At 54.6% G+C, this 138,305-nt stretch overlaps 5 protein-coding genes, 1 long non-coding RNA gene and 1 pseudogene across 16 annotated transcripts; 4 read left to right on the plus strand and 3 right to left on the minus strand.

Moving 5' to 3' along the window:
- Positions 1-1,198: 1,198 nt before the first annotated feature.
- Positions 1,199-56,596, minus strand: LOC139355410 (3-phosphoinositide-dependent protein kinase 1-like; annotated as a pseudogene).
- LOC139359803 (uncharacterized) lies at positions 4,363-18,406 on the plus strand. The gene is made up of 2 exons (XR_011616244.1): positions 4,363-4,478; positions 8,312-18,406. It is a non-coding gene; the product is annotated as an uncharacterized lncRNA (long non-coding RNA).
- A 10,402-nt stretch (positions 56,597-66,998) lies between the features above and the next one.
- On the plus strand, positions 66,999-89,304 carry LOC105485791 (potassium channel tetramerization domain containing 5). 2 transcript variants are annotated; one of them, XM_071083957.1, is made up of 7 exons: positions 67,001-67,277; positions 76,455-76,563; positions 78,352-78,443; positions 80,266-80,361; positions 82,827-82,952; positions 85,539-85,597; positions 87,670-89,304. In XM_071083957.1, exons 1-6 carry the CDS (start codon positions 67,026-67,028, stop codon positions 85,581-85,583), a joined length of 720 nt encoding a protein of 239 aa, XP_070940058.1. In that variant the 5' UTR covers positions 67,001-67,025; the 3' UTR covers positions 85,584-85,597; positions 87,670-89,304. The 2 variants fall into 2 exon arrangements, with proteins under 2 accessions (XP_070940059.1, XP_070940058.1); XM_071083958.1 differs by lacking the exon at positions 85,539-85,597 and having other exon boundaries at positions 66,999-67,277.
- Positions 89,305-92,780: 3,476 nt separating this feature from the next.
- On the minus strand, positions 92,781-96,487 carry LOC139359733 (serine protease 27-like). Its single transcript, XM_071083667.1, has 4 exons — positions 96,336-96,487; positions 94,707-94,978; positions 94,171-94,340; positions 92,781-93,173 (listed from the first exon to the last, which is right to left on the minus strand). The coding sequence occupies exons 1-4, from the start codon at positions 96,479-96,481 to the stop codon at positions 92,880-92,882; spliced, it is 882 nt and encodes a 293-aa protein (XP_070939768.1). The 5' UTR covers positions 96,482-96,487; the 3' UTR covers positions 92,781-92,879.
- Positions 96,488-108,346: 11,859 nt separating this feature from the next.
- On the plus strand, positions 108,347-114,010 carry LOC105467909 (serine protease 22). Its single transcript, XM_071083964.1, has 6 exons — positions 108,347-108,917; positions 109,753-109,779; positions 110,380-110,542; positions 110,772-111,049; positions 112,735-112,892; positions 113,439-114,010. The coding sequence occupies exons 1-6, from the start codon at positions 108,836-108,838 to the stop codon at positions 113,673-113,675; spliced, it is 945 nt and encodes a 314-aa protein (XP_070940065.1). The 5' UTR covers positions 108,347-108,835; the 3' UTR covers positions 113,676-114,010.
- A 2,522-nt stretch (positions 114,011-116,532) lies between these two features.
- On the plus strand, positions 116,533-121,491 carry LOC105467910 (serine protease 30-like). Of its 10 annotated transcripts, XM_011717750.3 has the most exons (8): positions 116,533-117,371; positions 118,201-118,475; positions 119,173-119,380; positions 119,461-119,487; positions 119,711-119,876; positions 119,962-120,230; positions 120,732-120,892; positions 121,109-121,491. In XM_011717750.3, the coding sequence occupies exons 3-8, from the start codon at positions 119,329-119,331 to the stop codon at positions 121,403-121,405; spliced, it is 972 nt and encodes a 323-aa protein (XP_011716052.1). In that variant the 5' UTR covers positions 116,533-117,371; positions 118,201-118,475; positions 119,173-119,328; the 3' UTR covers positions 121,406-121,491. The 10 variants fall into 10 exon arrangements, with proteins under 10 accessions (XP_011716052.1, XP_070940063.1, XP_011716053.1 ...); XM_011717751.3 differs by lacking the exon at positions 116,533-117,371 and having other exon boundaries at positions 118,065-118,475; positions 119,289-119,380; XM_011717755.3 differs by lacking the exon at positions 116,533-117,371 and having other exon boundaries at positions 118,065-118,458; positions 119,289-119,380.
- Positions 121,492-132,987: 11,496 nt separating this feature from the next.
- On the minus strand, positions 132,988-136,570 carry LOC105467908 (zymogen granule protein 16B). Its single transcript, XM_071083965.1, has 3 exons — positions 134,695-136,570; positions 134,395-134,497; positions 132,988-133,438 (listed from the first exon to the last, which is right to left on the minus strand). The coding sequence occupies exons 1-3, from the start codon at positions 135,050-135,052 to the stop codon at positions 133,102-133,104; spliced, it is 798 nt and encodes a 265-aa protein (XP_070940066.1). The 5' UTR covers positions 135,053-136,570; the 3' UTR covers positions 132,988-133,101.
- Between the last annotated feature and the right edge of the window lie 1,735 nt (positions 136,571-138,305).

A 138,305-nucleotide genomic window follows, 5' to 3' on the forward strand; every position in this document is an offset into this window, starting at 1 on the left:
ATTTCGTCCCCTCTGGTGGCACGTGTCTCCGAGCGCTGGGAGTGACTGAGAGCCGCAGGGCTGACCGAGCCTCTGTGCGGAGCTCCGGAGCTCCGGGAGCTGCGGGAGCAGTGGGCGGCAGCAGGGTTATGTTCCGTTCAGCATCTGGCGTGAGAGTTTGCCAGTCTCCACCCTCATTCCTCACTGCGGTTTTTTGTTTTTTTTTGTTTTGTTTTGTTTTTTTTTGAGACGGAGCCTCGCTGTATCGCCCAGGCTGGAGTGCAATGCACAATGTTGGCTCACTGCAGCGGGGCTCTCGGGTTCAAGCGATTCTCCTGCCTCAGCCTCCTTAGTAGCTGGGATTACACAGGCACCCTCCACCATGCCCGGCTAATTTTTGTATTTGTAGTAGTTGGTCAGGCTGGTCTTGAACTCCTGACCTTAAATGATCTGCCTTCCTTGGCCTCCCAAAGTGCTGAGATTAGAGGCATGAGCCACCGTACCCAGCCCTTCACTGCCATTTTCAAGGCTGGTGGTTGTATTAGGGACCTGTCCCTTGGGGGCTGGTGTACCCCCATGTTGCCCCTGGTGCTTTGCTTGCTGGGCGATAGCATGGATGGTGGAGAGCTGCAGCCAGAGTCTGGTGAGATGAGCAGAGTGGCCAGGCTCGTTACCAGCCTTCTCTGAGCACTTCTCTCCTGAACAGACATCCGTCTGTGGTCGTCCTGTGGACTTCGGGAGTGGGCAAGCACTCAGCTTTGTCTGCAGGATCTTCCTCCATCTCCTGAGACTGTGTGCCCCCGGCTCAGCACTGCCTCCAGTGTGCTCCTCTCCAGGAGCCAACCTTGGCTCCTGCTCTCGCTATGGCCAGGATCCCCCTTCTCCTCTGTAGTTTGGAAACCGCCCTGCCCTGCCTATGGCCCGTGGCTCTGGCTGAAGGCTGCGACCCCTGGAGATGGGTGGGTTAACCCAGCCAGCTTGGGCCCAGCCACAAGTGGGTCAGATGCCAGTTCAGCAAGGGGCGGGGAAGATGACTTGCTAAGAAAACAGTCTTAATTATTGTTTTTGTTTTGAGATAGAGTTTTGTTCTTGTTGCCCAAGCTGGAGTACAATGGCACAATCTTGGCTCACAGCAACCTCTGCTACCCAGGTTGAAGCGAGTCTCCTCCCTCAGCCTCCTGAGTAGCTGGGATTATAGGAACGAGCCACCACACACAGCTCATTTTTGTGTTTTTAGTAGAGACGGTTTCACCATGTTGGCCAGGCTCGTCTCAAACTTCTGACCTCATGATCCACCCACCTTGGCCTCCCAAAGTACTGGGATTACAGATGTGAGCCACCAAGCCCAGCCAATTAGGGCTCTTTTACCAAAAAAACCCACCACGAATCTTCCTGAGAATCGCGCGCAACCACGGGTTGCGTAAGCCATGGGACGCACGGGAAAGCCAGGAAGAGCACCCCCACGCCCAGCCTGTAGCATCTCGCTGGCTTCCTGGCTGCCTCTCCTCACCCATCTTAGAAGCCAGGGCATCGTTCCTTCTTTGGGCAGGTGCCGCTGATGGCCCAGGTGCTGTTCTAAATATCCTTGAGGTGACCTTGCTGCCTTTGTCTCTGTGAGCCTAGGAGTATATCCTGAATATTTTGTTTTTATATTTCCCATGTTCCATATTTTTGTTTCTGCATCAGGGTGGAAGCTACTGAGCCGCATCCCCGACACCGGCAGTGAGCTGCCCACGTCCTTGTGCCGGAGCTGGGCACTGTCTGGGCCTGGGCTGGTGCCATGAGTAGACTCCGCATGCACTAGGCCCATCTGGAGCACATGGCTCACCCGAGCTCAGAGCACCAAGACCCTGCATGTGCATGGATGCGAGTCAGGCCTCAGGGAGACCTGAACCCTGGTGGGATTTGGGAGTCTTGGTTTAAGACCCCAGCACTTCCTATAGATGTGGAAATCTCCCCCTGAAAGCCTCAAAAGAGTGCACCAAGGCCATTGCCAGTTTGCCCAGAGTGCCCTGCTGAGTCTTCAGGCCTGTTCCTCCGTCCTGCTGTGCAGTTTTAACTGATGGCCGTCCCCGCCCCACCCTCCTTCCAGCCTTCGTCCTTCCAGTTGCAGGGCTGGGGCGGCCTTCTGTGTCTGGGGGTGCCCAGCAGGCTTCCTTCTCCTCTTGCACTGGCCCAGGGGCCGAGAAGTGCATGGTGGGTTGTCCTGGCCTAGAGGTCACGGCTCAGTGCCCAGGTCCTGCCACAGGCTGGGTGCCCTGGCACTCATGGCGGCCCTGAGCTACATGAGCTGGTCTCCTCCACATTTTGCTCATCAACTTAGGCCTGGGGTGGCCGGGCCTTAAGCCTGCACTGAGGCCAGGCCTGGAGGCCTCCATGGCTGAGAGGGGGGCTTTCTGGGGTTGTCCTGGGCAGAGGCGAGCCTCCGCACACTATCTGATCTTTCCTGACCTCCCACCAGTGGTCTGTCGAGGGAGCACTGAGCCATGAATGATTCCTGAGCTGAGTGGTGTGCGGATGTCATGCGGCCACCATTCTCTCTGTATGGGGGTGGGGCGGGGAGGAACCCTAGACTCAGGTGGCAGCACTGGCCACCTTGCCAGACTTGGACCCCTCTGTGGGAAATGGGGGCCATTTTTTACCAGTTGGGCAGGACCACCCAGCGTCCTCTTCCCGGGAGCTGGCCCTTGCTTAAGAGCTGTGGAGTCTGGAGGGTTGGGGAAAGTCAGGGGCAAGCCCAGGAGGCAGGGCCTGTGGGGTGGGCAGCTCTGGCTGGAGTGTTCTTGGGGAGGGTGGAGGAGGATGGGGTCAGGTCTGTGTGGAGTTGAGGTCAACTTGAGGAGTAGGGGCCCACGGAGGCTCCGGGTCCAGCACCCCCATGCCCGGAGCCCTAGTTGATTTTATCTCAGCCGCGAAACTCAGTTTTGTTCCTCTGATCTAAGAGCAGGTTTTTACAGGTTTGCAGTAGTGGACTTTGGGGAAAATCTCTTGAAACCACTAGGTCTTAGCACCCAAATGGCAGAATTTGTCCATGGATGAAAACAGGGTCCTAGCGCAGCCCTGTGCTTTGTGGTGGAGACACCTTCGGCCTCCCCGTATCGCCGAACGTGGCATTCCCGTGGCCAGCACCTGCCCAAGGCCCCACAGGAGCCCCTATGGGGCAGGGGGCTGCTTCTGCCCTGACTGGGGTGTGGGGTTGCTTCTCGCCGGTGCTTGGCCCTGGGCCTTGCCCGGGAGGCTGCCCGGTGTTTCTGAATGGAGGTCTCAGCTCCCCGCTCTCCAGGGCGCCCGCAGGCACCAGCCCCTGTGGGAGTGACTCGCAGGTGGGAGCAGGACTGGGGGAGGCAGGAGCTGCCCCAGCAGAGCCACACCTAAGGTCTGAGTCCGTGTGGAAGATGGGCCATGCTGGCTTCGCAGTCCCCCCGTCAGATGTATAGCCGACAAGCAGGCCTGGGTCTGGATAAGGTGACAGAAACTGCCTCTTCTGTCTCCCCCACAGGGGCTGCCTGGGGCGCTTGGGCGCCCGTCTTGTACTCACACAGCTGGGCCACTGGGCCTCTTGTGCTTGGTGGAAGGGGCTGCCAGGTGTGATGTGTGGGGCACCCCGGGCCTCAGAGGGCATCTGCCCACATTGAGGTGACCGTGATAGCAGCAGGGGCAGTGCCTTTCAGGGGCCCCCCACCCAGGTGCGTGAGGACACCTTCCGAGGGGTCTGTTTGTAAACATCTCGGCCTCCGTGAGCACTGAGCCGGGGCGAGGGCTCTGTGTGGTGAGTGAGGATCTCAGAGAAAGCCCCGGATGCTGTTGAGTGCAGGTCACTGTGAGCTTCCCTCGCTGCTGGCTCGGGGCCTGTTGGCAGCTGCCCCTGCTGCAAGGTGCCCTCTCCACCCCTGGCAGAGAGCCCCTGACCCCCAGTCCTGGATGTCAGCCAGGGAGGACTTGGGCACAAGGAGGGCAGGCCCAGGCTGGTGGCCATCAGGGGTGTCCTTCAGAGGCTGAGCCCTAGGCCCCTGCCCTGCCCACGAGGGCATCCCAGGGAGAGGATCTGGGTGACGTTTTCATGTGTGTTTTCCTAGAGGTCTTGCAGTTGTGAGGACAGAGGTCCAGGGCACAGTGGCCTCACCTTGGAGTACACAGAGCCAGGCTGTCTCCATACGAAGAGACTTAAACTCACCTAGACCTGGGATGGTGGCTGGTCAGGGTTAGGCTGTAGGCGGCAAGACGTGGCCACACCGTCAGGGGTTTCCCGAGATGCCGCAGGCTCAGGTCTGTTGGGGAGAGGCCTGGGTCACCTGGTGCCTCTGAAGCCTCCTGATGTGACCGGGCCTTGGTGGACCTGCAGGAACTGTCGGCTTCTCACGGAGGACTCACCGTGCTCTGCTCTCTTTAGGACGAAACAGGTGCCTATTTAATCGACAGAGACCCCACCTATTTTGGGCCCGTGCTGAACTACCTGAGACATGGCAAACTGGTGATTAACAAAGACCTCGCGGAGGAAGGTAAGCCGACTTTTGAGCATAGGTGCCTTAGCTTTGGGGGCAAGGGCCTGACAAAGGTGCCACGGGCTCCACTTAAGACGCAGATGCGGCCGGGCGCGGTGGCTCAAGCCTGTAATCCCAGCACTTTGGGAGGCCGAGACGGGTGGATCACGAGGTCAGGAGATCAAGACCATCCTGGATAACATGGTGAAACCCCGTCTCTACTAAGAAATATAAAAAACTAGCCGGGCGAGGTGGTGGGCGCCTGTAGTCCCAGCTACTCGGGAGGCTGAGGCCGGAGAATGGCGTGAACCCGGGAGGCGGAGCTTGCAGTGAGCTGAGATCCGGCCACTGCACTCCAGCCTGGGCTACAGAGCAAGACTCCGTCTCAAAAAAAAAAAAAAAAAAAAGACGCAGATGCCTGCAGCCTGGGCCCCCAGGGAGGAGCAGGCCCTGTACTCTGAAGCTGGGGCCTACGTTCTGGTGCTGAGGCCACGGGCAGCGGCGCAGCTGCCGGACAGGGAGGTCTGGGGACCCTGTGGCTGTGGGGTCCTCCCCGGCTGCAGCTCCTTGGAGGGCTCCCTCTGTGCAGGCTCCAGCTGGCGACACAAGGGGGCGAGGGGCTCCTCCCTGCTGTGACTGAGGTGGTCTGAGCAGGTGTGTGAGGCACATGCCCGGTGATGCCCACGGTGTGGCTCAGGGCCCTGGTTCCCTGGCCTGCTCTCCCTCAGGGACAGCCCAAGGGTGGCATCTCTGTGCCATCACCTGGACTGTGCCTGCTGCTGCCAGCTGCTGTGTTCCATTCTGAGTGGTGGTGGTGGAGGGACGGCACCCACACGCGTGGGCCCAGGCTGGCCTGCCTGTGTGCTGTAGTGCTGGCTTGGCTCAGAACAGCCCGAGGCCTTGCCATGAAGACTGAGGGTTTCTGGGCACCTGCGTGCAGGCGTGGCCCTGCTCCCCGGCGTCCGTGTCTGTGCATCAGTCTGTACTGGGCAGCGTCTCACTCCGTTTTTGCTCTGGGTCTCTGGGCCTCGGCATCTGCCTGCCTCCTCCGAGTTCACGCGGGGCGCGGGGTGACGGGAGCTGTGGCCCAGCCCTGCTCCCGCTCTGAGACTGTGACCCACACTGCCCACTCCTGTCTCTTTGGCAGGCAATATCTTTCATATGCGCTCTCTCTGGTCGCCTGGGCAGCCCCTTGTGTTCTGCCATGGAGCCGTTTGAGTCCAGGCTTCACTTTATCTCAGTCTACCCCTGGCTCAGAAACAGGCGCTAGACACAAACCACCTGGGCTCGCTGGCCCGCCTCTAACCCGCCTCCGACGCGGCCACTCGCCCTCGGTGCTGGACAAGGGGGCTGTGCGGGACCCGTGCAGGGCTGGGAAGCCTGTGACTCTGAGGCTCTCGTCTCTATCCTGCGTGGCCCTGTGCTATGTAGGTGGCGGGATGTTGTCCTGAGCTGCCATGTCCCATGTGTGGGTTCCTCTGGAGACCACCCATGAGGAAGCCCTGAGGCTGGACCTGTGGAATCTGCTCTTAAGGCTCTTAAGGGAGGTGTGCAGTCCCTAAATGCGGCACATTACGGATGGCAGTCTTTCGGAAGAGCTGGAAGTGACCCTCTCAGCCAGCCACAGTCTTCCCTTTGAATGGGGTAAACTGAGGTGCCAGGTGACTGAGACATATGCACAAGGCTGCAGGCCTGAGCCCCACACAGCACCCCACCCAGTGGCGTGGCCGTGAGCAGGTTCCCAGCAGGAAGAGTTTGCCTCCAGGCTTGGAGGGAAAATACCAGCTCCAAACCCTAACATGCCAGAGCCTCGGCACAGACGTGCACTGAGCTGTATGTAACCAGCACTCCGTACCTGGCGAGTCACTGGAAGTCACTCGAGGTTGCCTGGGGTGCCTGGGGTGACGTGTGCAGGTGTTTAGTCCACACATCAGCCCCCTCGCCACGGCCCCTCTGCCCGTAATTCCAGGTGCCCAGCTGGGCTGATGTGTCCTCAGGAAGCCTGTTAGGATGGGGCTTGAGCAGCTCCTGCTGGGCCATGCCATGGGTCCTCATGTAAAATCTACAAACAAAGAAACGCTAGCTCTTAAGTGGTGACCACACGCACTTTGAAAGCCGGGTACGTCGCGCCCCCACCTGTGGGAGGGACTGCATCGCAGGATGCTGAGCAGCTCATCCTCCCCTCCCCCGCTGGGTGCCAGCCCTACCCCTGCCCCAGCTGTGACAACTAAAACTGTCCAGACAGGGCCAAGTGTTCCCAGGGGAGCAGAATCACTCCAGTTGGGAAGCTCTGACCTAAAGCAGTCTCTGGCCATGCTAAGAACTCAGTATCCGGCCGGCCGCCATGTCTCACGCCTGTAATCCCAGCACTTTGGGAAGCCGAGATGGGAGGATCACCTGAGCCCAGGAGTTCAAGACGAGACTGGGCAACACAGCAAGAACCCATCTCTATTTTAAAGAATAACTGAATAATAATAAAAAGAGAACTCAGTATCTGCTAGTTGAAAAAGTTAAAAGAACAAAACCGAAAAAGCCTGGAGGCGGCCGGGATGCTGAGTGAGTGCTCAGAACCCTTCCACCCACCCACCACGTTTGTGCCATGGCCCCACCTCCCACAGTTTTTCCTGAAGCTGTCAAGCTCAGACATCCAGAACTGCCGTAACCAGAATCATTCATTCTCTCAGAGTGGCTCACTTCACTCCAGGAAGGTGGCCCCTTGTAACCTGGCGGAGCAGGAGAGCGGCAGCGTGGGACTCCTGTGGTCCTGTCAACTCACGAGGGCACCAGCAGCCGAAGCTGACTCCAGCCCTCAGCAGCACTTGACTGGCCCGAGGCAGGAGGAACCCCAGCCCCACCCTGATTCCACACAACTGCTCCCTAGACTTGAAACTCCAGACTCTGATGCTGCCTCTCAGCCTGCCATCTACCTCCCAGCCACCCTAGACAGCACCTCAGACTTCTCACCAACCCTTGTCGTCAGCTCCCTGGACATCCTCCCCCCGCACTGCCAGTGGCTCCCTGGCTGGCGCTTCTCCACTCTCCCCTCCCGTGACCCGCACCGGCCCTGCAGTCTCTCTCAAAGACCCTCATGCCTGCTGGACGCCGCCACCCTCCCACACCGGCACCCTCCAGGGCCTCCCTGCGCTCTGCGGGACCCTGTCCCACTGCAGCTGGTGTGTGGCCGAGCAACCCTAAGGCCAGGGTCCCTGCCCTCCACCCCGACAGGGGGTAGCACCAAGGAAGCCTGGGCTCCGTGCACATGAGAGCCACGCTTTCCTCACTGAATAGTTTTTCCTAAAGAAAGAATTAGGCTGGGCATGGTGGCTCACGCCTGTAATTCCAGTACTTTGGAAGGCCGAGGCGGGCAGATCATAAGGTCAAGAGACTGAGACCATCCTGGCCCACATGGTGAAACCCCATCTCTACCAAAACTACAAAAATTAGCTGGACGTGATGGCGGGCGCCTGTAGCTCCTTGGGAGGCCGAGGCAGGAGAATCGCTTGAACCCGGGAGGCGGAGGTTGCAGCGAGCCGAGATGATGCCACTGCACTCCAGCCTGGAGACAGAGCGAGACTCCGTCTCAAAAAACAAAAAACAAAAACAAACAAACACAAAAACGATTACATCTGCAACCAGAAAGCATCAGCAAACCCAGGAAGCTTAGAATACAACATTAACGTATCACGTGTGTGTACGCCACGAAAAATACGCTTTGAAATGCGAAATGCTGATTTCTTTCAAAGTATGCTTAGCTACTTAAAGGCCACCAAATTCACCCTCTCGAATATTAATTTCTATGTTAAAGAAAAGGGAAGTAAGGCTTAGATGAAAGTGGTTTTTACCTCTTACAGGCGGACTTCTCCGTGAGCAGCTCTGGAGAAACGTACTGCGCCGTTCCCACGAATGAGTTGGCCCTGGCTGCAGAGGAGAGAGAAGGTCACGCTCGGACTCACGATCTGTGACAATCCAGGGCTGCGAGGTGGGTGTCGCACATGGCGGACCATGCACCCCCAGGAGCCAGACTTGTCCAGGCCACACCGGGGCTGGCTCACGGCTCACCTGCTCAAAGACGCCTGCCTGACATCTGGACACCGGCACCCTCCACCCTGGCGCTCCCACCCGACACGCGCCTGGAGAGCGAGCTGCACACAAACGTCCAGTGCATTCTGCCGGTGGCACCCGCTCAACGGAGGGCATGAGGACACGGTCCTGGCTGGCTCACTGCAGGACCTGGGGTATCCAAACGTGCCCAGGTACACAAACAGTTGCAGGCCAGAAACAACCTCCTTTCCATCACAAACAGCTTGGGAGCTGAGGCGCTACAAAGGGAACAAGACTCAGGCCTCCAGCCCAAGGGCCTTCCTCTACAGAGGAGCTGTGACAGAGCAGAGCCACAGCACGAGCTGGCCCGGGGCCACCACGCAGCTGCTGTCCACACCGGCCCTGCCTGGGCCGGTTCTGAGTTGTCCCTTCCACCTGCCCTCCTCCGGCCAGGCTGAGAGAACCTCACAGCCTCTGCTGCGGGGACCCGTTCCCTTCAGTGAATGACTTTTTTGCGGACTTCGTGACTGCCCAGGTGCGGGGGCTCACGCCTGCAGTCCCACTGCTTTGGGAGGCCAAGGCAGGAGGACCGCTCTAGGCCAGGAGCTTGAGACCAGCCTGAACAACATAGTGAGACTCCGTGTCTAGAAAGAATTTCAGGAATTAGCCAGGCATGGTGGTGCACCTCTAGTCTCAGCTACTTGGGAGGCTGAGAAAGGAGGATCGCTTGAGCCCAGGAAGCTGAGGGTGCGGTCAGCCACAATTGCGCCACTGTACTCTAGCCTAGGCAATAGAGCCAGACCCTGTCTCAAAAAATAAACAAAAAACAAAGACTTCATGGCTGCATGTGCATCCTGCCAGGACCCTCAGTGATCCTGCCAAGAACACCAAGGACATCCGCAAACACGCACTCGCCCCCGCTGGCCTAGAGGAAAGCAAACCAAACCAAGAGCCAAAAACAAACGAAGCCATTCAGCCCTGCAATGAATCAAAGAAATGCAAATTAGAACACGACAGCCTATCACATTGGCAAAGGGGAAAAAGAATAAAAATACATAGCGCTGGCAGGGATCTGAGGGGACAGCCGCGCTACGGGTGGGGCTGTAAAATGGCATCGCTTCTGGGGGCAATTTTCCAATGAGCGTCAGAAGTCACAAAGATGTTTGCCTCCCTGACCCTGCAGTTCCCTCTCCATGCCGGATCTGTCCTTCAGGGTCCGGTGTGGCACGGTGACGAGGGCTGCGTCTGCCGGCAGGACGGGACGCCACTCGCTCCATCTACCTATTCAGTGTTTCCGTTCTTTACTATCATCGAGCGTTGCTTTTGTGACTTGTATTTTTTTAAATGCCATCATTAAAAAGTCTAAAAATGTGTCTTTCTCCTATGGAGAGATGTATATAATGCATAATTAAATGACTGAGGTTGTCGTGCAGCACACAGAGCCATATGTGTTTGTTTTTTGTTTTTTTTGTTTTTCTGTTTTTTTTTTTTTTTTTTTTTTTTTTTTTTTTTTTTGAGACGGAGTCTCGCTGTGTCACCCAGGCTGGAGTACAGTGGCCGGATCTCAGCTCACTGCAAGCCCCACCTCCCGGGTTTACGCCATTCTCCTGCCTCAGCCTCCCGAGTAGCTGGGACTACAGGCGCCCGCCACCTCGCCCGGCTAGTTTTTTGTATTTTTTTAGTAGAGACGGGGTTTCACCGTGTTCGCCAGGATGGTCTCGATCTCCTGACCTCGTGATCCGCCCGTCTCGGCCTCCCAAAGTGCTGGGATTACAGGCTTGAGCCACCGCGCCCGGCCTGCCATATGTGTTTTTAAACAGCAAGGCTGTGCACAGAGCAAGGCTGTGCACCAACACCCACCCCATCTCTCAGACGAGTGCTACATAGCGAGCTGCCACGCTGGTAGGGCCCTCGATGCTGCTACCGCTGCTGCTGTTCTCACCTTCCCGCAGCCGGACTCTGGGCTCGGATCTCCCGGAATCCTCCCTGCCCTCTCCACCCTCAGGAGCTCCACCCTCAGCTCCTCCTCGCTCCCCAAGGGTCTTCCCACCCTCTCTTCTTTCCTTAGGGCTTGCCCACCCTCACCCTGCCACACCTTCCTAAAGGTGGGACTCCGAGCCTCTGGGCATACGCAAAGTCACCGCCTTGGAAAAGGACATCTGTTCTTAGTTAATCTAGAGACAAACAGCGCCGCTAGAGTGTGGAGAAGATGGCTACCCTTGGAATAATGTTCCAAATCCATAAAATACACAGGACTATAGGAGAAAGCAATTATAATTCAATACACGTATCAAATTATTGCAGTGATGGATCTGTGATGTAGTAATATGTGACCGGCATGACACAGCAGCCGGTCACGCCGCAGTAACCCGGCAGCGGTGCTCGGCACAAGTGGCATGGCGTCACTACCGTGATGTGACCCCTGCAGCATGACATGAGAATACCTGTGACTTCTGATGACAGACATTTGTTGCTGATGTTCATAATGGAAGGAAATGGTACGCTTTGCTGAAAGGTTCGTGAAAATTAGGAATTTCCTCCTATCCAGCCTCACGGATCCCCTGACTTCTATCTGTGACATCCGAGCTGAGAGCCCCAGATAGAGCGTAAGGAAACCTCAGAGACCACCTAGTTACTTCTCCCGGGAGGCTCAGAGACTGGCCAAAGCTCACGCCTCTCCAGCTGCTGGAAACTCAGGCCCAGAGACCTGCACTGGCCGCTGCTGCCCCCGCATGCCACGGGACTACCGACAGTGAGGTCTCGGCTGGGTTGTTGTCTCCACCCTCATCAAAGAAACTCCATGGACCACCCATAGTCCCCCAGATCTGCCAGTCATACTTGGAGGGGGCGCTGGGGAGGGAAGACCTGAAGAAGGGATCCTGAGCTCACGAGACACCCACACTCTCTTCAAAGCCAAGGGTGCCGGCTACCATCTTGTCCACAAACCCACAAAGAAGCACAGAAGAACGCTCCACAAAATGGGACTACCCTTTGGACGAAACACCAGCAAACCAAATGCGGCAACATCTGAAAAGGACTAGGCACCATGACCAAGAGGATGTATGACACAGTGCAAGACTGGTTCAAAATACAAAAAGCAATGCGTTGCATCTCATTAGAATAAAGCACTAAGGAAAACACAGGACCACCTCGATAGATACAGAAAATGCAGTTAACAAAAATTCCCCACCTCTATAGGACAAAAATACGGAATAGCCGAGGCACAGAAGGGAGGGCCCAGAGTCTGACAGAGGGCACGCACGGCCTAAGGCCAACATCGTGCTCGACGGTCAAACACTCCACGCCCTCCCTACGACCAGGGCGCCCTGTTCACCACGTCCAGTCAACACCGTACTAGAGGTCTCAGCCAGGGCAGTTAGGGAAGAAGATAAAAGGCAGCCAGGTTGAAAGGGAAGAAGTAAAACTAGCTCGAACCACAGATGACAGGATCCTGTGTGCACAAAGTCCTGGGGACTCCACTGAGAAGCTATGACAACTAACGAGAGCTCAGCAGGGTGCAGGGCAGGAAAAAGCAACTGCATTTCCACACAATTTCCAGGAGCAATCCAAAAATAAAATTCACAATCCCAGCTCTCTGGGAGGCCGAGGCAGGCGGATCACCTGCAGTCAGGAGTTCAAGACCATCTTATCCATAAGCGTGGTGAAACCCCGTTTCTACTAAAAATACAAAAACGAAGCTGGTCATGGTGGTGTGCGCCTGTAATCCCAGCTATTCAGGAGGCTGAGGCAGGAGAATCACTTGAATCCGGGAGGCAGACGTTGTGGTGAGCTGAGATCGTGCCACTGCACTCCAGCCTGGGCGACAAGAGCGAAACTCTGTCTCAAAAAAAAGAGAGAAAAGAAAAGAAAAGAAAGAAAGAAGGCCAGGCGCGGTGGCTCACGCCTGTAATCCCAGCACTTTGGGAGGCCGAGGAGGGCGGATCACAAGGTCAGGAGATTGAGATCATCCTGGCTAACGTGGTGAAACCCCATCTCTACTAAAAATACAAAAAAATTAGCCGGGTGTCGTAGCGGGCACCTGTAGTCCCAGCTACTCAGGAGGCTGAGGCAGGAGAATGGCATGAACCTGGGAGGCGGAGCTCGCAGTGAGGCGAGATTGCATCACTGCATTCCAGCCTGGGCGAGAGAGCGAGACTCCATCTCAAAAAAAAAAAAAAAAGGAAAAAAAGGAAAGAAAATTCACAACTCTATTTTTTTTTTTCCTGAGACAAAATCTCACTCTGTTGCCCAGGCTGGAGTGCAGTGGTGTGATGTCAGCTTACTGCAACCTCCGCATCCCAGGTTCAAGTGATCCTCCAGCCTCAACTGGTCTCCAACTCCTGACCTCAGGTGATCCACCCACCCGGGCCTCCCAAAGTGCTGGGATTACAGGTGTGAGCCACCATGCCCAGCCAATAACTCTGTTTAGAGTAACATTAAAAATAAATAAGAATAAATGTAACAAAAGAAGCATAAAGCTTATACTCTGAAAACTACAAAGTGTTTTTGAAAGAAAGATCTAAATAAACAGAAAGACATCCCACGTTGATGGCTCAGAAGACTTAACATGGGTTAACAATGGTAACGCCTTGTAAGCTCATCTCCAGACTCAACGCCATCCCTTCTCAGATCCCAGCAGGCTTTCACCTCAGGCAGTGTTTTCAACGCCCATCTGCATGGCAGCATGCATAAGTACCTCATCCCTCCTTAGGGATGGAGAAGATTCCCTCGTTGTGTGGAGACGCCACTCACTCATCCACTCATTTGATGACGTGCATCGTTTCCACCTTCTGGCTACTGTAAATAATGCTATGGGCATTCTAGCACCTGTTTTTGTCTGAATGTGTGTTTTCATTTCTTTTGGGTTCACACCTAGGAGTGGAATTGCAGGGTCATATGGTAATTCTGTTTCCTTTTGAGGAGCTGCCAGCCTGTTTTCCAAAGTAGCTGTACTATCTGACATTCCCACCCATGGCATATGTGGGTTCCAATCCCCCCAATCCTTGATAACATTTGTTATATCTGTCTTCTGATCACAGCCATCCTAGTGGGTGTGAAGTAGTATCACCCTGTGGTTTTGATTTACATTTTCCTAATGACTAATGATATTGAGTAACTTTGCATGTGCTTATGGGGCCATTCGTATATCTCTTCTTTGGAAAAATGTCTAGTCATACCCTTTGTTCCGTGCTTTATTTTTTTTTTTCCTCCCTCTGAGTTCTTTACATTCTGGATACAAGTCCCTTATCAGACAGATGATTAGCAGAGTGTGTCTCCTATTTGGTGGGTCTTTTCACTTTCGTGATATCCCTTGAAGCACAAAAGTGCTTCAACTTGATATAGCTGGGCGCGGTGGCTCACGCCTGTAATCCCAGCACTTTAGGAGGATGAGGCGGGTGGATCATGAGGTCAGGAGATCGAGACCATCCTGGCTAACACGGTGAAACCCTGTCTCTACTAAAACTAAAAAAAATTCGACTGGCGTGGTCGGGGCCGCCCGTAGTCCCAACTACTCCGAAGCCTGAGGCAGGAGAAGGGTGAACCCGGGAGGCAGAGCTTGCAGTGAGCCGAGATTGAGTCACTGCACTCCAGCATGGGGGACAGAGCAAGACTCCATCTCAAAAAAAAAAACTTGACATAAATCTAACTCATCCTTTTCTTTGGTTGCTTATGCCTTTGGCAGTGTATCTAAGAAAACATTGCCTAACCCAATTATCACATTTAATCCTATACTTTCCTCTAAGAGTGTCACAGTTATTGCCCTTACATTCAGACCTCTAATGCATTCAGAGTGAACGTTTTTTTTGAGATGGAGTCTCACTCCACCGCCCAGGCTGGAACGCAGTAGTGCTATCTCGCCTCACTGCAACCTCCGTCTCCCAGGTGCAAGTGAGTCTCCTGCCTCAGCCCCTACTCCAAGTAGCTGGGATTGATTACAGGCGCACATCACCATGCCCGGCTAACTTTTGTATTTTTAGTAGAGATGGGCAGCTGGTCGCGAACTCCTGACCTCAAGTCATCTGCCTGCTTCTGCTTCCCAAAGTGCTGAGATTACAGGTGTGAGCCATCGTGCCCAGCCTGGAGTTAACTTTTTTTTTTTTTTGGTGACTGGGGTAGATGGGAGGCTGGGGGACGGAGTTTTGCTCTGTTGCCCAGGCTGCAGCACAGTGTCGTGATCTCGGCTCACTGCAACCTCTGCCTCCCAAGTTCAAGCAATTCTCCTTCCTCACCCTCCCAAGTAGCTGGGATTATAGGAGTCCGCTACCACACCTGGGTTTTTTTTTTTTTTTTTTTTTTTTTTTTTTTTTTGAGATAGAGTTTCTCTCTTGTTGCCCAGGCTGGAGTGCAACAGTGTGGATCTCAGCTCACTGCAACCTCCGCCTCCCAGGTTCAAGTGATTCTCCTGACTCAGCTTCCTGAGTAGCTGGGATTATGCATGCACACCACACCTAGCTAATTTTGTATTTTTAGTAGAGACAGGGTTTCACCACGTTGGTCAGGTGGGCCTCGAACTCCTGATCTCAGGTGATCCGCCTGCCTCGGCCTTCCAAAGTGCTGGGATTACAGGCGTGAGCCACCGCGCCCAGCGTAAATTTTGTATTTTTAGTAGAGACAGGGTTTCATCATGTTGGCCAGGCTGGTCTCAAATTCCTGACCTCAGGTGATCCACTCGCCTCAGCTTCCCAAAGTGCTGAGATTACAGGTGTGAGCCATCGCGCCCAGCCCTGGAGTGAGCTTTTGTGTATGGTGTGAGGAAGGGTAGTAACTTTTTTATGAACTAATCGTCATTGGAAGATAACAGTGAATCAATTTGTGGTTTTCAAAACTGGCATGAAAGGGGGAAAGCAGCATTTATCCTACTTTTCCTTTACAAATGATACCACGAGTTAACCCAAAAGTTGCTGGGGAGAAGTTTCTCTTTAATGAATTCCATCTCATGAATATATTAGGCTATAACCTTTCTGCACTCTCTGCACTGAGTTAATGAATTTAGGCCAACGATGGCCACAAATGCTGCTGCTGTCACAGAGAGATGCCTAATAAACAACACCCAACACCAGTCTCTGAACAGGGAGGGGAGAATCAACTCTGAATGTGATATAGTGGCCAGGAGAGAGGACCATGTTCAACAACGCCACACAGATGCAAATGAACTGGAAATATAACTGCACGCTTTGAGATATTAAGCAATGACTGTTAATTTTTATGTATAAAACAGTATGGTACTGCGGTTATGCTTTTAAAAAGACTTGTATTTCAGCGATACATACTGGAATTTTTTATATTTTATTTCTTTGAGATGGAGTCTCACTCTGTCACCCAGGCTGGAGTGCAGTGGCCGGATCTCAGCTCACTGCAAGCTCCGCCTCCCGGGTTCACGCCATTCTCCTGCCTCAGCCTCCCGAGTAGCTGGGACTACAGGCGCCCGCCACGTCGCCCGGCTAGTTTTTTGTATTTTTTAGTAGAGACGGGGTTTCACCGTGTTAGCCAGGATGGTCTCGATCTCCTGATCTCGTGATCCACCCGTCTCGGCCTCCCAAAGTGCTGGGATTACAGGCTTGAGCCACCGCGCCCGGCCTACATACTGGAATTTTTACAGGGAAAACCAATTGAGCATGCTGGGCATCAGGTCACTAGTACTGAGTGAATTTTTCACAACAAGCAGTAATTCTGTTTTAAAAAAATAAACACATTCCCCAGCCCCATGCATCACAGCTAATCCTAAATGAATGCCAATCTGGAAAAGACCAAAATAAACCATCTGAAGATGGGAAGAGCTGCTCTTGGTGATGGGAGAATGGGGACACTCTCTTTCATTGTGCAAATTCCACTTTCCGTCATACAGGGAAATCCATTTTGAAGGCAGCTCCTCTCTGTGCCGGGGACGGGTGATCCAGACTAAGCTAGAAAGGTGGCAAGCTCAAGGCCGCTGTGGCCCTCAGGAGAGCGTCTAGAGTCCACAGCATAGTGGGAAGCACAATGGCAGCTAGTCTGAGGGTCTGGACGATGGCCGTGCACAGATGGGGACAGAGGAGTGACTAAAGCCTACAGCATCCACCATCTCTAGCCAGCCCCACCCACACCTGCTGGCCTTCCTCTCCTTCCTGTTTGGTGAGTGGCGCCTCTACACCTGGCTGCATACCAGAAAGGCCTGCACAGGTCAGAACACAGGTGTCCAAACCCCACTCCAAGTCTGAAGCTCCGAGGACACCCCGAGCTCCTCAAGGTCCTTGCAAAGAGAGCACAGGCCAGAGACACCCCAGGTGGGAAGCTTCCTCTGAGTGAGCCGCCCTCACCAGGATGCATTCACAGGCTCCTGTACAAGGAGAGGAGGCAGAAGTCCTCTCTGCCAGGAGGTCCTCCTCAATCTCCCAAGCCCACACTACTGCCCTGCTCCATCTCCCACCACCTCCCCCTGCAGATATGGGGCCACCCCACCCCACAGGGACGATGAGAAAACCTGCCTCCCTCTAGGAGGAGGGCGTGGCACAGCTGCTGCACAGGTAAGGAACCTGGGTATGCCTTGCTCCCATCAACACTTTTATTCTGGATTGGAAGATGTTTTGGGGAAGCCATCTCTGCACAAAAGAAGCCAACGCAGGAAGCAATTCCAAGATACTGAACTACCTCAAACAGAAAATAAGTTACCAAAATTAATCCTCCACATAAATTACAGTTTTTTCCTTTTCCTCAAACAACAGGAAAAGAACTACCACATCTTCTATACACACAAACAACTGGCCCTGGTTTACAATGATGTAAAGATTTTTAGCCTCCTGCTACCAAAAAGCAAAGGTTTACTTCACGATTTCTTCTCTTTTTCCAGAGACAGGCTCTTGTTCTGTTGCCCAGGCTGCAGTGCAGTGGCAGGATCATGGCTCACTACAGCCTCAATATCCCAGGCTCAGGTGATCCTCCCACGTCAGCCTCCTGAGTAGCTGGGACTACAGGCACGCACTACCACGCCCAGTTAATTTTTGTTTTTTATCTTATGTAGAGACACATAAGATCGCTTCATAATTTTGCTGTGTTCCCCAAGCTGGTCTCAAACTCCTGGGCGCAAATGATCGACCTGCCTCGGCCTCCCCAAGTGTTGGGATTACAGGCGTGAGCCACTGGGCCCAGGCTATTTCACTATTTCATCAGCGCACTTAAATGCCTATTTTTTTAAGTGGCGACAGGGCATCAAGACTATCCCTGTGCCAAATACCAGATTCGAAAGAATATCTACCCACATAACAAACCTGCACATGGATCCTCTGAATCTAAAATAAACGTTGAAATTACGAATAAATAAAGCCTTGGAATAAGGGAGGAGGGAAAAAAGAAAGAAAATCCACATGAAGGGAAAACTGCCCAGAGCAGAGCCCAGGGAGATGGTTCCTGAGGCTGACTGCGGGCACAGCCCAGAGAGTGGTTCCCGGGGCCGACTGTGGGCAGAGCCAGCCTGCAGCTCTCCTGCCCCCACGGAATGTTGTGGGCTCATCTCTGGGCAGGAAGTCAGCACAAGGACAGCAAGACACTGACAGATCCTAAGAAAGCTTGCGAGACAGAAGTTCCCGTTTGGTCCAACTTTGTCACAGACAACACTGAGGGATATGAGGTTACACTGTGTACACAGAAATAGGATTACCAGTCAGTAAAACGGTTACTATTTAACAGGAATGAGTCAAACAGATCAAGGTTTCAGAGCTTGTCTGAAACGCCAGGAAGACTTCCCTGGCTTTGCGCAGCTTTGGGCGGGAGGTGCGCATTCCTGCATGCCACTGGACGGGGAGGGGAACAGGTGGGCTACAAAAGGCAGCGGAGGGCAGCAGAACTAAGCCACCTTAGAAAACAAGAGGCTCTGGCTCGATGGCTGGTTTCCATCTTAACCCCAAAAGGGCGATGTGTTTTATTTACGTATTTATTTATTTATGAGACGGAGTCTCGCTCTGTTGCCCAGGCTGGAGTGCAGTGGTGCGATCGTGGCTCACCGCGACCTCTGCCTCCCGGGTTCAAGCGAGTATCCTGCCTCAGCCTCCTGAGTAGCTAAGACTACAGGCACGCAACACCACGTCCGGCTAATTTTTTATATTTTTAGTAGAGACGGGGTTTCACCGTGTTAGCCAGGATGGTCACGATCTCCTGACCTCGTGATCCACCCGCTGTGGACTCCCAAAGTGCTGGGATTACAGGCTTTTTTTATTTTTTATTTATTACTACTATTTTTTAACACAGTTGATCACTCTGTTACCCAGGCTGGAGTGTAGTGGGATCATCCTAGTTCACTACACCATCAATCTCCCATTTCAGCCTCTCGAGTAGCTGGGACTACAGGTGTGTGCCATCACACCAGGATGATTTTTGTGTTTTTTGTAGATATGGAGTCTCACCATGTTGCCCAGTGGCTGGTCTCAAATTCCTGGCCTCAAACGATCCCCCTGCCTCAGCCTCCCAAAGACCTAGGATTACAGGTGTGAGTCCCCATGCACAGCCAGGGTGATGTTTGAGGATTCTCAGAGAAGTTCCCAAATCCAAGACAGCGTCTTAGGGCCTCCATGACTGTGCAGAGATGAAAGCACCAACTGACAGAATCTTAACCAGAGCCCTGAGTGTGAAAACACAGGGCTGGAAACACCCAGAAGGGAAAGATACGGCCCAGTGGAGGAAACGAGCCACTACCTCAAGGTGCCAAGAGAGGCCCCACAGGCACCAGCTGGGTACCTCCCAGCACACAGAGTACAGGGCCAATTCCTAAGAAACAGAAACGCCGAGCTGAGTCCGGAGTGCCTGCCTTGCTAAAGGGCCTGCTCTCCCCCCAGCTGTGCTCTCCTCCAGCTACTGGGGGCCAGCTCGCCGTCTGTGGAGATGAGGCCAGAACCACCACCGCTCCGTGATCACGGTTCCCCTTTTCCACACGAGAGCAGCTACAACACGGTCACTTCTATCTGAATCTTTCTTCCACCAACAAACCTGCACTCACGTCCCTCCAAACCGGTCTCCAGCACCTCTGACCCCCCCAGAGCTCTCTAGGGAGGCCTTTCTCTGACGGGCACCCCAAGCCCAGGCAGGGGCTCATGCACCACTTGGAGGCCCTTGGACCCAGCCTCTTGACCCAGACAGACCCCAGCAATCACCCGAGGTTCATCTTCAAGATCACTTATAATGCACACAACAGCCTTCAGCTTCCCCAAACCTCACCCCAAGGCTTTATCTTCTCTCTACCCAGCACTCCGGAGCAGCCTTCAGAATTTCAACTGTCAGGCCGGGCGTGGTGGCTCAAGCCTGTAATCCCAGCACTTTGGGAGGCCGAGACGGGCGGATCACGAGGTCAGGAGATCGAGACCATCCTGGCTAACACGGTGAAACCCCGTCTCTACTAAAAAATACAAAAAACTAGCCGGGCGACGTGGCGGGCGCCTGTAGTCCCAGCTACTCGGGAGGCTGAGGCAGGAGAATGGCGTAAACCCGGGAGGCGGAGCTTGTGGTGAGCTGAGATCCGGCCAGTACACTGCAGCCTGGGCGACAGAGCGAGACTCCGTCTCAAAAAAAAAAAAAAAAAAAAAAAAAAGAATTTCAACTGTCTTTCTTTACACCTCCAGAGTTTATGACTTTTACCCAATAAGCACCTGAAGGGCATCGAGACGCCCCAGCTGGCTCAGACAACCTAGGCCACTTCTCTGGCCCAAGTGGACTTTCAGCAACATCTCCGATGGAGCTGCCACAACAGGGTCCAAGGCTAGAAACTACCCTTGGGAACAGGACCGGGGCTTCGTGAGGACAAACATGCACGTGGCCAGCAGGGAGACAGACGGACAGGTAACGGAGCGAGGGCACTGAGGTACAGGGATGTGCGCCCCCAGATCCTACCTGCGATACAGCCAGGAGGAGCCAGGAGCTGACCACACGGCTCCCAGTCCCGCACACGGGTGACTGGGTACGAATGTGGCTCCCCGCATTGTCCAGAAGACGAGTAGGGAGGATGAACCAGAGCAGACGCTGAGGAGAACCAGTACCCTCCCCCTCTACACCAGCACACACTGCCTGGGGCCCCCGCAGGAAGACCTGCTGGCAAGGCAGGGTCTTGCCCAGAGAAAGTTCAAGATCGGTTTGAGGACAGCCAAGGTGTCCCCACCTCTGTCGTTAATGAAGATGACACAATGCAACACACTCCTCAGAAGTCGCTCTCCATCTTAAGCACGCAGCCAGGCTCTGCTAGAAATAAAACTCACACACCTTGTTTGCTCTCTGGGGATAAGACCTTTGCTGTTCCAAAATCTGTGATCTGGATGTGCATATCTTCATTTAACAAAATGTTTTCCGGTTTAAGGTCCCTGTAAAAGTAGATTTTCACATTTGAGAAGAAATACGTGAAACAGCAACATTATTACGTACTCTAAATTTTGCTGAAAACAAAATGAACGAATGAATGCTTATGATCCTTACAGGCTGACAACCAGGGGATACGGGCCGAAAGCTCACAAGCAACAAGTTTTGACTGTACACAGTAGGGATTTACCGCCTCACATCTCCATGCCATTCTAATTAGCTTTTTAATGAAGTATAATCTATCGTTTTTAACACACAAGATGACAGCTGTGCACACTTCTGAGATGACTTTATCAGAAAGTCATGGAAAATCAGACCAGAAAGAAGTACACACAGAAGGTACCACAGAAAAAGATAAAACGCATCAGTCAAGATGGTGAAAAGAATCATTAGCTTGCCGGGAAAGACACGAAATCATTTGATGTGGCATTTGCAGGACGGCTTCTCCATGTCAGGGCTCCATGGACGTGTGGCCTTGCCTTGGCGCTCCCGCTGTGGCACCGGCAGGCATCTCAGTCACACCCATCCAGGGAGCACTCCAACCAGGCTGACCTCAAGGGCGGGGACCATCTGGGCATCAGCTGTGGCCTGTGAGCCAAATGGTCACTGGCCCTAATCATTAAACTGACATCCTGTAAACCCCACCCAGCCACCCCCGAGGGTTACCTGTGAATGATGCCCTTGCCGTGCAAGTACTCTAAAGCAGACACAATCTCAGCCGTGTAAAATCGAGTACAGGTCTCATCAAATGAACCGATTTTGCGAATATATTTAAGTAGTTCTCCATTTTTGGCATAACTAAGGCCGAAATCTGAATATTGTGCAGTTAAGGAAGTGTAAAAATCTTTTGTTTTGTTTTGGAACAGGTTTACTCTGCTGCCCAGGCTGGAGTGCAGGGGCACAGTCATAGCTCACCGCAGCCTCAACCTCCCTGGCTCAAGCGATCCTCCCTCCTTAACCAACCCAAGTGGCTGGGAATATCGGTAGGCGCTACCACGCCTGGCTAATGTATTTATTTTGTAAAAGTCATTTCTTGAAAACTAGCCTTAAAAGACTGATCAGAATTGGTTTTAATTAAATGCAAACTGAAAGTACCTGTGGCCCAAGAAAGTCATGTCCCTGGATCTGACGGGCACCCCAGGCCCCAGCTCCAAGATGAGGCACCAGCATTGATGAGGGGTTTCTCATCAAGAACACCATTACACTGTCTCAAGGAAACGGGAACAGAGCCTCTCAGCCCCGACTGCCCCTCTGGCCCCTGGCGGTGTCTGTGGCTTCAGTGAAAGCGGACCGCTGGAGACAGGGCCTACAGACCCTGACTAAAAAGCACACATAACTCACGTGCAGGCTTCAATGCACAAAGATCCTGGGGGCCGGGGGAGCGGGGGGCGGAGAGTGCGGCAGCCCCTGCCCTGAGACAGGGCATCCATGCGTGGCACCGCCCCTTCCTTGCAGGCTCCTTCCATGGATAAAGTGACACATTATGTTTTGGTTTTTTTTAAGATGCAGTCTCACTCTATCACCAGGCTGGAGTGCACTGGTGCTACCTCGGCTCACTGCAACCTCCGCCTCCCAGATTCAAGCGATTCTTCTGCCTCAGCCTCCCGAGTAGCAGGGACTACAAGCACGTGCCACTATGCCCAGTTAATTTTTCTATTTTTACTAGAGACGGGGTTTCACCATGTTAGCCAGGATAGTCTCCATCTCTTAACCTTGTGATCTGCCCGCCTCGGCCTCCCAAAGTGCTGGGATTACAGGCGTGAGCCACCGCGCCTGGCCAAGTGACACACTTTGTAAGACAAAAGCCATTTCGTGAACTTCTACACTCATTAAGTGTGTCTGGGAGGGCCCCCTCCTCGGGGCACCACTGCTCTGTGATGGCCCCATCTGTAGCCTCCTTTTCCAAGAGGACTTAAGGCCGACAACAAATGCACCCCATATACAGATTCCCCTGGAGCGGCAAACGTCTATCCCCATTACCGGAAACCTCCAGATACTTCACACTTACTTGCAGCCCAGGACACGGGGACCCAAGTCCTTGCTTGCCCTGAGCAGTGGCTCTCGAGGCCAGGAAGTGGGGCTTGTGCTCAGAGCCAGGCTGGCCTGCCGGCTCAGTTCTGGCTTCTGTTTGCCAGGGTACCATCATCTCCCACCAAGGATGAACCTGAAGCTTCAGGGCAACGAGGAGAACCCCAGAAGGGAAGGGACTTGCAACCAAGGCTGCCCAAAGTGGCCCCTGTACAGGCCCATCTCTAAATACAACCCACACCGAGGATGCCTGGTGGGGCCTAAGTCCCTGGGTCTCGTTCCTTTCAGCGGTGAGTGAACCTTAACAACCTCCCGGGGCTTTGGAATTTGACTTAATGACGAAGGGCAACATGGACCACTGGACAAAGATCTGGAGTTCCCACTACCTGCACTGCTATGGCCAATCCCAAGTGGAAATCAGTCAGCAAAATTCGCTCTCCTCTGGACTCTGAGCCCCTGGGCGGACAGGATGGGAGAGGTCAAGCGTGTGCAATTCTGTTGCAGCCTCACAACCAACAAGCAGCCGTGTTCCGAGGGCTCTGCGGGAAGCCCAGAGGGACCCCCGTGGCTCAAACGGGGGCAGAGACATGCAGGGCCCGGGGGCACCCAAGAGGGGCTGGGGCAGCTGTGAAGGTGAGAGAACATACCGTGAAGAAGTCACAGAGGGCAGGGGACAGAGGCAGGAACAGGGATGACACTGGAGGACAGCAGGCCTGTCTGGAGGCCAGCATTCTCTAAAACCTTCCACAAACCAACAGCAAAGCCCGCCCCGGGCCACGTGCCTGGCAGCTGTTCAGCCACTGCCCTGCTCCTCTCTAGGCAAAATCCCAGGGAAGCACCTTGCATCGTCTCCATTTCCTCACCTCTTACTCTTCCTTGAACGGTCCCCCCAAGAAACTGCCTACCCACCATCAACAACTGGCACAGGGCAGATGCACGGGTCAGGCTGTGTGCACCTGACCGCTTCAAAGCCCCTGCGTGGGCAGCCAGCACCCTCCATCAGAAACCGTTTGATCCCGTGGCCTCTGGGTCTCAGGATCAAAGGAGCAACACCCCGTCACAATCTCCTCTCCTCGGTGGGCCCCTCCTCATGTTCACCCCCTGCACTGGGGGAACCCAGGCTCCACCCACAGAGGAGCCATCCTCTGGGCAGCCTGCCAGCTCGCTGTGAAAGTCCTCATGGCCCTGACTCCTCCTGGAGTTCTGCTGGCAGCACCTAAGTGTCCACCCAGACCTGAACAGTGGCACCCGTGGATGCATGACATGCCAGCCCAGTACCCGTCCCGGTCTCTCCCAGCTCAGCAGCAGACACCGCTGTGCACTAGGCTTGAGGGCCAACTCCCCGGAGCTGCCCCTGACTCCATTCTCTTGACCAGTCTGTTCAAAACACCTCGACCACTGCCCCTGCCCCTGCTCTCCTGCCTGTTCTCCCGCCTGGCCTGGGAGCAGCCAGAGCAAACCCCACCACATTCCCCGCCACAAAGAGAAGGAAGTCCAGAGTCAGTGCCAGGCTGCCAGGGCTCAGGGGCCCAGCCCATCACAGCCTTTCATGCCCCCACCCCCACCCACTCCTGCGCAGGAGTTTAAAGAGCCCCACACTGCCGCCAGCCCTAAGACTCTTGGCAGCACATCTTGCTGCCGGGAAGCCTCTGACACGGACAGTCTGTGCAAATCCAGCTCCTCCACCAACATCGAAGCTTCTCGAGGGCAGAGACGTCCCCCAGCATACCAGCACATCCCCATCACCCATCAACCTGCACTTGGCAAGCGCCTCCCAACAAAGAGAGCACACACACTCTGCCGGCAGTCGAAGGAGCTGCAGGATGGTGCGAAGAGTGGGAGCAGGCCAGAGCAAAGCTCTAACACAGAAGAGCCGGGTGCTCGGGAGAGACGGGGAGGACAGGTGGAAGGACTCAGGCCCCTCTCCAGGCAGGATGGGAAGGCCACGACACTTGGGCCAGCTTGGAGGGTGGCAGGGGAGGAAAAGAGCAGATGCAGACTGCACCTGCTGGAGGCGAGGACAGTGTGGCCAGCCCAGCCACTGGCAGGCCCACGGGTGAGCTGGATGGGGAAGAGGTGGGGCCCACCCCAACTTCCACCGGGCCTTGCCTCCCAGATTCCCGAGCCAAGGTTTAAAAACACAAAAGATGGCGCTCTAGGGGAGCAAGGGACACCGACCAAGCAAGCCGCAGCAGAGGGGACTGTGCTGGAGCCGCATCAACGGCTTCTCTGGGAGGTAACGTCCTGTGGAGACTCACAGCCACACCCTGGCGCTGCCTCGGCTGCCTCCCTGAATGTCAGTGGCCTGAGGGACCCCACTCGGCAGGGAGCGGGGGCTGCTTGTGGGAACACACAGGGTCTGATTCCGAGAGAGGGGTGACAGACGGGCTTCAGACGGCACCAACCACGCAAAGGATACACAGCTTCTCGTCGTCCTGAAACGTGAAGTAAAGCTTAACAAAGAAGGGGTGATCCAGGCGCGACATGACATCCCGCTCTCTGGTTACATACGGGACTTTGTTCTCTTTTATGATATGTCGCTTCTCCAGAATTTTAACTTCAGGTGAGAGAGAAGTGAGTTACTATCAGAAACAACAAAAAACACTAAAGACGTGACTCACAAAGGTAACTGGTCAAATTAAAGTCTTTCAAACATTGTACATACAAGCCCGGAGGTCTCTAAAGCCAACAGTGTCCTGTACCCTTGAAATCAGCACAGAAACCCGGGCCCTGCCACCCCGGCTGCCCTGCACGGAGTCGCTGGCCCTGCTCCCAGACGCACAGCTCCCTGCAGCCCATACTCACTCGCATATTCTCTGGAGGTTGCCAGTTCTCGAGCCAGGACAACCTGGTTTGGAAAGAAAAGGAGAAAAAGAGAAAAAGAAACACAATGTAATAACCAGGACACTGGGTCTGACAAGTCCCTCCCTCTGCGCCACACACACGCTTCCTGTCCCCACTGAAGGTTTGAACCTACAGTGAAATATTTTGGGTCTTGTACTGACAAATAGAGCTAAAAGCCAATGCTCGTGTTAATGTGTTCTAATGGCTAACGGAAAACGTATCCATCTCTCCATTGTTTTCGGCGCAACCCAAGTATAAATTCAGGAGCCTCTTCGACTGCCACGCCCTTCGCGAAGAGTAGGAAGACAGTGGTACCACCACAAGTGGTAGGGCACCGGGGCTTCTTTGAAAAAAATACGTCCTTCTAGTATACATTCATTGAAAAGCTGCCCTGAATTGTCATTTTTTGAAATAAGTGTTATCACACATTTCGTGTGTTGGCGATTGCGGATACTATGAAGACAGCCTGGCTGTAAAGGACACAGGGAACTAAACCAACAATGCATGGCCCTGCGTGCCCACAAGAGGGAGCCACCTTCCCGGGATGCCAGCAGGCCTCCTGCCCTGTCCTCTGCGTAGCACACCTGAGCCCTGCACTCAAACCCCACCTCCGAGACAGAACACTCCAGCAAAGAAGGCACCCTGAACAGGGGAGAGACCCCCCACTCGGACTAGCCTGGGGCACACCCTGAGGCACTAGACTGGAAATTCCTGGTGGGCCCGCAGCTTAGCCAGAGCGCATGAGACAGCTGTGCCAGGGAGGCCCCACCACCAGCAAGTGGTACACAAGTGTCTCCTAAGACACCCACAGGGGGACGGCCTGAGGAGCAGGGAGCAGAGGAAACCTGTCCCGTTACATTCCTGGGGGCTGGCAGGAAGACCTTCAGGAGGCCACAGGGCCAGGTCCACCTGGCCCCAGGCTCTGAGCTGCAACCCGGGGCAGGAGTCAGAAGAGATCCCGGAAAGCACCACGTGAGACGCCCTGCGGCGCTCAAGAAGAACGAAGCTGGATTCTGGGGACTCTGTGTACTCAAGATCTTCCCAGAGGAACACGCCACACATGGATGGCTCTCAGCTGCCAGGGAGGGAGGGGACGTGGGCCGGGCAGGGATCCCCTCTCTAGCTTATGCGTTTCTGCGAGGTCACGTTTCTCCACGAGAGCACGTGCTAGCTTCATAAGTAGAAAAAAGGAAGAAAGAATGGTGAATGAGCACGGATATTCAGTGGAACCCTTTCTAAGGGGATACTGACGTGATCTTTCTGTTGTCTAAACTCAACACTTTGTAAGCAGGTTTCCTACAGGAAGGAAGGATCCTCTTCCAGAGAATGGCGCGTGACGTGTTCCTCCCTGGAGGTTGTGGCCGTTCTCAGGGGGCCTCCCGGCTCTCCGGAGCTGCACCTGGCTGTTGCCCAGCCTCGTAACTATCACTGTCCTTTCCTCCTCCCCTGGAAGTCAACTTTTATGTGATCTCTATTTCAGGAAAGCTGAGAAAGAACTGAGGGTCACATATGTAATCTGAGAACCAGTACTGTGGATTCCAAACAGCCCCAGGAAGGAGCCTCCGGCTCACAGCGCTCTCCCGGGCACCTTCCTGGTGCATGTTCAGAAAGCCTGGGACCGCAGCCCCAGGAGGGACAGTGCCTGCTCTCCACCCACCTACGGAACCCAGGGAAACAGGCAATTTCACAAATAAGTCTTCCTTTTTCAGTCAAGATAAATGTAAGGGCCGCGTATGGTGGCACATGCCTGTGGTCCTAGCTACTCAGGAGGCTAAGGCAGGAGGATCACATAAGCCCAGATGGTGAAGGCTGCAGTGAGCTATGATCACACCACTGCACTCCAGCCTCAGTGACAGAACAAGACCCTGTTTCTAAAAGGATAAATACATCCATAATAAACTAAATTTAAATTGGAAAGAGAAATATAAGGAAGTAAAACTGAGGCCAAGCACAGTGGCTCACGCCTGTAATCCCAACACTTTGCAAGGCTGAGAAGAGAGAATCACTTGAGCCCAGGAGTTCAAGACCAGCCTGGGCAACAGAGTGAGACTCCGTCTCTACAAAACATTTTAAAATTAGCTGGGCATGATAGTGCATTCCTGTAATTCCAGCTACTTGGGAGGCTGAGGTTAAGAGGATCACTTGAGCCCAGGAAGTCGAGGCTGCAGTGAGCTATGATCATGCCATTGCACTCAAGCCTGGGCGACACAGCACGACTCTGTCTCAAGGAAACCAGTAAAGCTGAGAAAAGAGGAGGCCTCGTCTTTCACTGGACGGTTGTAAGCAGCCATGCACAATGCCCAAGGTTTTCCAAAGAGTTTCTTCTTTCTGAAACGATCTGAGTCCCAAAACTTTGGGGACTAGTCTCCTGGTTGAAGGTATTTTTCATGAGGGCATAATCCTTTTATAAACAAAATTATTTCATAAAAGCTGCAATTTAAAAAATCTAAAGTGCAAGGGCAGCAAAAGTTAACATTAATTAAAGCAATATGTCGGGAATATGGGTAAGCTATGTTTCATATTTTTCTTTGCATTGTGAAATATTTCATATATGTAAAAAAGGAAAATAAGCCTCACGTATGGTTTCTTCGCAAAGGTCAGGCAGGAAAGCATTATGCAGGAGATCACCCAGGTTGTCCAGAGTGAGGATCCCCCAGGGCTCCCTGGAATGGCCCTAGCACACACACGGCGGCCACCCTGGCGACCACGGTGGCGGCGTGGGACTCCGTCTCTTTTATAGAGGCCCAGATGGAGACGGTGACCCCGAGTTGCTCAGGCCTCCCCTGAACCTGTTACAACTTTCACTAAATCCACAGCCACACACGGCTTCATGGGTCCCACGTCGGCAAAGCGTCCCATGTCAGCTGCTTTGAACCTTCATTTCTTTGCTTTCAGAGGAAAAAACACCCCGAGACAGGTAACAAGTGTGACTTGACAGTACTGCGACAATACTTCTGTTTGTGAAACTCGGAACACAAGAATCTGGAGGCTGTGTCTCCAGCAAATGTCCAGAGTGTACTGTTTTATGTATTTAAAAAAAACAAAAATAAAAAAAGGTCAATAAATGTCCCCAAAAGCCTCTGGAGAGATACTTTCAACCTAAGAAAAAAAAAGCTTCCCAGGGCCCTGCCAGTGGGACACAAGGACACAGAATGTAACTTGCCGATGCCAGGTTAAAATGAAATTAACGGCGTTAGAAAAAACCTCCGCAGACCATCAAGAGATGTATCTAACGTTCTCATCTACAAAACCAGGTTAAATATTTAGCCACACCCATCACGTGATCTGCTTGGGGTTACCCAGCCCCCAAAGACTCAAGAGGCCTTCACAACAGATGACACCCCTCAAGGGGCCTGAAACCTCCTGCCCTGAAGGACACCAGCCTTGGTGGGAGTCTCCGGTAAGCCCCGAGGAAGGTGAACCTCCCAAGGAAATCATGCCCGTTTGACACACAGCAGCAGCAAATACTCACTGTGGAAAAAGAGCCTTCCCCAAGAATTTTCCCAAACTTGAAGTCCTCAGGCCGCCTCAGATGCGGTGCTGTCCACGGCGGGGCCCTGCCTGCTGCCATCAGGAATGTCAGGGGCTGTGCTGGACTCAGTCTGGGTCCTCACCATTGATGGGGACGGGCAGGAACATAACACCATGCTGGACTGGATGGGCACGGCGTCATACTGGGGGACTGTGAAAAGTAAAGTAGAGGTTCTTCAAAGCCTTTCGTCCCCATTTAATTAGGAATAAATAGTAACTTCTCTTAGAAGCTAAACGTATTCAAAGACCTGTGCTAACGTTCTTAAATATCTGCTAGCCGTGATGATCAATGTACTTTGTATTCTCAGCTCCCACAATTTAGCCTAAATATTTGCCCCAACATGCTTATACTGGTCCAATCAAACATTAGGTCATAGCCTGTTCCTCTTCCTTATTTGAAAGTGTTTTTACCTTTCTCAGCATTCCACAAGTTACTTCCTCCTTCGTTTTCCTCTACCTTTGCCTCTTTTAAAAGTTCTAAGCTGCTAGCCAATCAGGACAGATACAGAATGTGAGGTCCCATTCCAGCCAATGAAAACCAGACACAGAAGCAGCGTGGACACGTCAGATTATAATTGACCCTGTCTCCTTTGTTTGGTGCACTCTCGTGGCAAAACTGCTGGTGAGTGTACCCTTTCTACAGGAAGTAAAAATGGCCTTACTAAATAATGTTCAATACTATTTCTTTACAGCACCAGGGAACAAGCATTTCAAACAGGACAAAGAGGAAAAGGAGGTAAGGCTCAAGGCTGCAGCCTTGTCCTCAATGCATGGACTAAGGTGTAAGGACCTCTTCTCAACGCTCAAAAACAACCCCTAAGCACAGGGCAGGCCAGCTGAGCCCCGTGCTCTGCTGTGAGCTGCCGGCCTCCTCTCCCGAGTCCTGCCCATGCCATGGATGCCCGCTACTCCACTGGGCAGCACCTCGCCCTCCTCCTCTCTCTCGAGCTGCATGAGCCTGGTCCAGCCAACTCCCACCAAGGCCAAGGTAACATGAGCAGAGATACACGGCACATCTTTAATTACCAGGGGATGGAGAGATAAGAGTGGTGATCACATGTGTTTATGATACACAGAGACGCCCAGTGCTGGCAAGACTATAATAAAGCGAGAGTACTCACACCACTGCGGCTGGCACCAAAACCCGGGATTGCAGTGGAAATGTTTTTGGAAAGCAGTTTGGCAACTGTCAACAAAGCGACTACAGAACAGTTGTCAATGAGACACAGAAATACGAAGGAGAGGAGGGAGGGCAGAAACCCAATTAACAATGTAAGCGGGCATGGAGGGAAGATCAGTGTGCAAAGCTAGGTCGGCAAGACGTGCAAGGCGCACCCACAGTCATAACAATCCCTCCCCAGACCCCATCGTGTCCTCACGGTGGTGACAATGGCCCCCCCACACTGCAGTAGAACAAGGCGAGGCGAGCCCAGGCGTGCTGATGGTGGTTTCCGATTCAACTCCCACTCAAAGAACCCTAGAGAGCTCTTGACTCCATCTCAGTAGGGTCCTCAAGTCTGTGCTATGTCTGAAGACACAGGGTCTCCTGCGTCTGTGCCAGCACAGGAGCAGCGAAGCCTTTCTGAAGGGACTGTCGCCAGCCAAGCTGCAATCCTTGGAAACACTGAAAATACCCACGTGTGGTGGCTCAGGCCTGTAATCCGAGCACTTTGGGAGGAAGAGGCAGGTGGATCCCCTGAGGTCGGGAGTTCAAGATCAGCCTGACAAACGTGGAGAAACCCCTTTCCCTACTAAAAATACAAAATTAGGCCGGGCGGGGTGGCTCACACCTGTAATCCCAGCACTTTGGGAGGCCCAGGCAGGAAAATCCCTTGGGGCCAGGAGTTCAAGACCAGCCTGGGCAACACAGAAAGACCCTGTCTACAAAAAAAATATAAAATAAAATAAGCCAAGCATGGTGATGTGTGCCTGTAGTCCCAGCTACATGGGAGGCTGAGGCAGGAGAACTGCCTGAGCCCAGGAGGTCAATGCTGCAATGAGCTATGACTGTGGCACTGCACTCCAGCCTAGGAGAGAGTCAGATACTACGTCAAAAAAATATGTTTTTGGTTTTTTCTTTCAAAAAAGATTGCAAGACACATAAGAAAGACAAAAACAAATGTAGACAGAGCATTCTGTGACCCCAAACCAAGGAACACAGAGGTGGAGAAGGGAGGCTGCAGGCAGCAAGTATAGGAGGAGCTGGGCAGCGCCTGCAGCACAGCACCAGTTCCGGGGGCAGAGAGAGGCAGGGCCACCCAGAAGACACACCCCACTCTGGCTCTGGACCAGCACCGTGGCTAGGAGGAGAAAGGCTTCTCTTTCTTACAGATCTGCTAAATTCATTATAACTCCAGACAAGGTATAAAAACAAGTTCGGGCCAGGCACAGTGGCTCACGCCTGCAATCCCAGCACTTTGGGAGGCCGAGGCGGGTGGATCACGAGGTCAGGAGATCGAGACGATCCTGGCTAACACGGGACGCTGAGGCAGGAGAATGGCGTGAACCCGGGAGGCGGAGCTTGCAGTGAGCTGAGATCGCACCACTGCACTCCAGCCTGGGCGACAGAGCAAGACTCATCTCGAAAGAAAAAAAAGTATAAAAACAAGAAAGAGTTAACCAAACACACAGTACTGATGAAATATGACCAAGGGGCTTCCTAATAAATATCTAAAAGAATTTGATCAATAAAATGTACACATTTTCATTTTCCAGTACGTTTTATTTATTTATTTATTTATTTATTTTTGAGACGGAGTCTTGCTGTGTCACCCAGGCTGGAGTGCAATGGCCAGATCTCGGCTCACTGCAAGCTCTGCCTCCCGGGTTCACGCCATTCTCCTGCCTCAGCCTCCCGAGTAGCTGGGACTACAGGCACCCGCCACCTCGCCCGGCTAGTTTTTTTTTGTATTTTTTATTAGAGACGGGATTTCACCGTGTTAGCCAGGATGGTCTCGATCTCCTGACCTCGTGATCCGCCCGTCTCGGCCTCCCAAAGTGCTGGGATTACAGGCTTGAGCCACCACGCCCGGCCTCCAGTACGTTTTAAATGCTCGGTAACATTTTTAGCAGATAGAGTTTAATAAACTGAACATTAAGAAAACTTCAGGTGGTGCCTCACGTCTGTAACCCCAGCACTCTGGGAGGCCGAGGTGGGCAGATCACCTGAGGTCAAAAGCTGGAGACCAGCCTGCCCAACATGGCAAAACCCTGTCTCTACTAAAAATACAAAAAAAAAACAGCCAGGCATAATGGAGGGCACCTGTAATCCCAGCTATTTGGGAGGCTGAGGCAGGAGAGTCGCTTGAACCCGGGAGGCGGACGTTGCTGTAAGCCAAGATCGCGCCACTGCACCCGAGCCTGGGAGACAAGAGCAAAACTCCTCAAAAAAAAAAAAAACTTCAAATACTATCAAGTATTACCGACATACAAAATCTCTCAGACATATAGAAATCACCCTTTGAATCCCTCCTAGAAGCTCAGCCTAAGAGAATGACTTTTAAAGTCACATTTATGAAATATTCCACTCACTGCAGCTTTGAGTATCATAGCAAAAGCTTAGAACAGCTACATGCTCACAACAAAGAAGAGATTAAGTCAGCTGGCACATAGACACTCAATGAAATATTACACAGTCCTTAAAAATAGATATAAAAACTATGGAAACATGGTTACAAAATTAAAGCAAGTGGTGTATCTGGGTTAAGGGGATGTGGAAATTTTCTGTACTCTTCCAGCAACTTTTCTATAAGGTTGAAATTACATCTAATTGAAAAGTGAAATATATATATATATGAAAGAATACAAAATTGTTACAGATGCTAACATTGCAAAAGTGTTACAGGCACAGCTACAGAAGAGACTAACAAGAAAACCACAACATGAGAAGCACGGTCATTAAAATATTGGGATTATGGATTTTTCTTTTATGATAATTTTTTTGTTGGAGGCAAGGAAGCAAGGTCTTGCTCTGTTGCCCAGGCTGGAGTGCAGTGGCGCAATCGATCATAGTTCAATACAGCCTCAAACTTCTGGGCTCAAGCAATCCTCTGGTCTCAGCTTCCCAATGTGCTGAGATTACAAATTTGAGCCATCGAGCCCACTTATGACACAAATCCAAGCTAAACATAACGTGAAGCCTAAGGTTCCTAGCTCTGTAGAAGGTGGGCTGCAGCCCTGAGGGTGGAGAAACATTCTCATGTGTCTGAGAACCTGGCTGAGCAGCCGAAGCAAGCACCAGGCTTTGGCTTCCCTGAAGCATGGACCCCTCTGGACTCGCAGGCTCACAAGGAACAAAGTAAAGTCTTGAATTAAGACTCAGTGGGAAGAAAGTTATAATTACCAGGCTTGGGGCCAGCAAGAACCGTAATGGGCCTGGGCTGTCCTCGCAAGGCCGGCCAGCCATGGGCATACCTGGACACAGCACAGGGCCTCCAAGGCTGCCCTGGACTGCAGAACAGCAGGCCTGCACTGAGCTGTAGGGACTCACACAAGGGAAGGGAGGCAGGAGGAGCTGGCACTTCACACTGTACCGTCCCAGGCACCACAGCGTGGCTGCAAATTAACCTGGCCGCTCCCATAAGCCGCCATCAGTGTTCCACGGGTGGGGGAGGGGAGAGCACCACCTGTCTCTGCCACGCCATCCCCCCTCCACACCTGTCCCACCACCACGTGCATCAGATCAACACGGGCTTTAAGTTCATCTGTGTGCCGAGCCCCCAAGCACAGCTCAAGGACGCAGCAGGAGGGGAGTACAGGACAGTGGCAAACTCTGGCCTCCAGCAAGGTGGGCTTCAGCTGCGTCTCCACCAGAGGCAGGGGCCAGCCCAGACCCAGTTTCCCAGCTCAGATGGAGAGCAGCACCTATGGAGGTGCAGAGCTAGAGGCCAGCCAGGGAAAAGCACACATGACACGCTTCCATTTCAGCAGAGATTCAAGGGAACACATTGCTTTATGAAAAACTGACAAGTGAGCCACTGAGTAAACTCTCATACATGAACAATTTTATGTTTTTAGTTGTATTCATATATTTATGACTGACTGAATAAGAGTCTCACTCTGTTGTCCAGGCTGAGTGCAGTGAAGTAATCAGAGCTCACTGCAGCCTCGACCTCCCAGGCTCACATGATCCTCCTGTCTCAGCCTCCCAAGTAGCTGGGATTACAGGTACACACCACCATACCCAGCTACTTTTTAAATCTTTTTTTTTTTTTTTTTTTGAGATGGAGTCTCGCTCTGTCGCCCAGGCTAGAGTGCAGTGGTGCAATCTCGGCTCACTGCAAGCTCCGCCTTCCTGGTTCACGCCATTCTCCTGCCTCAGCCTCCCGAGTAGCTGGGACTACAGGCAACCGCCACCACGCCTGGCTAATTTTTTGTATTTTTAGTAGAGACATGGTTTCACCGTGTTAGCCAGGATGGTCTCGACCACTTGACCTCGTGATCTGCCGCCTCAGCCTCCCAAAGTGCTAGGATTACAGGTGTGAGACACCACACCTGGTCAAGCAAGGATTTTACAGAAGAAATTAGCTTGGGAAGCTGGAAGCTTCCAAAGACTCGGGGTTAGTGCAATGAGAAACAGTCTTTCAGCCTCAGGAGGATGCCACTGTTCTCTATACATCCGATATTTGAATAATTGCAACTAGATTACTTAAACATGTCTTGGCTCCTAAGGTGGTTCCTTTTTCCCCCCTACAAACCTGCTGCAGAAGACTAAAATCCAAAATATCACCTGAGTAAATAGATCCAAAAGATTAGTCAGTCATTAGTTACTAAACTCTCTCTGTCTAAGCCTTTTGCGCTTGAACTAGTCCTGGGCCTCAAAGAGACAGAGCTGTTCTAAGTGCAACATCAGAACGCCCGCTCTGCCACTCGCTCGCAGTCCGTCCCTGGGCGCATTACCTCAGCTCTCTGTGACTCAGATTCCTCATCTGAAAGTCAGGGAGCCAGAGGGCTGACCTCCCAAGCTTGCTATGAGGATTTATTGAGTTCACCTACCTACAAGATTCACCTGCGCAGGCCTTGGAGCCGGCTGGAAGCACTTTCACAACGAAGTAACACCGAAGACACATACATCAAGTTTTCTCAACCAATGGTCATTGGATCATAAAATAAGCCTTTCAAAGCCAAATGAAGTGTGTCCCCTTTTCCAAATGCCTTAAATATCTACTGGATTAGAAGGCCCAACTATAACTTTGAGGACAAAACTATATAGAAAGGCTGAGATCCCTCACACACAGGAGATAAATCAGGCCGGGCACAATGGCTAACACCTGTAATCCCAGCACTTTGGCAGGACAAGGTGGGAGGATCACTTGAGGCCAGCCTGGCCAACATGGTGAAACCCCATCTCTAATAAAAATACAAAAAAATTAGCTAGGTGTGGTGGCGGCCACTTGTAATCTCAGCTACTCGGGAGGCTGAGACAGAAGAATCGTTTGAACCCAGGAGGTGGAAGTTGCAGTGGGCAGAGATCGCGCCAGCCTGGGCGACAAAAGCGAAACTCCAACTCAAAAAAAAAAAGGGAGGCCGGGCGCGGTGGCTCAAGCCTGTAATCCCAGCACTTTGGGAGGCCGAGACGGGCGGATCACGAGGTCAGGAGATCGAGACCATCCTGGCTGACACGGTGAAACCCCGTCTCTACTAAAAAATACAAAACACTAGCCGGGCGAGGTGGCGGGCGCCTGTAATCCCAGCTACTCGGGAGGCTGAGGCAGGAGAATGGCGTGAACCCGGGAGGCGGAGCTTGCAGTGAGCTGAGATCCGGCCACTGCACTCCAGCCTGGGCGGCAGAGCGAGACTCCGTCTCAAAAAAAAAAAAAAAAAAAAAAAAAAGGGAAATGAGGGTGCCTCCTATGGTCAAGAGGCTGTCCCGCAGATGAACAGTGCAGCCAGCAAGAGAAAGGATCCCGAACAAAAAGCTAAGCTACCTTTGAATGGCAGTGTGTGCTCTGGAGCCTGGGAATGCAGTGGACAGGCACAGCCAGCACACGCACACTCTCACACACGGCAAGCAGGAACTGCTCTCTCCAGGCCCCCGGACCAAAGTTGTGGGAGGCTGCTACAATCCAACCAGGGCTGCTACAATCCCTTCAAAGGGATACTGCCCTCAGGTCAGCTGTGCTCACTGGCAAAGAACATTCTGGTAAAAACTTCCTCTCACCCCAGGAAACTCCACAAAGCTAGGCCCAGTACAGAAAACCAGGCGGAGGCACGGGGTGTTAGGGAGGGAACGCCACTACCTTCCTCCACCCCCCAGGCTGCCACTACCAAGGACAACTGTGGTGAAGCAGCAAAACCAATGGCCCCGTCGGGTTCCAGGCTTACAGCTTACCTGTGAATAAGCCACCCCTCTCCAACCCATCAAGACTCTTTTATAAAATGAGGCTAATGACATGGGATGAGGGAATGACACTGGATTCTTGGTGTGCTCGTACCAGCAACCCATGTCCGAAGGCTCTGCCCACACTGGTCCGTGACCACAGGCAGACAGGGAGCTGGCCCACAGCAGGCAAGTGGTCGCCAATGCTCTCTCACGGTGCAACTCAGCAAAACGCAGCTCACCCCAACCAGCACGGAAGCCCCGGCAACAGGTGAGGGCCGGAGGAAAGCTGTTTCTATTTCTCCACGAGGGGAAGGAGGAGCCGTGGGTGGATGAGCTCCAAGGGCAGCTGCTCAATCTCTCCTCCCACAGCCATCTCCACTGGCCTCCCAAGGAGCCTCTCACCTACCCAGGGCACACAGAGGGCAACGAGGCGGGAACTGCTAACTGTCCGAAGTCTAGTCCTCAGGCTCAACTGGGCTGCCAGCCTTAGGAAGCGCCAGGTCTCAAGTTCACTAACCCACATCTTCAACACTGTCTTTGTATATTTGTCACACAAACATATGATGAAACAGGAAAGTACAAGATTTCTCTGCAAGGAAGTTTTGTTCACTTCCCGCACTTTGGAACTTCCTACAGGTATACTTTAAACACCACTGATCAACATGAACCCCAGGATGCGAGTTACCTCTGAACGGGTGGGGCCAGAAACTACAATCTGAAGGGCCACTCGAGCCTTCTGGTAAATCCTGTTTTTCAAGTAAGTTAGTGGGCACATGTGAGTTTAATTTTCATTCTTTAAACTCTGCATGTATCTTCTGCGTGCCACTTATAAGTATAACTTTAAATGCTATTGTTTAAAATCAATAAAATGCCATTTTTCTCTGCTAAAAAAAAATTTTTTTATTAAGTGCTTGCTGTTTGCCACACAGTCTTCTGAGCATTTTACATGTATTATCGTGATTAGTCCTGAAAACAACTCTGGGGGTGGGTACCATCAGCATCCTTTCTACAGATGGGGACACTGAGTACACAGCAAGTTTTTGTCCAGTCAAATGCTCCACAGTGAGGTCACGCCCAATTCTCAAGCAGAATCCAACTACAGAGCCCACACTCCCAGCCCCACCATGAGTAGGGGGTCTGCCCATCTGAGGCTGATGTATGTTCACCAGGGAACCAGGAGGGGCTGGGGGAAAAATGCAGCACTTATTAGCGCCTCGCCACACCGCAGGCCACGCCCTTCTGACCTGCCCATTCCCCTACATGGAATCTAGGCAACACAGAAATTCAGACTAAGATTTATATTACTAAAATATTCGGCAAGAAGTTACTCCAGCCAGGCGCAGTAGCTCACGCCTGTAATCCCAGCACTTTGGGAGGCTGAGACCATTCACAGTGGAGTTCCACAGCGGAATGACTGCGCTTAAAAAAATCAGTTTTTGTCTACCTGGCAGTTAGTCTCACGAGTGAAGCTGTTGTGTGCAGCTCTGGAAGGCTTGAGGTGACTCTTGAAGAGAGACTTCATGGGAGGAGAAACCCACAGGCCATCTGTTTTCCTTTGCTATAAGATTCATTTGCATTTTAATCTATTTGCTAATTAAATGATTGCTACATTTAGCACTTTTGAGTGTGGGATGCTGGATATTTTGATGTTGACATTTTTCTAAACACTCGTTAGTGACTGAACAATGTGCTGTATCCTTCAGTTGAGCCTGGATTTGTTTTTGGTGGATATGAAAATGTAACTAGATCTCAAATTAATCTTCCCTTGAGAGTTGCTATTTTTTTTTTTTTTTTGAGATGGAGTCTTGCTCCATCCACTGTGGAACTCCACATTCCACGTTCTCGGGGTTTCAGTGTTAGCCAGGATGGTCTCGATATCCTGACCTCGTGATCCGCCCACCTCGGCCTCCCAAAGTGCTAGGATTACAGACATGAGCCACCGTGCCCGGCTTTTTAAATTTTTTATAGAGATAGGGTCTCACTACGTTGCCTAGGCTGATCTCGAAGTCCTAAGCTGAAGTGATCCTCCCACCTCAGTCTCCTGAGTTGCTAAGATTACAGGTATGAGCCACCATGCCTGGCCCATGAATGATTTTTTAAAAGACAAAATGTGAGAGGCTAATTCATGGGCCTGGAAAAACGTAACTGTACACTGACTTTCCTCCAGACCCAACAAGTCTGGCAAAGGCATCGACACAGCTGTCACACAGAAGCTCCTGGCCAGGCGGTGGGGCAGCACTGTTCCTCCACGGTGAACAGGACCTCACCTGAAAGGCACCATTAAGCCACACTCAAGAACAGCTTGGTTTCCCATTAGTCAGCGGGATGGCTGAGGAGGGCCACGGAAGCAGTAGGAGTCCACAACTACAGAACACAAGGGAAGCTGACACCCCCATCAAACGGGCTGCTCTAGGGAAAGGGGACCCTGATATCAATCACCCTCTGAGAGACATAAAACACATAAAACAGCAAAGCATGCTGCCAGGGCCATCAGGAGCACTTTCCAAGAAAAGCTACCTTCAGCTCAAACCTCCCAATCATTAACTGGAGAAGAGTTTCAGCCCCTTGAAGAGCTGACCTCCAAACAATAGACGACTGAAATCAAGTCTGACGACACTCATTCAAACGTGGGTTTTGGAGACCTTTCTTTTCCATCGACATGGTCTCCAGGCAGATGCTCAAAGGGAAGCACTGCCCGTTGGAAAGTAAGAGTTTGCTCTTGACCCAGCCCCTGGTCCAGACACCAGCCAGGCTGTATGGCCTGCAGCTCCTGGGCACCATGGCAGTTGCCAGCCAGACCATGAGGCACACTGGAAGCCGACAGGCTATCACAACAAGACTTGACCTGACCGCTGGACCCAGTGACACTGAGCCACCCTGCCCCAGCTCAGGGGGACGTGGAGCATCGTGTGGACAAGTCTCCTCGCTCCCTCAACACCGTCCACACATGGGGACCGCAAGGGCTACTCAGGCCGCCCAGGCCATCTGAGCAGGTATGCAAGGAGACAGGAGGCGCCATGAGGACCGAGTTTTGAAGGACAGTGTGTGCTTTGCTGGTACTGGTGGTGTTGGCTATGGGGTGTCAGAGGGAGACATAAATGAGTCAGAAGATCCGCCACAGATGTGCATTTCAGCATCCCTTGTGGCACTGGTGTGGACAAGTTTCCACAAAGAGGACTCCCAGCCCAGTCCCCAAAACACCTGGTCAGCTCACATGTGGTATCAGAGCTCCTCCCCAATGCGTCGCATCCACAGCAGTTTGAGAACAGACCACTGGCTGAGCCAGTCACAGGAACCGTCGTGTGGCTGCCTCTACATGGGTTCCTTCTGGGAGCTGGCCACGAGTCCGCGCTAACACCCGGCCCACAGCGTGGGTGCCCAGTCTCAGGAACACAGGGCCCTGGCACACAGTCTATCCCAGTGGCTCTCACCAGGACGACTGTGACCCCAGGGAGACTTAGCAATGTCTAAGTTTTGGTTGTTTTTGATTGTCATAACCGGGTCAGGGGAGAAGGTGTTACTGGCACCTGCCGGGTAGAGGCTGGGGTGCTGCTGAACATGCTACCAGGAACAGGTCTCCACAATAGAGAGACCCGGACCACAGGTCAACCACTCCCAGCTGAGAAACCCTGCTGTCTTCATAGACTCCACCCCCACATCAGAAAGAAACCTACCAAGTCTTAGTGGCCTCCCTCCAAGCGCTCAGCACAGAGTGGGCCATGTGTGCAACATGGCCCTGCAGCCTCACCTGGGACGGAGGAAGACAGAAACACAGGTACGGGCACAGGGAGCCTGGGAGACAGCGGGGAGGGCCCAGGCTGAAGAAGGTAGTTTAAAATCCTCATGCTATGTTTGGGCAACAGGAAGAATCTTATTTCCACAATACACACAGTGTGAAACGGCAGTGAGATTCCCCACAAGGGGACGTGACTTTAAATGGAGACAACTGTACTGGAGCGGGACCAAGAGCCCCATGGAACAATGAGTCCACGGCAGACAGGAGCTAAGGGGAACGGAGGGCGTTTGGGGAGGAAAGCAGCGCAGACTGGTCAGCGCACAGAAACTGAGAGGAGCCGGGGACACACCCCTATGGGGTGACAGTGCCACTTCCTCAGCAGCAGAGGGTGAGACCCCTACTGCGAGACGATGCCACTAATCCCGACATCTGGGCAGAAGCGCATCTTCCTGGTGAGAGACGCCCGCAATCCATCCTTCTCGCAGACAGCGGCGGGCACTCCGGCGGCAAGCGCCACCTCCTCTGGTAGTTTCTTCTGGACTCTGGGATCAGCTGTCACAGCACAGGTTTTGGCTAAAACTCCGCTTGACAATGCTGTTTCCAAATGTCAGCCTTTGACATTTCACTTGCTGTGGCATTATACCCAATTTCTCTGATTTGTTGTTGTTGAGACGGAGTTTTGCTCTTGTTACCCAGGCTGGAGTACAGTGGCGTGATCTCGGATCACTGCAACCTCAGCCTCCCGGGTTCAAGAGATTATCCCACCTCCCGAATAGCTGGGATTACAGGCATGAACTACGAAATACAGAAATAATTTTCTGTATTTAGTAGACAGACGGTTTCACCATGTTGGCCAGGCTGGTCTCGAACTCCTGACCTCAGGTGATCCACCTGCCTCAGCCTCCCAAAGTGCTGGGATCACAAGTGTTAGTCACAGTGCCCAGCCACTTCTCTGATTTAAGAATTTTTTTTTGGTTGAGCATGGTGGCTCACACCTGTAATCCCAGTACTTTGGGAGGCTAAGGCAGGCGGATCACCTGCGGTCAGGAGTTTGAGACCAGCCTGGTCAACATGGTGAAACCCCATCTCTACTAAAAATACAAAAATTAGCCAGGCATAGTGGCATGTGTCTGTAATCCCAGCTACTAGGGAGGCTGAGGCAGGAGAATTGCTATAACCAGGGAGTCGGAAGTTACAGTGAGCCGAGATACTGTGCCACTGTACTCCTGCCTCACGAACAGAGTGAAACTCTGTCTCAAACAAACAAACAAAAAAGCCTGGCAATGTCACCCAGGCCAAAAGACTCAAAGGTGTGAATAAGCTTCTCTCCCAAGGAGTACCCGCCACCTGAGGACACATAAACATAAACACTTCCTCATCTTACTTTGCTGTGCACACCTGTCTGAAACCATCAGTATACAGTATGCTGGTGCACAATGACCTGGAGCTGGAGCTGAGCCCTGTCCTGCTTTTGATTTGGTGGATATGAGGTAGGAGGCTCAGCCAGAGTCAGAGGATGGAGGGTGTGTACTCCTGAGATGCAGGGCTGGGGAAAATGCGGGGTACCGGGCCAAGCTGAAGGGGCAGGGAGAAGATGACAAGTTTACAACCACCAGATGGGCAGCACCTCCACCTGAATTCCCAGGACGCCACTGCCTTCACTTCAGGACTCTCTCCAGCCCCTGCATCTGCCCCCACCAGGCAGGCACATCTGTGTTGTTCACACAGCTCACAGCCTATCTGGCAACCCCAAGTCCACAGTCCCGGAAGCACTATGGGGAGACATTGAGGCCTCCATCCTGCTCAGCTGCACACAGCACAGGACGTGGAGTGACATCTGCAGCACACCACTCTCTCCAAAGCCATAAGGACATACTCAGTCTAGCCAGGCGCAGTAGATCACTTTGGGAGGCCAAGGCGGGGAGATCACTTGAGCTCAGGAGTTCAGGACCAAACTGGACAACACAGTGAGACCCGTCTCTACAAAAATTAGCCAGGTGTGGTGTGTGCACCTGTAGTCCCAGCGACTTGGGAGGCTGAGATATGGAGACTGCTTGAATCCAGGAGATCAAGGTTGCAGTGAGCTGAGATTGCACCACTGCACCCCAGCCTGGGTGACAGAGTGAGACATAATCTCAAAAAATGAAAGTTAAAAAAAGGGTGGGTGTGGTGGCTCACACCTGTAGTCCCAGCTACTGGGGAGGCTGAGGCAGGAGAATCGCTTGAACCTGGGAAGTAGAGGTTGCAGTGAGCCAAGATCATGCCCTCCAGCCTAGACCTCAGAGCAAAACTGTCTTCAAAAAAAAAAAAAAAGGCCCGGTGCGGTGGCTCACGCCTGTAATCCCACCACTTTGGGAGGCAGAGGCGGGCGGATCACCTGAGGTCAGACGTTTGAGACCAGCCTGACCACATGGAGAAACCCCATCACTACTAAAAATACAGAAAAAAAATTAGCCAGGCGTGCTGGCACATGCCTGTAATACCAGCTAGTCAGGAGGCTGAGGCAGGAGAATTGCTTGAACCTGCAAGGCAGAGGTTGCAGTGAGCCGAGATCGCGCCATTGCTCTCCAGCCTGGGCAACAAGAACGAAACTTCATGTCAAAAAAAAAAAAAAAAGAAAAAAAAGGCAAGCCAGGTTGGGTGGATCACTTGAGCCCAGGAGTTTGAGACCAGTCTGGGCAAACACAGCAAAACCCCGTCTCCACTAAAAATACAAAAATTAGCCAGGCACGGTGGCATGTGCCTGTGGTCCCAGGTAATCGGGAGGCTGAGATGGGAGGATTACCTGAGCCTGGGGAGGTCAAGGCTGCAGTGAGCCAAGATCACTTCACTGCACTCCAACCTGGACGACAGAGGGAGACCCTGCCTCAAAAATAAAAAAGAGTAAGTAAATAAATAAAAAGAAAAATTCACTATTTTGCTTATCAAAGTCTCTCAAAGGAGGTGACTTAACTACATTTTTCACCCAATTACACAGCCCATAAGAGGACATGGCCCCTGCCCACAGAAAGCTAATGTCCAGACTGACCTCACTACAGAACCATCCAGATAAAGTGGTGGGGGTGGCTATGCAGAGATGGGCGGGTACTGGGAGAGTCTAGGGCAGCCCCTTGGCTGGGCAGGGGCTTGGGTCGACCAGCTGGGGAGCTGCATCACTGGCCCAGGAAAAGCAATGATGGCTTACATGGCACTGCAAGAGCAGGGAGGGTCACACTCACATCCAGACAGTGAAACGTTGTAACAGCTAAACACGTACCACACAGTTTTCATTCAAAAATTTTATATATATATAATGTTTACAAAATAGAGATGGGGTTTTGCTATGTTGTCCCGGCTGGTTTCAAACTCCTGAGCTCAAGCGATCTGCCTGCCTCAGCCTCCCAAAGTGATACAATTACAGGCTTGAGCCACCATGCCTGGCCACTTTTTTTCTTTTTTGAGACGGGGTCGCCGGGCGCGGTGGCTCAAGCCTGTAATCCCAGCACTTTGGGAGGCCGAGACGGGCGGATCACGAGGTCAGGAGATCGAGACCATGCTGGCTAACATGGTGAAACCCCATCTCTACAAAAAAAATACAAAAAATTAGCCAGGCGAGGTGGCGGGCGCCTGTAGTCCCAGCTACTTGGGAGGCTGAGGCAGGAGAATGGCGTGAACCCAGGAGGCATAGCTTGCAGTGAGCTGAGATCCGGCCCCTGCACTTCAGCCTGGGCGACAGAGCGAGACTCCGTCTCAAAAAAAAAAAAAGAGACGGGGTCTCACTGTGTCTCCCAGGCTGGAGTTCAGTGGCACAATCACAGCTCATTGCAGTCTCAACCTCCTGGGCTCAAGTGATCCTCCCACCTCAGCCTCCCAAGTAGCGGGACCACAGGTGTGCACCACTGTGCCCAGCTAATTTTTGTAGAGTTGGGGCCTTAGCATGTTGCCCAGGCTGGTCTCAAACTCCAGGGCTCAAGTGATCCACCCTCCTTGGCCTCCCAAAGTGCTGGGATTACAGACCTGAGCCACCACACCAGGCTGCCCCACACATTTTAAAGTTTCGCCTCCCCCTAATGTCAGATTCCAAAAACAGCAGCCTTCATGAGTCAGAAAGAAGCATCGGTCATTTTGAAATCAACATCCAAGTAAGTGTAGAAAGGCCTCTGGATTTTTGAAACAGCAATAACAGATGATGTAATACAGACAAAGACACCCCCACCCCACTGCTTTCCCACTGCATGCTTTACATGCCACGGCACCGCTTCCATGCCAGCAGCTTCAATGACGTAAAGTGAATGCAGTCCCATCAAGACCACAGCATTGGCTGAGCAGCTGCTCCATGCTGGGCACTGTCCTGGACACTGGAAGTACAGCAAAGAACGAAACCAAGACCATGCCCTCGAGAAGCCTGCATTCCAACAGGACAGACAGACTTCAAAATACAGAGCAGGGAAATGCACAGCGTGTCAGATGGTGATGATTACTGTGAGAAAAATAAAGCAGGCAAAGAGAACAGGACTATTTGGATGGAGGCGGTGCAAATTCAAATCAGACAGCCTTCGCTGGCAAGGTGATATCTTGATATCTGAGCAAAGATTCGAGAAGGTGGGGAGAGCACCGGAGCCTTCCCGGCAGAGCAAAGGAGGCACGTGCAACTCTGGAATCACAGCTGTTCAGCATGGCCACGACACGGCCACTTGCAGACAGAGCCCCTGGCTGCTGGGTAGGGACCCCAGCACCTCAGAGTACCCTTTCTGGGGTCACTTCTGGCACCCTCTGCAAACCTCAAGGGGGAAGTGTGAGGCCTGGGGCCGTCCATCGGGGTCCAGGCACCTCCCGAAGGAGCCTCGAAGCCAGCCAATCACTGGCTCCAGACCCATGCTGTCAGGTATCTCTGTGGCCACCAGACCACTGCCACTCTCACGGGTGTGATGACATGGGACCTGTCTACTGGTAGTCTTCTGCCTTCGTGGAATTCTGTAACTTCCTTCCTGCCTCGGCCACAGCACGGCAGCCAAGCACCTGTCAGGGTCCCTCCCTGGCAGGATGATGTTTAGAAGCTCAACACAGTGCCTCTGCCTCCTCTTCAGGGCCATCAGAACTTGCTACCATGGGTGTGTTTTAATAAATAACTTAATTTCTGCAGCCAAAAAAAGATGGTTGAATATTACCTTTTAAAGCACTTTTTAGCACCAATTGTGAAATAAAAAGCCTGAGAAAAAGCCCTCTTTGAGTATGAAGTGTCTAAATGTTTATTTGTACTACTATTGTTGTAAAGGGAAGGTTTTGCAGCATTTTCAGGTAGTGATTAAACTGCATAAACAGCATCCCGAGACCGCCTGCCACGATCTGGAGGAAACGCACTGCCAGGGCCCACGTGTAAGGTAGGGTCCTGCCAGGCTCCCGAAATGCCCCCTTTCCCAGCACTCAGTCCCACAGAGGCAGCACAGCCTCAGGGATGCCAGCAACTCTGGGCCTGGGGTTGAGTCCTTCAGTCCCTGCACAGCCCAATCAATCTGCCACCCATTTGGTGACCTAAAATTGTAGTAAGCAAACAATTTTGGTTACTCAGTAGGTTCTGAAATTTAAATCTCTGGAACAATTTAAAGCAATAAAACCCTAGATGCACCTGTCTACTATCCTTGTCCTCCCTAATAAAATGGGCTAGGCGTGGTGGCTCATATCTGTAGTCCCCCATTTTGGGAGGCCAAGGCAGGAGTACTGCTTGAGCCCAGGTGTTGGGAGACCAGCCTGGGTACCATGGTGAGACCCCACCTCTAATTAAAAAAACAAAAAAATCTGCTGGCTGTGGTGGTGCACACCTGTAATCCTAGCTACTAGGGAGGCTGAAGTGGGAGAATTACTCGAGCCCAGGAGGCTGAGGCTGCAGTGAGCCGTGGTCATACCACTGCGCTCCAGCAAGGGTAACAGAACAAAACCTTGTCTTTTTAGAAAAGAAATTTAAAAATAATTAGCCAGGCACAGTGGTGTGCACCTGTGGCCCCACCTACTACTGAGGTGGGAGGATCATTTGGGCCAGGAGTGCAAGATTGCAGTGAGCTATCATCAAGACCCTGTACTCCAGTCTGGGCAACAGAGCAGGGTTTGCTCGCTCTCTCAATCTCTTTTTTTTTTTTTTTTTAAAGGAGCTCCTCACAAGAGAAGTCCACCAAAAACACCAGTGCCCACCTCACAGGTGTGGTGTCACCATGCAAGCCCCCCACTCCCAGGTTATGATCTGATCACTAGGTTTTCCTACACACACACAGGTGCACGCACCCACACCCAAGGGAAGGCAGGCAGCTGTGGTCTGCCTCGCCAGCAGCCTTGCACACTGGCGCCCTGGGGCTCCTCATGGCCAAGGCCTGCCCAGGTCACTGCAGCTTCTTTCCAACCAGGAGCCTCCCGCCAACCATGTCTTTCCACACCCCGTTCTCAGTTCTGGCAACCAATCAATCTCCCCATTCAGGACAGGACCCCCTCTGTCCTCTTCTACCTTCTACTCCACTGAGGAGACAAGCTTTTGTTACTTCATCAGTGCTGAGAAATGTGAGAGACGTGTCATGGCACAGGTCTACTGAGAACAGGGAAAGGCCAATGTTCTAAACAGAATGTGGCTGGGAGAATAAGCACCATCAAGAGATTAGGTCCTTAAACCTACCAGGTGCCATCCCCCAAGTCTCTGGAAGAGGGTCTGTCACATCCCCCCACGGCACTCAATGACGAGTCACTTCCCCCTACTTATTTCCACAGGCAGATGGGACCACCAGGTGCTGGTCCTGTTGCTCTTTTTCAGAGCAGGCACTCAGGTTTTAGCAAGCCAGAGCCCAGAGCCCCGAGCCCCAAGCCCCGAGCCCCGAGCCCTGCACCCCAAGCCCCGAGCCCCCAGCCACACCTCTGATAGGAAAACAAACCCTGAGTTTTAAACAAATTGAAACTTTTAAAAATATAGCCCATGGGTAAACTGGGCATTTTCTGAGGATTTTAATTTGTTTCATAAAATGTGTATGTAAGAACTTACGAGTTTCAATTTCTTTAACTTTTCTGCGTATGAAGTTCAGCAGTCTCCATCTCTTAGAAGTAGAAATCGGCCAGGCACGGTGGCTCAAGCCTGTAATCCCAGCACTATGGGAGGCCGAGGCGGGCAGATCATGAAGTCAGGAGATCGAGAGCATCCTGGCTAACACGGTGAAACTCGGTCTCTACTAAAAATACAAAAAACTAGCCGAGCATGGTGGCGGGCGCCTGTAGGTCCAGCTACTTGGGAAGCTGAGGTAGGAGAATCGCTTGAACCCGGGAGGCAGAGATCACAGTGAGCCGAGATCTCGCCACTGCACTCCAGCCTGGGCGACAGAGCAAGACTCCGTCTCAAAAAAAAAAAAAAAAAAAAGAAGTAGAAACCAGACAGGGCACCGTGACTCATGCCTGTGATCCCAGCATTTCCGGAGGCCAAAGTAGGAGAATGGCTTGAGTCCAGGAGTTCAAGACCAGTCTGGGCAATATAGTGAGAAACCTCTCTCTTTAAAGAAAAAAAAACAAAAAGTAGAAACTCTCTTGGCTGGGCACAGTGGCTCATACCTGTAATCCCAACGCTTTTGGAGGCCAAGGCAGGCAGATTACCTGAGGTGAGGAGTTCGAGACCAGCCTCGCCAACATGGTGAAACCCTATTTCTACTAAAAATACCAACATTAGCTGGGTGTAGTGGCACGCACCTGTAATTCCAGCTACTAGGGAGGCTGAGGTAGGAGAATCACTTGAACCCAAGATGCAGAGGTTGCAGTGAGCAGGTATCACGCCACTGCACTCCAGCCCGGGAGACAGAGCAAGACTCCATCTCAAAAAAAAAAAAAAAAAAGTAGAAACTCTCAAGGGAAAATTAATTTGAGATATAATTATATTTTCATATCCACCAAAAACAAATCCAGGCTCAACTGAAGGATGCAGCACATTGTTCAGTCACTTAACGAGTGTTTAGAAAAATGTCAACATCAAAATATCCAGCATCCCACACTCAAAAGTGCTAAATGTAGCAATCATTTAATTAGCAAAGAGATTAAAATGCAAATGAATCTTGTAGCAAAGGAAAATAGATGGCCTGTGGGTTTCTCCTCCCATGAAGTCTCTCTTCAGGAGTCACCTCAAGTCTTCCAGAGCTGCACACAACAGCTTCACTCGCGAGACTAACTGCCAGGTAGACAAAAATTGATTTTTTTAAATGCAGAGTCAATTTTTTTTTTTTTTCCTGAGACATATTCTCGCTCTGTCACCCAGGTTGTTGTGCTGCAGTGGTGCGATCTCAGCTCACTGCAAGCTTTGCCTTCCGGGTTCACGCCATTCTCCTGCCTCAGCCTCCCCAGTAGCTGGGACTACAGGCACCTGCCACCACGCCCGGCTAATTTTTTGTATTTTTAGTAGAGACAGGGTTTCACCGTGTTAGCCAGGATGGTCTCGACCACTTGACCTCGTGATCTGCCGCCTCAGCCTCCCAAAGTGCTAGAATTACAGGTGTGAGACACCACACCTGGTCAAGCAAGGATTTTACAGAAGAAATTAGCTTGGGAAGCTAGAAGCTTCCAAAGACTCGGGGTTAGTGCAATGAGAAACAGTCTTTCAGCCTCAGGGGGATGCCACTGTTCTCTATACATCCGATATTTGAATAATTACAACTAGATTACTTAAACATGTCTTGGCTCCTAAGGTGGTTCCTTTTTCCCCCTACAAACCTGCTGCAGAAGACTAAAATCCAAAATATCACCTGAGTAAATAGATCCAAAAGATTAGTCAGTCATTAGTTACTAAACTCTCTCTGTCTAAGCCTTTTGCGCTTGAACTAGTCCTGGGCCTCAAAGAGACAGAGCTGTTCTAAGTGCAACATCAGAACGCCCGCTCTGCCACTCGCTCGCAGTCCGTCCCTGGGCGCATTACCTCAGCTCTCTGTGACTCAGATTCCTCATCTGAAAGTCAGGGAGCCAGAGGGCTGACCTCCCAAGCTTGCTATGAGGATTTATTGAGTTCACCTACCTACAAGATTCACCTGCGCAGGCCTTGGAGCCGGCTGGAAGCACTTTCACAACGAAGTAACACCGAAGACACATACATCAAGTTTTCTCAACCAATGGTCATTGGATCATAAAATAAGCCTTTCAAAGCCAAATGAAGTGTGTCCCCTTTTCCAAATGCCTTAAATATCTACTGGATTAGAAGGCCCAACTATAACTTTGAGGACAAAACTATATAGAAAGGCTGAGATCCCTCACACACAGGAGATAAATCAGGCCGGGCACAATGGCTAACACCTGTAATCCCAGCACTTTGGCAGGACAAGGTGGGAGGATCACTTGAGGCCAGCCTGGCCAACATGGTGAAACCCCATCTCTAATAAAAATACAAAAAAATTAGCTGGGTGTGGTGGCGGCCACTTGTAATCTCAGCTACTCGGGAGGCTGAGACAGAAGAATCGTTTGAACCCAGGAGGTGGAAGTTGCAGTGGGCAGAGATCGCGCCAGCCTGGGCGACAAAAGCGAAACTCCAACTCAAAAAGAAAAGGGAAATGAGGGTGCCTCCTATGGTCAAGAGGCTGTCTCGCAGATGAACAGTGCAGCCAGCAAGAGAAAGGATCCCGAACAAAAAGCTAAGCTACCTTTGAATGGCAGTGTGTGCTCTGGAGCCTGGGAATGCAGTGGACAGGCACAGCCAGCACACGCACACTCTCACACACGGCAAGCAGGAACTGCTCTCTCCAGGCCCCCGGACCAAAGCTGTGGGAGGCTGCTACAATCCAACCAGCTCATCTTCAAAGGGATACTACCCTCAGGTCAGCTGTGCTCACTGGCAAAGAACATTCTGGTAAAAACTTCCTCTCACCCCAGGAAACTCCACAAAGCTAGGCCCAGTACAGAAAACCAGGCGGAGGCACGGGGTGTTAGGGAGGGAACGCCACTACCTTCCTCCACCCCCCAGGCTGCCACTACCAAGGACAACTGTGGTGAAGCAGCAAAACCAATGGCCCCGTCGGGTTCCAGGCTTATAGCTTACCTGTGGATAAGCCACCCCTCTCCGACCCATCAAGACTCTTTTATAAAATGAGGCTAATGACATGGGATGAGGGAATGACACCGGATTCTTGGTGTGCTCGTACCAGCAACCCATTTCCGAAGGCTCTGCCCACACTGGTCCGTGACCACAGGCAGACGGGGAGCTGGCCCACAGCAGGCAAGTGGTCGCCAATGCTCTCTCGCGGTGCAACTCAGCAAAACGCAGCTCACCCCAACCAGCACGGAAGCCCGGGCAACAGGTGAGGGCCGGAGGAAAGCTGTTTCTACTTCTCCACGAGGGGAGGGAGGAGCAGTGGGTGGTTGAGCTCCAAGGGCAGCTACTCAATCTCTCCTCCCACAGCCATCTCCACTGGCCTCCCAAGGAGCCTCTCACCTACCCAGAGCAGACAGAAGGCAACGAGGTGGGGACTGCCAACTGTCTGAAGTCTAGTCCTCAGGCTCAACTGGGCTGCCAGCCTCAGGAAGCGCCAGGTCTCAATTTCACTAACCCACATCTTCAACATTGTCTTTGTATATTTGTCACACAAACATATGATGAAAACACCAAAGTACAAGAGTTCTCGGCTGGGCACGGTGGCTCAAGCCTGTAATCCCAGCACTTTGGGAGGCCGAGACGGGCGGATCACAAGGTCAGGAGATCGATACCATCCTGGCTAACACGGTGAAACCCCGTCTCTACTAAAAAATACAAAAAACTAGCCGGGCGCGGTGGCAGGCGCCTGTAGTCCCAGCTACTTGGGAGGCTGAGGCAGGAGAATGGCGTGAACCCGGGAGGCGGAGCTTGCAGTGAGCTGAGATCCAGCCACTGCACTCCAGCCTGGGCGACAGAGCCAGACTCCGTCTCAAAAAAAAAAAAAAAAAAAGATTTCTCTGCAAGGAAGTTTTGTTCACTTCCCGCACTTTGGAACTTCCTACAGGTATACTTTAAACACCACTGATCAACATGAACCCCAGGATGCGAGTTACCTCTGAACGGGTGGGGCCAGAAACTACAATCTGAAGGGCCACTCGAGCCTTCTGGTAAATCCTGTTTTTCAAGTAGGGTAGTGGGCACATGTGAGTTTAATTTTCATTCTTTAAACTCTGCATGTATCTTCTGCGTGCCACTTATAGGTATAACTTTAAATGCTATTGTTTAAAATCAATAAAATGCCATTTTTCTCTGCTAAAAAAAAATTTTTTATTAAGTGCTTGCTGTTTGCCACACAGTCTTCTGAGCGTTTTACATGTATTATCGTGATTAGTCCTGAAAACAACTCTGGGGGTGGGTACCATCAGCATCCTTTCTACAGATGGGGACACTGAGTACACAGCAAGTTTTTGTCCAGTCAAACACTCCACAGTGAGGTCACGCACAATTCGCAAGCAGAATCCAACTACAGAGCCCACACTCCCAGCCCCACCATGAGTAGGGGGTCTGCCCATCTGAGGCTGATGTATGTTCACCAGGGAAACAGGAGGGGCTGGGGGAAAAATGCAGCACTTATTAGCGCCTCGCCACACCGCAGGCCACACCCTTCTGACCTGCCCATTCCCCTACATGGAATCTAGGCAACACAGAAATTCAGACTAAGATTTATATTACTAAAATATTCGGCAAGAAGTTACCCCAGCCAGGCGCAGTGGCTCACCTCTGTAATCCCAGCACTTTGGGAGGCCGAGACCATTCTGGCTAACACTGTGAAACCCCGTCTCTACTAAAAATACAAAAAAATTAGCCAGGCATGGTGGCGGGCACCTGTAGTCCCAGCTACTAGGGAGGCTGAGGCAGAAGAATCACGTGAACCCGGGAGGCAGAGCTTGCAGTAACCCTAGATCAAGACATGGCACTCCAGCCTGGGCGACAGAGCGAGACTCTATCTCAAAAAATAAAAATAAAAAAGAAGTTACTCGTAGGCCGGGCACAGTGGCTCAGGCCTGTAATCCCAGCACTTTGGGAGGCTGAGGCGGGTGGATGACCTGAGGACGGGAGTTGGAGGCCAGCCTGACCAACATGGAGAAACCCTGTCTCTACTAAAAATACAAAATTAGCCTGGGTGGTGGCACATACCTGTAATCCCAGTTACTCCGGAGGCTGATGCAGGTGAACCGCTTGAACCCAGGAGGCAGAGGTTGCAGTGAGCCGAGATCGCGCCACTGCACTCCAGCCTGGGCTACAGAGCGAGACTCCGTCTCAAAAAAATAAAAATAAAAAAAGAAAGAAAAAGAAAGAAGCAGCAGACAGAAGGGGAGCAGACTCATCTCAAACCTGCCTCACATCCCCAGGAGGGATGCGGCCCCACCGAACTGGAAACCAGCCCTGTCGATCTGCATTGCTGGGGACGGCTCTGTCCCTGCAGTGTCCCAGGAGCATCCATGCCTGCAGAAAGTGGTCAGAGGAGCAGGTGCCTGGACTCTATGCCAGCTCTGACCCAAAAGTCAGAAGGCCTCCAGGTCCCAAGTGTCTTCATCTAGAAATTGGAAGGATCCAACTAGGTGAGCAAGAAGGTCTCTTCCGAAATTAAATCACCACGAGTGTCCTACAATCTATAACACAAAAACTGCAAGTACCAAAGAGCAAAGCCTACGTGCTTCCTTTTAGTAAAGTAAAACTAATTTTGCCAGACACAGTGGCGTGTACCTGTAGTCCCAGCTGCTCAGGAGGCTGCGGTGGGAGGGTCGCCTGAGCCCAGGAGTTGGAGACCACAGTGAGCTATGATCCCACCACTGCACTCCAGTCTCGATGACAGAGCGAGACCTCATCTCTAAAACAAAAAATAATGTATTTTTTTAATTTTTGTAAATAATTTTGTTTAACGTCACCAGTGATGAGTCATGCGGATGTCACGTACCCCAATACGATGCACTAAGGACAACTCATCTCTGTGGGATCTTCCTAACCCCACAACCTGTCCAACCACAAGAAGACATCAAACAAACCCAAATGAAGGCACATCCTGCAAAATACCTGACCAGGACTCTTCAAAAGTACCAAGGTGATGACAAACAAGGAAGGATGGCAGCTATCCTATACCAGAGGGGGCAAAGGAGACAGGACAATGCAATGCAGTGTGGCACCGGGGGCGTGGTCCTGAGATAGGAAGGACATGGGGGAAAACTGACAAAATCCAAAACAAGTTCGTCGCTCGGTGAGTAGTGTGGTGCCAGTGTGAACACCTCAGTTTTGACAGAGGCATCATGGTAATGTGATAGCATTAGGGGAAGCTGGCTGGGGTATATTATGGAAATTCTGTGTTGTCTGTAATTTTTCTACATATCTAAAAGTATTCCAAAATAGTTTACGCTTTAAATAATTTTGTTAGGAGACTATTTTGATAGCTTCAGGTAAACTTACAGGATCTGAAAACATCCTGTGTCATTCAAAACCTGACTCTGACTCGATGCTCAACATTAATTTGAAAAATAAAGAGCTACCGAAGGGAAATCATATACTTGAAACGAAAAAAGCCCTAATAGAACAAGTTTAGTATGAATTTCTTATCATCACCAACTTCTTTGGCATGTTTTGTCCAAAAGGTCTCAGAGTTTGGCTGCAAACCCAGCCTCCCAGCAGAAGCCAGCTGTATCAGGTGAGGCCGATTCCCTGCTCAGGCAACCCAGACCTCCCTGAGTGGCCACCCCAGCCAGGAGAGCTCCTTCCCTGCTAGTCCACGTTGGGGCCCAGACTCTGCCCAGCTCTCTGAAGCAGCCCCACAAAGGCCGGCCACCCCCTCCTGCTCAGACACTAACTACTCTCCCGCCTTGGGCACCATCTGCAATGGCTGTGCTGCTGTTTCCCTTCTGCCCCTGGGGCTGAGAGAGGGACAGGAGCATGAGGTGGACCATCCCCCTCCAAGCTGCAGAAGCAATCTTTTTCACAAAAGAATATCCTCTGCCGGGCGCGGTGGCTCAAGCCTGTAATCCCAGCACTTTGGGAGGCTGAGACGGGCGGATCACAAGGTCAGGAGATCGAGACCATCCTGGCTAACACGGTGAAACCCCGTCTCTACTAAAAAAATACAAAAAACTAGCCGGGCGAGGTGGCGGGCGCCTGTGGTCCCAGCTACTCCGGAGGCTGAGGCAGGAGAATGGCGGGAACCAGGGAGGCGGAGCTTGCAGTGAGCTGAGATCCGGCCACAGCACTCCAGCCTGGGTGACAGAGCGAGACTCCGTCTCAAAAAAAAAAAAAAAAAAAAAAAGAAATGGTACTCACTGCCTCTGGCCCACTTAGCATCAGACTGGGCCAGGCCACTGTCTGCCTTCACGCTCGCACTGCTCCCTCTGTTGGCTGTCCACGCATACACACATGGGAAAGTTCACCGGGCAGGGGCTTCTCACACAGGGCCTACAGGGCCACCCTAAAGTCCAGATGCAAACCCACCCCAACCCTGAAGTGAAAATACAATATTAGGGCTGCCTCCACCATTATGGACAGGAAACACGGCATGTTCTCACATATGTACACATGTGGAAATCCAGCTGACAGAGATGCAAAAGCCTCGTTCCTGACACTTCCTCATGTGGAAATCTATCCTGTATTCTATCATTCTTGCTCACTGGATTCCAGTCTTTTTGTGCAAAATAGCTGCCTTACGCGAAGAAAACTACAGATACTAAACGTCTATTATGTGGAACTGCCAAGGCCGTGAGAAAATTTGCTCTTTCCTCTTCTCGTGGATGACACCAAATATACACCTTGCATTGCAACAGCGTCACTGGGTGCGAGTTAACCTCACAAACTTCGCCATGACTGTCACTGGGTGCAGGTTAACCTCACAGACTTCAACATGACTCTCGGCCCCAGCCTCCGCTGAGCCTGGTCAAGCCGCCTAATTGATGTTTTGCGTGTTAGTCAGGGCACTTTGGGGTACAGCCACATATGCGAAATAGCGAAAGGCATCCCTTTCACTCTCCAACATTTTTCTCAACTGAACCCTCTTCCGTAACACTTTGGATTATCATGCATCTCTACAAAGTCCATGAGTGAGCTGCAGAAGGTTCAAGAGCCTCCTGACATCGTTAGAAAATTCAGTGTCACTGCATTTTCTCAGAAGGCCCATACCTTCCCCTGCCTCTACTAAAAATACAAAAATTAGCCAGGCATTGTGGCACACGCCTTTAATCCCAGCTACTCGGATGGTTGAGGAAGGAGAATCACTTGAACCCGGGAGGTGGAGGTTGCAGTGAGCCGAGATCGCGTCACTGCACTCCAGCCTGCGCGAGGGGAGCCAGACTCCATCAAATAAATAAATAAATAAATAAATAAATAAAATAAAAGCCGCATCCTGAAAGATAAGGGATCAAGTAAATTTATTTGGTTTTCCTTCATTTAAAATGTTTGCCTTTTAAATCAAATTTTGCAAGCTATGTAGACGTTCTTCCGTCACCCACTGCACATCGCATACCGTCGTCCCCAGACTGTAGAACTTACCGTGTAGAAAATATAAAAACACCAGGGATACTTTCAGCAATAGAGAGAAAATAAACACCAGCGATACTTTTAGCAAAACAGTTCACCCAACAAGTGGTTTGTTTCGGTCCTTCCCGTAAAATCCCTCCTACCTGTCAAGCTCACTTTCCCCTCGGTGATCCTGCACATTCTGCCTCCCAGGGGCTTCCCACAACGCTGAGCACAGCCACGGGCAGGAAAAGCACCCAAATGCCCCTTGGCCAGGCGGTAAAAGGAGAGTTTACCCGACCACTGTCATCGAGAATCTGGAAACGGGGGCCCAGGCGCGTCAGGTGTTTCGAGCAAGAACTTGCACCTTCTGCTTCTCTCGCAGGCGGAGACGCCAGGGACCCCGTTCCAGGTGGAAGCCCAGAGCGGTTCCTCTACAGACAGAACCCAAAGGTAACCCTGGAGGCTCAACTCCAAGCTGCGCGGAGCCGAAAACAAACTTTCCAGGTACTTTCACCCGCTGGACCGGGTGACACCTCCCGGCCTCCCCCGCCCTCCGCGCGTCTGTCAGCGCCCCCGGCCAGACCGGCGCCCGCCGCAACCCAGGCCCGAACTCCCCGCCGCAGTCGAGCAGTGCCCTCGGCCGGCGCCCGCCATCCCCCGCCCGGCCGCCCGGCCGCAGGTGAGGCGCTACCCGTCCCTGGGGACCCCGGGCCGCCCCGCTTCGCCGGACCCGGGCGGCCGCCGCACCCGGCGGGGTAACAAGCCGGCGCGCCCAGGCGGCCGCAGCGCGCTCACAACTGACTGGTGGTCCTGACCATGGGCCCAGCGTCGGCGCGGGCGCCTCTCCCACAGCGCTGCGCGTCTCGGCGCCTCCTCAGCGTCCTCCTCCCCGAAGCGGAGCCCCAGCAATGGCCGCGACGCCCCGCCCCCGCGCGACGCCCCGCCCCGCGCGACGCCCCGCCCCGCGCGACGCCCCGCCCCGCGCGACGCCCCGCCCCCGCGCGACGCCCCGCCCCCGCGCGACGCCCCGCCCCCGCGCGACGCCCCGCCCCCGTGCGACGCCAGGCAGGGCTTCCGTCGCACGGCAGACACCGCCCGCGCCCATTGGCCGCACCCATCGTCGCTCCGCCTCGGCCTGAGTGGGCCCCGCCTCCGCCCCAGCTGCATTTCCGGGTTGGGGCCTGGCTGGCGGGAGAGGCCCGGCCCCTCCTGGGCAGGGGGACCTCGCGAGAACCAGTCCGGGGCGGGGCGAGGGTGGGGCGAGCTGTCATTCCCGGCTCCCAGATCGGGCAAGTGAGGCTCAGAGGGGACCGGGCTCCGGCCAGGGTCACCCCCGAGGTCGCGGCGGGGCTGAGCTCGAACCCGGGGCTCGGACTCCGGAGCCGGCACTGCGTAAACGCGGAGGCGCAGCTTCGCTAGTTCACAGCTAACAAGCGTTCACAGAAGGAAATCTGGACTATAAGTCACGTTCATAAGGCAGAAAACAAGCAATCCTACCACTGTCCATCGTCCCGGAGGCAGCCTCAGAGCTTCTTTCCTTGTCCATAAATGATATTGTGGCGATTTGGTTTTGTTTTGTTTTTAGTAGTTGATGTGGATCATGATTTTTTTGTGTTTGTTTTTTGTTTTTTTTGGGGGGGGTGGGTTTGAGACGGAGTCTTGCTCCGTCGCCCAGGCTGAAGTGCAGTGGCTCGATCTCTGTTCACTGCAACCTCCCCCTCCCGGGTTCAAGCGATTCTGTTTTTTTAATTTTTATTTATTTACTTTTTTTGTTTGTTTGTTTGTTTTTGTTTTTGAGATGGAGTCTCACTCTGTTGCCCAGGCTGCAGTGCAGTCGTTTGATCTCGGCTCACTGCAAGCTCCCCCTCCTGGGTTCATGCCATTCTCCTGCCTCAGCCTTCTGAGTAGCTGGGTCTATAGGCATGTGCCACCACACACTACTAAATGTTTGTGTTTTTTGTACCATGGTGGTCTTGAACCATGTATCCGCCTGCCTCGGCCTCCCGAAGTACTAGGATTAGAGGCGTGAGCCACCGCACCCGACTGAAATGGGTTAACTTTTTTTTTTTTTTTCTGAGACGAAGTCTCGCTCTGTCACCCAGGCTGGAGTCAATGGCAATTTCAGTGCAACCCCCGCCTCCTGGGTTCAAGCGATTCTCCTGCCTCAGCCTCCCAAGTAGCTGGGACTACAGGTGTGTGCCACCATTCCCGGCTAATTTTTGTATTTTTAGTAGAGACGGGGTTTCACCATATAGGCCAGACTGGTCTCGAACCCCTAACCTCATGATCTGTCCCCCACGGCTTCCCAAAGTGCTGGGATTACAGGGGTGAGCCACCACGCCCGGCCAACTTTATTTTCTTTTTTTTTTTGAGACGGAGTCTCACGCTGTCACCCAGGCTGGAGTGCAGTGGCCGGATCTCGGCTCACTGCAAGCTCCGCCTCCCGGGTTCACGCCATTCTCCTGCCTCAGCCTCCCGAGTAGCTGGGACTACAGGCACCCGCCTCCTTGCCCAGCTAGTTTTTTGTATTTTTTAGTAGAGACGGGGTTTCACCGTGTTAGCCAGAATGGTCTTGATCTCGACCTCGAGATCCGCCCGTCTCGGCCTCCCAAAGTGCTGGGATTACAGGCTTGAGCCACCGCGCCCAGCCCTTTATTTTTTTTATACTGACACATGGCCATGCAGTTCTTGAGTAATGCACAGAGAAAAGGGAAGCAGTGAAGTAGAAACAACTTGAGGAAATAGTACACGGTGAACTCTAGAACACGGAGCCCAGGGTGGAGGAGCCTCAGGGGCAGGGGCCAAGGGTCACAAGGAGGCTGTTATGTGAAGAAAGCAGCTGACAAGGCACCAGAGGGAAGAGGAGAGAGGGGCAGCTGAAGGGCAAGGAAGAAAGGACAGTTCTCAGTTTTGCTGGAGGCCTCAATGGCAGCCAGAATGCTTGGCCAAGCGCTAGAGAAGCCAGACCAAGAAGCCCCTTTACCCTCTGGAGACACAGAGAAACCTCCCCATGGGTCAGGTCCAGCTGCCCATCCTAGGACACCACACAGGGAGCAGATGTCTCACCTGGCCCAGCACAATTCTCCGGACCCGGGCTGGAGGAAGGGGACTGACCCCTCTCTTTATCTCACCCTTTCCTGCCCAGAACCTCTGTCCATGGCCAATGGATGACCTCAGGCCAAGAATGCAATAACTTGGCCTGACGTTGTGAAGTCACGGTCCATCTAGGGAGGGGCAAGAAGATGACCAGAAACATCTCGGGAGGGGCTGGCAAGCTGCCTTATGTGTGTGGTCCTGTGCTGCAACGACACATTCCTCACTCACCTCTACAACGATCATGGCACGAGGGAGGAAACGGGTGCAGAGGCTAAGGAATGTGCCCAAAGCCCTACAGCTAGTATATTAGTTATCTACTGCTGTTTAACAAATTGCCCCAAAATTTAGATGTGTAAAACAACAAAGAGGTCTAACTCATGGTTCCTGTGGGTCTGGAATTCAGGAGAGGCTGGGCTGGGTGGCCTGGCTCAGGCTCTCTCGTGAAGTTGCCATCAAGATGCAGCCAGGGCTGGTCAGGTGCGGTGACTCACACCTGTAATCCCAGCACTTTGGGAGTCCAAGGCGGGCAGATCGCCAGGTCAAGATTTTGAGACCAGCCTGGCCGACATAGTGAAACCCCGTGTCTACTAAAAATATACAAACATTAGCTGGACATGGTGGCAGGCGCCTGTAATCCCAGTTACTCAGAAGACTGAGGCACAAGAATCGCTTGACCCCAGCAGGCAGAAGTTGCGGTGAGCCGAGATCGCGCCATTGCACTCCAGCCTGGGCAACAAGAACAAGACTCTGGCCCCCCAACCCCCGAAAAAAAAAAATTGCAGCCTGGACTGAGTCATATAAAGGCTAGAGCAGGGCTGAAGGATGCACTTCCTAAAAGATTCATTCCCATGTTCCCACAGCTGTGGGCTGGAGGCCTCAGTCCCTCACCACTGGGGCCTTTTCCCAGGAGTGTGTGCTTTCAAGCCTTGGCAGTTGGCACTCCCCCGAGCGAGTGTCCCAAGAGAAAGAGAACACAGGCAACATAGAAGCTGCCGCGTCTTTATGACCTAACCTCAGAAGTGACACACCATCACTTCCAACACATCTGCTGGTCACACACAACAACCCTGATAGAAAGAGATCGGGTGTGCTTTGGGAGGCTGAGGCAGGAGCACTGCTTGAGGCCAGGTGTTTGAGACCAGCCTGGGCAACAAAGTGAGACCCTGTCTCTAACAACAAAAAAAAACCTTTTTAAATGTTTTACAAAGTGAAACAGGACTGTACAAGGGTATGAAATCCAGGAGGGGCCATTCCTGGGGGCCCCTTCAAGCTAGTTGAGGACAGAGTCAGGATTCCAATCTCAGGGAGAGAAAGAGAGAAGCAAGAAGCACAGGCCCGGCCTGGTCCCTGCAGGTGTGCACACCAGAAGGCCCTGAGTTACAAAGCCAGGGAAGGAAGGGCTCTCCCAGCAAGGATCCCAAGCTGGTTGGCATTTCTAGACTGACCCTACAGCTACTCAGTAGCACCTGGAAAGGGAACTAAAGGGGAAAATGGGGGGCAGGGAGATCAGGTGAGAGAAAAGGGGGCTCTCAAAAGACCACAACACTGGCCGGGTGCGGGGGCTCACACCTGTAATCCCAGCACTTTGGGAGAGTGAGGCAGGTGGATCACTTGAGGTCAGGAGTTGGAGACCAGCCTGGCAAACATGGTGAAACCCCATCTCTACTAAAAATACAAAAATTAGCCAGGGATGGTGGTGCATTCCTGTAATCCCAGCTACTCAGGAGGCTGAAGTATGAGAATCACTTGAACCCAGGGAGGCGGAGGTTGTAGTGTGCTGAGATTGAGCTACTGCACTCCAGTCTGGGCAGCAGAGGGAGACTCTGTCTCTAAAAAAAAAAAAAAAAAAAAAAAAGCAAAAGAAAAGAAAAAAAAGACAACATGGTCTCCTGTCTGCCTCTGGCCCACAAGGCCCTGGTCACATGTCTGAGGCTCCCAATATACATTTGCTGGGCTGCAGATACGTGGATGGAAGATACATTCAGTGGTTTCCAAGCCACCGGGTAAATATCCTCCCATATAAGGCACACCAAGAGAGAATCAGACTTGACGGGGAGTCAGGAAACAGAAAGTTGCATGAGATGTTAGGCAAGTAATTTCCCCTCCTTAAACCTCAATTTTCCCTGAGGTAAAATGGGCTGGCTCAACAACTGCTAAAAGTCCCAAAAGTGGAAAATATCCAATGTTGGTAGGAATGTAGAGAAAGGGGCGCCTTCATAAACCAATGATAGCAACATAGTATTTCCTTTAAACCTGAGCAGTGGGAATTCCTGTCCTAGGCCTTTCTCTCTAAAAGGCAGAATAATAGCCTCTCCAAAGATGTTCTCATTCTAATCTCCCAACCTGTGAATATGTTATTATGTGGAGAGATGAATTAATCAGCTGGCCTTACAACTAGATAATTATGGCTGGGCATGGTGGCTCACACCTGTAATCCTGGCACTTTGGGAGGCTGAGGCAGGAGGATTGTTTGAATCCAGGAGTTCAAAGCCAGCCTGGACAACATTAGCAAGACCCTGTCTCTAAAACAAAAGAAAAAAAGATAGCCGGGCATGGTAGTATGTGCCTGTGGACCCAGCTACTCAGGAGGCTGAGGTGGGAAAATGACTTGGGCGCAGGAGATCAAGGCTGCAGTGAGCTATGATGGGGTGCCACTGCTCTCCAGCTCCCGTGGGGGAGAGTCAGACATCGCTGCCCACAGACCTGCCTCTGACTCAACTGTGTCCACCCTCCCTGCTCCCTACTCCCAAGTCACAGATGACTCAGCAGTGACCCTGTGTGCCAGGCCAGGTCCAAACTGAGAGGGAAGGTGTCCTTTTCACACTGCTAATGATGAGAGTGGCTCTTTTTAGCTAGGCAAGTGCAGATGGGAGCCTGGACGGGGCAGAAATGTTCCCCAGGCCCTGCCTGCGGTTTCTGCCTGGGCCTTGGCTGCTGCTGTGTGTGAGCTGCACGTGAGCCTGTCACCGTGAGCTGGGACGAGCTGGGCCACACCTACCCTGGGGCGCCCCAGGGAGCAGGACGCTCCGGGGCCCAGCACGTTGCCCTGGGCCTGTGGCCGGAATCAAGTCCTCTCTCCTCCTGCTGGCTTTTGGAAAGGCTTGGCTGTGTTGGGGAGTCTCTCTTGGTCCTTTCAGGAATTTCTGTTCAGGCTTACTCCTCCTTATCAGCTCTTTTATCCATCTCAGAACGTCCTGTGTCTCCGTGTAGGAGAGTGGCTTCCTAACCCTCCTAACTGCATGTACAGGCACAGGAAAGACGTCTCAGGGCATCTGGTTATAGGGAAACAAGGGGAGCAGGGATGTGGCTTTAATTGGGGCACTCGGCTGGGCTGCTTGGGGAGACTCTCCCGTGTGTTCTTCCTCTGGATAGAACCACCACCTCCTGGGCGTCACTGACAAGCTCCATCTTAACCTCCAAAGCCACAGAACTAGGGGCTCAGAGCCAGAGCTGGCAGCTGACAGCTGATGATGCCATTGCCTGAGCTCATGACAGCCAAGCCCTTCTGTGGGTCACCTTTCTCCTCACCCAGCCCCTTTCTCTTACCTTTTTAAAGGCTCGTGTGTTTTCTCTCTTTACCCTGCGCTTGCTCATGTCAACTCCAGTTTTATCCAGCACATCCTTAGAGCCATCACCTGGCATGCAGGTGCCTTACACTCTACGGTGGAACGTGGGGTACCGTGTGTCCACACAGACGTGCTTACATGGAATTACAGTTGTGGGTTTATCCAAGGTGAGGAAGATTTCACCTGCTGTTTAATAGACCTGGGGCCATGTGCCTCCCCACACGTGGGCAAGGACAGGTGGAATGTCAGGACCACACTCTGTGGCTTCTCGGCACAAAGGGGAGGGGAGGAAGGCTGTGGTCGCTGCCGGCCTAGGTGCCCCAGGTGCCTTGCCTTTCTCTGGGACACAGCTGGGGGCTGGCTTCTGAGGGATTCTTTTCTCCCCTCTTTGGCCGCAGCCAGGGCGGTGGGCAGTCCTGGTGTGGAGCACAAGCCTCTCCACCGTAGTGAAATGGCTCTGCACCACGGCTACCACGTGGAACCTTAACTTGCGGAAGGCTTGTTAACAATTCTTTTTGAGAGAGATGGCTGGTCATGCCACAGCCGCTGGGGACTCCGCCTACTCCAGCCCTCTTGGGACACACTGTGGGATTTGCGGCCCTTCCCCAGAGGAATTGTGGAGACTGTCCCATGGCACAGACCCCCAGGCACCAGCACAGGGCTCTGGGTGACCCAAAACTGACATTTGTCTCTGACAAGATCAGCTGTAGGCTCGCCGCCCAGAGAAGACCACTGTGAGCATTTTGGCCTATATCCTGCCCCGCCATTTGTTCACTTTTTCAACTAAATTGGGAACATCCGACACACGCTGTTTGCATCGTCTTCTCACTTGATATTCTAAGCATTTTCCCATGTCATGAGTTTCTCAGAAACACGTTTTTAACAATTGTAGTGTTTAGTTGTCCATTTACTATAATTTATCTGACCATTTCCCTACTGTAAAATATTTAGACGGTTTCTGATTTTTCCACTATTTAAATAATGCTGTGATGAATATCCTTAAAATCGTCTGATTTCTTACTTTTTCCCCCCTTAGATGCCTAGAAGTGGTATTTTGAGGTCAAAGAGTTTGTTCATTTTAAATATATTTTTCTGTCTCTCTCTCAACCTTATGTTTAGATGCTCAGAGTTCCAGTAGCAGAACCACCTTAGTTGTGTCCTGCAGATTCTGAACAAATCAGTTTCTGATAAACTGTGTGTGTTCCAAAGAATGTCTGAATAAGACCGCTCTTTATTTAAATGCTAAGAGGATGTCATTGCTGCAATCCATTTGTGGCCGATTTTTTCCAAGAGCCAGTTTCCTTGTTTTGGTTGCAAGAACCTGGCTCCACCTGCATGTCAGCTCTCTGCCATCCCTGCTGCTGTGGCTTTCAAGGGCTTGGTGGTATTTTCAGAACCTTGTACTTTGTGTCCACAATGGTACTGAATTTGTATCTGCACAGTCAGCAGAGATAACAAGTGTTGAACTGACCTTGCCACATGTTTAGTGAATGATTTGTAATTAAGTTTATAGACTCAGAAAGTACATTAGGCCATTTGGAATCAGTAGCAGAGCAAAGCCTCTACTTGAAAAAAACCATGTCGCTGATTGGGTTTTCCGAGTGCATTTGTCTCCCCACTCCCGCCCCTGCTTCAGGCCTTAGTGGTTCAGAAGAGCCCGGCAGCCAGGCTGGCTTTTTCATTGTAGGGCGTGGTTGTCCCAGCTGGTGTAGATTTCAGGCCGTCTCTTCCCCACTCCCTGCCCACAGTATTGCAGATTGCCTGGCTGGCGGCAAGTCCAGACCACCTAAATTTGGTTGGATTTTTCATTTCTCCACTTTAGTTGGGGTCCATTGATTGTACGGGGGAACATGCAGGAGGTTTTTCTAGGCACCGCGTTCAGTGCTGCTTCACTCTACCAGAGAGTATGGCCAAATAGCACAGAATTTGGTTTCTTGCCCTCCTCTGAAGCCTGAGGCTTCCTTGCCTGGCTGGTCCACAGAGCCGGGGTGCTCACTGCTGGGACTTCAGAGCGCAGCTGCTGTGAGAATACGGTGAAGGTACTATGTTCTGGAAGATGTTGTCATACACTTTTCCCCAGTTATTTTCAAACTCAAACCTGACATGAACCTATGTTGACTCACTGGGTGGGGTCCTTTCTTACGCAGCACACGTGGCAAGTGCCTGAATTGGGGCTGGAGGCACTTCAGAGCCTCTGAGGGGCCACCACTTCTGGCCCAAAATTGCAGGGTTGTAGCTGAGGCTGCCTGTGGAGAACTGATGTGAGGAGGAAGCTGTTTCCAACAAAGAGCACTTTGATCTGTTGCTATGGCTGTGGTGAGCACAACTGAACGAGCCTATGTGTGTACCTGAATTTTCCCCATAACTCATTTCTTCAATATGAAGAAACACCAAACTATGTACAGGGAACTTTTTACAAAAGGCAGACCTTTTTTTAGCCGTGTAACCCACGTAGCCTAACCATCTGGCAGAATGACTACAAATAGGGGTCATTGTGCTGGTAAAAGCCTCTATTATGACTGTAAGTTGGACGTTGGCAAAATTTAATTGTTACAGTATTTAGAGCTGCTGTAGCTGTTCCTTCACAACATAAAATAGGAGAAATGACAGTACGTCTTTCAGGTGGGTGGCAGTCAGAACATGCGTAATCTCTACCTGGTCTGTAGCTGTAACTGTGATGTACAGGCAAAGCAAAAATTAGGAGACTTATGAAAACAAATAATGTAATTATATTAGGATATACACTTTTGTAATTTTATTCTTTTTTTTTTTTTTTTTTTTTGAGACAGTCTCGCTCTGTCGCCCAGGCTGGAGTGCAGTGGCTGGATCTCAGCTCACTGCAAGCTCCGCCTCCCAGGTTAACGCCATTCTCCTGCCTCAGCCTCTTGAGTAGCTGGGACTACCGGCGCCCACCACCTCACCCGGCTAGTTTTTTGAATTTTTAGTAGAGATGGGGTTTCACAGTGTTAGCCAGGATGGTCTTGATCTCCTGACCTCGTGATCCACCCGTCTCGGCCTCCCAAAGTGCTGGGATTACAGGCTTGAGCCACCGCACCCGGCTGTATTTTTATTCTTATATAAGGTTATTTGCTGGCTATTGGTGGCCTCTAATTCAGCCTGCTAAAAAAATTCTTTTTTTTTTTTTTTTTTTTTCCTTGAGACAGAGTCTCACTCTATCGCCCAGGCTGGAGTGCAGTGGCCTGATCTCGGCTCACTGCAGCCTCTGCCTCCTGGGTTTAAGCAATTCTCTGCCTCAGCCTCCCAGTAGCTGGGATTACAAGCGCCCACAACCACGCCCGACTAGTATTTTGTATTTTTAGTAGAGATGGGGAATCACCATCTTGGCCAGGCTGATGTTGAACTCCTGACCTCGTGATCCACCCGCCTCGGCCTCCAAAGTGTTGGCATTACATCGCGCGCGGCCAAATTTTTTTTTTTTTTTTTTTTTTGAGACGGAGTCTCCCTGTTGCCCGGGCTGGAGTGCAGTGTCGCGATGTCAGCTCACTGCAACCTCCGCCTCCCGGGTTCAACTGATCCTCCTGCCTTAGCCTCCCGAGTAGCTGGGATTACAGGCAGGTGCCACCATGCCCGGCTAATTTTTTGTATTTTTAGTAGACAGGGGCTTTCACCGAGCCAGGCTGGTCTCGAACTCCTGACCTTGTGATCCGCCCACCTTGGCCTCCCAAAGTGCTGGGATGACAGGCGTGAGCCACTGCGCCGACCACGCCCGGCCTAAATTCTAATATACGAATTATATGGATTGAATTCATGTTCGGGGCCACGTTGTTGTATGCACAGAGGTACAGCCTTAAATGTGAACAATTACTAGAAACTATATTTTAAAACTTTTTTCTGACTTTATTACATAAATTTTCTTCCTTTTTTTTTTTTTTTGAGATGGAGTCTCGCTCAGTCACCAGGCTGGAGTGCAGTGGCGAGATCTCAACTCATTGCAACCTCCGCCTCCCGGGTTCACGCCATTCTCCTGCCACCGCATCCCGAGTAGCTAGGATTACAGGCGCCCGCCACCAAGCCCGGCTAATTTTTGTATTTTCAGTAGAGACGGGGTTTCACCCTGTTGGACAGGATGGTTTCGATCTCCTGACCTCGTGATCCGCTCGCCTGGACCTCCCAAAGTGCTGGGATTACAGACTTGAGCTACCAGGCCCTGCCCTTATTATATAAATTTTGTATTGGGTCAATGATTTAATCATATCATTTAATGAATCTGTTTACTCTTTTTTCCCCCCCAAATATTTGTGCTTCAGGGGTAGTTACCAGATGATCAATTTTCCTCGTATATCCGGTAGTCTTGTAATAAAAAGCATGTAGAGTGTAGACGTCTGCTGGTGTGGCTCCTCCTTCGACCGGTGCATGAGCTGGGGTCACGGTGTGGGTAGAGGCTAGGGTCTGGGTCAGGCGCTCACCCCGCTTGTGGGAAAGCGAGGCAGGTCGCCACCGCAGTCTGTCAGCATTGGCGCCCAGACCACGCCGGTTGCGCTCCCGCCGGAAGCGGGCCTAGCCTCCTGCTTTTCCGGACCGGAACTTCCGCTTGTCGCGTGACGCCGGGGCGGGCGCTCTACCGGGGCGGACCTGTGGGCGGGACAGAACTCGGAGGACGCTATTAAAAGCCGGACGCTTCCGGTGGAACGGAGCTGTGGCGGGGCTTGCTGGGATCATGGCGGAGAATCACTGCGACCTCCTGCCGCCGGCCCGGGGCGGCCTCGGGGCGGGGCTGGGTGGCGGCCTGTGCCGTCGCTGCAGCGCGGGGCTCGGCGCCCTTGCCCAGCGCCCTGGCAGCGTGTCCAAGTGGGTCCGGCTCAACGTCGGTGGCACCTACTTCCTCACCACTAGGCAGACGCTGTGCCGGGACCCGAAATCTTTCCTGTACCGCTTGTGCCAGGCCGACCCCGACCTGGACTCGGACAAGGTGAGGGCCGCGCGGGCCAGCCCGGAAGGTCCTGGCCATCCCGGCCTGCGGCTACCGCACACGTTCTGCTTCGTGCAGAGGAGACCTCAGCGGGAGCGGGCGACTCTCCTCGGGCTTCGAACCCCGCGATCCCTTGTCACCAGCTGGTCCCCAGCTTCCCCCGACCCCCTACTCTGGGAGGGGAGGACGAGGATGGCGCCCTGGAGTCCACTGCTTTGGAGGATCCTGAGTCGCTTCACCCTGGGGTGTCTCTTCCTTGCCCTCTTTGCTTTTCGGTGGAGGAGGCTTCCCAGATCCTGGACTTTGCTGTGATTCTACTTTCTTTTTCTCAGTAGGTTCTTTTGCCCAGGGTGTGTGAACGCCTTCTCTTCTCTGTCCTAGGATACTTGCTGGCTCTGGAAACAGAACCCTTGCGTTGCTCTGTCCTTTCACATTCTGGACGTTTGAATTAACGCTGGCGCGGGGGTTGACATGGGCGGCCCTTTTTTTTCCCGGTGACTTGCATTTAGAGAGTTGGCGCTCCATCCTCTCCATCCACAGCACGTATCACCCACTCAGCACCTCTTAGAAGATGCGTCCGTAGTATATAGTATGACTTTTCGAAGGGAATTTTGCTCATGTTAAGGGTTGCTTTAGGGTTGTCCAGGAAGAGCCAGGTAGGGAATCTTTCAGTCTGCTTTCTGATTAGCTTAGTTTTCTCACTGTCTTCGCAAAAAGACAGGAATTTCCAGGTTAGTTTGCCGCTTGTCTTTCATCAAGCGAAATGCTCATGCTGTTGGGCAGATGGCAATAGAAACCTTTTATTACCTTTATTAAGAGTTGTGAAGCCGAGGAAGAGTGTCTTGGGAGTTGTGCAGGATTGAAACTTAGAAAAAAAACGTGTTTGAAGAAGATGTTGCCTGTTTCTTCAAGGCAGTTCACAAGCCTTACACTAACTTTGCTGGGTCTGTCAGTTGAGCTTACATGATTGCACTTGGCTTTGTGCCGTGGCAGCCAACATTTGCCATGCATGAGCCTTCCCAGAAAGACTCGGATCCCTTTTCAAGTTTGAGAAGCCTGACTGAAACCATTCTCAGCATGGCATGACCATGATCAGGAAAAGAGAATCTGGAGTTACTGCTAAGGCCGCCTTGTGGGTAGAAATGAGGGTTTGAGATGCCAACACTCCTGTCTCTCCCCACAACTTCCAACTGTTTCCATTGCTCATTTGACCAAGCCGTCTCCTCAGAGAATTGACTCCCAGGAAATGACAGTATAGGCTTTTGTTAGCTGTGATTTTCCTCTCATAAGGGTGGGTGTATGTTTTACTGTTTGGTTTTTCTTTTTAAATAGCAGGGCTTAGTGGTCACTCCCTTGCCTTTCTACTCAAGCATTCCTGTTTTGTATGTGAAATTAGATTTTAAATTGCTCTTGTTCATTGGATTCTTTGAGGCAATGTCTATCTATTCAGCACTGGAGCACTTGATTCAGAGCTGATTAACTTTAGCACAGTTAAGGTGGTTCATCCCTTTATTTTACTGTTCCTTAAGATTTTGTTAAAAATTATGGGCTGGGCTCGGTGGCTCACGCCTGTAATCTCAACAGTTTGGGAGGCCGAGGCAGGTGGATCTCGTTGGAAACCAGCCTAGCCAATATGGTGACGCCCGGTCTCTAGTCAAAATACAAAAAATGAGTTGGGTGTGGTGGCAGGTGCCTGTAGTCCCAGCTACTCCGGAGGCTGAGGCAGAAGAATCGCTTGAACCCGGGAGGCCGAGGTTGCAGTGAGTCAAGATCACACCACTGCACTCCAGCTTGGACGATAGAGCAAGACTCTGTCTCAAAAAAAAAAAAAGCTTTACTGTAGGAATCAGTTCTTTGGGGGAGGCATAATATATCTATGTTATGCTTGCTCTTTTCATCATCCTCCATTTAACCAGGTTTGATTTCCAAATGGTAAAACTGAAACTCAGAACATGAAGGTAAAGTAGCAGTACAGTCTGTCTCATAAAATAGTTGGAGTAGGGGCCGGGCATGGTGGCTCACACCTGTAATCCCAGCACTTTGGGAGGCCGAGGTGGGTGGTTCACCAGAGATCAGGAGTTTCAGACCAGCCTGGCCAACATGGCGAAACCCTGCCTCTACTAAAAATACAAAAAAATTAGCTGGGATTGGTGGCGCGTGCCTGTAGTCCCAGCTACTCGGGAAGCTGAGGCAGGACTGTCGCTTGAACCGAGAGGTGGAGGTTGCATTGAGCTGAGGTTGCGCCACTGCACTCCAGTATGAGCAATAGAGTGAGACTGTCTCAAAAAATAATAATAAATAAACAATAATTGTAGTGAAGAAGGTTAGTTTTAGTGATAGATAATTTGCCAGAAGTGTAGTGCTAATTCATATTAGTCCCAATACTAAAGTGTTTTTCGTCAAATGAGGAAATGTGTAAAATGCTTCATCTTAGTTTTTGTCTCCTGTGGCTCTGATGAAAGAATGTCCCAGGAGATTCCTCCTAATTAAATCCTGAGTGAGGAATCTGAGGAGGAGGGGAAGGGGTGTCAGGAGTGGGAGGCCATTAATTACATGATAGAAGACAAGCAGGATGTTGCTTCACCTGTAAAGATCTCTAAGCTCTGACCTCAGAGTTGAGTTTCATGAAAGAATATTCCTAGAGTTGGATTTAAGCGTGAATCTGGTGGAAGAGTCCCTGCCTGGATTATTGGACTAGTGTGGAGTGAGCACCTGGGCTTGCAGAATGTGGGGGTCTGGAGAGGAGTTGGATGGCGAGATTTAAGGGGGAGGATTCCCAAGAAACCGTAGAAGCTTTGGGTGCCTGAGAGGTTGGGAGAGCACCCTGCTAAAGCATCCTATCTGGCAGGGAGGGGAGCTCTTGACAGACGGGTTGTTAGGGAGGGTGATGAAAGCCACACACATCAAGAGGCTGACCTGCTTGCCCTCTGGCCCCACATCTAAGCTTCTGGGCTGTGACTGCCCCCAACCAAGTCCTCAGAGCCCAGCTCGGGACCCACCACCCACCATACTCCATGCTCCCAAGCCCTTACTCTGCTGTTCCAAGGGCCCACGGCTGCCACGAAGTTCTCTTTCTAGACAGCCCGATGTGAATTTTCACTTCCTCCTGGGACTTCCCCCAGCAGGACTGTGGCTGTGTTGTGCATTTCAGCATCTGCTCATCTGCTGCTCTGTCATGTTTCTCTTCCATGGTGTCTTTAAGGGCAGGCCAGGTGGAATGTGGCTTCCCAAAGACTCGATTCATTTGGGTTAGGTCTCTTGTACTGCACGATCCCTGGCCCGTAGGCGTTGTTGGAAACAAAGTCGAGTTTGTTGTTTCCAGCTAAACCAGCCCCTGCCTTAGTGTGGAGATACTTCAGGAGTTAAAGGGAAACAGGAAACACTACTGCGTTAGGGTTGGAAACCACTCAGAAAGAGGAGGATTTGGGGAGGCTTCGGTTCCTGCAGCTGAGGCGGCCCTGGAGAAAACTGCACGTGAACGTTTGCCCTTTGAACAGGGCCCGTGTCCCGGCTTGAGGGTTGCAGATGTGGTGGCATCAGATGGGTCTTTGAGGGGTGGGGCAGTCAGGGTGCCTCTAACAGTGTACTTGGTGTTGGCAAGACCTCGGGGGTGGAAAGTTATGAAAGGAATTGTTCAGACAGGGCTCAGTGATGGGCTGTGGGCTGGAGTACTGTCTTTGAAGCCGCTTGGCAAGAGAAGTGGGGATCACGTCGAGTGGGGATGGCAGATGATGTTCTGTGTAGCCAGCACTGGTGAGAGCTGCGGCGGCCTCAGTGTGAGGCCGTGAGTGGGTGTGTGCGACGGTGATGGACTTGGTTTCACACTTCAGTTGAGGATGTGGCTCTGAGCATGTTCTTTGCTCTGACCACAAGTCATCTTCTATTCTGGACGTGAGCGATGGTCCCCGCGGTGCTGGGGGCTCCCGGCTCCTTCCCCACTGCAACAGGTGCTGGTCCTCAGCAAACCTGTGCTCACCTCTTTATCAGGTGCCTCATCTGAAGCCCTTTAGACCTTAGGCCACGAGTCAGTGCCATAAATTCCTGAGAAAAGGACTCGCCTCTGGTGATGAAATGGAACATTTCTATTGGGTTCAGTCCTAGCTAGGAAGAATGAAAGAAAACACTTTTGAGCCTTTCTGAGAAGAGCTTGTGTCGGGGCACCTGACACGGGCCTGTGGTCTTCGGCCTTCTCGCCTGCAGACCTCTGCGGGTGGCTGGGAGGAAATGCTGTCGCTGCCTGGGCAGTTCCTCTTTCTGGCCCTGCAGGTGCAGCCTTCAGTGGCTGTCGTCCAGCAGGGCAGTGACTAGTCTTGGTGTAGCAGGAGTCAGAAAACTGGCCCACCCGCCTGTTTTTGCAAGTAAAGTTTTACAGGAATGCAGAGATGCCCGTTTGCTTACGGATTGTGTGTGGCCGTTTTTGCTCTGAAAGGTCAAGATAGAGTGAGGTCTAAAGCCTCGCCAGGGCTGGTCCCCGGTCAGAGAAGAGAGCAGTGGCTGTGATGGGGCACCTGCTGCCTGGTCTCTCCCCAGCCCTGTTGTTAGCCACCAGGCATCCCAGGGACTCCTTTTCAGATTCTCGTAGGCACTTTGGTTCTTTTAGCAGATCCCCCCTCCACATCTCAGGTCAGCAGTCCCCAGGCATGGTCTTTAAAGGCTGGGGAAGAACCTGCCTGCGTGGCACCATGGGAGGGGTCCTCGTAGCGGAGGGGCCAGCAAGCCATCTCTCTCCCAGGATGTGCTTGTTCTCCGTGGGCGTCAACTGGGCAGCTCTCCCTGGACTGCAGAGCACCTAGAACATTCTGGCCTGGGGTTGGTGTGACGGAGCATCTTCCTTGGAGTTGGGGAGCCTGGGTTGGACTCTGCCCACCCCGGGCCTGCCTCGTGACTTGGGGTGATTTCGTGTCCCTGTGAGCTGTAGTTTCTTCCTCTGTAAAGTAAGGGTGACATCCTCTCCCGAAGATGACAGATGTGGTGCCCCCGCCCCGTACCTGGTGCCAGGCCAGTGCAGTCAGGAGAGGTTGTGCCTGGCAATCTTCATCTCATGCTTATACTTGGTTTTTATTTTTAAATATTTATTTATGTATTTATTTGAGATGGAGTCTCGCTCTGTTCCCCAGGCTGGGGTGATTTCGGCTCACAGCAACCTCTGCCTCCCAGGTTCAAGCAATTCTCCTGCCCCAGCCTCCCAAGTAGCTGGGATTATAGGCACGAGCCACCAGCCACCATGTCTGGCTGATTTTTGTATATTCAGTAGAGACGGGGTTTTGCCATGTTGGCCGGGCTGATCTCGAACTCCTGACCTCAGGTCATCTGCCCACCTTGGCCTCCCAAAGTGCTGAAATTACAGATGTGAGTGTACTTAGCTTTTAGAAAGAGTATGCCAAGAACGCTTTTTTCTTCCTGCAGCTGCACTTTTTTCTTTCTTTTTTTTTTTTTCCGAGACGGAGTCTCGCTCTGTCGCCCAGGGTGAAGTGCAGTGGTGCGATCTCGGCTCACTGCAAGCTCCGCCTCCCGGGTTCACACCATTCTCCTGTCTCAGCCTCCTGAGTAGCTGGGACTACAGGCACCCGCCACCACGCCTGGCTAATTTTTTTGAATTTTTAGTAGAGACGGGGTTTCACCGTGTTAGCCAGGATGGTCTTGATTTCCTGACCTCATGATCCGCCTGCCTCAGCCTCCCAAAGTGCTGGGATTACAGGTGTGAGCCACCACACTCAGCCAGCCGCACTTAATTTCTGTTAACGTCCACTTCTGGCCACACTCAGCCCTGTCAGCTTTTGGTGATGCGCCAGAGGCCGCTGAAGGCCGTGTGTATGGCCAGGAATGCCTCTCCCTTCCAGTCTCCTTGCTGCCACCCAGAGCTCTGGCTGACCCTAGCAGGACAGGCCCCCACAGGGTGTGTCTCCACCTCTGGGTGCTGGTGCTGTGGGAAGGGCAGGGCTTCCTGGGCAGCCCCCGAGTTTTCTTTCAAGAAACCTGAGACCCCTGCTTCTGAGAGGGCTCCAGTTCCTGCCGAGCAGAGCAGGACCCTGCAGCGACCTCAGCTTGGCAAGACCCCCTGTGGTGCACCTGAAGCATGTTTCTTCCCAGAGAAGCCGCTGGACCTCGTGTGAAGGGCCAGGTCATGAGTCCACACATGTCTGCTTCTCACTAAGCTTTGAGTCATGCGTGGGGCACGGACCTCCCAAATTCCAGTTTCTGTGCTGGGTGAGGCCCAGAAGCAATGGAAGGGAGGGGTAGTGGGGAGGCAGCAGGCCTGGCGATCAGGGCGCAGGGTTCCCCCCGCTCTCCGAATCTGGGTGCCTTGGACAAGCCTCCTTGCTCTCTGGCCTCAGTTTCCCCATTAGTAATTGGTGACATCAAAGGCCTCTCATGGGCCAAAGACACCACACATCTGCATAAAACAAAACAGAAGAGAGAGTAGTGGTGAAGCTTTTGTGTGCGAGATCGGATAATTTCAGAGTAAAAACTCAGTATTTCTAATTAGGTTGATTGCGGATGTTGGTGCACAGAAAATTCTATGCCTTCACGTCTAGATTTCTGTGGGGCAATTTGGCAGAGTTGGCTCAGGGCACCTCCCCCTCTTGATTTCGTCCCCTCTGGTGGCACGTGTCTCCGAGCGCTGGGAGTGACTGAGAGCCGCAGGGCTGACCGAGCCTCTGTGCGGAGCTCCGGGAGCTGCGGGAGCAGTGGGCGGCAGCAGGGTTATGTTCCGTTCAGCATCTGGCGTGAGAGTTTGCCAGTCTCCACCCTCATTCCTCACTGCGGTTTTCCTTTTTTTTTTTTTTTTTTTGAGACGGAGCCTCGCTGTATCGCCCAGGCTGGAGTGCAATGCACAATGTTGGCTCACTGCAGCGGGGCTCTTGGGTTCAAGCGATTCTCCTGCCTCAGCCTCCCTAGTAGCTGGGATTACAGGTACCCTCCACCATGCCCAGCTAATTTTTGTATTTTTAGTAGAGACAGGGTTTTGCCATGTTGGTCAGGCTGGTGTTGAACTCCTGATCTCAGGTAATTCGCCTGGCTTGGCCTCCCAAAGTTCTGGGATTACAGGCGTGAGCCAGCATTCCCAGCCCTTCACTGCCATTTTCAAGGCTGCTGGTTGCATTAGGGACGTGTGCCTGAGAGGCTGGGGGACCCCCACGTTGCCCCTGCTGCTTTGCTGGGCAACAGCATGGATGGTGGAGAGCTGCAGCCAGAGTCTGGTGAGATGAACAGAGTGGCCAAGCTTGTTACCAGACTACTCTGAGCACTGCTTTCCTGACCAGATGTCCATCTGCAGCTGCCCTGTGGACTTGGGGAGTGGGCAAGCAGTCAGCTCTGTCCGCGGGGTCTTTTCTCCATCTCCCAGGGCTGTGTGTGCCCTGGCTCGGCGCTGCCTCCCATGTGCTCCCGTGTCCAGGGTCACCCTCTCCTTTGTGGTTTGGAAACTGCCCTGCCTGGCCTACGGCCCGTGGCTCCGGCTGAAAGCTGGGACCCCTGGAGATGGGTGGCTCAGCCCAGCCTGCTGGGCCCACTCAATGCCATCTTGGGCCTGGCCACAAGTAGGTCAGATGCCAATTCAGTGAGATGCGGGGAAGACGAGGGAAATGACTTATCAAGAAAACAGTCTTAATTATGGCTCTTTTACAAAAAAAAAACACCATGAACCTTCCCGAAAATCAAGTGCAGCCTGTGCTGGTTGTGTGAGCCGTGGAAGGCACGGGAAAGCCAGGAAGAAGAGCGCCCCCACGCCCGGCCCGCAGCATCTCGCTGGCTTCGTGGTGGCCTCTCCTCATCCCAGACTTAGAGGCGTGACCAGGCCGGGGCATCTTTCCTTCCTTGTGTTGTGGGGGCTTGGGCAGGCCCTGCTGCCGGCCTTATGGGCAGGATAGGGGCCCTGCCTAGGTTGGCCCAGGCGCTGTTCTAAACCTCCCCAAGGTGACCTTGCTGCCTTTGTCTCCGTGAGCCTAGGAGTATATCCTGAATTTTGTATGATTTTGTGTTTCCCATTTTCCCATGTTCCTTAATTTTTTGTTGTTTCTGCATCAGGGTGGAGGCTACCGAGCCACATCCCTAACACCAGCAGTGAGCTGCCAAGGCCCTTGCGCATGGGCTAGGCACTGTCGGGGCCTGGGCTGGCGCCACGAGTAGCCCCCGCACGCGCTAGGCCTATCTGGAGCACGTGACTCACTTGAGCTGGGAGCACCAAGACCTTTGCCTACATGTGTGGAAGCGAGTCAGGCCACAGCAAGACCTGAACCCTGGTGGGATTTGGAGGTCCTGGTTTAAGACCTTGGCACTTCCTGTGGATGTGGAAATCTCCCATTGAAAGCACTCAAAGAGTGCAGTGGTGAGAGCAGCACCTCCACACGCCACTGCCTCCCTGCCCTGGCGCGGATGTCCCTGACCTTCCCCTCTGCCCAGACAGGGCCTGTTTCTCAAGGAACCACACCAGTTAGAAGGAATCCACGGGAAGAAATGGCCGGAGAGCTATAAGGCCAGCCACAGAGGAGCCAGTTTTGGAATTTCCCACCAAAGGTTCAGCCTGCTGCTCACCCTTCAGCCTCTGGTGCCCCACGGCTCAGCTGGGTTCTAGGGGCTACGTGGTCTCAGGGCAGGCCATGCAGGGCTCTGCAGTGTCACTCTGGGAGAGGGCTGTGGAGGCAGCTGCAGGCCCAGTGTGCCGAGTCCACAGAGTCTGGATGTGTCCTACATAGGCCCAGAGGTTGTGGGGCTCAGAATTGAACCACGTGGGAGGAGTGTAGTGTGGCAGGGGCCCCATATGAAGCCCGCTGTCCTGGAGGCACTGGGGCGGCGGCGGGGGTGCAGAGCGGCCGATAGCCTCCAGAGGATCTGGGTGACGTTTTCATGTGTGTTTTCCTAGAGGTCTTACAGTTTTGAGGACAGAGGTCCAGGGCACAGTGGCCTCACCTTGGAGTACACAGAGCCAGGCTGTCTCCATACAGAGAGACTTAAACTCACCTAGACCTGGGATGGTGGCTGGTCAGGGTTAGGCTGTAGGTGGCAGGACGTGGCCACACCATCAGGGGTTTCCTGAGATGCCGCAGGCTCAGGTCTGTTGGGGAGAGGCCTGGGTCACCTGGTGCCTCTGAAGCCTCCTGATGTGACCGGGCCTTGGTGGACCTGCAGGAAGTGTCGGCTTCTCACGGAGGACTCATCGTGCTCTGCTCTCTTTAGGACGAAACAGGTGCCTATTTAATCGACAGAGACCCCACCTATTTTGGGCCCGTGCTGAACTACCTGAGACATGGCAAACTGGTGATTAACAAAGACCTCGCGGAGGAAGGTAAGCCGACTTTTGAGCATAGGTGCCTTAGCTTTGGGGGCAAGGGCCTGACAAAGGTGCCACGGGCTCCACTTAAGACGCAGATGCCTGCAGCCTGGGCCCCCAGGGAGGAGCAGGCCCTGTACTCTGAAGCTGGGGCCTACGTTCTGGTGCTGAGGCCACGGGCAGCGGCGCAGCTGCCGGACAGGGAGGTCTGGGGACCCTGTGACTGTGGGGTCCTCCCCGGCTGCAGCTCCTTGGAGGGCTCCCTCTGTGCAGGCTCCAGCTGGCGACACAAGGGGGCGAGGGGCTCCTCCCTGCTGTGACTGAGGTGGTCTGAGCAGGTGTGTGAGGCACATGCCCGGTGATGCCCACGGTGTGGCTCAGGGCCCTGGTTCCCTGGCCTGCTCTCCCTCAGGGACAGCCCAAGGGTGGTATCTCTGTGCCATCACCTGGACTGTGCCTGCTGCTGCCAGCTGCCGTGTTCCATTCTGAGTGGTGGTGGTGCAGGGACGGCACCCACACGCGTGGGCCCAGGCTGGCCTGCCTGTGTGCTGTAGTGCTGGCTTGGCTCAGAACAGCCCGAGACCTTGCCATGAAGACTGAGGGTTTCTGGGCACCTGCGTGCAGGCGTGGCCCTGCTCCCCGGCGTCCGTGTCTGTGCATCGGTCTGTACTGAGCAGCGCCTCACTCCGTTTTTGCTCTGGGTCTCTGGGCCTCGGCATCTGCCTGCCTCCTCCGAGTTCACGCGGGGCGCGGGGTGTCGGGAGCTGTGGCCCAGCCCTGCTCCCGCTCTGAGACTGTGACCCACACTGCCCACTCCTGTCTCTTTGGCAGGCAATATCTTTCATATGCGCTCTCTCTGGTCGCCTGGGCAGCCCCTTGTGTTCTGCCATGGAGCCGTTTGAGTCCAGGCTTCACTTTATCTCAGTCTGCCCCTAGTGGGATTGGCTCAGAAACAGGCGCTAGACACAAACCGCCTGGGCTCGCTGGCCCGCCTCTAACCCGCCTCCGACACGGCCACTCGCCCTCGGTGCTGGGCAAGGGGGCTGTGCGGGACCCGTGCAGGGCTGGGAAGCCTGTGACTCTGAGGCTCTCATCTCTATCCTGTGTGGCTCTGTGCTATGTAGGTGGCGGGGTGTTGTCCTGAGCTGCCATGTCCCATGTGTGGGTTCGTCTGGAGACCACCCATGAGGAAGCCCTGAGGCTAGACCTGTGGAATCTGCTCTTAAGGCTCTTAAGGGAGGTGTGCAGTCCCTAAATGCGGCACATTTAGGATGGCAGACTTTGGGAAGAGCTGGAAGTGACCCTCTCAGCCAGGCACAGTCTTCCCTTTGAATGGGGTAAACTGAGGTGCCAGGTGACTGAGACATATGCACAAGGCTGCAGGCCTGAGCCCCACACAGCACCCCACCCAGTGGCGTGGCAGTGAGCAGGTTCCCAGCAGGAAGCCTTGGCCTCCAGGCTTGGAGGGAAAATGCCAGATCCCACCCCTTGCATGCCGTGGCCTCAGTTTAGGCATGCACTGAGCTGCATGTAACCAGCGACTCCATACCTGGTGGGCCACTGGAGGTTGCTCGAAGTTGCCTAGGGTGACCTGAGCTGGAGGTATTTAGTCCACACGTCGGCCCTCTCGCCACAGCCCCTCCACCCATAATCCTGGAACCCCGCAGGGCTAACGTGTCTGCAGGAAGCCTGTTAGGATGGGGCCTGAGCAGCTCACGGTGGGCCGAGCCATGGGTCCTCATTGCAGGGGATTCTTTGGTTTCGTTTGGTTTAGTATAGACAATTTATTTTTCTTTATTCCAGGAGTATTGGAGGAAGCAGAATTTTACAATATCACCTCGTTAATAAAACTTGTAAAGGACAAAATTAGAGAACGAGACAGCAAAACATCACAGGTAAGAGAAATAACTAAGGCTAGAAGCTTTTATGGCTGGTGTGAAGGAATGGCTCCTTCTTACTCCCCCGATCGGCTGCCTCCCACATGAGTCCTGCAGTCTGGGGCTCTCCTGCCCTGAGACCCTTGTCCTCTGTCACCACCCCAGTGCCCGCCAGCTCCGTCTACAGCCTCGCCCCAGGGTCCCTTGAAGGATCCGTTCAGCCTGCCCGGCCCAGCCTCTGGGAGCCCCCAAAGGATGGTTGTAAGGGAGTTGGGCATGGGAGACGCGTGGAGGGAAGGAGGGCCCCATGAGGGCTGGTCTGGGAGACCCTGAGGTGGATGGCATCTTGTAGGGAGCAGAGGGTGCCAAGGGCCTGCAGCTAGCATGACTGGAGGGAGACAGCAGAGGGGTCATGTGGATCTGCACAGGCGTCAGAAGGACCTTGGTTTTATTGGGAAGAGGGGCGAGTCGCCACAGACAGACCTCTCACACCTAGCGCAGCCCTTCTGCAGCCCGGGGAGCCCAGGTTGTTGGTGGGCTGTGCCCAGTACCTCCTGTGGAGGGGCCACTGCTGGGCCTTGGGCATCAGTCTTGTCCCTGAGAGCTGAGCCTGCCCCGGCCCCAGCTTAGCATCCTTGGGAAGGCACCAGGAGTGGGTGTGGGCCACACTGTGGCTGTAGCTGCCATCAGAAGTCTCGGTCCACTTAGAGCCCTGGGCCCTATGCAGAGACTCCTAGCCTGGCCGCTCAGGGCCACTGGCCACCTAGCGACATGCCCAGTTCCCCCTCCTGCTGGAGTTCCCTTGGCACCACTGAGGGATCTGGTGGGGCTCCTTATCTGTGGGGCAGGAGCTGTGTCCCACACCCTGGGTCACCTTGTCCAGCCTGCTTTTTTCCCTGTTGTGTGACCGGGCTGTGTGGGTGCTCCCTGCCTCAGTCTACCTGCCCGTATGACGCAGGTGGGTGAGAAATGGTGCAGGTGGGAGAGTCCTTGCAGTCCAGTCTTGCTGTGACACACAGTAGCATCTTACTGTCTTGCAGAAGAAGGCACTCGGTTGTGTGACCTCGAGGCCACTGTGTGCCTTTGTCACTCATACATCCCTGGCATGAGTCACCATCTTAAGGTCAAGGACCAAGGATCCCTGAACCCTTTCTCACTGCTGTGTTTCCATCCAGCTCTGTCTGCAGCCGGAGTCCTCTGTAATGACTGTGTCTGGGACATGGGGCCGCCCTGCCCACTGGGGAGCAGCTCCATGCAGGCGGGTGGCCCTGGTGGCTCACCATCACTTCCAGGACCACAGCTGCCTAGAGGGGCATAGCAAGTGTGCCAGGCAGGTGGGGGATTAGGAGGTGGATGGAGTTTTGGGAAGCAGCTCAGCCTTGAGGAGGCCTGAGTCCAGGCTGCTGCGCAAGTTCAGGAGCCTTTTCTGGTAGCCGGGAGTGAGCTTTGTCTGCCACTGGCTCTCAGGGCCCTGCCTGCCAGAGCCTTTCCTGACCAGTGAATTCAGGGCTGCATGGTTCCTGCGTGCGGAGCAGAAATGGACGCTCTCGTGTCGTCATGTGGAGCCACAGGTGCTCTTGGGATTTCAGGAACATGACTCATTTTATTTTGGAACTTAGAAATAGAAATATTTTTGGAGGCGAACGAGGAAGCAGAAAACAGCAGCTGTTCGGGCCGCGTGTTTTGATTTTGTGGATGTGCTCAGGGTTGCTTTGGGCCTCGTGCCCTGCGCTGAGAACTGGAGAGTGAACCTCAGCCTCCCTGGGTCACCTGGGCTGGGGCCACAGGCAGCAGCGGGACATGGGTGGCCCGCCCTTACTTGTGCCCATTGTTCTTGCAGGTGCCTGTGAAGCATGTGTACCGCGTGCTGCAATGCCAGGAGGAGGAGCTCACGCAGATGGTGTCCACCATGTCTGACGGCTGGAAGTTTGAGCAGGTGAGGGGTCGTGGCCAGGCTGGCGGCAGCCATGCTGCAGCTGAACTTGTACTCACAGTGGCTCAGGGCTCAGTGCTCCTGGAAATGCAGACTTCGCTGCTGGCGTCTTCCTGCAGTTCCGGGGGTGCTCACGACAGTGGCCTGCGCCCTGTTTCCGCTGGAGGAGCCGTGGGAGTTCGAGTGTGGTGGGCAGAGGTGTCTCAGGCTCTGCCCCGTACCTTTCCCTCCTCCCTGGCCTGCCTCTTCTTCCCAGCGCTGCACTTTCTTCACATCACCTGGCACCTCTGTGTGACCAGGGGATTGGTGTCCCCAGAGCCTCCTGGCAAGCCCACCACTCAGTGCACGCCTCCGTCCCCCACAGCTCACTCCAGTGAAGCATATGGAGGCCCTGATGCCCTTCTCAGGCTGCCTCCCTTCCTGCCTGTGCTGGAAGGTGCTGCTAGGCCCCCGTGCCTTCTTTCCACCTTGCTTTACCAAGCTGTGGCGGGTGGGGTCTGATGGGTCTGTGCAGGGCGTGCCTTCTTCAGCAGCTTCCATGGGAGCCACCTGAGTGCTGCATGGGCCACTGTGCTGTGGCCTTGTGGCTTGTCATCGGGGACCTCAGGACACATGAGGCATGGCCTCTGAGTGGGGAACCCTTGCCCACGGCCTGGCTGCCACTGTTCCTGGTGCTAGGCAGACACTGAGGGTGGGGACAGTGACCTTGCCCAGCCCTCCCTGTCCTAAGAGTTTCCTCTGTCACTTGCTTCTGTCTGGGGCAGATCCTGTCCATGACCCAGTGGCCCTGCCAGGTTGTGGGAGTGACAGGCTCAGCCAGTGTCCCTCTGAATGAAAGCTACCTTTTCCTTTGAGTCTTTCAAAATAATCACATTGTAGGGTACTCTGAGCCTCCCCTTAAAATGTCGCCAAAGACATTTGCATCCCACCGTCCACCCTGAACCCCTAGGCTGGGGGCCGGGGTGACTGTGGGTCTCTGTGCTGACAGGGCAGCTGACCAGCAGCCTGGGCCCTGCCCTGCACTGGCGGCTGCATGTTTCTCATGCTCTGACCTCACCAGAATCGTGCCAGAGGCTCCCATGGGAACAGAAATCTCCACTGCTAGGCAAGCCCCACCTCCCCGTTGTCAAGAGGCCCTGGGAAGCTGTGTCAGCAGCTCGGAGTCCGTGAACAGGGCTATCCCCATGTGGCACCTGTGCTCTTCTTGCAGCTGTCTTGTGACTTTTCTGTCTGGGAGGGAGCGATGTGTCTTGCCCGTAGTGGGCACCTCCCTTCCGGGGCGGCTTCAGGTCTTTGCCCTTAGCGCTTCTGGGTGGATTCCGAACCCATTGCAAAGAACGGGTGTCCTCCCCGTTCCTTGATTATGACCTGCTTGGCACGCTTCATCCCTTGGCGACCCCTTCTCCCAGTTCATGTAGGGAAGCTGCTGGGCTGACCAGCTGCCCCGGCTGTGGGGTGGGACCCTGCGGGGTGCTGGGAGGTGGCCAGACCGGACCTAGGGTCTCCAGTGGTCAGCAGGGGATTGCGAACAAGGCTTGGGAAGTGGCTGGGGTGCCTGTGAGGACACAGGGGCTCCGGTGGGCATGGCCATGAGTGCTCCCAGGGATACCCTTAGCTGCTCGGGCCCATGCCAGCACCCCTGTGGCCGCCTCACTGGGCTGGGTCCACTGTTGCCCACTGGGTCAGCCGCCAGCGGCACAGGAACAGCAGCTAACTGCGGGTTGCTCTCCCGGCCATTGGTCCAACTGTGCAGGTCATAGTGAGGCCAAACTGTGAGTGCCACCCAGCTGCTTTTTGGCTTGGTGGTGTGCTGCTGGCATGCTTTTTGTGATTTGCATATTGCATTTTAATTTTCCCTTTAAAAGCACAGAAGTTCCTAGGGGCCCAGATTAGCCAGCCATGGGCCAGATGCCTGGCCAGAGAGACAGGTTGGCCCTGGGCCTGCATGGCCTGGCCTGCCTGGTCACCTGGAGGGAGGCAGGTTGGAGTGGCCCAAGGGTGTGCCCAGCAGGCTGCAGCAGACCCACCCTGGCCGAACTCCTGGGCAGCACAGCTCCTCCAGCGGCTTTTGGTCCAGTCAGCGGGCCCCAAGCTCTTCCCTCCAGGCTATCAGAGCTGCCCTCCACTCTCCTCCCGCTGCCCCTCTCCCTCCACCCCAGTTCAGGGACCCTTCTGCGCCCCTCCCCCTGGGGCAGCGGCCCCTTTTGTCCCAGCTGGAAGCGCCAAGGAAAGCTCAGGGTCCTCGCAGAGGACGAGTTCGCCCCGTGCCGTGCCATGGTGTGGGGGTGCCGCACGTGTGCTCGTGCAGGCGTTCTGGGGCTTTGTTTTCCATCCATTTCCTCAGGCGTCGGCAGTCTTTGCTGCGGCTTTCGCAGTGGCAGGCACGTCCTGAGCCTGGGCCAGTCAGCCTGGCTGCATCTCTCTCAGGCTTCAATGGGCTGCATCTCAGGCTGTGTCTTCCCTTGCAGCTGGTCAGCATCGGCTCCTCTTACAACTATGGGAACGAAGACCAGGCGGAGTTCCTCTGTGTGGTGTCCAAGGAGCTGCACAACACCCCATACGGTACAGCCAGTGAGCCCAGCGAGAAGGCCAAGGTGAGAGCTGGGATGGCCCCGGCCTGGGGCAGGCTTGGGTGGGAAGGCTCTTGCCCTCTCAGAGCTTCCTCCTCTCCTGCCATTCTCATCAAGCCCCCAGTGTCCGCCCCTGTGGCCTTGCTGACTGGTCAGACGCATGGTCTCCCGTGGGACAGGGTCTGTCAACACAGGCTCCCAGTAAGCTCCTGCGACCTCCCAGCCTGCACACACAGCTGCTCCTGGAAGGGGCCCCTGGGCCTACTGCAGGGGCTGTGCTCTTAGGAATGCCACTGAGGGCTGTGTCTCAGGGGACCCAGGGTTCTCTGTTCCCAGGGCACAGCCTCTGCTGTGTGAGTGAGGACTTGGGACGCTGAGGCCTGGCTGGCATAGGGATCTGGGCCATCCCTGAGTGCAGGGGTGGGCACCCTGGCTCAGCCACTGTCTGGGCCTCATCTGTGTTGAGAGGAGGGTGTCCTGCAGGCCCTGGGATTCTCAGGCTGCACAGAGTGGGCCCTGTGTGGCACCCAGCCTGGCAGCACTGGCGCAGACTCTGCGGGGGTTCAGGCCCTTCTGTTTTCTGTGGGGCAGGCAGCTGGGGTGAAATTCAGGGACCCCTGCCTCATTTGCTTTCAGGTTGGCCCCGTGGCCCTGCCCACAGGTGACCCATTCTGGTGGCATTTCCTCTGGGCACATTCTTAAGGTTGAGACTCCAAGATGGACAAATGTGACCATCTGAGCAGAATCCGGCCTTGGCCTGGGCCAGCTCCTCCTGGCAGGACTCCCGGACCTCAGAGCCAGGTGGTGGCTGGAGAGCCCTTGGCTGGGGTCTGCATGGGTCTGGGAGAGCCTGGGTGGTGGGGCAGGCTCTGTGGGGAGCCAGCCTGGGGTGAAGGCTCGGGGCATTGGCAAAGGATGTTGAGTGGGTGCCATGAGAGGCCAGAACTGGAAGGTTTTTAACTGGTGGCATTAAACCAGGGACACCTGGGCAACCGCAGACTCTTGGCTGGGGGCCTCTGGCCAGCCACCAGCAGTCCAGGACTGTCCCTGTGAGCCTCTCCGAGTCGGCCTTTGGAGGTATGCCTTTGGGAACAGAGGGGCGGGGCCACCAAGCACGTCTCCTGGAGGCCTGTGACCCGGTCACTGCAGCCTTTCCACCACGGGCAACTGTCCTGGCCCAGAGCCTCCCTTGCTGGCCGCCGGTTGCCCTCTTGCTGTGGGCAGAGGGCAGTCCTGCTCCACCACTGTTCCTCGAGGCCGGGGCAGTATAGGGCTAGGACAGGCCCTGGCTCGTGACAGCCAGGGTGGAAGCTGGGGTTTCACTGCCAGGCTTGGAGATGCTCTTCCATTTGAGTCTCAAGCCTAGGAGGCAACCCCTGGAGCTCAGTCACAGGGAGGCGCTTCTCTTCCTCTTGGAGCAGTCGTAGGGCTCTTTTCTAAATGGTTTTATTTTTAGAAGTTTTTTATTTCTGAGCTTAGTTTTTATAACCAAGCTCCCCTGGGCTCCTATCCCTCAGGTGGCTTGGCAGCTGCAGAAAGGACACGCTCTGTACTGTGAGGAAGCTCCAGGCATGACCCCAAATCCATTTGTGGTTGAGAATGTGGCCCTATTTCATTTTCCAAAAATACCTGCTCTGAAGTGGGGCAGCTGTGGTGGCTTCTTGATGGGGGTGGTGTCAGCAGTGCCCCGGAGGCAGAGCTCAGGCCAGGGCCTCAGGAGGCCGTGGGGAATTGCTGGGGCCACAGCTGGAGGACTGTGATGGGGGCACCCGAGTGTGGCTGGGCTGCACAGGCCGCATGGTCTGCAGGCCCTCGTCCCTGGTGTCCCTGCAGCATGTGTGGCCTGGTGCTGCTGGGCAGCTGTCCACACTTCAGTCAGCGGTGGCAGGAGCAAGGGGTTGCACTTGTTGCAGGCGAAGGTGGTCCACACATGAGCACACCTGCTTCCCACGCCAGCCCCTCAAGAACTTGTTAGAAGGACGCGCAGAGCTCACAGAGCGCTTGAACTCGGGGCTGCTGTTTATTCCCAAGGAACAGAGAGACAGGTTCAGATCAGCAAGGGCGGGCGCCTGGGCAGAGGCCAGGGTCTCCCCCGGCGTCGAGCAGTGCCCGGGCGGCTGAGGAGGGGGTTTTTGGTGTTTTTGGGGCTCCATTCCATAGCCACGCTCGATGGGTAGGTCCGCCGCCTGCCACCATGGCTGATCCCAGTCTTACCTCCTGTCACCCAGGGCCCCACCCTCTCTCCCGCAGCAGTGGGGCCAATGCAGTGGGGTCCACAGAGCCCAGGCAGCAGAGGCCCTCCTATCAGGCCAAGATCTGCGAGCTAGCGCCATCTGCCAGGAGTGGGGCCGGAGGCCAGGCGCCTCTGGACAGGGTTCAGCCCCAAAGCATGTGGTGGGACAGGACCAGCCCCAGATCACGAGATGCAGCTGCCTCACACAGGGAAGTTTCACCTCTGAGATGTGGCAGAGCCCCTGAGCCTGTGTGTCTCTTCATGGCGTGGCCTCACTGGAGGGTCACCGGGTGTGGGGGTTTGGGCCCGGGGTAGCCGCCCACCCGCACTGTCCTGACAGCCTGTCTTCTCCCCTGCTGCACGCTGCACGCCGCCAGAGTGACGACGAGGACGAGGGGCACCCAGGGAGTGGCTCAGATTAAGTGTGAATGTCATGGTGAGCTCCGTGGCCTCCTTGACCCCATGGCCCCAGCTGACCCTTGCTGCAGACCCTCCCTGTGTGTCTGTCTCTGCCCCGTAGTTGACAAGAGCCCTCCACACTCCACGCCAGCTGTAGATCCGAAATAGCACTGTCTGGGGGGCGGTGGGGCTGTTGCTGTGGGGGCAGACGCCCAGGGGCAGTATTGGGGCGTTTGTTGGGATGACTGGAGGGTGCCTGTGGCAGGCCAGGCTGTGGACGTCAGTAGTCGCGAACACAAGAGCCCTTCCTGGAGGCTGGGCAGGGAGTGCCACTCCTGCTGGCAGCCCTAGTGGGTGATCTTGTCTGGCTCAGGCCACAGGCTCAGGGCCAAGGGGTCAGGACCACTGCAGCAGACAGCAGACCCCGATCTCAGCTGCCAAAGCCCACGGCATCCCTGCTGTGCTCAAGCCTCCCAGACCAGCGTGTCCTGCAAGCTCCTCAGCCACCCGTGCCTGCCTTCCTGTGGGGTGCCTGGCCATGGGGTACAGCCTCAAGGGCCCCCTGGTTGGTGTCTGCAGTTGGGCCTTCCTGTGGAAGATGGCTTAGGGCGAGAGTGTGTCCAGAAGACGTGGGTCTCAGCCTGGGGTGAGAGTAGACAGAGTAGCTAGTGCTGCCCCGGCCAGTCTTGGGAGGGTGAAGGCCAGCACTTTGGCTGCAGGTCTCCAGGGGGTCTCCTGCCCGCATCAGGAGGGAGCTGTTGGGGCTCCCGGATGCTCCGATGCCACGCTGCTCGTGGCCTGTCCACTGCGCTGCTTAGTTTTACACAGGGCTGGTGGGGGCTTGGGAGCTGCACTGTCTCCCTGAGTCAACTCCAGACATCCCAGTAAACTTGGGTATCACCCTGGCCCAGGGATGTGCTGGCCTGCGGGATGGGCTCCTCCGAGGCACTGGAGAGTGAGTGGGAGCCTCGAGCTGGAAGTGGCCCAGGGCACTGAGCCTCAGGTGCACCGTTGGGGGTGGAGTATTGGAATTAGGCTGAGCAGCTCAGGGGACATGGCCTCCGGGAGCCTTCGGAACAAGCCTGGGGCGGCATGCACCTTTCACCACTGCCCTCTTTCTGGTCAGTGCAGCATGGCAGTGACCTTTGGGAGGCTGTGCCCGGCGAGGGCCCGGGCATTGCTGCCCCACCTGGTGTTTCGCAGCCCTCACGTGACACATGGAGACAGCCGTTGTGGGCCACGCACAGTGAGGCTGGCTTGCTCCGAAGCTCCCTGCCCGGAAGCGTGGGCTGGTTTCCCCTCCACATGGTCTCTGGGGCTGCCGTGGCTCATTTTGGGAGTTCAGCTCAGCGGCATTGACCAGCACCTGAGCCTGTTCTCAGGGGAGCCCAGGCCGACTTGGGGGTGGCCTCGGGGGGTTCCTGGATGCTGGTGAGGAAAGTAGGGAGGGTACCCCAAGGAAGAGTTCTGAGGAGGTCAGAGGGTGGGGAGGGCAGGGGCCGAGGGGCGGTGGACTCTGCAGGGCTGCCGTGGTCCAGATGAGGAGGGGTCCCCACAGCGTGATCTGCACTTGGGGTAGGCCTCTGAGGGCTGGCCGGTGTTCCATGGGGCAGCCGGGAGGGGCCGGCATACGAGGTGGACTGGCCAGGCTGAGGTGCGGGGCCGAGGGCTTGGGCAAGGGGCATCTCCAGGAGGGTCTGGGTGTCGGGGTGGGGGTGGGGGCTGCAGTAGGCATAGAGGAACGGAGGGAGACAATCGGGGAGCGGGGACTGCTGAGGGACCCACGGGCCGAGTTGCATTTCATGTCTGAAACCCAGGACTGAGTGGGTGAGAGGGCCAGGAGTCAGCACTTTTGGGTGGGCCTGGGAGGGGCTGCCGTGCACAGTGAGCACTTCCTGTGTGGGGCCTGGAGATGTGCCGGTCACCCCGGTGAAGGTCCTGGGCCTGCCAGCTGAGTCCCCAAGAGCCTGGCCGGTGCTGCTGGGTTCTCAGGGCCCCCCGAGCTGACCCCAGGCCTGTGGGCTCTGTTCTCTGGAGCAGGCGCCTGGTCAGGGCCACCTCCCTAGCCCAGGGCCCAAGTCCTCATTTTATGCATTTGGTGTTTTTCAGATTTTGCAAGAACGAGGTTCAAGGATGTAAGGGACATAGTATTGACAGCTGAAGAAATGATTTACGTTTTCCCAAGATGTAATGAACTGCCATGTCCAGGAAGCTTGGCTGTGAGAAGAAACCTGCTTTTGATCATTTTTCTAGAGATCTGGGTGTGAATCCTTTTTTGCCTCTGAGGTGGGTGGTGAGAGACGGGCCCAGCTGTCCAAGGCCAGACGTCCCCAGGTGGGGGGAGCGCAGCGGCCGGGTGGGCACTGCCTCTCGGGGGGGCCTCGATCTGTTTTTTCCAAGTGCCACATGGGACTGAGGCAGACGCTCCCAGTCAACCCGCTCAATACTGAAGATGGTGTGAAGGAAGCGTTCTTGGTGCTACACAGTCTGGAAAAGCAGCCTGGGCTTCACTGGCAGGAAGCGGCCGCAGCCGCATCGGTGTCCAGCGCGTCGTGGCCTCTGGTCCAACCGCCAGGCCCTAGTCTCAGTCAGGGAGTCTGCTCTGCCTCCCAGGCGGGATCGCTGGTTTCTCTCAACCTCGCAGAGCTCCTGACACAGGTGGCTTCTACGTCGTCACTACTTCCCGGTGTCATTCCGAGGCTGGGCCTTCTTCTGACACAGGCTCCAACCCCGCCTGACCAAGCCTGGGATAGTCAAGGCTTCTCAATTTGTATTTTCCAGGCGAGAGAACTTTGTACCCCTTTTCCGTGTGGATAGACTCCCCAGTGTTTATACTCTGGAAATGCCCACAGGGCTTGCTGCGTGCAGACTGATCTGTTCCACCCGTTAGCGTGAGGTAGCAGTGTCGCCTCGTCCCTCCCACTGCGGGCTCACGGGGAGCTGGCGCCTGTCAGTGCCTTGTTGCGCCTGGCATAGAGGTTGAGCTGGAGGCCTTTCCACTGGCTTCTGGAGCTGAAGGTCTGGGTCACGGTGAAAATTCGGGATGTTTACAGAGCATCACAAATGCCTCTCTCTCGCCGCTCTCTCATTTTCTTTGTGTAACTATGCAGCCTTTCCTCTCTTTCTGGGATGTTTGGGACTTTACTCGACCTGCACGGGCTCTGCCCGACATGCCGTGGGAGCTGCTGGGATTCCTTTAGAAACCGCTGCCCGCATGCTTTGAAAACAGACCTTTCTCAGCTGGCTGTGGGGACCTGTCAGAGTCTGGGGACCTGGTGTGCAGGGCAGGCTCCAAGCGCTTTGCTTCCGGACCTCAGGCTTCCCAAGGGGCGCTGTGCAGACTGACCACCGGCCTCCCGCCTGCAGGTCAGAGGCTCTGACACTGTCTGGTTTCCAGTGCTTCTGGAGACTTCCTGCCTAGGCCTCATCCTCTTCTTTGCCAGTCACCTGATTAACCAGTTCTCCAGCATTAGGACTTACCTCCTCGTTTTTGTAAGGTCTCTTGTATGTTGTTACATGTTTGGCTTAAACAATTTATAAAAGCCTTTCTAGAAGGCAGACTTAGCCACGGTCGACCCTGTCCTCCCCAGCAGAGCCCGGGAGGACGACGGCCGCTGGGGCTCCTGGGCATCCTCTCTGGGGAGCTGCTGGCCGCTTAGCGTTGTTTGACTTTTGACCTTGACATAGTAGATAGGCTTGTGGTTTTTTTAATTTAAAGATATTAAGACTTAATTCACTAAAATTTATTCTGAGGGGATATTTATACTTTTATACTTTTTTAGGTATTGTATTTTATCAGCTTACAGTTTAATGCCTAAGTTTCCCCTGAAAATAGCAAATAAAATTGTGTATTTATGAATGAGCGTAGCAGCTGTTAATGGTCTTAAGATGCAGGGAAATGCCAACCCGGGTCGCTTGGACCAAGGTGCTGCCTCTCCAAGCCGCCCAGCCCCACTGGCCGCCACGGCTCACTCGGGGCTCTGCCTCTCAGTCGATGACCGGGGCAGAGCCGGGCAGTCCACGGGGTGCTAGCTTGGCTGGGGCCACTGGATCAGAGCTGCACAGCCTATCCCTGCATGCTGCTCCGCCTGGACACCTCACCTGCCTCCAGCAGATATCATACCCCCATCCTGGGGGACTAGAGACCATGTACAAGGGCCTTTTTTTTTTTTTCTTTCCTTAAGAGACAAGGGTCTTGCTACGTTGCCCAGGCTGGTCTTGAACTCCTGGGCTCAAGTGATCCTCCTGCCTCAGCCTCCCAAGCAGCTGGGATTCCAGGCGTGAGCCATTGCGCCCGGCTCAAGTGATGTTTTTTTTGGAAGTCCTGATACCTCAAGTCAATGTCCACCTCTCCTCCCTCACTTTAGCCTGCAGCCCAGGTGGTGACAGCAGGAGCTTCCTGAGAAGGTCCTGGGGTCCTGGCACCCCCTCCCCAGCTGCTATGACTTCCCCTGGTGGCTGCTCTGCGAACTTGGTCCTTGGACTCCCTGCCCCCCTGCAAGGAGATTCCCATTCATGGTGTCCCCCAGGGCCTGGCTGTCTGAGGTCACAGAGCCTCAGGCTGTAGTGGCCTTGTCCATCCTGTTTCCAGGTGTGTGGCTGGCCCAGCCTGACCGCAGCACCCTAGTGAGGGGTGGAGTGGGTGACTGGGCTTCCAGGAGCCCAGCATGAGGCCGGCACAGGGGTTGGGAGCAGGGGAGAGACCCAGATTCTGCTCCAAGGGGTCTTCCCGCTGCCTGACTCCCACCAGGAGCCTGGCTAGGCCTTGCAACCCCTTGACCGGGTAGAGTTGTGGGCACTTGGGAGAGGCCTCAGCATGGCAGGCATCCCTAGCCAAAGCCCGGAGCAGGTCTCCCATCCAAGCAAAAGGCTGGAAAGCAGACAAGCCGTGCAGTTTGGATCCTGAAGCCGAGGACGCTTAGGGCCGCTGGGTCTGCTGGGCAGGGAGGGAGCCCTGTTCCTCCTCAGACCTAGGGCTCCGGCATAGCCCACCCACTGTGGGGGCTGGGGCCCCGCCCCACTCCAGGAAGCCCAGTGTGAGGGCAGAAGAGGAGGCAGGGGCGGGGCACGTGCAGATGCCTCGCGTGGGTGCCCATCCCCCCAGGCTTCCTGCAGAGCCCATGACTGGAGCCCTCCAGCAGCTGGCACCACCCTCGACATCCCTGCATTTATTGGTGTCCATTCAGCAGGGACTTCTGGCACCCTCCTTCCTCCTAGAGCGCATGGCAGTGGCTGGCTGGGGTAATAAAGAGCTGGCCCCACAGTACGGCCACCAAGGCCCTGATGTGGCGTCTGTGAGGGGTGGTGACTTCCGGCACCTCTGCACCCTGAGCTATGTCCCCCAAGATGGGTCAGTTTGCCCTCAGACCAGCCCTTCCTCCCCAGCGTTCCCAGGCCTGGGGCTTGGCACAGGGAGGCCCAGCCTGTGGCTGACCCCTCACCGCAGTTCACCGCTCCCGAATGGAGCCCACAGACTTCTTTCCCGGCGCTCCCGCTGTGTGTGTGGTGTGTGTGTGTGTGTATATGTGTACGTACGTACTGGCTGTACATGGTGTGGGTGTGGTGTGTGCCTGTGTGCGCATAGTGTGTGTGGCATGCACATGTGCTGTATGTGATGTGTGGCATGTGGTGTGTGCCTGTGAGTGGCATGGGTATGGTGTGTGTGTGTGTGTGTGCGCGCGCGCACATGGGCCAACTGAGCCTGGGGATGAAGGCTGCCGCCCGCTCTGCCTGCCTCCCTGGGAGCCACAGAACGTGCACAGTCCTGTGCCAGGCTCTCCCTCGAGTTCCTCCTGGAGCTGGCAGGGGCCCTGCTGCCGCCCACCTGGCAGATGGCTCAGAGCCCTGCTTGGTGGCAGCGTGCAAAGTCTGAGCTGCACCCCCGCCCCAGGGTGGAAAAGCGACCTGTGGCAACCTGGACTGGTCCCTTCCTAGCGTCCTTCTCACAGCGTGCTTCGTGGGAGCTGTTAATTGCATGGAATAGACCTGTTTTCCCTTCTTAACCCCTAGTCTCTGCAGAGAGTGTTTTCTGCTCCCCTCCCATGGGCATCCGCCTGTTGACATCCTGGGTCTGGGTGGGATCTCAGCACAAAGCAGGGGCTGCCCTCCTGAGACCTTCTAACCTGTAGCCTCCCCCTGACCATGGGGGCATGGGGCTCCTTGCACAGCCCAGAGCAGGGTGCAGGTTCACTGGGGGCTCTCCAAGGCTGCGAGGCCTGGCCAGTCCCTGCTCGGCTAGGACCACCCAGTGCTGCTGCTCCCCGGGCCTGTCTCTCCCTCTGCCTGGGCTTTGTGCATCTGCTCCACCATGGGGCTGTGCACACAGGCCCCCTAGACCTGCCCGCCCGCCCCTGGGCTGGATGAGTGCAAGAAATGGCCCACGGGGACCACTGGGCAGCCCTTGGGGAGGTGGGTTGGGCCCAGCGGGGAATTCCTTCTGTTTTGCTCCCCATGGTGTCCCCAGGGCTGGTCCCCAGCAGCTGCTTGCTGAGTGGGTGTTGGTTTGATTCCTCGGTGAATACCCCGGGCCTGATTTCTTCCTGGCACTGTGCAGGCCACAGTGCCTGTGTGCATGTGCACAGGTGTGTGTGGGTGTGATGTACTCGTGCGCATGTCCAGCCTAACCCCCTTGCCACCACGTGCTGCTCTGGACTCCGGCATGGGGGTGGAGACTGAAGAATGGGGCAGAGGAAGAGGAGCCAAGGGTCAAGGGGAGACACCAGGACACAGAGACAAAGGGTGCCAGGAGCAGGAAAGCACAGGTGTGGGCACCCACCCGAGGGGACAACTGTCACCACTCCTGCTGAAGTGGTTAAGAGAAGTTGGGTGGCACCAAGACATGGGCAGCCAGAAGTGCAGGCTTGGGAGGCTGAGGTGCCCCTGCCCAGCCAGCCCCTCCATGCCCTCCTCTCCCCCAGGTACGGCTCCTGCATGGCCCTGAGGGCCTTTCCACATGTGTCTGTCGCTGTCCGCAGTGTCCACCCTGGGGCGGCCTTCGAGGTGAGGGAACAGAGGAACAGGTGGCAGCAGGGGGCCTCCTGTGCGAGGCGCCTGACAGGGGTCCCATGCTCTGGTGCCGCCCTCCCCTCAAACACCAGCTGCAGCTCCCTTCCGCTGATTCAAAGATGACCAGAGCCCTCCACATCTCCCGCCTGGGCCTTGTTCTGCAACTCACAGCTCCTCACCAGCTGGGGTCGCCCAAGGATCCCCACGTGGGCAGCTGGCACACAGGCTGGGTTTTTATTGGAGGAAACATAAATAAAATAACGGTATTTGAGAGGGGAGGAAGGAGCACTATTTACAAATGAGTCTGGTGGGGCTCAGAGGTGCAACAGCAGCGCTGGGAGAACCAGCAGGATGGTGTGGGCAGCCAGGCTGGGTGCAGAGCTCTGCTCAAGGGGCTCCTGGCCCCGAGGGTCTGGCTTCTGGCCGCCCGACCTCGCTGGCTGGAACTGCAGTGTGGGGATGACCTGATGGATCCAGTTGTGGTGGGCGGTGACACGGATGTAGACACCTGGGCGGTTCTGCCGGGCGCAGCCTTCACCCCAGCTGATCACCCCGGCCTGCAGCCATGACTGACCCACGAGGCACACCAGAGGGCCGCCCGAGTCGCCCTGTGGGGGATGCAGAGGCACTGTCAGCCCACCTTGAGTTCCCGGAGACTCAGTTGCAGCCGCACAGGAGGCATGTAGCTCCACACTGGACTCCTCTCCATCCCAGAGCCTCCATGCCTGGCTCCCCCTCTCCTGCCAGTCGATTGACTAGAGTGCCTATTTTTTTAGTGTCCCCAGATCAACTAGGGGGTGTGTGCGTTGAAAATGCAGTTTCCAGGCCGGGCGCAGTGGCTCAAGCCTGTAATCCCAGCACTTTGGGAGGCCGAGACGGGCGGATCACAAGGTCAGGAGATCGAGACCAGCCTGGCTAATACGGTGAAACCCCGTCTCTACTAAAAAAAAATACAAAAAACTAGCCGGGTGAGGTGGCGGGCGCCTGTAGTCCCAGCTACTCGGGAGGCTGAGGCAGGAGAATGGCGTAGACCCAGGAGGCGGAGCTTGCAGTGAGCTGAGATGCGGCCACTGCACTCCAGCCTGGGCGACAGAGCGAGACTCTGTCTCAAAAAAAAAAAGAAAATGCAGTTTCCTGTGCCCCACCCCAGAACCACTGACTCCTGGGATGGGGTCCAGGAATCTGCTTTTTCTTTTTTGAGACAGAGTCTCACTGTCGCCCAGGCTGGAGTGCAGTGGCGCGATCTCTGCTCACTTCAAGCTCTGCCTCCCAGGTTCATGCCATTCTCCTGCCTCAGCCTCCCAAGTAGCTGGGAGTACAGGCACCCACCACCACGCCTGGCTAATTTTTTGTATTTTTAGTAGAGACGGTTTCACCGTGTTAGCCAGGATGGTCTTGATCTCCTGACTTCGTGATCCGCCTGCTGCAGCCTCCCAAAGTGCTGGGATTACAGGCATGAGCCACCGCGCCCAGCCCGGAATCTGCTTTTTCGAAGCAAGCTGCTCAGCTGGTGGAATGCACAGCCCATGGAGCAGGGCATGATCCCACCCTGCCCTGGGCCCGGAGGCGGGGACTGAGTCCCCGTGGACACCACATTGCTCCCACCTTGCAGGCGTCCTTCTTGCCCTCCTCAAAGCCGGCGCACAGCATGTCATTCTTGATGGTTTTAGGTTGATAGCCAAATTCGGCGTCTTTGCTGTAGAGCAGGTTGCACTTGGGCGTGTCAATGATGGGCACAGCGAGTTTCTGCAGGATCCGCGGGTTGGGCAGGCGGTCTGGGGAGGGTCAGAACGGCCCGGGGCTCAACAGACTTCCTCATCAAGAACCCACGGCCTCGGGAACCACCACTCCTTCCTGCCTGCCCTTTCCTCATGTTTAGACTATCTCTGGCCTAGGGCACTGTGGGGCAGACATCCTCCCTCCTTCCAGGCAGCAGGCTGGGCCCTTTCTGTCCCCATCTCCCTTCACCCCCTCTTCCTTCTGGGTCTGCTGCTGCTCCCCTCAGCCCCACCTATGTGAACAGAGACCGGGTGTGTGTATTAATACAGCAACAGGAAGACTGTGGGTTCAGAGTGGCCCCGAAGCCGCCCTGGGCCTTCTTGAGGCACATCCCTCATTATTTCCTAGCCGTGTTTCCTTACCTTGTTCACTGGAGCTGCCCCAGCCAGTGACCCAGCAGTTCATGCCCGTCTCAAAGATCACCGAGGGGTCGGGCAGGCACACGGGGAGGATGTAATTGGTGAAGGACACTGGTTCCTCCAGCTCCACCAGGGCCACGTCGGCACTGGAGGCCATGCCCTGGTACAGGGGGTTGCTCTCCACCCGCCTCACCCGGGCATACACAGCGTGTGGCCCTGGCTGCACTAGCTGCCTTGCCCCCAGCAGGACCTGGTACAGGGACGTCTCAGAGGTGCTGGCGGGAGAAGCAGAGAGGCCGTGTGAGGCTGCCCCTCATGTGGGGACAGGCCCGGGAGGGGCTGGGGCTCCTTCTCTGGCCACCATCGTGCCCCACACCTCTCTCTGCATGCTGTCTTTGAGAGCCATCTCTACGACAGCCAGGTGTAGCAGTGATGCATGTTTACATTGAAGCCAGACTGCCCTCCTCAGATTTCCACCTCCACCCCTGGCCGCTGTGTGACCTTGGGGAAGTCACCTAACAAGTTCTCTGTGACGCAGCTTTCGCATCTGTGCTATGGGGACAGCCACAGTGCCTACCCGAAAGGCTGGCTGGGAGAGAACCACCCTCCAGGTGCAGCAGGGCCAGCACCACCTGTGGGCCTCTGGCAGGTGACCTGCCCTCTCTCAGCCCAAGTTTCTGATTTTTTTTTTCCCCCTAGAGACAGAGTTCTCATTCTGTCACCCAGGCTGCAGAGCAGTGACACAATTGTCGCTCATTGCAGCCTCCAACCCCTGGGTTCAAGCCATCCTCCCACCTCAGCTTCCTGAGTACTTGGGACCACAGGCACCACTGCACCTGGGTATTTTTTTTTTTTTTTAAGTAGTACAGATAGGGTCTTGCTATGTTGCCCAGGCTGGTCTTGAACTCCTGGGTTCAACTAATCTGCCTGCCTTGGCCTCCCAAAGTGCTGGGATTATGGGCATGAGCCACCGTGCCTGGCCATGAGTATCTGAATTTAAGATGTGGGTTTTTTGTCATGATACTCTTTTAAAGATCAAGAAGAAAAAAGAAAAAAGAAAAAGATGTGGGGTTTAAAATAATTAGAGCTGTGGTGGTGAGGTGTGAGGTGAGGAACTTGAGACACACAGAAGGTGTGGGGCCAGGTGGTTCATACATGGCAGAGGGCTGGGTGGCCTGGCCTCTGCTCAGGGCTTTCTGGGGTGGCTCATGTGGGTGAGGGGAGGAAGGGCCATTCTGTCTGGTCCTTGGGCTTTGTGAGCAGAGTTCCTCCTGGGAAGAGTGTCGTGGAGCTGAGGTGTATGCGGGATGGGGAAAGGACAGGACAGGCCGGTGTGCAGAACCTGCCGGCGGCTTCCGCAGGGACCCACAGGGAGTGGGTGGAGGGGATGGAGGGGGTTGGAGGCCGTGCGAGGCGCCTCCCGCGGGCGGGAGCAGCGGTTGCAGTTGGAAGTTAGCCCTGGGGTTGGACCTAAGGGAAGCATCTGGCTGGAAAGGAGGCGGGGCTGGACCAGGAGCCCCCAGGGAGGTCACCCGCAGGACTTGGCGCGGCGGGCGCTGTCCGCGGTGCTGAACCGGCCGCGCGCGGGGCGCTGTCAGCGCTGCGGGCGGGGGCAGGGGCGGGCGGACTCACTTGGGGAAGCAGTGCGCGGCCGTCAGGACCCACCGCTCCGCGATGAGGCTGCCCCCGCAGAAGTGGCTTCCGTTGCGCTGGATGCTGACTTGCCAGGGCCACTCGCCCTCCTGCGCGTCCTGCCCGCCCACCATTCGGTTCAGCATCCTGGTGTGCCCACAGGCTGGGGGAGCATGGGGTGTGGGTGGGGGCGCTCACTGGGGCTGGTTCCATGGCCGAGGCTCAGCCCTCAGCCTCACACTCCAGTCCTCGGCCCTCCTGCCCCTGACCTGCCCGAAGACCTTGGGGAAGTCCGAGGCCTGAGCTTCTGGGCAGCCTGGGATACAGGCAGACCCTCCCTAGTTGCCCCCTGAGTCTGGCTCTCCTTGCGGGGAAGGGCAACCTAACAGCTGCCTCGTGGGGGCCACAGAGACACTGAGATAACCCGGGAAGGGTCTTGTCCTAGGGCCTGACCCAAACAGGCACCTGGAAGGATGGAACGGGTGTCATGCCCTCTGCAAGGGAGCCACCCAGAGGGGGCCGGTCACTTTTCAGGGTGATCCTCAGACCCCGCCACCCTTGTCCTGCGCTGCGCCTCAATGCTCTGTGCTGGCCATCCTGCTCCCATGTGGACCTTCCTCCTCCTCTCCTTTCTGGGCTCCAGTTCCACGCAGCCCCCACTTTCCCCTCCTCTGGAATTCTCCAGTGCCCTTTGCGTTCCAAATTCCCTCTCGGTGTGAGTGTCCCTGTTTCAGTCCAGCCGGCTCCTGTCCCTCCCACCCCAGGGCCTTGGGTGCTTACCTGTTGCTGCCTTGGCCACCTGAGACCCTGGAAGTGAGGAGAGGGTGATCAGCCAGGCCAGGTGCAGCCTGGCCTACCCTCCCCAACCATGCAGCCCCTCTCCACTGACCCTCCCCTGCTCCGGAGGACTCCAGAAGGACAGTCCACAGAGGGACCTCACAGGAGAGCCCAAGGGCCTGCAGTTTCCCCCCAGGGCTGGCTCTGCCATATGCTCAGGCCCAGGCCCATGGGCCAGAGCTTATCTGCAAGGGTGGATGCTCCTTGCCACATGGGGAGCCGGTCAGGAGGTGCCAGTGAAGGGATCCCCAGGCTAGATGTCCCCTTCTCATCCTGGCAAGGGTTCTCTCTCTCCACACTCCCCACCCATCCTTGTCTGGAAGTTTCTGGGGAGGGTCCAGCCTTCAGCCCTGACACTGTGGGGTTGGCCTTTTCTCCTGGAACAGCTTGGAGCAGAAGAGGCGCAGGAACTGTCTCTGCATTTGAGCTGCCCAGGCTCTCTCACAGTCTGCTCCAGAATGGGCAGGTCTTCTTCCCCAAGTCTCACTTTGGTCCTGAGGCTGAGGCCTGAGCCCCACAGGCTTCTCCCTGGCCTCAGGGGGGTAGAGAAGGTACAGTGGTCTGCATTGGCCACCAGAGATCAGCCTTGTCAAGATTCCAGAGTCCCAAGAGCTGACCCCTCTCCCAGGCATGCAGCAGGCTCTGCAGGCGAGACCCAGGACCCCCTGCTGGACTGTGCAAGGGGGACTTTGGGGCGGATACGGTGAGGGGCCAGGAAGAGAAGTAAGGTATGGGATCGTTCAGGGAAACCAAGGATGGGACATTGCCTCCCACACCGAGGACACAAAGGACCTCTTGCTGGGCCTTTAACCAAACACTGGAGCCTCTACCCCAGCTTGGAGACCCCAGTCAGGACCACAGTGTACAGCCCCAGGGGTAGCAAAGCCTGGAACTGCCTGGCCTTGAGTCCTCTCACCACCCCTGCACTCCGTGCGTCTGCTTCTGTGGGGGCAGATTTGCCCGTAGCTGGGCGGGGGGTTAGAACAGGCACCTCCCCACATCTCGGCCCTCAGCTTCCCCTTAACCTCCAGTGCCTTCTGGGACCCAGCCTGGCTGCTATGGACCATGTCTTCGCTCCGCCTGGAAAAGATAACCAGTTCCCTGAAGTCAAGGGGCTGTGGGGACAGGAAGTGGCCATGGAGTGCTCAAGCACCCCGAGGGTTTTTACGGCATCCTCTTCCTTCCTGTCTGGCTCACAGTCTGGGGGGCACCTTCCCCAACACCATTGGTGGGCAGAGACACCCCTGGGGGGTGCTGGACAATAAGGCAGCAAGCTGCGAGGGGGCAGCTGTGGATGGGCAGGAGGAGGAGGTAGAGAAGGTGCAGGGCAGGCAAAGGGGTCCCCTGCAGATGCGGAGTCAGGAGCAACGGGAAATGGAGAGTCTGCCCTGGATGCTCTGCTCATTAATTTGTGCTAATTAGGTGCCCTTTTAAAATGCAAACACCCCCAGGAGGGTTATTCCCTGACCCCCCCCCAACCCCGACCCCTTGCTCCTTCCAAGCCTGAGGATCCTGCTTGCGGAAGAGCGCATACTGTCAGGCCTTCTCACCCTCTGGGAGTCTGCAGAAGCTGTGTCTCTATGCTCCCGGCCTGAGCACTGCCCCCTCCAGCGATGCCTCCTCCCCGTGCAGATCCTTCCTTCCTGAAGTAACCCTGTACTTCTCATTTAGGCAGAGTCTTCTGGCCTGTGAGTGCTTGCTCCCCTCACCCCACAATCTGGATGCCCTTCCCCTAGTCTCTGTAAATCCTAGTCGTCTTTTTTTTTTTTTTTTTGAGACAAAGTCTCACTGTGTCACCCAGGCTGGAGTACAGTGGCACAATCTCAGCTCACTGAAAGCTCCGCCTCCCGGGTTCATGCCATTCTCCTGCCTCAGTCTCCCAAGTAGCTGGGACTACAGGTGCCCACCACCACGCCCAGCTAATTTTTTGTATTTTTTAGTAGAGACGGGGTTTCACCATGGTCTCGATCTCCTGACCTCGGCCTCCCAAAGTGCTGGGATTACAGGCGTGAGCCACGGCGCCCAGCCAAGTCCTAGTCTTGATCTAGAGATCAAGGCCCAACTGAATGCTGCCTCCTCCAGGAAGCCTTCCTTGCTGCTTGCATTGTCTATCTTGGAAGCCCCATATTCTCTCTCTAGCTCTCTGTCCTTCTGATGGGAGCTCTGCCTACAACACCCTGGAGCCAGAATCAAGTCTTATCTTAGCCCAGGAGCTCCAAGAAGGCAAAGGCTGCGTCTGGGGGACCTGAGCTCAGGAAATGTGTGGAGAGACACAAGTGTGGCTGTGGGGGCTGATCGGAAATGGGTGATGTGGAGAGCTGAGCCCTCCAGGGTGGGCGCCTTGTGGGGGCTGGAAGCAACAGACAGGGGTGCCGGGGATGTCGGGAGCATTGTTTGGGGCCTGGGCCTGTGATTCGCTGGTAGCTGGTGGGGATGGTGAAGCCTAGGACTCTAGTGGGTGCCAGCCAAAGACCTGGTGGGGGTGCCACCCTGGGGCTGGGGGTGAGGACGCATCCAGGAGTCCAGCCTCTGGTCATAGCTGTTGGTGAACCAACTGCTAAACTCATTGCCCAAGAGTTTTGGCAATGACCTTGGTTCCTCACCCCGCTCAGGGGCAGTCACTGCCTTCCACCTTCTGTGCAGATGGCTCGCTCAGAAGGCACCATCATCCTTGTGCTGGGAGGCTGGGGGGGATGCGGTGGGGGAGGCCGGGCCAGAGGGGCCACTCTGGTGCCCTCCTGCCCAGGAGAACTAGGAAGCCAGGAGTCCTGGCTAAGCTGCAGCCTGGGATGACCCGACCCAGCCCTGGGAGGTGACTTGAGGACAGGGAAGTGTGGTGGCTGCCGGGCTGGCCAGGCTAGCCCAGGAATGTGAGAGGGTTTCCCTGACAGAGAGTGTCCTGACCTGCAGGGAGGACCTGGCAGGTGGGGCCCCCTGGTTGGCACCTGCTATCCCTGACCCAGGACTGGGAGACGGCACAGTGGCGCATTGCCAGTTCCTCTGTCAGCAGGGGATAGGGCCCTCTGCCACCTGCACCCCCTGCCCCCAGCTCTCTATTGAGCCCGCAGCCAGCCTGCTGGGGCTTCCAGGCACAGGCAGCAGCCCTGGCTCGGCCACCCTCCCACCCCAAGAATGATGGTCCAGGCACTTGGAGCCTGAGTTCACATCCTGCACATACGAGGCTTCTGTCCTCACCTAGAGAATGGGGGGAGAGGCTGGAGAGAATGAAGTGGCAGGAAGCAGGGAGCCTGGCCAGAACTGGCACACCAGAGCCCACGGAGAGGCATGGGAGGAGGCCTTGCCCAGTTATGGCAGTGGGGTCCTCTGCGGCCTGTGTGCACACCTCCCACCCTGCCCTCCCCACTTTGGGCTCCCCAGTTGACACATCTAGAGCCTTCCCACCTGCTCAGGGGCAGGAGGGATGGCCTGTCCCACAGCCCTGGCCTGTCCCAGGGAGTAGGGGGCTGAGCTGAAGCCTCAGGCAGTGCAGCGGGGCCTGTTGGGCGACTGCAGCTCCCCGACCCTGCACCTTTGTCACTCACCAAAACACAGCAGCAGCAGGAGCGGCACCGCAGCGGGACGCCTCATGTCCTCAGGCCTGGCTGGGGCACAGGGCTGGGGTCGGCGGTGGCAGAAGTGTTGAAGCAGGAGCGAGGTGCAGGCTCCATGAAATGGAGTTTTATGCTGGAGATGAGCACAGGCCCGGCTATGCTGCCCAACCCGTTGGCCCGGCCTGTCCAGCTCCTCTCCTCAGGAAGGAAGCGCCCAGAGCCGACTCCTCTGTGACCTGGCCCTGAACCCTGAGACCCCCGGGCAGACCCCTCAAGTCAGCGCGGCGCGGGGTGCCGTTGGCCTTGGTTCCTGGACCCTGAACACCCAGCAGACCCCAAGCTGACCGCGGTGCACGCGAAGTCCGTCCAGCTTCATTCATTATTATTATTTTATTTATTTTTTTAATTTTTTGAGGCGGAGTCTTGCTCTGTCGCCCAGGCTGGAGCGCAATCTCGGTTCACTGCAAGCTCCGCCTCCCGGGTTCAAGCCATTCTCCTGCCTCAGCTTCCAGAGTAGCTGGGACTAAAGTCACCCGCCAACATGCCCGGCTAATTTTTTGTATTTTAGTAGAGACGGGGTTTCACCATGTTAGCCAGGCTGGTCGCGATCTCCTGACATCGTGATCGGTCCTCAGCCTTCCAAAGTGCTGGGATTACAGGGATGAGCCACCGCGCCCGGCCTCATTCAGTATTTTATTGAGCGCCGACGGAACACAGTGGGGCTGGGCAGCGCTGGTGGGAAAGTCAGGGACAGGGGTGTTTGTGGGGCCAAGGGCAGGGGAGGCAATGGGACATGGGGCGGGGTCCGGGGTTGGCCCCAGCGACACTCCTCCCGGGACACCAGGCCCCAGAAGTCCCCCAGGCGCGCGTCAGCCCGGCCCAGGTGGCCGACACTGGCTCCGGCTGCCGTCCCTCGGGTGGGACGGGTGCTTCCCGGCACCAGGCGGGGCGGAAGCGGCTCCGGGAAGGCCGGGCCGTGGTGACAGTCTCGGTGTTGCCGCCTGGCTGTGGGCGCGGCGCCGCGGCATAAGAGACTCGGGGAGGAAGTTATTTGGGGCACGGAGCTGACGTCAGAGCCAGAGTGGGGCCGGGCCGCGGGGTCGGGGGCGCCGGGCCTCAGTTTCCCCGCCGGCGCCGGGGGTGTACTCGTGGGCGGGGCGGGGCCCGGGCGGCTCCGGGCGGGGCTAGGGGGTGAGGGCGTTCCCGCCTCAGCCTTGTCCGCGCGCGTCGTGGTGCTGCCCTCTGGTGGGCGCGGGGCGCGGCGCAGACGTCCGGGGCGCGGGCGGGGCTCTCCCAGCCTCCTGGTCGCGGCTCCGGCTCCCTGAGCAGCCCTCCCTAGCCCTGCCCTCCCACCTCTCCGCCTCCACCGCCCCCTCCCACCCTCCCCGCCCCTCCCGCTCTAGTCCCTGGAGTTCCCGGGTCGGGGGTGGGAGGCGGGCTGGGCAGTCCCTGGGGGGCTGGAGGGAACGAGGGAACGAGGGAGGGCGGAGTGGGAAGAGGAGACTCCAAACGTATTCATTCATTTATTCATTCATTCAGTCAATCATTTCTGAACGGATTTGAGCCCAATACCGTCCCAGGTTTGGGGAATACAGACGTGACTCAAACAGACCTCACCTCACAGTGTGAGGGAGAGGACAGGACATCATTTAGCAGATAATCTCTAATTATAAACCGCGATGGGCCAGGTGCAGTGGCTCACACCTGTAATCCCAACACTTTGGGAGGCCAAGGCAGACGGATCACCTGAGGTCAGGAGTTCGAGACCAGCCTGGCCAACATGGTGAAAGACAAAATACCCCATCTCTACTAAAATACAAAATTAGCCGGACATGGTGGTGGGCGCCTGTGATCCTAGCTACTCAGGAGACTGAGGCAGGAGAATCACTTGAACCCGGGAGGCGGAGATGGTAGGGACACAAGATTACACCACTGCACTCCAGCCTGGGAGACAGTGAGACCACGTCTCAAAAAAAAAAAATTAATAATAATAATAATTATTATTATAAACCACAGAAAGTGTTTCAAAGTGTCTGGGTGACCACATTTCTCCAGCACCCGATGGTCGGGTCACTGGTGGGCTCTCAGAGGCAGTCTTAGAGCCTCTCAGGTAACTACTTCCTCTTGGCACCTTTCTCTGTTCCTTGGTGTCTGCTCCCTAACCCTCCTTTTAAGCCCATTCTTCTAAGGGTGGCTCCGCCTTAAATTCAAGCAAGTTGGCCGGGCACGGTGGCTCAAGCCTGTAATCCCAGCACTTTGGGAGGCCGAGGTGGGTGGATCACGAGGTCAGGAGATCGAGACCATCCTGGCTAACACGGTGAAACCCCGTCTCTACTAAAAATACAAAAAAAAAAAAAACCTAGCCGGGCGTGGTGGCGGGCGCCTGTAGTCCCAGCTACTCGGAGGCTGAGGCGGGAGAATGGCGTGAACCCGGGAGGTGGAGCCTGCAGTGAGCCGAGATCGGGCCACTGCACTCCAGCCTGGGCCACACAGCGAGACTCCGTCTCAAAAAAAAAAAAAAAAAAAAAATTCAAGCAAGTGACAAAAGTCAAGAGGACAACAGGGAAAGCTGGGCTCTTGAGGAACAAGGCACAGCCACGCCGGCGATTAGAGAATCAGGAACCCAGACTCGCCTCCATGTCCCTGTGCCTGGAGCCCACGGACCCAAGGCTGAGAACAGGCCCCTTCCTCACAGCAACCACCCAACAAATGAAGAGGGCGTTAAAATCCAGAAAGATTTTTATGGTTTTTTGTTTGTTTGTTTGTTTGTTTTTGAGACAGAATCTCACTCTGTTGCCCAGGCTGGAGTGCAGTGGCACAATCTCGGCTCACTGCAACCTCTGCCTCCCAGGTTCAAGCGTTCCTCCTGTCTCAGCCCCTCTAGTAGCTGGGATTGCAGGCACATGCCACCACGGCCAGCTAATTTTTGTATTTTTAGTAGAGACAGAGTTTCGCCATATTGGCCAGGCTGGTCTCGAACTCCCGACCTCAGGTGATCCACCCGCCTCAGCCTCCCAAAGTGCTGGGATTATAGGCGTGAGCCACCGTGCCCAGCCTGTTTCCACCTTTTGGCTATTGTGAATAATGATGCTTGAACTTGGGTGTACAGATATCTCTTTTAGACACTGCTTTCAATTCTTTTGTGAATATACCCAGAAGTGGAATTGCTGGATCAAATGGGAATTCTTCATTTAATTTTTTGAGGAATAGGCAAAATGTTTCCCAAATTTTTAAGAGAAAATTAATGACTAAATATTGAAGATAATCCAACTTCTAAAAATGCCCTTAATTATTATTATTATTATTAATTTTGGAGACACAGTCTTGCTCTCTCACTCAGGCTGGAGTGCAGTGGTGTGATCTTGGCTCACTCCATCCTCTGTCTCCCAGGGTCAAACAATTCTCCTGCCTCAGCCTCCTGAGTACCTGGGATTACAGGTGCCCACCACTACACCTAGCTAATTTTTGTAATTTTAGTAGAGCCAGGGTTTCACCATATTTCCCAGGCTGGTCTCAAACTCCTAACTTCATGTAATCTGCCTGCATTGGCCTCTCAAAGTGAGATTACAGGCATGAGCCACTGCACCTGGCCAGCGGCCCTTAGTTATTAATATTCAAGTCCATTCTTTTTTTTTTTTTTTTTTTGAGACGGAGTCTCACTCTGTCGCCCAGGTTGGAGTGCAGTGGCCGGATCTCAGCTCACTGCAAGTTCTGCCTCCTGGGTTTACATCATTCTCCTGCCTCAGCCTCCCAAGTAGCTGGGACTACAGGGGCCCGCCACCATGCCTGGCTAATTTTTGTATTTTTAGTAGAGACAGGGTTTCACCGTGTTGTTCAGGCTGGTCTTGAACTCCTGACCCCAGGCAATCCACCGCCTCGGCCTCCAAAAGTGCTGGGATTACAGGCATGAGTCACCACGCCTGGTGGTTTTTTTTGTTTGTTTTGTTTTGTTTTGTTTCTTTAAGTTATAGTATGTTCGTTTTTTGTTTTTTGTTTTTTGTTGAGACGGAGTCTTGCTCTGTTGCCCAGGCTGGAGTGCAGTGGCATGATCTTGGCTCATTGCAGGCTCCGCCTCCCGGTTCACGCCATTCTCCTGCCTCAGCCTCCCGAGTAGCTGGGACTACAGGCGCCCGCCACCATGCCCAGCTAATTTTTTTGCATTTTTTTAGTAGAGACGGGGTTTCACCGTGTTGCCCAGATTGGTCTTGAACTCCTGACCTCAGGTGATCCACCAGCCTCAGCTTCCCAAAGTGCTAGGATTGCAGGCGTGAGCCACCGCGCCGGCCTCTACCTTTTTTTTTTTTTTTTTTAATATAATGTATTTAATTGTAGGCTTATAAAATTTATTTATTTATTTATTTATTTATTTTTTTATTTTTATTTTTATTTTTATTTTGAGACGGAGTCTCGCTGTGTCTCCCAGGCTGGAGTGCAGTGGCGTGATCTCGGCTCACTGCAAGCTCCGCCTCCCGGGTTCACGCCATTCTCCGGCCTCAGCCTCCCAAGTAGCTGAGACTACAGGCGCCCGCCACCACGCCCGGCTAGTTTTTTTTTTGTATTTTTAGTAGAGACGGGGTTTCACCATGTTAGCCAGGATAGTCTCGATCTCCTGACCTCGTGATCCACCTGCCTCGGCCTCCCAAAGTGCTGGGATTACAGGCTTGAGCCACCGCGCCCGGCCTAAAATTTATTTTTTAACAAAGACGTCAAAAAGTGTATTTAACACCCAGCTTGCAAAACGTCTGAAAATTTAACCATGCCCTCTAGCGAATCCAGCGCTGTCCTCAGATGCGGTTTTTGACGGTGCTCATTTTACTTCGTCATGTTTGGGGCTTTTAGTGGTCGGGACACGCAAAGCCAGGAAGAGGAAAGAGGCCAACGGGAGAAGAAAGCCGGGCTCCAGTCCCTCACGCGGCCACCGGGGGGCGACAGACACAGGCCAATGAGCAGTTGGGGACCGGAGGCGCCCGGGCTCGGCCGCTAGGCCTCTTCTCCTCCCACAAGGAGGACTGACACGCTTTTCCTGATGTTTTGGGCATGGCCTGGCACAGGCGCGGCGGCAGGGGTCTGGGGTGCCGAGGGGCCGCGCCCTGCCCGAACTTAGGTCCCTGGTATTGACTACCAACGCTGTCCATCCGCAGTGCCCCAAGTGGCCCCGGACACCGCCCAGGCTCACTCTGGCGGCCGCCATAACCCCTGCCCGGCAGCCTCTGCGGCCGGAAGTTGGCTCGGCCGGTCTTCCGGGCATCCCTCGGGCAGTTAACTGCATTTCTGCTGGCTGGGTATCCGCGGCAAGTTGAGATCATTAGTTGGCTGAAGTTAATTAATCACCGGACAATTAGCTTATATTTTTCCTGATCCTAAGATCAGCTGGATTGGTGAGGAGGAACTAGAGACAACAGCTTCCTTCTGAGTCACCTTGAGGCAGCAGCCCCTGGGGAAATGCAGGGAAGGAGAGTACCCAGGCTTCCTGGAGGGGTTGGCCCCAGGGCATGCCCTGCTTGGGCGGAAAAGCTGGAGTTTAGATGAGGAAACCTGTATTCTCTAGACCTCCTGCCAACTCTTTGCCTGACCTTGGGCAAAACATTTAACTCTCTGCTGGGCCTTGGTTTCTTTAGCAAACACTGACGCCTGCCTCTCCGGCCCCCCCGCCCCACCCCCATCCCCTGCTTTTTAAATGTTTATTTATTATTATTATTTTTTGAGAGTCTCCCTCTGTCACCAAGGTTGGAGTGCCGTGGGGCAATCTCAGCTCCCTGCATTCCCCTTTCTTGTTGGCAGACAGTGCCCACCTCTTCAGGGAAATTTACTCCAGTGCTTCATCCTACCTGATTGGACACAGCCGACCATGTTGGTCCTGGTCCCCTTATCAAATGCTGGCTCCTGGAAATAGCATTAAAGCAAGCAACTGATAAGACAAAACTGGGCTGTTGCTTATCATGCTAAGGGGAAGCACGTCTTGAAAGAGTCATTGTAGAGTGGAGGTGGGAGGGCAAAGTTGAGATATTGAGGTTTTGGGGTTTGGTTTAAGGCAGGTCCTTTGATGTCGGACTTAATCAGAGTTGGGTGAGGATCATGTTATAATAGTTTTAGGATTGTTGGTCACAGTAGTTTAGTATTGGTGGTCACAGAGAAGTGAAGACTTCAAAGACTCTTGGAGCTTTCTTTGATGCTACCTGTTGAAGAGCTGTGTGGTTTTATTAATAAATGGATTTTCGGCCGGGGGCGGTGGCTCAAGCCTGTAATCCCAGCACTTTGGGAGGCCGAGATGGCCGGATCACGAGGTCAGGAGATCGAGACCATCCTGGCGAACCCGGTGAAACCCCGTCTCTACTAAAAAATACAAAAAACTAGCCGGGCGAGATGGCGGGCGCCTGTAGTCCTAGCTACTCGGGAGGCTGAGGCAGGAGAATAGCGTAAACCCGGGAGTCGGAGCAGGGAACAAGGTGGGGCTCACCCCAGGCAGGGTGAGGCACCTCCTCCAGGCTTCCAAAGCCCCCCTGGGGGCTGTCCCAGCAGCCACCCCCAGAGTTGGTGTGCAGTTCCAACTCCATCACTCACCCAGCAATCTTGGGCAAGTCACTTAACCGTCCTAAGCTGCCTCAGTTTCCTCATCTGCAGAGTGGGAATAATAAGGACATTTGAGGATTAGGTGAGGCAATGCATGGCACTCCTAAATGTTTGCTCTATTCTATAGATATTACATTTATATAAATATATTTATCATATACATATTCACTGCTATGATTTTTTTTTTTTTTTTTGAAACAGTCTTACTCTGTCACCCAGGCTGGAGTGCAGTGGCGCGATCGCAGCTCACTGCAACCTCTGCCTTCCAGGTTCAAGCAATTCTCCTGCCTCAGCCTCCGAAGTAGTTGGGACTAAAGGCGCCTGCCACCATGCCTGGCTGATTTTTTTTCTATTTTTAGTAGAGATGGGGTTTCACTATTTTGGCCAGGCTGGTCTTGAACTTCTGACCTCATGATCTGTCCGCCTTGGCCTCCCAAAGTGCTGGGATTACAGGAATGAGCCACTGCGCCCAGACGCTATGATTGTTTTTAATTCCCCCCCAGCGGTAGCAAGGGCCCTGCTGGAGGCTTGTTGATTGAACTGGTGAAGGGGCACAGGCTCCTGTCTCTTTGTAGAGGAGGAAGCCTGCCCTGCTTGGGTGGGAATGTCAGAGTGTCCCAAGTGTGGGGCGCTGCAGGGCACTGAGTCAGGGAAGGTCTCACAGGATTCAGCCCCGGCTTGCCATTGCCGCAGCCGCTGGGAAGGAAGAACCGAGAATCCACTCCCAGGCCAGGACCCGGCCCGGCACAACCCAGTCCAGCAGCTCTTTGAATCCTGGAAGCCCCAGCCCTTCCCGGGGCTCCTCCTCTCTCAACCCCGCTGCTTGGCTGCGCCCTGGTGCCCATGGGCTCCTCCCCTTCCCAGGACTCCAAATGAGGTGAGTCCTCAGGTGTCTGAATGGCAGGGCTGAGGCCCGCCTGCAGAAACGACAGGAGGGCGGCCACCAGGAGGCCACCAAGGTCGCCACTCACCTGATTCACAGCTTTCGGGAAGTGGGTTAACGGGATTCCCGAGCCCCGGGTTGCGCCAGGTCTCTGGACTGAGTCACAGGGGCCCGGGCCCCTGCAGGTGGGTGCCCTTACTGAGCCTCGGGCACCCCCTAGATCCCTAAGGCCTTAGCACCCCCCAACACTCAGTACCCCAGACTTCACCACTCCAAACCCAGGCCCTCCCCAGCCCGGAACCCCTTCCTTTCAGTGCCCTGGGACCTTTCTCTGCCCCTAGACAGTCAATGTCAGGGACCACTGGGCCAAGCCCCCTCCCCTGCCCTTCCGGAGGCCACATCCTGGACCCACAGCTGGAGCCTGGGGTCTTAACTAGAGCCCCCCCCAGGGCCCTGTAGCGGCTGGCTTCCTCCCCGCAGCCCCGCCCCCTGCCCATGACCCACAGCCAGAGTGGCCTCGGGAGCCACCTCGAGACTGGTCTGACGGCATTCCGCCTCCCGGGATAAAACCTGGGGCGACCTGCAGGGAACCTACACACCCTGACCCGCATCACCCTGGGTCTCTCGAGCCTGCTGCCCGCTCCCCCGCCCCACCAGCCATGGTGGTTTCTGGAGGCCCCGCATCCCTGGGTGGGGGCTGTCTTGGCACCTTCACCTCCCTGCTGCTGCTGGCGTGGACAGGTACGTCCGGAGGCTGCTCCTCCCTCCTCCCTCCCACCTCCTCCCTCCCTCCCTCCCTCTCTCCCTCCCCGCCTTGCCTCTCTCATCTCCTTTCTGCTTCTGCTCTCTGTTTATCTCTGGCTCCTTAACTGCTCTCTGCCTCGGTTTCTTCTACGGCTGTGAGGATTAAGCAGAAAACGCAGCAAGTACGAAGCGCGCCTCTGTCTCTGGTTACTGTCGGCGTCGCCATCGCCTCCTCCTTCTCGCCTCCGTGTTCTCCCATCTCCTCATCCTCTGCGGCTTGCCTCTGGGGCAGCACCGTTTTGTTTTGTTCCTGCGGCAGGAGGTCAGGGGAGGGCACCAGTGGCAGCAGCGTCCAGGCCCGAGGGGCTCAGGCCTGTGCCTCCCTCGGAGGAGCCGGTCCTGGTCCTCGGTAGGCAGGCTGGACGGGAAGCTGCGGGAGGGCAGGCTCACAGCTGTGCAGCCAGGGCCTGGCCAGGCCCCAGGAAATGCCCCGCCAGGAGGGGCCCTGGGGTTGAGAGACTTGAGGGGCTCCCTGGGCACTGGAGGCCTAAGGGTTCCTCACCACCAGGTACTCAGGGAGACCCCTCCTCACTTGGCGCTGGGGACCCTCCTTACTGGGCACTGGGGGACCCTCCTCACTGGGTGCTGGGGGACCCTCCTCACTGGGCACTGGGGGACCCTCCTCACTGGGTGCTGGGGACCCTCCTTACTGGGCACTGGGATCCCTTCTTACTGCGTGTTGGGGGCCCTTCCTCACTGGGCATTGAGGGCCCCTCACCACTGGGTCCTGGGGCCCCTCACTGGCCTAACTGTTTCCTTCTCTTGCCCTCAGCCACCCTCAATGCGGCCAGGATACCTGGTGAGTGGAGCTGGCAGCTCTGACAGGAGGGAGAGGGGAGGAGGCCCAAACTCAGGCAGTATTTATGTGTCCCTCCCCTGGGCACGGGTCAGAAAGGGGCTGGAGTGAAAGGGGGAGAGAGCCCAAGGGGAAGGGAGGCAGGAAGGAGACACCAACGCAAGGAGAAAGGCTTGAGAGGTGCCAGAGCCAGAGGAGAGAGAGAGAGCCAGGAAGGTGAACAGAGCGGAAAGCAGGGTAAGGAAAGGCTGTGGGAGAGACCAGGTGCAGCTGACAGGGAGGGAGTGGGAGGGCCAGGGCAAGGGCCAGGGGAAGACCAGCAGAGAGTGAGGATGGAGGGAGGGAAGGGACTGGGAGGTGGGCGGAGCTTGGGGTGTGGGTTGGGTTGGGGTACAGGTGGAGCTTAGTGTGTGGGTAGAGCTAGGGGTGTGGGTGGAGCTTGCAGTGCAGGTAGAACTTGGGATGTGGGTGGAGCTTGGGGGCATGAATGGAGCTTGGGCTGTGGGCAGAGCTTGGGGTGCAGGCCTAGGGATTGGGATTCCGAGGGTGGGTTGTAGGAAGCTGGAGATAACAAAACTTGACCGTCCCCTCCGGTTCCCCCAGCCTGTGGGAAGCCCCAGCAGCTGAACCGGGTTGTGGGCGGCGAGGACAGCACTGACAACGAGTGGCCCTGGGTCGTGAGCATCCAGAAGAATGGGACCCACCAGTGCGCCGGCTCCCTGCTCACCAGCCGCTGGGTGATCACTGCTGCCCACTGTTTCAAGGAGTATGTATAGCCAGCCTGGGACACTTGATTCTCCAAGGCCCTAGGCTTTGTGCCCCAGGTCCTGGACTCCCTTCACGGGCTCTGCTTCTGGGCCTCTGTTCAATCTTGGTGCCCCTCGATTCTACCTAGAAGCCTCTCCTGCCTTCAGGCACCTTCACACCCCTGCTGTTCCCCCAGGTACCTCCTCCCAGACCCTCCTGGCTGATCCTCCTCTTCCCTTTCCTTCCAGCAACCTGAACAAGCCATCCCTGTTCTCTGTGCTGCTGGGAGCCTGGCAGCTGGGGAATCCTGGCTCTCGGTCCCAGAAGGTGGGTGTTGCCTGGGTGCAGCCCCACCCTATGTATTCCTGGAAGGAGGGTGCCCGTGCGGACATTGCCCTGGTGTGTCTCGAGCACTCCATACAGTTCTCGGAGCGGGTCCTGCCCATCTGCCTGCCTGATGCCTCTATCCACCTCCCTCCAAATACCCACTGCTGGATCTCAGGCTGGGGGAGCATCCAAGATGGAGGTGCGGCTTCTTTCTCTCCAAAGTGGTTGGGGGTGGATGGGGACAGAGGATGGCAGATACTTAGGGACACAGACACCATGAGCAACAAAAGGTGGAGGCCAGAGGCACAGCATGACACAGATAGAAGAAAAGATGGGTTGCAAGCCAGAAGAAACCTCGGTGGGCAATTTCAGGCCATTTCTCTTTTCTTTCTCCTTCTTCTTCTTCCTCCTCTTTCTCATCTTCCTCCTCCTCCCCCTCCTCATCTTCCTCCTCCTCCCCCTCCTCCCCCACCTCCTCCTTCTTCCTCTTCCTCTCCCTCTCCGTCTCCTTCTTTTCTTCTTCTTCCTGTTTTTTTTTTTTTTTTTTTTTTTTGAGATAGGGTCTTACTCTGTCACCCAGGCTAGAGTGCAGTGGTGTGATCATAACTCACTGCAGCCTTTGCTCCCAGGCTCAAGTGACCCTCCCACCTCAGTCTCCCAGGTAGCTGGGACTACAGGTGTGCACCACCACACCTGGCTAATTTTTGTATTTTTTGTAGTGACAGGGTTTTTCCATGTTAGACAGTCTGGTCTTGAACTCTTGGGCTCAAGCAGTCCACCAGCCTCAGTCTCCTGAAGTGCTGGGATTACAGGTGTGAGCCACTGTGACCGGCCTCATTTCTACTTCAAAAGTATCTTTAGCTATGTTTTGAGGCAACAGCCAGACCCGTGAAGCTATTCAATTCATCGATATAGGAATGGCTGAAAGGAGGTGTGTGTGGGACTAAGCTGAATACAGGGTGAATATAAAAAGAGGTCTGATTCCAGAGTGGGAACAGGCACCACCTGGTGGCAGCATGCCATAATTGTGGGCAAAATTCTAAGGAGAAAATGCAGCCTCCTTAATTGTAAAATACAATTTTCAAACCACCTCTGGAGGTTTGGAAAACATCATCTTGAAACTCAAACTAGATTACATAAAGCAAGAAGCAGGGAAGCAGCAAGAGAAAGGTAGATGACAGATCGACAGGCAGGTGGATGATAGAGACTGGGCTAAGGAAAAGAAACATACAGGCAGAAATGAGGATACAATGAAGACCTGGAAGAGAGAGTTTGAGAGAGAGAGATAGAGACTATGTAAGAACAAAGTGTAAGACAGATGAAAATTTAACCAGATTCCAGAATAATTAAGAGAAATGACACTAGCTCAGGTGTATGGGGATCCCACTGACTCTGAGGTTTCAGCCTCCCCATAATCTCTGTAGGGGCTTCTTCAAGAGCTAGAATTGCGGACTTTCAGTCCACAATCTGCAGACCACAGTCTGTAGACCAGCTCCAGGCAAGGTGTGGGGATCCCTCAGGTCCTGGTAATTTTCAGCATTGAGAAGACATTTATTGAACACTTCCTCTATAGCAGTCCCAGTGCTGGATGAAGTAATGCAGTGTCTGAGACAGGAAAGGCTCTAACCATCTGTGGATATCAGAAAATTTATTAAAGAGGCAGGCAGTGTCTTAGGTTTCACATTCATGTTCTGATTCAGCAGGGCCAGAGGTGGAGACCTGGAATTTCGATTTTCTGAAGGCATCTTGGGAGAGCCTGGTAGAGCTAATCTGTTAGCCTTTGAGCACCGCTGCTGAGAGGAATAGTGGTCGGGGGGATAGTCCTTTGAGGAGGCAACGAGGAGGGAAGACCCCCAAGCCTGATTCTGTCCTCCTTCCTCTCAGTGCCCTTGCCCCACCCTCAGACCCTGCAGAAGCTGAAAGTTCCTATCATCGACTCGGAAGTCTGCAGCCGCCTGTACTGGCGGGGAGCAGGACACGAAGCCATCACTGAGGACATGCTGTGTGCTGGCTACTTGGAGGGGGAGCGGGATGCTTGTTTGGTGAGCCCCCCCCTCAAGCCCCCCACCCCTGGCCAGGAGGACCTCGAGAAGGAGCCAGCATCAGCCCTGTCCCCACTGGGCATCACCACCTCTCCCTGGCCTCCTCCCCAGAACTGGCTGTGCCTGACAGCCCCCGGTCCCCATAGAACCAGCCTCAGCCTGGCTCAGCCACTCACTTATTTGTTCAGACATTAAACTGGGCATCCAGCTGCACCACCTTGCCCTCCGGGAGCTTGCATTCCCTTCAGGGGGTTTCCCATGCCTCAGTACCCAGAGCCAGCTCTAGCTCTGGGACTGTCTGGAAGACAGTCAGATAGTGCAGCAGCAGCACCTGGGCCTGGACGTCTTAAGGCCTGGCCGTCTTAAGGCCTGGCTGCAGCTCCTACTCTGTCGCCAGGCACTTCTCTTGGGTGGAGGTCAGGTCCTGTCTCCCCCAGGAAGGAGAAATGGGCTCCCGGGGCTCATCTACTCCCTGACAGGGCACGGGCCCTGGATTCTGCCACCCACTGTGCCACGGGGGTTCCTAACCTCGCCTCCTCTCTTCAGGGCGACTCCGGGGGCCCCCTCATGTGCCAGGTGGACGGCGCCTGGCTGCTGGCCGGCATCATCAGCTGGGGCGAGGGCTGTGCCGAGCGCAACAGGCCTGGGGTCTACATCAGCCTCTCTGCGCACCGCTCCTGGGTGGAGAAGATCGTGCAAGGGGTGCAGCTCCGTGGGCGCGCTCAGGGGAGTGGGGCCCTCGGGGCACCGAGCCCGGGCTCTGGGGCGGCCGCGCGCTCCTAGGGCGCAGCGGGTCGCGGGGCTCGGATCTGAAAGACGGCCAAATCCAGATCTGGATCTGGATCTGCGACGGCCTCGGGCGCATTCCCCCGCTGTAAATAGGCCCAACTACCTCTGGGGGCCCGGACGGCTGCTGCGGAAAGGAGACCCCTCCCCGCCCCGCCCGACGGCCTCAGGTCCCGCCTCCAAGGCCTCAGGCCCCGCCCCACGACTTCCGGTCCCGCCCGGGGCCCCATTGCTTTTGTGTTTATAAAAGTTAATGATTTTTATAGCTATTTGTAACCCTGCCCACATATCTTATTTATTCCAACAATTTCAATAAATTATTTATTCTGCAATGTCTGTTTTTCCCATGCCTGGGGACACTGGAAAGCAAGGGTCCAGAGGGAGTTAAGGTAGGGGGTTGGATGTTGGCCTGGCCAGAGACTGTGCCATCCTGTCCACCTGGGGCTCACTCTGACCCCTGCTTCCACCTACGGTTCAGCCTCCTGACCCCTGACCTTTGCAGCCTGGGCCACCCTCCCTTTTATCCCTCTCCCAACCAGGGCAGGGCAGCCGATGGAGAGGGGCCAGAGTCTAGAGGCCTGGGAGACCCAGCTCTGCCGCTTCAGGAAGGGGAAGAGAGGGATTGGGAACCCCCAAACTGTGCGTTGGATTCCAAAACAGGCTGGTGAGGAGAAACCCAGCCCCATGGGAGTGGGGTGCTACCTCTCCACCCCCGGCCAAGTCCCCCCTTCTGCTTTCCCCACCACAGGCCTCAGGGGCCTCAGGATGGCAGAGCTGAGGGTGGTGGTGGAGGGAGGTGCCCAGGTGAGCCCCATCAGAGCCCCGTCTCCGTAGGCAGGCTGCTGGGTCCTCATCCCCAGAAGCCGATTCGTCGAGCAACTCACCGCGAAGCTCTAAACTCCCCACTTTGGAAGAAGCAGCGGACAGTGGCAGGGCAGGCCTCTGGCTCTGTGGGCATCAGGAGTTGAGTCACCCCACCTGTCCCCATGGGAGGTGGGAGTTTGGTCCCAGGCCAAGAGGAGGGGTCTGTCTGGCTTCCTGCCTACTTAGAGATGCAGATTAATACTCTGTTTCCCCACAGCCACTCATCTGCAACCCGCTCTGGCCTCCTGGACCCAGGGTCCTCATCCCAGCCTGCCTGGGTTCAGGCCTTCCCCAGCATTCCTGTAACAAGTGGGTATGTGGTTAGAGGGCTGTGCTGCTGGCTTTGGTGAGTATGTGATCCTCTAGTAGCCAATGCAGAAGAGATTCACCCAAAGCGAAGTCAGGAAAACAACCAGGTCCAATTGTGCTGAAGAATGAGACACTATGACACCACCATGAAATGTCTCCGTCCAGAAATGATGAAGGACATGGCCAACTTTGGAGAAGGCAACACAGTTTTAGTTTTTTGTTCTGTTTTGTTTGGAGTCCTTTGTTGGAAGTGCAGTTCTAAAATATTTGTTCATACTGTCTTGCTTGCCTTATTTATTTATTTTTTTCGAGGCAGGGCTTGCTTTGTTGCCCAGGCTGGAGTGCAGTGGTGTTACCCTGGCTTACTGCAGCCTCTACCTCCCAGGCTCAAGTGATCCTCCCACCTCAGCCTCCCAAGTAGCTAGACTGCAGGCGTGAGCCACCATGCCAGGCTAATTTTTAAATTTTTTATAGAGACAGGGTTTCTCCATGTTGCCCAGGCTGGTCTCCAACTCCTGGCCTCAAGCAAACCACCCGCCTTGGCCTCCCAAAGTGCTAGGCTTACAGGTGTGAGTCACTGGCCCAGCCTGATTACCTTCATATGATTATCAGATCACAGTAAATGCTATGGGGTTGTTTTTATTAAAACAACCAACCAACCAACCAACCAGAACTGCCCTGCTGTTTGTTAGAGTGACCGGCCCAGGGAGTGCTGGGGTGACTCAGGTGTCCCAGGTAGCAGAGCCAACCCCCACGGCCCCTCCCTTTGTGACCTGGTCCCCTCTTGATGTAACCCTATGTTCTGGGTTCCCTTACCTCCTCTGTGGGCTTTAGCCCCTCCCCTCTCCAGTCCTCATTTGCTGGCCTCTCTCCCTCACTCAACTTCTGCCCCTGCTCCTGGACTGCCCCCTTCTGTCTCTGAGTGCCCCCTTCCTCATTTCTCCACTTCCTTCCCCTGCTCCTGTCCTGGAGTCTCTCCCTTCAGTGTCTCCTTCGACCCCGCCAGCTCTGCCCCCCTTCTCTGTGCCCCCAGACCAGCCCTCTCCTGCCCCTCGTCTTCCTCTTTTTCCTCTCCTCTCCTCTCCCTGCTCCTGTCCTGTTTCTCCTCCTTGTCAGCTCTCACTCTCTGACCCTCAGTTTCATGGGTGCATGTCCCTTTACCCCATCCCTCCACAGGCCCTGGTGCACGTGCATCTACTCTGCATCTACTCCCTCTAATAGGGTCCTGACAGAAGCCCCTGACAGAATGTAGCGCCTAGAGTGGGGGCAGAGAAGCCGCCCCGTAAGCGGCAGGATTCACCAGGGAGGGTGGAGATTTCTCTGAGTTGGGAGGTCGCCTCCAGGCAGCCTTGAGTTTAAGGGAGCCTCTCATGCCTTCCTTAGTGGCTCCATGGGATCCCAGGGCCCTGAGGGACAGGCTGGGGGTGGAGTGGGAAGTCAGCTCTGGCTCTGAAGTGCAACAGGACTTCCAACGATGTCCTCTCCAAACCACGGTGGGGTTCCAGGAGGTGGGTACAGAGTCTTTCCAGCCGCTGTCGGGCTCAGGCAGCACGTGCAGCTCCCTTTCCTTGGGGACCCTTCCCTTGGGGGTCCTGCCAGCTCACAGTGTGTGCACCCTACTCAGAGTCGGGCCAGCCCATGTCCCCAAACTTTGCTGGACATGCTGAGTCTATGGCTCACAAAACAGCCCCCTTCTCCCCGGTTGGAGCCTGGCCCAGGAACAAGTCCCACATGTGAACCATGTTGGGTGGGAGGACCTCGCTACCTCCGCCCCACCAGCATCACCTGTCTCTAGGGGCTGCAGAGACCCGTAGGCCTGGCTGTCTCCTCAAGAGGGAATCCCACATGTTCCAGTTGTACTGGGCCCCCGTGGCCGGCTATACGCCCATCCTAGACTCCTGGGCAGATGTCTCTGGCTCCTTTTTCACCTCTCCGACAGAACAGCCTTTTGCAGAGCTCTCCCTACCTCCCTAAGAACACCGATGGGGACCGTCTGACCTCTGCGACAAATGTCATTACAGCAGGAACTGCCTTAGCTGCAGGCTGTGAAGTCTGGCTACTCCTTCCTCAAATCATGAGCTCTTGAGGGAACTTTCTCCTATGTCTGGGACCTCCTAACTCTTCTCCACTTTGCATCCGAAGCAAGCATTTAAAAGCACATGCTTAAATACATGACTTCCCTCCGTGGCAGGCTCCTTTGGTTGGCTAAGCCAACCCCTATTTCAACTCTTCTGTTTGCTTCTTCCACCTGGAAGAGCTAAATGTTCATTGTCTCCTGCACGGTCACATGTGCCTGTGGGACTAAGTGTTGGCCAATGAGATGGGTGGCTTCTTAGGAAGATTGTTTTTCCCTGATAAAAGGAACATATTCAGCTGGCGTCATCCTTTCTCTCCTTCCTCTTTCTTCTAGTACTGAACACACATGCAATGCCCAGATTTCAGCAGTCATTTATGACCATAAGGCTACAACCTGACATGCTAATGACAGTGAACCACGATTCAACAGCTATGGGTGTGATGGTGAGGTCAAGATGCTGCCCTAGCTCTACACAGACTGCCTCCTTCCAGGCTTCTTGTTTTGTTTGTTTGTACCAGTACCAGCAGGGATGTTGCCCTGATGCAGCTGGACTTCCCCTTGCAGGCCTCTGATTTTTCCAGAAAAGTCTATCAGGGGGTACACACCAGTTAACTGTCTCCTGGTGATGGAAGCAGCTGTTGAGGATTATTCCCTAGACCAATTAATCCATTAGATTGCAACATGGTGATATTCCTGGTCCAGTAGTAGGAATTCCTCCATAAAGACAAACTTTTCATCATCTATTTATTTTTGTTGCCCCTTTCATTCTATTTTTAAAAATTTTTATGTTTTGGCACCTATTTATCCTCAAAATAATGAACTGTTTCCTTAGCATACTCCAAAAATGATAAAGGAGGTATTTTTTATAATATTATGAATTCACGGTTTTTTTTTGAGAAGGAGTCTTGTTCTGCTGCCCAGGCTGGAGTGTAGGCTCACTGCAGCCTCTGTCTCTGGGTTAAAGCGATTCTCCTGCCTCAGCCTCCTGAGTAGCTGGGATCACAGGTGCCAACACCACGCCCAGCTAATCTCTGTATTTTTAGTAGAGATGGGGTTTCACCATGTTGGCCAGGCTGGTCTCGAACTCCTGACCTCAGGTGATCTGCCCACATCGGCCTCCCACAGTTCTGGGATCACAGGCGTGAGCCACCGCACCTGGCCTTATTTTACGTATTTAAATCACTCCAAGTTATTGCCCACAGTGATGCTCCCATCGTCGGCCAGTGGGAACATCTTCTGGTTGGCTCCTGAGAGGGACCACTCACTTTCCAGACCCTCCAGGACCTGAGGCCAGGCTGAGATGATGCTCACAGGACTCGCATACTGACCGGAACCCCGCCTGATCGCACGGGAAGTCCACTGGAAACCCTCGTGGAGCCCACCGGAAGTTTAGCGAAACACCCTCAACTTCCGTAAGAGCGCAGGAAGTTTGACAGAAAACCGCCGGAAACGGACAGAAAGGAGTCCCTGCGACCCCGTAACCTCCTGTGGCGCCCCCTGTTGGCAGAGTCGTAGCGAGGCCGAAATGAGGTCCGCGACGTGGCTGAGTGAGCATCCCGGCTGCCTGTGGATGGGTGGGTGTGGGGCTGAGAGGCGACGACAGTGGGGAGCTTCCTCAGCGATCCTGGGCTTCTCGGGTCAGGCCGACTTCAGTGCGGGCTGGAGGCCATGCACAATACCAAGCGCATGGCGTGGTCCTCAGCTGCCTCGAGACTGGCTTCACCTCTGCTCCTGGCCCTGGGATGGGGGCCAAAGGTTTTGGGCAGTGGCAGCAGCAGGAGGAAGTAGTACCTGGAAAACGTGTCTCCTGATTCGACCCTTCCTGTCTGGAGGGCTGGGCTGTGGTTTGTTCCCATAGCAACGAACAGGGCTCCCCTGGGCACCAGCCCCTTAGATACGGTGTGCCCCGGGAGGGCGCTGCAGGAGCTACAGGTCCCTCTGGTGGGAAGGGAGGCGGGAGGTGGGCTGGGGCAGCCCGACTGGCCTGCGTGGATACACTACACTTCCTGGTGGGGGACAGGGTGAAGAGGGTTGGTCCCCACCTCTGCCTTGAGCAGAGCTTCCAGTAGGTGAAGCAGTGGGGGTCTCCTGCCTGCCGGAAGGATGGGTGGGACTTCCACATCTCAGCCCAGTAGGGTGGACTGACCGGTCCTCTGACCTCTGGCTCCTTGGAGGGACTGGCCTGAAGTGGGCCCTGGCATCCCCAGCCTCCTCTAAACCACCTCCCTGGAACATGTGGGACAGGAACCCAAGTGGCATCTGAGGAGGGCAGGTTCTGCCAGGCACAGAGGGCTCCAGCGTGATTGCCACTGGTTAATGACCTGCGCCCCCTGCCCCCCCAACCTCTGGTGCCGTCCAAGGACTCTGACCCCAGTGCAGTGTCTGTAGGGAAGAGGAGCCATGGGGCTTCGGGCAGGCCCCATCCTGCTGCTGCTGCTGTGGCTGCTGCCAGGTGAGGGGTGCGCCTCTGTCTTCTCCTCCCTCCCACCCCCTGCCAGCCTGTGTGCTCCCCTTTGCTCTCTTGCTTTCCAGGGGCCCATGGGGATGTGCTGCCTTCAGGTACTGTAGACGTCTCATCCCTGCACTCAGCCAGCCCCTACTCCTGGCCAGGGAGGACTGGCCCCAGGGGACATGCAGAGGCCCTTGGCCCCGGGAGCCTCATCCCTGGACATCAAGGGCTGAGGGATGTCAGAAGGTGTTAGGGTAAAGAGTGAGACTGGTAGGGAGGGGCTTTCTGAGAGAGAAGAAAGCTGAGGTCTCCCACCTGCCCATCCCTCTGCAGAATGCGGCCACTCCAAGGAGGCCGGGAGGATTGTGGGAGGCCAAGACACCCAGGAAGAACGCTGGCCGTGGCAGGTTGGCCTGTGGTTGGCCTCAGTGGGGCACATATGTGGGGGCTCCCTCATCCACCCACGCTGGGTGCTCACGGCCGCCCACTGCTTCCTGAGGTGAGTGGCGCTGGGTGGGGGTGCTCCTCGCCCCTCCCCTCAGCGGCTGCCTGCAGCGGGCCTTGTGTTTCCGTTCCCCTCTCAGGTCTGAGGATCCCAGGCTCTACCGTGTTAAAGTCGGAGGGCTGACACCCTCCCTTTCAGAGCCCCACTCGACCTTGGTGACTGTGAAGAGGCTCCTGGTCCACTCCTCATATCGTGGGGCCACCACCAGCGGGGACATTGCCCTGATGGAGCTGGAATTCCCCTTGCAGGCCTCCCAGTTCAGCCCCGTCTGCCTCCCAGGACCCCAGACCCCCCTCGCCATTGGGTCCCTGTGCTGGGTAACAGGCTGGGGGTCCACCCAGGAGAGAGGTAAGGGGAATATGCATTCACCAGCTCCCACTCCTAGCCAGGGAGGACCAGCCCAGGGACCACGCAGAGCCAGCCTGAGTGGTCTCCACAGACCTTGGTCCGAATGTTTATCTTCTCTCTCCTCCCACCCCACCCTGAAGCTGGGAACACTTGGGGCCAGGAACCATACTGTCCAGACTGTGGGGCTCCTCTTGGCCAAGATGACCACCATATTAGATTTTGGGGATCTTGAGCCAGTGTCCAGGATTGTGCCCATGGTGGGATGAATAAGCCAAGGCTAAGAGGTCATGAGATAAGCCAGGGTCATGGGAGAGGATCTGGGCTTGAGCACTGCTCCCTGACCCCACTGTCTCCTGGTTTAGGAGTTGGGACGGGCAGGGTGGGTGGGCAGAGAAGAGGTAGGAGGTGCAGCCTGCCACCATCCCAGGTGAGAGGGAAGAGGCTCACCTGATGGGGACGAGGCTCGAGGTGGGCTCAGGCTGGCCCCCGCATCACATCCAGCCCTGGCGAGTGTCCTTCAGGAGGTGGCTGTGCCCCTCCTGGACTCGAACGCGTGTGAGCTGATGTACCACCTAGGAGAGCCCAGCCTGGCTGGCCAGCGCCTCATCCAGGACGACATGATCTGCGCTGGCTCTGTCCAGGGCAAGAAAGACTCCTGCCAGGTGACTGCAGCTCCTGGTCACCCCATGCAGAAGTGTGGGCTCTTTAGGCTCACCGTGTCCTGGGCTCTGTCCCCATGTTCCCCCCCTCAGGGTCTCCAGAGGGACCAGAGTCCTTGCCTGGCTCCTTGGCCTCAGCAGCAGATTCTTGAAGGCACTTGGGGCCCAGGCGTCTCCCTCAATGCAGACCTCATGGGGCCCTCCCTCTCTCTCCCCCAGGGTGACTCCGGGGGGCCGCTGGTCTGCCCCATCAATGATACGTGGGTCCAGGCTGGCATTGTGAGCTGGGGATTCGGCTGTGCCCGGCCTTTCCGGCCTGGTGTCTACACCCAGGTGCTAAGCTACACAGACTGGATTCAGAGAACCCTGGCTGAACCTCGCTCAGGCATGTCCGGGGCCCGCCCAGGTGCCCCTGGGTTCCTCTCAGGCATCTCTGGGTCCCATCCAGGCACCTCCAGTTCCCACCCAGTGCTGCTGCTTGAGCTGTTGACCGTACGCTTGCTTGGGTCCCTGTGAACCCTGAGTCATGGAGTCCAGGGTCCCCCTTCTGGTAGGATTGATGGAATCTAATAATAAAAACTGTAGGGTTTTTTTAATGTGTATTTTATGTCTTTGCTTTTCTAGTAATTCATTTTTATGCTTTACAAAAACATCTGGCTGTGGTAGGTTGGGAGAGCATGGTGCCTGCCCCAGGCAGTGTCTGCGGAACATCTTCATCATTAGGGTCACGGTGTCCAGACTTGCTCAGGACGGTCTTGGGCGATGCCTATCCTGTGTTGTTAGATAAGATCCCTGTCCCTCTCAAAAGTGTCCCAAAAGTGGGAGGAAGAGTTATATAGTCACTGTGACTCAGCCAGTGCAAGAGCTGGAGCTCCTTGAAGCCCACGGATTTTCAGTCTCAGGCATTCTTGTGTAGTTGCCATGGCCACCAACTGTCCAATAATAGGCCTTGTTCTCCCAGCTCTGGCCCACGGAGTGTCCATGCCCTCCCCCACCACCCTGCCCTCTGCTGACTGCAGCCAGTGGGGGCCCTGGGGGCTGTTTCAGGCGTGAACCGGGGCTTTGAGGCCATTGCCAGTGTGGTGGGCAGCGCCCTCTGCCTGTGTCTTAGAAGCATGGGCAAAGCAGTGCCTGGCAGAGCCAGTTCCACACTTGCAGGGAGGGGTCCATTTGGAAGCTCGCAGCCTGTGTCAGTTTAAGAAACTCTCCCGTCTCTGTGAGACAAGGTGGCTGGGCTTTCACTCCAGTTTGGCACCAGGTCTGGGGGAAGGACCCTCTGCTTGGGTAGGGCACAGTCGGGCCAGCCTTTGTCCCATCGCTACTCCCCTGCCCTGGAGGTGGCTGTTGGGAGCACCCCATGGAGGAGAGGGGCTTTGAGGTCGCAGGTGAGTGGGCAGTGGAGCTGTCACCCCAACGCCTCAGCCCTCCCAGGGAGCACCCTCAGCTGGGTGACCTCTTAGAAAAATGAGGTTGTTCTACTGCACTAGAAGACTGGATGCTCTAGAATCATCTCTCCTTTTGCTGTGGGCCCACCTTCATAAGGTCCTGTTCTCCCCTGACGGCCTCGTCTCCTTCCAACCCCTCTGCCTTCATCCCAGGATGGACGGCGTCCTGGAGGGACTCATTGGATCCGCCAGGAGCTCAGCCTCCTGGGTGGAAGTTTCTGGCCTCTCAGCTTCTCTGTTTTGTCTCACAACTTTCTCTTGCTCATTACTTTCATGCGTTAGTTTGCTAATGGATTCTCCGGCTCTTCACTCATAAATAACTCCTTCCAGAAATCCAGTGAGGAGGGAAAGTGACAGATTAAAACAAAGTCCTCACTTCTAGATTTCTGCTTAAATGTTAGAGTCGGCAGTCCCTCCTCACACAGGCCCGAAGCACCAAGGATGTCTCAGAAGCGCTAAGCCTCCCTCCTTACATATCAGCCCCTTCAGTTTTTCTCTCTCCTTTTTTCTCTTTTTTTTTTTTTTTTTTTTTTTTTGAGACGGAGTCTGGCTGGAGTGCAGTGGCTCGGTCTCAGCTCATTGCAGCCTCGACCTCCTGGGCTTAAGCGATCCTCCCACCTCAGCCTGCCTGGGCGTACACGTGCACACCACCACACTCGGCTAATTTTTGTATTTTTTTTTTTTTTTTTTGAGGCGGAGTCTTGCTCTGTAGCCCGGGCTGGAGTGCAGTGGCCGGATCTCAGCTCACTGCAAGCTCCACCTCCCAGGTTTACGCCATTCTCCTGCCTCAGCCTCCCGAGTAGCTGGGACTACAGGCGCCCGCCACCTCGCCCGGCTAGTTTTTTGTATTTTTTAGTAGAGACGGGGTTTCACGGTGTTCGCCAGGATGGTCTCGATCTCCTGACCTCGTGATCCACCCGTCTCGGCCTCCCAAAGTGCTGGGATTACAGGCTTGAGCCACCGCGCCCGGCCGGCTAATTTTTGTATTTTTAGTAGAGATGGGGTTTCACCATGTTGCCCAGGCTGGTCTTGAACTCCTGACCTCAAGTGATCCGCCCGCCCCAGCCTCCCAAAGAGCTGGGATGACAGGCGTGAACCATCATGCCCAGCCCACCCCTCCAGTCTCTTCCCCAGATGACCATGACCAGGGCTGCTATGCCCTCAGCCCTGTGCCAGGATCCACTCCCATCCAGGAGGCCCCTGTCCAGGCTGTGTGCCTGTCTGTGTGTGGATGTGTCTGTGTGTGGGTGTGTATTTATGTGTGTGCCTATGTATGGATGGGTGTTTGTGTGTTTTTATGTTCATGTGTATGTGTGTGTGTGTACGTGTGTGTGTACTTGTGTGTATCTGCGTGTCTATGTGTCTCTGTGGGGTAGGTGTGTGTGTATGTGTATGTGTCTGTGTGTGTGGGTGTGTGTGTGGGTATTTGTGTCTGTGTATGGGTGTGCATTTGCATGTGTGTGTATGTGTGTTTCTGTATGGATAGGTGTGTGTGTCTCTGGGTGTGTGTGTGTGGTGGGTGTGTATTTGTGTGTGTATGTATGTATGGGTGCGTGTGTGTGTCTCTGTGTGGGGGGTTAGTGTGTATTTGCATGTATGTGAATGGATATTTGTGTGTGTGAGTGTGTCTCTGTGTGGATGGGTGTGTATTTTTTTGTGTGTGTGTCGGTGGGTGTTTTTGTGTGTCTCTGTGTGGGTGGGTATTTTTGTGTGTGGGTGGGTATTTGTGTGCTTGTCTGTGTGTATGTGTATTTGTGTGTGTCTCTGTATGAGTGGGTGTGTATTTGTGTGTATGTGTGTCTGGGTGTGTATTTGTGTGCGTGTGTGGGTATTTTTGTGTGTATGTTTGAATGGGTGTGTATTTGTGTGTGTTTGTGTGTCTGTGTGGTCCTCAGCATCCCCCACATTTCCTGGCAGTGGACAGCACGAATGCTCCTCGACCCCCACTGGCAGGGGAAGCCTGCTGAGCCTCTTTTCTCTCCGAGGTGTCTGACACCTGCCAACGGTGAGTTAGAAGGAAGGGGCCTCAGCCAACAGCAAAAGCCACAGGAGGATTTTTCCCACCTGACTTGGGCTGTGGTGCACACACAGCCCTCTTTGTCTTCTCTTTCTCTGGCCCCTGACACAGGTGCTGTTTGTGGAGGACTTAGGAGACTGGTGCTTCTGCTTGTGAAGCCCCTCCTGCCTGGGGCTTGCTGGAAACACACAGAGGGTTCTCCTGGTGCCTGGGCCGGGGGCTGGGTGCAGGTCCGAGAGGGTGGTAGGTGCAGACGTGAGTCCAGGTGGCATCCAACGTGCTCCACTTCCTCCAGCAGCTCCTCTTTTGTTTTTTTTTTTTTTTTGAGACAGAGTTTGGCTCTGTTGCCCAGGCTGGAGTGCAGTGGTGTGATCTTGGTTCACTGCAAGCTCTGCCTCCCAGGTTCACACCATTCTCCTGCCTCAGCCTCCTGAGTAGCTGGGATTACAGGCACCTGCCTCCGCGCTGGGCTAATTTTTTGTATCTTTAGTAGAGACGGGGTTTCTTTTTTTTTTTTTTTTTTGAGACGGAGCCTGGCTCTGTCGCCCGGGCTGGAGTGCAGTGGTGGGATCTCAGCTCACTGCAAGCTCCGCCTCCCGGGTTCACGCCATTCTCCTGCCTCAGCCTCCCGAGTAGCTGGGACTACAGGCGCCGCCACCTCGCCCGGGTAGTTTTTTGTATTTTTTTTTAGTAGAGACAGGGTTTCACCGTGTTAGCCAGGATGGTCTCGATCTCCTGACCTCGTGATCCGCCCGAGACGGGGTTTCACTGTGGTCTCAATCTCCTGACCTCATGATCCACCCGCGCCAGTCTCCTAAAGTGCTGGGATTACAGGCGTGAGCCACCACGCCCGGCCCTTCGAGCAGCTCCTCTTAGGCCCCAGCTGCCTGGCCCACTCTGACTGCATGGCAGCCAGCACCAAATGTCTCTCAGTAGGACCCCCAGCTTGCTGGTCGGCGTGTCTGTGGGCCCAGTGGAGTGCAGGAGGCCTTGGGACTAGTGACGCTGTTTAGAGACAGGTCAGGGCGGGAGCTGCACAGTTCAGTGTTGTGTAGGAGGAAACAATTCAAACGCCCCTGCAGGGCTGAGCTGGTGTGGGGATGAGGAAGTGGCCACAATGGACTCAGGTGTTCCGGAAGGCTGATAGGCTGACTTCTGTCCCAAGGCCAGAGCTGCCCAGGATTGGGGAATGTTTGGCCAAGGGTGAGAAGCAGGAGCAGAGGCAGGGACCCAGCACAGGATGAGCAGTTCCTTCCTCACCCTGGAGCCCAGGGTGCGGGTCTGGCACGCACCTTGTCTCTGAACTTGTAGTGAGTCGATGAAAAGGAATTTTCAGGATCACAGCAGGCTCTGCCAGCGGCACTGTGGGCATGTGGACCTCGGAGTTACAGGACAAGAAAATCACATGTTGTACGGCGGCTGAAGTATTTGGGCACTTGGGGACCCTCAGGAAAGAACCTCCCCACACAATGATGGGACTGGGCCAACACCTGAGCAGGAAGTGGTAGGACTGTGGGATTGGGGTTTAAATTCCATGACTCACTCACTCAGCCTGGGCTTCCTTGTCTGTAAAAAATGTGAGATTAACACCCATCCCAAGGATGTTTGTGATGATTAAATGAAGCAATACTTGTGTAAGCACTTGCCATTGCGCCTGGTCCAAAATCGGATCATGATGAATGCTAGTGTCTTTTCTTTCCTTTCCTTTTCTTTTTTTCTTTTCTTTTTTTTTTCTTTTCCTTTCTTTTTCTTTTTTCTTTTTCTGAGACAAGGTTTCACTTCTGTTTCTTAGGCTGGAGTGCAATGGCGTGATCTCAGCTCACTGCAATCTGTACCTCCTGGGCTTGAGCAATTCTCCTGTTTTAACCTCCCAAGTAGCTGGGACTACCACACCCGGTTATGTATTTTTGTAGAGGCAGTGTCTTGCCATGTTGCTTAGGCTGGTCTTGAACTCCTGGGCTCAAGTGACCCATCTGTCTAGACCTCTCAAAGTGCTGGGATTACAGGTGTAAGCCACTGTGCCTGGTCCTGCTAGTGTGTTTTCTATCCATCTATCCACTCACCCACCCACCCATCTACTGACTCATAAATTCATCCATCCATCCGTTCATCTACCCACTCACCCACCCACCTACCCACCTATCCATCCACCCACCCATCCATCCATCCACCCACCTATCCATCCATCCATCCATCCACCTATCCATTCATCCATCCACCCACTCACCCACCCACCTACCCATCTACTGATATCCATCCATTTACTGACTCACCCATCCATCCATCCATCCATCCATCCATCCATCCATCCATCCCCTCATCCCAGAAAAAAAAGATTCAAATCACAGGAGACTTACTAGCACTCTAGTAATACTGGCACACATACACAAAACACTTCAGCAGAAACTGGTTTCCATGAGCAGCGCTTGGAACGCAGTTCTTTTCCTTTCCTTTCCTTTCCTTTCCTTTCCTTTCCTTTCCTTTCCTTTCCTTTCCTTTCCTTTCCTTTCCTTCTTTCTTTGAGACAGAGTCTTGCTCTGTCACTAAGGCTGGAGTGCAGTAGTGCAATCTCAGCTCACTACAACTTCCACCTCCCGGGTTCAAGTGATTCTTCTGCCTCAGCTTCCTGGGTAGCTGGGACTACAGGCACACGCCATCATACCCAGCTAATTTTTTTATTTTTAGTAGAGACAGGGTTTCACCATGTTGGCCGGGCTGGTCTTGAACTCCTGACCTCAGGTGATCCGCCCGCCTTGGCCTCCCAAAGTCCTGGGATTACAGGTGTGAGCCACCAGCGCCCGGCCAGGACCCAGTTCCTTTCATCACAAAATTTCTCATTACTATGTAAACCTCATTACATTCTACCTATCTCCCAGCCCTCTCAATCCTCAGCTTCAAACACAGTCCTCTGGAAGCACTGAGATCTAGTTTGTTTTGTCTCTTTTTGTGTCTTTCAAGTTGCTCTGCACTTCTCTTTTTGGACTCCTTGGTTTGTCTTCAGAGAGACTCTTTCTTCCCTAAGGCAAACTTCAATCGCTGAATGTCCCATTTGTCAATCTTTAGCATATCCAAAATTCATTTTAAAATACTGGGAATAGACATGTCAAAATGTCAGCAGTGTATCTCTGGGTAGTGAGAATTCTTTTTTTTTTTTTTTTTTTTTTGAGACTGAGTCTGGCTCTGTCGCCCAGGCTGGAGTGCAGTGGCCGGATCTCAGCTCACTGCAAGCTCCGCCTCCCGGGTTTACGCCATTCTCCTGCCTCAGCCTCTGGAGTAGCTGGGACCACAGGCGCCCGCCACCTCGCCCGGCTAGTTTTTTTTTTTTTAAACGCCTCAGCCTCCCAAGTAGCTGGGATTACAGGCACACAGCATCATGCCCAGCTAATTTTTCTATTTTTGTAGAGACAGGGTTTCACCATGTTGTCCAGGCTGGTCTTGAACTCCAGACCTCAGGTGATCCACCCGCCTCGGCCTTGCAAAGTGTTGGGGTTACAGGCGTGAGCCACCGCACCTGGCAGGGAATTCCTTTTAAATTTAGCTGTCTTTCCTAAAATGTCTGCAGTTTACATGCATTGCTTTTGTAATTGGAAGCATAATGCTTAAAATGACATTTCTGTTAAAAAAAAAAATTAGCCAGGCATGGTGGCATGCACAGGTAGGCCTAGTTGCTTGGGAGGCTGAGATGGGAGGATAGCTTGATTTCAGGAGTTTGAGACCAGCCTGGGCAACACAGTGAGATCCCAGCTCCACATAACATTAAAAAAAATTAGCCAGGGGTGGTGGTGCTTGCCTGTGGTCCCAGCTACTCGGGAGCTGAGGTGGGCGGGGTGGTGCAGTGAGCTGTGATTCCACCACCGAACTCCAGTCTGGGTGACAGATAAAGACTCTGTCTCAAAAATGAAGAAAGAAAGGAAAGGAAGGAAGGAAGGAAGGAAGGAAGGAAGGAAGGAAGGAAGGAAGGAAGGAAGGAAGGAAGGAGGGAGGGAGGGAAGGAAGGAGAGAAAGAGAAAGAGAGAAAGAGGAAAGAAAGAAAGAGAGAAAGAAAAAGAAAGAAAGAAAAGAAAAGAGAAAGAGGAAGGAAAAGGGAAGGAAGGGAAGGAAGAAAAGAAATAAAAAATATCACAGCATCCCCTCCCTGGCTGGATAACCCTAGAGAGTTTGGAGACCAGGATCCGAGAGGGAAGCAGCTCAAATAAAATAACCCATGCCATAGCCAGGTGTGGTGACTCACGCCTGTAATCCCAGCACTTTGGGAGGCCGAGGCGGGCGGATCACAAGGTCAGGAGATCGAGACCATTCTGGCTAACACGGTGAAATCCCGTCTCTACTAAAAATACAAAACTTAGCCGGGCGTGGTCATGGGCGTCTGTAGTCCCAGCTACTCGAGAGGCTGAGGCAGGAGAATGGCGTGAACCCGGGAGGCGGAGCTTGCAGTGAGCTGAGATCGCACCACTGCACTCCATCCTGGGCGACAGAGCCAGACTCCGTCTCAAAAAAAAAAGAAAAAAAAAGAAAAACCCATGCCGCAAAGGATGGCAGGCACAGACCCCGGCTCAAAGGTTTGGAGATTTGGGGAGCTGGAACTGCTCCGGCACCCCCACCAGATGCACAGGGTGTGTGAGGGAGAGCAGCAGCCTCCCAGGAGGGGAGGGCAGGCCAGAGCAAGTTGCCCACGCTCCTCACAGCCACAGTGTTCCTTCCAGGCCCACGCTGCCCCGGGTGCTGTATCTGCCAGCTTGCCAGGCCTCATGCCGTAGGCCAGAGCTCTCAACCTTGACCTACTGAGGTTTGGGACCAGATAATTCTTTCTTAGAGAAGAAGGTGGGGGGCTGTCCTGTGTCTCGCAGGACTCGTGGCAGCATCCCTGGTGTCCGCCCACCAGAGGCCAGGAATACTTCCCCCACCCCCATGTCACAACCAAAAGTGTCTCCAGGCAGGGCCCAAAGTTCCCCAGTGCGGCCTGCAGTGCCCGGGGGAGTCCCCAGCCCCCGGGGCCCTGCCGGCACTCAGCCCTGGCTTATGGCAAAGTAGGCCTGTGTGTGGAAGTTGTGGGGCCCAGAGAGCCCTCCTGCAGGCTCTCTCCCCTGCTCCCCTTTCTCTCAACACAGACCTGCTCCTCCAGAAATGCAGGGTCCTCCTTCTACACTGGGGCAAAGAGCAGGGGAGAGTCAGGGGACCTGCGTCCTCATGGGGATCACAGCCTCATGAAGGGGTGAGTGGGACTTGGGATTCCTGAGCTCGTTCCTCGTCATTTCTCCACAGAGGATTTCAAACCATGGGAGCCCCTGGAACCGCCCCATCCTCCCCTCCCGGTCTTTACCCAACACTCCCCCCATCTTGGTTCCTCTGGCCTGACCTGGGCACCCCCACGTGGAGCCTGAAATGGCACAGGCTTGGGTAGAGGGGGTGGAAGTCCTTATCAAGGCTGGAGAACAAGTGCGTGAGATTCAGAGAGAAACCTCTGGAGGAAGGCTCCTCTCCAGGGTCGTCCTGGCTTCCTTGGGTACCCTCGGTAGCAAGTGACAGAAACCCTCTCATATGAGCAGGTGCTGAAAAGACCTGCCCTGCCTTCCCCTGACTGGAGGGGTGCAATTCCGTCTCCCGCATTGGTCCTCTGCTCTGTCCAGGAAGCGCCAGGCTTTTCCGACAGGCCCAATCCTGACTGCCCCCACCAGTTTCTGCCTCTTGGGACCTATCCTTCTCCCAAAGTGCCCAAAGTATCTTGAGTTAGGGTCACCAAATTTAGTAAATGAAAACATAGCAAGCCTGGGCAACATAGCAAGACCTTGTTTCTACAATCAACAACAACAACAACAACAAAACCCAGGCACGGTGGCATGTGTTTGTGGTCCCAGATACTCAGGAGGCTGAGGTGAGAGGATCACCTGAGCCCAGAAGGTCAAGGTTGCAGTGAGCCATGATCGCACCATTGCATTCCAGCTTGGGAGAAAAAATAAATAAATAAAAGAAAAATAAACACAAGAGAAAGAAACTTACTAAAACACAAATTTTAAAAGAATTAAATAGAACCCTGAGAAGTAAAAAGTAGTTGATGGAGCTGTTGGGCTGGACAGAGGGGAGGTCCCCAGCTGGCCCCAGGGACTTCTCATTCCTCTTGCAGAAAGGAAAGGGGCTTGTCCTGCAAAGCAGCTGCAGATTCGCTTATCAAAATGTTTTCTTTTCTTTTCTTTTTTTTTTGAGATGGGGTCTCGCTCTGTAGCCCAGGCTGGAGTGCAGTGGCATGATCTTGGCTCACTGCAACCCATCCTGGGTTCAAGCGATTCTCCTGCCTCAGTCTCCCGAGTAGCTGGGACCACAGGCATGTATCACTGTAGCAGGACAAGCTGCAGACAAAACTCCTCAGACACCGGGGTAAAGAAGGAAGTGGTTTATTTGGCCGGGAATGTCGGCAGATTCGCGTCTTAAGAGCTGAGCTCCCCGAAAAAAGCCTTTTTCAAGGCTTACAACTTTAAGGGGTCCGCATGAAAGGGTCGTGATAAATCGAGCAAGCGTGGGAAACGTGACTGGGGGCTACATGCATCAGCTAACAGAACAAAAAGTTTTACAATGCTTTTTTCATACAGTGTTTGGAACGTACAGATAACACAAGTAGTTTAGGTCAGGGGTTGATATTATTATTATTACTTTTTTTAACTCCTAGGACCGAATGGTGGTGCCAAGGTTGTCTGGCTATTTATCTTACTTTTTTTTTTTTTTCCAACTTTTTGCTTTTTTTCTGCTCTTGTGAACTAGGCAAGGTGCGGGGAGGAGGGCAGCAGGAGTAGTAGTGGTCTCCTTCCTTACCACCATATCCAGCTAATTTTTGTATTTTTGGTAGAGACTGGGTTTCACCATGTTGGCCAGGCTGCTCCGGAACTCCTAACCTCGTGATCCACCCCTCTTGGCCTCCCAAAGTCCTGGGATTGCAGGTGTGAGCCACCGTGCCTGGCCCAAAATGTTTTCTTAAATGTGTTCTGTGCCTGGGCTTTGATTATCAACATGTTGAATGGCACATCTGATCACCATAATTTTGAAGTGGTGACGGCTGTAAATTTCAAGGTGTCTGTGACAACAGTATTTGATGTGGTCATTTCATGGGTGTTGCATGTGAGGTCACATTCATACCCGAAGGAAACATGAAATTTTCAGTCAAGGGCAATAAAAAAAAAAAAAAAAAAGAGGTAATTTTCCCCCCATCTCAGTTCACAGATTCTCTGAATTTTGATTTCTGATTTCCAGGTTAAGAAGTGGCTCTCAACCAGCATTTAAAAATAAACAAAAATAAAAATAGAAGTAGAGAAGAGAAAAAAACGCTAGTGTGTATTTCATGCAGAAAGATGAAGCTGGGTTGTGAAATCTTTGCCTAGGTCTGGTGTTCAGGGGCCAGACTTTGCAGCTTGGCCACCTCAAGGTGAACTTCCAACTCTACCTCTAACTGCTGTGTAGGACAAGTGACTTTGCACTCAGTGCCTCAGTTTCCTCATTTTGCAGAGATAATTAAAGTCCTGTCCTTCAATTGTTGTGGGTGGGGACTTTGGGTGGAGCCCCTGAAACAGGACCTGGCCCTTCCCCTGATCACTGACTGTTTGTTGCATTAGATGATCACTGACTGTTTGTTGCATTAGATGATCACTGACTGTTTGTTGCATTAGATGATCACTGGGTGTTTGGCTGTTGCATTACACGTGTTGCTTCCTGTGTCTCAAGTAGGATCAATTTCTCTCTGTGGATCATGGTCCCAAAGGGCTGAAAACCCTGTCTCTGGAGGCCCCTGGAGCTCTGATCTTGGCAAGTGCCGACGTGGACTTGGAGGCTTGGGAAGGGGACATGAAGAATGGGCCAGGTCTAGGGCTTATACTGATTTCCTGTTGCTACTGTGACAAATTACCACGGTGTGAGGCCTACTATCTCCAGCCATCTGCATCTCCTGCCTTTGCTCATGTTGAGCCCTCAAACTGTAATGCCCTCCTCCCCTTGTCTCCACTTGGCCAACTGTCCCTCATCCTTTAAGACTTACCTCAGACATTGCCTCCTCTAGGAAGACTTCCCTGAAGCACATCCCCCTCACCTCACCTCTGGGCAGGTGCCCACACACAATGACCTACATGTGTCCCCAACCATGCAGATGGCAAAGTGAACTGCCACTCTCTGCCTCTGCACCAGCCCCCACCACGGTGTATACACACTCAGCTGAAACCTGGCCTCTTCTTTACACCCCCCAGTGCCAGGAGAGCCTGGTGAGGACAAGGCCTTGGCAAACATTTACTGAGTGAATGGGTGAGTGAGTGGCTTCCCTGAGGCCCCTTGAACACTCAGAGAAGCCTGGGACTGAGTGGCCAGAAGAGGCCCGCTGGATGGGCCTGGGGTGAGGGACAGTGGGGAGTGGTGGCCTTGAAGCCTGACTCTTCAAAGATTGTGGGACTGGCACAGAGACCCACAGCACCCCTGAGGGGGTGGTGCTGCTCTCTTTCTGTCCTCGGCAGAGTCACCTTTGCCCTATCCCTCATCTCAGTTCACTGGGCTCCAGCACTGCGGCCTTTGTCTCCAAGGAGCAGGGGAGGGTTTGGTTGTACCCCAGATGCAAGGACCAATCCTGGATGCACTGATTTTGCAGAAGCTTTATTTATTGGTGGATTCAGGTTCAGCGTCCCGACTCAGTTACTCCAGTACCATCAGCCACCACCACCCAGATGGCCTCAGCTCAGATGGCCCCGTACCCCACCCTAGAGACCCGAGGGTGCCTTTGATGGTCATGTGACAATAACTGGCGGTTCAGTGGTCGGCTCCTCTAGTGGGTAATTCCATTCAAAGCCAATGCTCTTGATGCCGAGGAGTCCATATTGGCCATAGATGCCCACCAGCACCTGCCCCTCTTGGCTGGGGTAGGCAGAGAAGATCTGGCCATCGAGCTTCCCAAAATAGAAAGTGCGGTCCTTGCTGGTGTACAGGACCATACCCCGGAGGAAAGTTTGGAAGGCGACAAAGACTTTTGTGATGTATTCATCTGGCTGCAGGGTGACTTCCTGGGTATTCCCACCTGAGGCGCCCTGTTTCACGTCCCAGGTGTCTCCAAGTTTCACCTGGACACTGGGGGAGAGGCAAAGCTTTGGACGCCCAGATCTGGGATGGCCCAGCACATCCCGGGTCCTCAGCGCCCCCACCCTCCTTCCCAGGATGCAGAGAGTCCAGCGCCATCAGAATTCGGGTCCCTGACACAAACTCACTGGTCACCAACCCTGGTTCTACCACTTTCAGGCCCTGTGATCTTGAGCTCATTACTCAGCCTCTTCGGACTTAGTTTCCCCATCTGCAAAGTGGATGTGATTTTTGGGAGGAGTCACTGAGGTCCAGGCGAGGAGAGCTCCGCGCAGTGCCTGGTCCACGTGACTGCAGAAGGCACCAGCTGCCGTCACTGTGGCCCACATATGAGCTGCCTCTGGCTGAGCCTGGACCTCCCCAGCCTTAGTCCCTCTGAGCAGAGCAGCTCACAGACCGAGGGGCAGGTGACTTCCCACACTCACCAGCACTTCCCCGACGGGGCTTATCTGCATCCCTCCCTCACCCTGCCGCTGTCCTAGGACGCACCCCTCCGGCTCGCCATGCTCACACAGTCTCCTCTGCTGTTGGGCTTCTCTCCCCTCTCCCAGGACCCCAGAACTCCTAAGTGCAGGGCAAAAATCCATCCCAGACCTCCAGCAGAGACACCTCGATATGAAGGAAATGGTCCTGGATTTCTGCCTCTAACACTTCTGCTGACTCATGTTCAGTCAGTGGTCCACTCTGACCCTTACCTCCTGTCTTCTCTGACAGTAACCGGACAGACTTTTCCCTGACTTTCCTATCAGGCATGGGGACGGAGAGGTCATTTTTGGTTGAGTTGAGCTTGGGTTGAAGGGAGAAGGTAGGGAGGACGGTCTGACCTCTGCTCAAGCCATGAAGCATCGGTGGGAGCCAGGCATGCGTGGGAAAACTGGCTACAGGTGCCTACCGGCTGCCCCGAGTTCCTAAAACTGTGGGATGGGTGGGGACATGGCCTCACTCACCTTTTCACCAGGAGAAGACCCACAGACACCCGCAGCCCTGTAATTTCATGGTCGTAATCTTCAGTGGTGGTGAAATACTTGCCTCCTCCAGGGCCGTACATCTCTGCAGAAAAGAGAACAAAAGGAAGAAAATCCCCACGCAGTGATATGGGGGCAACCTCTGCCAGAACAGGGGACCCCGCCCCTCCAGGCAGACAGGATGGTTCTGTGACCAGAGTTAGTCTGGGACAAGGGCTGGGTGAGGCCCTGGCTCTCCTGGAGGGAGGCAGGGGAGGTTGAGGGCAGACTCCACCGACTTACTCCCTGCCCAGGTGGGGCCCCCCAGGAGGGCAAGTGTGAGCAGCAGCAGCATGGCCTCTGGCCGGCGCATCCCAGGGCTCTGTGGGAAGAAGAGAGGCCTCCTGACTCCAAAGCAAGGGCCGGTGTGGCCTCGCTGGGCCCCACCCATGGAGCCAAGCACCTTACCTCGCCTGTGACTGGGTGTCTGATTGTGTTGGGCACCCTTCACATCGCCTTTATACTCTCCTGGGCCCTCTGGGCCCCCATCCAGAAGGAAGGAGCAAGGGGCCACCAGGGGGACAGGAAGGAGCTGGCCGTGGGGCTCTTCCTGGGGGAAGGCCCAGGGCCGGCCTTGGGGAGGCTCCCGGACGTGTGGCATTTGCTGTCTTGGCTCTGCAGCCTACATAAACAGAGCTGGGGACAGTGACAGGCACTTCACGATCACCTCTGGGCTCTCTCAGTCAACACTGGTGCCGACCTGGATGGCAGAGTTGGGGAGAGGCTGGCTTATTGGCTTCCACCCGAGGGTAACAGGTCAAGGGTCCACAAAAGCTCCGTGGGGCCCACTGCCACCGTGGGCGACCTGGAGTCAGGGCCTCCTTCAGACTCAAGCAGCACCTGGTGCCTGGCAGGCTTCCTAGGACCCAGGCTGAGCTCGATGCGGGCCCCAAGAGAGCTTGAATGGACCACCCAGCCCTTTGTGTCCTGTGCCCTGTGCAACAGGTGCCCCAGGCACTGGCCCTCAAGGCACTGCCCTTGGAGGCTGCCTGGGTTTCTCCTCTGTGCTGCATCTGGGTGGAGCGGGTATGAGCCAGTGTTCAGGGGCTCAGAGATCATAGGAGGGAAGGACACCAAAGGTGCAGTCCTTGCCACGATGGGAGGCAGAGGGCCTGGGGAGGGCGACCCCCCAGGCTGGTGTTTGGAGATGTCTCATCCCAAGGACCCTGAAGGACCCAGGGCATTGGGAGTGAGCTGGAGTCTGCAGAAGAGGTGGGGTGTCGGATAAGGATCAGGGGAGAAGAGATAAAGGCTGTCAGATGCCCTGCAATCAGGGGACAGATTGCAGCTCAAACGCAGTTCCATGCGTGTCCTCAGGACACCTTTCGTGTGTGTTCCAGGGACTGAAGCTCTGCAGGGCCCGTGACCACTCGGAACAGCCACAGAGCCGTGATCACCAACACAGGACCCTGGAGCCAGAGGCAGGTCCAGCCCGGCTTCCTTATGTAGCTGGGCTGGGATCTGCAGGCACTTGCTTCACCTCTCTGGGCCTCTGTTCTGTGTGGATAACAGTAGATCCTCCCCTTGACGGTGATGTGAGGAGCTGAGATCCTCCCCCCGGGGCCAGTTTCCCTGACCCTTAGACTTTATGCCTTGGGGGAGACTGTACCACGTTAATTTTTGGAAAGAGCAAAAGCTGACAAATCATAGACGCGTCCACCTGGAGATGCCGAGAGCCCCAGTGGTGGATCCCTGGCTTTGGAAAACTTGGGTGGAGACAGTGGGGGACGCTCCCACTGCACACCCATCCCCCAGGGAAACAGGGTGGAAGACCAATGTGTCTGGACCCCACATGCTTCCCAGGCAGAGGGGTGTGGAGAAGGGCTTTGCGCATGCACAGAATGACTCTGGAAGTGCTGGCTCGCCAGGAACGGGGACGCTGGTCTCAACAGGATGAGGGTGGGCAGGGGCTGCGAGAGGCGCAGGACTTTAATGACTTGAACCAGGGCCTGCGCCAGGGGTGGCGATATACGGCCCAGCCAACCACCACCTGGGCACCTCTGCCCAGCCCATGAGCAAAGAATGTCTCCTACATGTTAACATTCTTAGGAAACATTCTAAAGAACGATGTCTTGTGGTCCATGAAAATTATTTGAAATTCCCATGCCCCAGTTCATAAGTCAAGCATCATTGGCCCACAGCCGCCGTGCGCTCATTGGCATGTGGCCTGTGGCTGCCTTCATGCTTGCACAGAAGGTCACATGGCTGTGACAGAGACCTGCAGCCCCTGAACCTAAAATTCTACTATCTGGCCCTTCACACAAAATGTCCACCCACTCCTGGTCAATACCTATTCCCAAAGAACCACCATAGCCCTGTACCTGGTGCTGGATGGCACAGTCAGGAAGGGGGCTCCCCGTGACCCCCCAGCCCTGACGGGGCAGGAGCAGAGCAGCACATTAGCCTTGGCACCTGGCCCTTGTTCTGGCGCCTGTACCATCTCCCTGGAGAGGCTGATCAGGGCTGGGTTCCTACTGACTAGTGTTTCAAGGTGAGGCCCCAGTTGCACCTCTCTGCACCCCCTCAAGCGCTCCTCTGGTTTCGAGGGAAGCAGACCCCAGGCTGGGGGAGGGTAAGAGGAGCCCCTCTCAGGAGGAACCTCCTTCAGGGAGGTGGAGGTGGAAGAGGCCAAGCCCTTGGCCAGCACAGCTCTTGGAGGCAGGAGCTCAGAGGTGGCACAAAGGGGCTGTGTTCTTGCCCCAGCCCAGCCTGAGGGCGCCTTTCCATGTTTTGCTGGCAGTGCAGAGGCCTTCTTTCTAACTCCAGGCTGACAGGGTTTGGTGCCCAGAAGGAGAGTCATCTGGGCCAGGACTCCAGAAGCACCAGCTGGGGTTGGGGGCACTAGGAGGCAGAGACAGTATACACTGGAGGGGAGGTTAAGATGGTACGAACATGGGGATCACACATGCTCATTCACACACGTGCACTTGAAGATGCATGCATACACATGCAGCCAGACACACACTGCCCAGCCTCTCATGCACGCGGGGGGCATGCACACACGACACCCCTCTTCACCTGCATGCCTGACCTGGGGAAGAAGCCCACCTGGTGGGAGGCACCCCCTCTCCCACCCTCCATCTGCCCTGGCCCAAGTGCTGGCCCTGAGCCCGCGTACAGGGAGACTCAACACAGGCCCTTTGTCCCTTGGGATCAGGGCTCCCAAGAGAGGGATTTACTGAGCATTTATTTCCAGCCCTGGGCACACCCAGTCCTCATTCTGCCAGGAGAGGGGAACAATGAGGCCTTCTCCTGCCTGCAGAGGTGGCCCCGGGCCGGCTGGTCCTTGTGTGTCAGGAGTCAGGTTAGGGCCACAAGCCCCTGGACTCCCTGCCCTCCAGGTGTGGGACTTGGGAAGACCCCTCTGTGGCTCTGCAGCCTGAGGCACAGCAGACAAGAGGGTCTCCATCTGCAACCACTCAGTGGGTGGGGCCTCCCTGTGGCCTGAGGGCCAGGCTGAGCCTCTGCAGGAAGCCCCCAGCCTCACTGGAAGCAGGAACATGAGTTCCTGGCTAGGATCTCCGGATAGGACTGGCCTCACCGAGACTCTGAGCAAAGTCAGGAGCTGTCTCCTCCCAGGGCCTTGGCGGCTCCCTGGGACTCAGGAACCAGAGGGAAGGTCCTGCTGCCTGGGGGAGGGGCAGGATCAGAAGCCCAGGGGCCTTTACCCCAACCCCAGCAGGTCAACACGGGCTATGCATGTGGACTTGCCCTTGAACGGCTGCTGCTGGGGAAGGAGGCCCTGAGGGAAGGGCGCAGCCTTGTGCTCCTGAAACCACAGCTCCCCCCGCATGCCTGTGGCACACTCACTGAGTTCCCTTTGGTGCCACACCTGCACTAAGCATTTTTTTTTT

This window comes from Macaca nemestrina, chromosome 18 (genome assembly GCF_043159975.1).
Source record: "Macaca nemestrina isolate mMacNem1 chromosome 18, mMacNem.hap1, whole genome shotgun sequence".
NCBI lineage: Eukaryota > Metazoa > Chordata > Mammalia > Primates > Cercopithecidae > Macaca > Macaca nemestrina.

Bases quoted from the DNA above. Each gene is read 5' to 3' on its own strand.
- LOC105467910 (XM_011717750.3), top strand. From the start codon at position 119,329: ATGGGGCTTCGGGCAGGCCCCATCCTGCTGCTGCTGCTGTGGCTGCTG. The intron at 119,877-119,961 runs GTGAGTGGCGCT...TTCCCCTCTCAG, and splicing joins GCCGCCCACTGCTTCCTGAG to GTCTGAGGATCCCAGGCTCT. The intron at 120,231-120,731 runs GTAAGGGGAATA...CATCACATCCAG, and splicing joins GGGGTCCACCCAGGAGAGAG to CCCTGGCGAGTGTCCTTCAG.
- LOC105467909 (XM_071083964.1), top strand. From the start codon at position 108,836: ATGGTGGTTTCTGGAGGCCCCGCATCCCTGGGTGGGGGCTGTCTTGGC. The intron at 110,543-110,771 runs GTATGTATAGCC...CTTTCCTTCCAG, and splicing joins GCTGCCCACTGTTTCAAGGA to CAACCTGAACAAGCCATCCC. The intron at 112,893-113,438 runs GTGAGCCCCCCC...TCCTCTCTTCAG, and splicing joins GGGAGCGGGATGCTTGTTTG to GGCGACTCCGGGGGCCCCCT.
- LOC105485791 (XM_071083957.1), top strand. From the start codon at position 67,026: ATGGCGGAGAATCACTGCGACCTCCTGCCGCCGGCCCGGGGCGGCCTC. The intron at 76,564-78,351 runs GTAAGCCGACTT...TCTTTATTCCAG, and splicing joins CAAAGACCTCGCGGAGGAAG to GAGTATTGGAGGAAGCAGAA. The intron at 82,953-85,538 runs GTGAGAGCTGGG...GCACGCCGCCAG, and splicing joins AGCCCAGCGAGAAGGCCAAG to AGTGACGACGAGGACGAGGG.
- LOC139359733 (XM_071083667.1), bottom strand. From the start codon at position 96,481: ATGCTGAACCGAATGGTGGGCGGGCAGGACGCGCAGGAGGGCGAGTGG. The intron at 94,341-94,706 runs GTAAGGAAACAC...GACCCTCCCCAG, and splicing joins GGGCAGCTCCAGTGAACAAG to ACCGCCTGCCCAACCCGCGG. The intron at 93,174-94,170 runs GTGGGAGCAATG...CATCCCCCACAG, and splicing joins GCAAGAAGGACGCCTGCAAG to GGCGACTCGGGCGGCCCTCT.
- LOC105467908 (XM_071083965.1), bottom strand. From the start codon at position 135,052: ATGCCACACGTCCGGGAGCCTCCCCAAGGCCGGCCCTGGGCCTTCCCC. The intron at 134,498-134,694 runs GTAAGTCGGTGG...TCTTTTCTGCAG, and splicing joins GGGCCCCACCTGGGCAGGGA to AGATGTACGGCCCTGGAGGA. The intron at 133,439-134,394 runs GTGAGTGAGGCC...CCTCTCCCCCAG, and splicing joins GGTCTTCTCCTGGTGAAAAG to TGTCCAGGTGAAACTTGGAG.